The 107,058-nt window shown below is 50.5% G+C and overlaps 4 protein-coding genes and 1 long non-coding RNA gene across 12 annotated transcripts; 2 read left to right on the forward strand and 3 right to left on the reverse strand.

Annotated features, from left to right (window-relative positions):
* The first annotated feature begins 3,385 nt into the window (after positions 1-3,385).
* On the forward strand, positions 3,386-8,167 carry IL17B (interleukin 17B). Of its 2 annotated transcripts, none has more exons than XM_047865842.1 (3): positions 3,386-3,499; positions 5,675-5,964; positions 7,738-8,167. In XM_047865842.1, exons 1-3 carry the CDS (start codon positions 3,479-3,481, stop codon positions 7,967-7,969), a joined length of 543 nt encoding a protein of 180 aa, XP_047721798.1. In that variant the 5' UTR covers positions 3,386-3,478; the 3' UTR covers positions 7,970-8,167. The 2 variants fall into 2 exon arrangements, with proteins under 2 accessions (XP_047721798.1, XP_047721790.1); XM_047865834.1 differs by lacking the exon at positions 3,386-3,499 and adding an exon at positions 4,339-4,411.
* Positions 8,168-12,244: 4,077 nt separating this feature from the next.
* On the reverse strand, positions 12,245-23,737 carry PCYOX1L (prenylcysteine oxidase 1 like). 2 transcript variants are annotated; one of them, XM_047852796.1, is made up of 6 exons: positions 23,565-23,736; positions 19,684-19,890; positions 17,817-17,991; positions 16,026-16,237; positions 13,810-13,950; positions 12,249-13,325 (listed from the first exon to the last, which is right to left on the reverse strand). In XM_047852796.1, the coding sequence occupies exons 1-6, from the start codon at positions 23,650-23,652 to the stop codon at positions 12,664-12,666; spliced, it is 1,485 nt and encodes a 494-aa protein (XP_047708752.1). In that variant the 5' UTR covers positions 23,653-23,736; the 3' UTR covers positions 12,249-12,663. The 2 variants fall into 2 exon arrangements, with proteins under 2 accessions (XP_047708762.1, XP_047708752.1); XM_047852806.1 differs by lacking the exon at positions 19,684-19,890 and having other exon boundaries at positions 12,245-13,325; positions 23,565-23,737.
* Positions 23,738-25,817: 2,080 nt separating this feature from the next.
* Positions 25,818-38,781, reverse strand: GRPEL2 (GrpE like 2, mitochondrial). 4 transcript variants are annotated; one of them, XR_007150915.1, is made up of 6 exons: positions 38,690-38,774; positions 35,934-36,087; positions 34,873-34,954; positions 30,436-30,869; positions 26,725-27,042; positions 25,820-26,121 (listed from the first exon to the last, which is right to left on the reverse strand). XR_007150915.1 is itself a non-coding variant. In XM_047852825.1 (4 exons), exons 1-4 carry the CDS (start codon positions 38,764-38,766, stop codon positions 30,505-30,507), a joined length of 678 nt encoding a protein of 225 aa, XP_047708781.1. In that variant the 5' UTR covers positions 38,767-38,774; the 3' UTR covers positions 29,494-30,504. The 4 variants fall into 4 exon arrangements, 1 of the variants encoding a protein (XP_047708781.1); XR_007150914.1 differs by having other exon boundaries at positions 25,820-26,162; XR_007150913.1 differs by having other exon boundaries at positions 25,818-27,042; positions 38,690-38,781.
* A 194-nt stretch (positions 38,782-38,975) lies between these two features.
* LOC125162171 (uncharacterized) lies at positions 38,976-51,904 on the forward strand. Of its 2 annotated transcripts, none has more exons than XR_007150921.1 (5): positions 38,976-39,141; positions 39,899-39,976; positions 40,367-40,436; positions 50,587-50,705; positions 51,703-51,904. It is a non-coding gene; the product is annotated as an uncharacterized LOC125162171 (long non-coding RNA). The 2 variants fall into 2 exon arrangements; XR_007150919.1 differs by having other exon boundaries at positions 50,605-50,705.
* On the reverse strand, positions 41,247-104,234 carry AFAP1L1 (actin filament associated protein 1 like 1). 2 transcript variants are annotated; one of them, XM_047852773.1, is made up of 19 exons: positions 104,111-104,234; positions 77,083-77,211; positions 76,263-76,346; positions 75,375-75,472; positions 73,860-73,968; positions 70,005-70,130; positions 69,122-69,333; positions 66,779-66,958; positions 64,733-64,825; positions 62,278-62,371; positions 61,883-62,035; positions 60,214-60,425; positions 56,887-57,032; positions 56,201-56,273; positions 54,259-54,370; positions 50,496-50,660; positions 47,843-48,021; positions 45,272-45,400; positions 41,248-43,232 (listed from the first exon to the last, which is right to left on the reverse strand). In XM_047852773.1, exons 1-19 carry the CDS (start codon positions 104,124-104,126, stop codon positions 43,209-43,211), a joined length of 2,334 nt encoding a protein of 777 aa, XP_047708729.1. In that variant the 5' UTR covers positions 104,127-104,234; the 3' UTR covers positions 41,248-43,208. The 2 variants fall into 2 exon arrangements, with proteins under 2 accessions (XP_047708740.1, XP_047708729.1); XM_047852784.1 differs by lacking the exon at positions 45,272-45,400 and having other exon boundaries at positions 41,247-43,232.
* Between the last annotated feature and the right edge of the window lie 2,824 nt (positions 104,235-107,058).

The following is a 107,058-nucleotide window of genomic DNA, read 5'->3' on the forward strand; positions in this document are numbered from 1 at the left end:
CTGGGCATCTCGCTCACCCCCTGGGAGCTCTCAGGTCCCCTTGAGGACTCTGGTTTGGGCTTGGGCTCAGTGACCTCCCCAGCATTCACGGACCTGTTTGTTGAGGATGTCCAGGTAAGGCTGAGGCAAGCATAGCCCCTCCTCAATGGCCATCCCCTCTCCTCTCCTGGCTGCAACTCTCCTTTCTTTCCCCCACTGCAGGGAACAGCATGTACAGGAATCAGACAAACTTGCTTTGAACCCTGTGACTTTGGGCTCCCTGAGCCTCAGTTTCCCCCTCTGTAGATAAGGGATAAAATTAGGACCTCGCCACAGGGTGGCTGGGAAGATGTAAGGAAACAATTGCACATGAAGGACTTAGCACAGGGCCTGGCAGTCAGTCAGTAGATATTAAGCAGTAGCTATTACTATTACTAGTTGTTATTTTCTGAAAATTATGATGTCCTGGTGACAAATGCCCAAGGCCTAGAACATACTAGATGCTCCAAGTGAAGGGAATCACTCACAAGGCAGACGGAGGCCTCCACCCCATCCCTGCCCCTTCACTCTCGGTGGCTGTGCCCTTCCTGCAGTGACTGGGAGGTGTCTCAGCGCTTGACCCTAACAGTGGGTCACTTGGGCTGCCAGGGGCAGGCCCAGGACCCATACCCCATCACTTGGTCCCCTCATTTGCAACGCTAGGGCCCATTCAGACTTGGTTGGTGTGAGGTTCCCTCAGGGCTTGCGGCCCCTCTTCAGGGTCGTCTGGCTTTCTGGTGGCGCCACCTGGTGGTGAGCACAGCATAGTTCATGGCAGGCTCTGCAGCCAGAGGGCTGTCTGGAGACTGAGCAAGATCACCCCCTGCCCCTTCCTCTCCAGCACATCCATCCCTCCCCTCATTTACGAGTGCCAACCACCTTCCGTGAAAAAATCCTAACGACTCCAACTTTGCTGTGAACCCAAGAACCCCAAGTTCTTAGGCCTCCCTCTCAGGCCTGGGTTGGGTCCCATGGTGGTCTGCCAGGAGGGTTCATTCACACTTAGGACATCTCTGAGGGCAGATGACCCTTCAGTGGTTTCTAGAAACCTAGGCTGGAGGAAGGGACCTCCTTCCAGGCCCGAGCTGGCCCAGGCATGGGAAACCCAGTAATGGTCACTGGGCCCATCCTTGACTCCCTGAAGCACCTTCCCTGGGGACCTCACAGATCCCCGCCCTGACTGGGAGGAGTCTGGAGACCCAGCCGGGCCCAGGGCTGTAGGTATAAACTTTGGGGGAAGAGCAGTAAGAATTAGGAGACTGAGGCATGCTCTAACCAGCCTCATGGGGCTCTGACACCAACACACCATGTCAGCTAGGGTGAGGCCCACCCCTCCCTGGCCTCCGTCTCCCATGCTCAAGTGGAGGTTGGGTGGGAGAAGGAGAATATGACGGGTAAGGATTCCTGTAGCTCCCAGACTGGCTCCTTGTCAGGTGCAGATTCCTGGGCCTGCTTTGTCAGAGCTCTGAGGCCAGAACCCTGGAATCCATATTGACGTGCACTGAAGCTGGAAGCTAAGGAAGCTAAGTCGTGTCCTTGAGACTTCCCTCTCTGTGGATGCCAGGCTGCGGGTGGGGCCGCCCCAGCTGCATGCTGGTCGGTCCCCCTGCCGGCTGCAGCAGAGGGGTAGCGAGGAGACTGCCCCCCAGCCCTCATCCCCTCACGCTTGCCCCGAGAACAGTGGCGGTGGGGCTGAGGCAGCCGGAGTGGGGGCCCTCGCTGCCTGAGGAGGTATTTTCGGAATACCCCCTCCCTCTGGAGTTTCCAGTGATAGAATAGAGTCCTGTCTAGTATTTGACCAAATATGGTGGTATCTCTCCACGAGCTCCTGCCTCAGCCAGTTTCTCAGTTATGCTGTGGAAACCTGCCCCGGACAGATTAATCTTGTGACATTCAGGAGCGCGTCGCACTCGGCGTTCTCTCCCTCAGCCGATTCCTGTAAATGGCCAGGAGTGGCCCTCCGCAAGACGCTGCAGTCCCCAGTGTTTGCTCACAGACACTCCCTGTCCTCTGCACGCTCCCTCCCAGCCCTCCTCCGCCTCCCTGAGGGGACTGGCTCCCTCACATCGGGGCCTGGCCGGGCTGTTCACCTGAGGTGAGAGACCTAGGCCCCTCCGGGGCTGCTCAGTTCAGCGTGGGATCCTGGGGTCACCCGAGCTCACCACATTGCGGCCGGAGCCTGTGAAGCCCAGAGCTCTCTCAGGGCCCCGGGGGGTAGGAAGGAGAGTTGGCTGAGCGATGAGAACCACGCGGGCTCTAATGCTAATGAGAACAGCTAATGTTTATAATAACAACTATATGATTATTTCATAATGATCATTTTCGTCATAAACAGCTAAGTGTTTATTGAGCACTTACTACATGTCAGGTACTGTGCCAGCTGTTAAACACGGTTTATTTCCTTTACTCCTTTTAACAGCCCCAAGTAGTGGCCGCCGTGATTCCCCCCATCCTAGAGAGGTGGGAAGTGAGGCTCAGAACGATTTCAGGAAGAAAGGGGCCAGGCGACTGTCGATTCCTGGGCATGACCCCCATTTTACAGAGAAGGAGACTGAGGCTGAGAGAGAGTCAAAGTCACAGACAGCTACACAGGGGCAGGCCCCTGGACGGAAGACCCTCTACATGGAATGGGGGTGGGGGGCGCTGCATCGGGAAGGGCAGAACAGCGAGCCACGAAGTCCTCCTGAACTGCGACTTGGCCGGCGCAGGAGCACAGATTCAGAAACATGCTCACAGCAGGCCAGAATTGTGCAGAAAATATCCCAAGACAAACAGCATGGGGTGGGGGAATAGAGGCCTGCACAGGGACCAGGTATGAATCCCGGCTCTGTCGTCTCTTACCCACTGTGTAATCCTCGACAAGTCCCTTCCTTGCTCTGGCCTCAGTTTCCCTTCCTGTGAACTGACTAGGCGGGTGGGGCTCCCCCACCCAGGGCCGTTGAACTCACCTGAGGCTGGCTGAGGCCGGAGGGCCTGAGGCTGTTTCCCCGGGAGACGGGGCCCGCGTCCCGCTCCTGGCTGGCACACTCGAGAACATTTGCTCTCCTGACCAACGGACAGCCCGTCCCGCCTCTGCCCTCACCCCCTTGCCATCCCCAAAGCAAACGAAGCTGATTGTCTTAGCCGGCCCTGTGGGTGCCGGCCGGGTGGCTAGCCGCAGGCCACAGGCGGAGGTCCCACCCGCCAGGGCCCCGCTGGACACACAGGGCATTGTCCCTTAGTCAACAGCCCCTGGGCACCTCGGCCCGGCTCCTGGCCTGCCCCCACGCCCCTCGCCGCCAGGCCCAGCCAGCTGGGGGCCCGAGGCTCCCAGCTGATGACGAGCCCACCCAGCCACCCCCCAGCAGCCCCCTGACGAGCTATAATTGCTTCGCTCCTTCCTGTTGCTGCCATTCTCTTGGCGGAGGCATCTGGGGTTCCAGGCGGGCGGCAGCTGCTGGCCAACCGCCTGGCTCGCGGGATGGACTGGCCCCACAACCTGGTACGTGGCTCTTCCCCACCCCCACCCCATTTTAGGGCCTGAGTGTTTCGTTACTTCTCTCCTATTGATTCATGGCTGCCTCTGTTTGGCTTGGAATCTGCAGAGGTGAGTTCTCCCTCTGCCGTCTCTCCCCCAGGGCGAGGAAGAAACAGAGACCGGTCTCAGAGGCTGTGGCCATGGCCGACAGCTCGGGCTCCTGAACTGGGCTCAGCCCGTCCACAGCGAAGCCCTCTCAGGCCCAAGCCGTCCGGGGCGGGGGAGCCTGGCAAACTCCGTTATCGGGGTTCTTCCAGAGAAGTCCCTGGGTCCTGAGAGCCAGGCCGTGTGACCTTGGGCAAGTCCTTGTGTTTCTGTTTCCCAGGGGAGGTGGGGAGACTTGGATCCTGTTCTAGGTTTCTCTGAGTGGAGGGCCCAAGTTCAAGGGCGCCAGGGTGAGCAGCCCAGAGGAGAAAGCCAATTGTGAAGGAGGCCTTTTTTCCTGCACCAGTATCCGGGACCAAAAGGGAAGAATTTAGCGACTTGAATCTCTTTGGTGGATTTTGTGCCAGGCAGTGGTGTTGCCAGGAGGGGCTGTGCTGGAACTTGTGTTCAAGGGTCAAGGTTTGTTGGGTAGCCTGGATCGGTCAGGCCTGGGCTGTGCAGGTGCTGAGGTGAGTGGTTTGGGGCAGGTGGGAGCCTGGTTAGATGCAGGGACAAGATGAAACCCCCCCTCCCCGCCCCCCGCCCCAATGAAGATTCTTCCCTTCTGGCGAGCCCTGGGCTCCACCCCAGTCCTGGCCCTTGTCTCCCTGCCTTGCGGGAGAGTCGGGTCCTGCCAGGCTCCCGGGGCTTCTCCTGAGCGAGCCAGAGACTTTCCTGATGCTCTGGGTTCTATGGGAAGAAGTGGACGGAGGTTGGCGAGGTTGGATACGGGTGAGGCGTGGATGGGTGGGGGCAGGCAGAGGGCCGGGCATAGACGAGAGGGGCACAGGTGTCATGGAGTCCAACAGGGATCCTCAGCCGCGACCTGCCCATGTCCCCAAATTCATCTCACGCCCCCTCCTCTGCACACTCTATTTCAGCCTCGCGGTTTCCCCGGCAAAGCTCTTCATCGACGCAAACCTTTTCTCACGCTGCCACCCCTCCCCGACCCCCACCCCCGTGAGATATTTAGACTCCCTCTGCCCACATCTGCCTCCCTCTTATCCTTCAAATTTCACCTACATGCCGGCTCCCCAGAAAGGCCTTGCGGGACCACTCGGCTGCTGCTAAGCGGCTGGCCCTGATCTCTAGCCACAGGCAGTCCGCGTCATCATCACATTCATCGCTAGAGATTTAGGTGCTTGTTACTTGTTCACCGTCTGTTCCCCCACCCAGACTGTAAGCTACAGAAGGGGCAGGGATGGTGACAGCCGTTGACTGACTCAGTCACAGGGGAGGAGACAGTATATGGAAGCTGCTGCAATGCCTGCCTGCGTGGAGTCCGTGCTTAGTAGGGGAGGGATGCATAACAGAACCACACATGTGAACTCTAAGTCTGCAGGCATGCAAGGGGCGTGTGGTGTTGAGAGCCCCAAAAGGTCCACTGAGGCATCCCGAGGGACGTGACACTGGGCTGAGACATGAGGGGTTGAGGGGTAAGAGGCATTTAGAAAAATGAGGGAGGCAGGACTCTGCGGGTGGCAGCCTGTGCAAAGTCCCTGTGGCAGGAAGGAGCATTTTGGGAGGAAGGGCTTGAGAGAAGGTCAGAGGCTGGAGCGCAGGTGTGAGAGGAAGTCAGGGGTAAGATTGGAGGAGGCAGGGCTCAGCAGAGGTCAGACCATGTGGCAGAGTAGGGGTGTCTTTAACCTAAGGGTGAACGGTCAAGCAGGAGGTTAACATCAGATCGGCATTTCAAGCAGCTGTCCTTGGCCATGGTGCAGAGAACGGATTGAAGGAGACCAGGGGGATGTGGGGAGACCAGGTGGGAGGCTGTTGAGGGATGGTGGTGCAGATGGATAAATGGCAAGGTGGGGAGATTTTGAAGAGGTGATACAGGCGGGACTTAGTCCCGTCCGCATGTCTATACTTGTGGTGGCCTGGCAGGTGAGGCGGTCCCTGTAAAGGCCCTCTTCCCTCTCTCTTCCCTGAGCCTGGAGTCTTGGCCCAGAGGGACACCCGGCTCTCCTATCTTTGACGTGTGGCCTTCTTTCCCAGCTGTTCCTTCTGACCGTCTCCATCTTCCTGGGGCTGGGCCAGCCCAGGAACCCCAAAGGCAAGAGGAAGGGGCCAGGGCGGCCTGGAACGCTGGCTTCTGGGCCTCACCAGGTGCCGCTGGACCTGGTGTCACAGGCGAAGCCGTACGCCCGCATGGAGGAATACGAGAGGAACCTCGGGGAGATGGTAGCCCAGCTGAGGAACAGCTCTGAGCCGGCCAGGAGGAAGTGTGAGGTCAACCTGCAGCTGTGGCTGTCCAACAAGAGGAGTCTGTCGCCCTGGGGCTACAGGTAGGCTGGGCTGGGCAGCCACGGGCAAGCCGCGTGTGGGGGGCGGGAGGGGGGGGGCACCGTGCCCACTGTCCCCACCATTGTAATAGTTACACCTTGGATCGGGAGGCCCGAGTGCCTGGGTTTGAATCTCGGCTCTGCCCCCTACTCGCTGCGTGGCTTTGGGCAGCCTCAGCCTCTCCGAGCCTCAGTTTCTTGCGTGTCAGTGGGGGTGACGGTAGTTCAAACTTCGTCGGTTTTATAGGCTTGTGATTAAATGAGCTGTCTGTGCAGAGCCCTGGCATTCGTGTTCCCCACATCCCCGCTGGAGTGCCTGCAAGGCTCTCACTTCCTCTGCCTCGGCGTGCCTTGTACACCCTCCCAGTCACAGCGCCTGCAGGGCAGTATTGAGTTCTGTGTCTACATCTGCCTCTCACGACTGGCACCTCCCCAGTGCCCGCATCAGAGTCATCTAAGGACTCTCGTGCCCCACTCCGTCAAAATCTGCAGGAAGAGGCCCAGAGAGTGATATGTCACACACCTCCACGTGATCGGGAACCAAAACCCGCTGTTCTCAGACTACAGGGTCGGTGCCTTACCTCGGTCAAAGCTCTACTTCTAAGCACAGAGCCTGGCATGCACAAGGGGCCAAATGCCTGCGTGCTGGAAGAAACCGAGTAACCTTGAAGGGTCCTCACTCACAAGTCAGGCCAAAGATTTTTTAGGGGCGCAACTTAGGTCCCGAGATCCTAGAAGTGCGGAGCTTTCTGGTTTGATGGAAAGTCTAACACGGTGGGCACTGAGCTGTTGAGCGCTTGAAAAGTAACTAGTGTAGCTGAGGAGCTAATTTTGATTATTTTATTTGTCTTAAATTTATTTATCTCAACTGAGGGATAGTTGACTAATTCTGATTAACTTCAATTTAAATAGCCACATGTGGCTTAGTGGCTACCGTATCTGGAATGTGGCAATTGGAGGGCTCCATAAAGATCCTGCTCAAAGCTGGACTTCAAAACTTGCCGTGCCCTTGAATCGGGGGGGGGGGGGGGGGGGAGGGGATGGGAGGTCTTATAAAAATGCAGGTTTGGATCCAGGAGGTCTGGGGCAAGGATGAGATTCTGCTTTTCTAACAAGCTCTTGGTGATGCTGATGCTGTAGGTCCGCAGTCAAACTCCCTCCCTCCCAATTAGCAGATGAGGAAACTGAGGCACAGAGAAGGCAAGGTCATAAAACAAGTCCCTGTACTCTCAGGTCTGGGAGGGAACTTGTCTGTGTTGCCCATCAGTGAACACCTAATGTCCAGGACAGACTCACATGGTGGGTGTCTGAAAAATATGTGCTGAACAAATAGAAACGAAGTCAGAATAGAACCCAGGCTTCCTGACTCCTCTTCTCGTGAGGATTAGGCATCAATGTGCTCATCTATCGTTTCCCACGGAAGAAGTTTCCCAGGGATATGAACATGGCGGGGGTGGGCGGGTAGACGGAGAAGGCCTTAGCTTCTTTGCAATCCCAGAGCAGAATCTAGTACTGGGATGGGCAACCGGTGGATGAAAGAAGGGAGCTGGGTGACCTTGAGCCTGGATAACCTGGGGGCTGGCTTGCCTTCCGAGATCTTTGGTTTTCTCACCTGGCACACGGAGTTAATTACTGTCCATCCTCCACCACCGCGCAGTCTTGCTGTGGGAATGAAAACCCCAGTGAGAAAAGGTAGGGGTGTGCTTCCTGGGGACTGATTTGCTCTCCCCTCCCCCCACCGCCTTCCACTCAGTGCTTTCTCCTGCCTTCCTGCAGCATCAACCACGACCCGAGCCGCATCCCCGCGGACCTACCGGAGGCGCGGTGCCTGTGTCTGGGCTGCGTGAACCCCTTCACCATGCAGGAGGACCGCAGCATGGTGAGCGTGCCTGTGTTCAGCCAGGTGCCCGTGCGCCGCCGCCTCTGCCCGCTGCCACCACGCACGGGGCCCTGCCGCCAGCGTGCGGTCATGGAGACCATTGCGGTGGGCTGCACCTGCATCTTCTGAATCAGAGCCTGCGTGGGGGGGGGGGGGGGGGCGGGGCGCGGAGACCACCCTCCCTGCGCCCCCGCGCCAAGCCAGGCCAATGAAAAGTAAACGCTGTCTTTTGTAAAGCGAGACTTTGGGTTCGCTCCTTGGGGCTCAGAAGCTGAAACCAGGGTGGGGGGTGGGAGGCTGTTGGGATGTAGATTTCAGATCAATAAAAAGGGATATTCCATCGCTCAGCGGTCTCCAACACTGACATAGGTTATTTTAAAAATACTGCATTCACTCTACCATTTAGGGCAGTCACATACTTCCTTTAATTTGGGTTTGTAAGCCTACTTCAACCATGTTATTGGAGCTTCGTTGATATAAACCTATATAGGAGTGAACAAGCACCATCTCTCCCCCAGATAAGTCAAGGACGGTTGCGAGCAAGCTCTTAGGGAAGCGGGGAGCTTCCGGTTTCTGGAAAAGCCAGGCTAATGCTGAAGCTCTATGGATACTGTGGAGCAGATCCTGCTTTGGTTAGAGTAAGTGACCTAGAAGGGCTCTTTCAGCTCTGAGATTCTCTGCAGGTCAGCCCTAGACCCACAGAAGAGCCTTCAGGTTGCCAGAGAGTGGGGGGTTTTTAATCTGGGCCAGCCAGCCCCTGAAACTTTCACGCGGGTATGGATTTTTCCGGGCTGGGATCCCTTGCTTTGAACAAACACTCAAGAGTTGGGAAGCACCCGTGTCGATCATTCTTTCCTCCAGCCTTATGTGTAAGGGGATCTGGATAGATGGTTTCATGATATCGGCGGTTCCCAAACTTTAGCTAGCGCCAGAATCACCTGGAGTACTCGTTAAAACACAGATCGCGGGGGCCCCACGTGCAGGGGTTCCAGGTGAGAGCTGAGACTTCGCATTTCCAATGCAGTGGTTCCCGGGTGATAACTGCTTGTCCGGGGGCCACACTTGGAGAACTTGGAGAACCGCTGGCTTATATCAAGATACTTTGCTGATCAAAAAGGCAGTGTGGACTGCCTTGTCGTTAAACCCCTGCTGGTTCCTGCCCTTTGGATAAGTCCCCGCTCCCCCCATTACCTCCTTGCAATTCAATCCTCCCCCTGACCTCCTAGCCCCCCACAGCTAGTCCTAAACCAGTTGTTCCAGGGTCTAAAAATACCTTTCCTCCTCCAAGACAGCTGAGGGGCTCAGTCTATTTTGTGAGGTTAAGAACAGCTGGCACTTCAGGGTTAATTTCAACAGGAGGGCCAACAGCCAACAGAGGGCCACTTTGCTTGGCGACTCTTCCTTCAGTGCCTAAAGCAGTTTTAGCTCTGAAGGTTTTAAGAGTCCAATTCATGAAAGGGCAATGATTAGGTATGAGCCTGTCTGGGGTGGTAAGCAACTTACCTTTTTTGGTATTGTTCTAGAGCGGATACTGGTTAAAATTACCCCAGGAAGCTTTGGCCTGGTTCCAGACACATGGAAAATAGACTTCATGTGCCAGCCCAAGCTGATGCCTCCAGCAGCCGGCCCTCCTCCCCAGGGGTTGTTCGCCTGTGAGGCCCCACAGCCTGCTCTCCAGGCCTCAGTAAGACTTCAGCAGCACACGAGGGACCCACGGCGTCAAGGCCTTGTGGTGGGGTGCAGGCGTGGGAAGAACTGAGCTGCAGGATGGTTGCTCTAGTGGGAGACTCGGGTTCCCTGGGGCATAGGGATTGGGCGGGGAGACTCCTCATCCCGGTGGGACAGGCTGTTCTCCTACTGGAGCATCAGACACACAGAGATCCTCAGTAAGTGCCGGTTAGTTTTATATGGATGTTGCTTTTTCCTAACTTTCTGGGCTTCAGTATTCTCGTCTGTGAAACAAGCAGATGGGATTTCGGATCTTCAGGGTCTTTCCCAGTGTTACCATTCTGCAGCCTAGGAACTTGGCCTTGGGAACCTGGGCTGGCAGCTGGCCCTTTCTAGTCCCCTGGTTTAAAGGCAGCAGCAGGGAGCTCAGGACCTTTGGAGGTCCAAGGAGAGAGCTGGGTCTACACTGTGCCCAGGAACCTCCTTTGGTTTGAGTCTGTGACTCATATTTTACACTGTCTGGTAAGAACCCCCCACTCCATGAGCATAGGGGCCTTATCTGCATCTCCAGCACTCAGCACGGGGTCCAGTGCAAAAGAGTGCAGGGCTGGATGCATGAATGCATGCTGAATGCATGCATGCACGCATGCACAGAGGCCTCTAGGGGGAGCCCAAGGTTTGCCCCAGCTCCTGTTGCTCCTTCAAAGGTGTGTCAAGCAGGGTAGGGGGGGTGCCTGGGTGACTCAGTCAACCTCCGACCTTCGTTCAGGTCATGATCTCACGGTCCCTGAGTTCAAGCCCTGCATCGGGCTGTGAGCCCACCACTCAGAGAGCCTGGAGCCTGTTTTGGATTTTGTGTCCCCTCTCTCTCTGACCCTCCCCCGTTCATGCCCTGTCTCTGTCTCAAAAATAAATAAACGTTAAAAAAAATTAAAAAAAAAATGGTGCATCGGGAGCAAGGCATTCCTCTCGCCCCTCCCATTCTTTAGCCATCCCCAGCTCTATCCTCCACCACCTCCCATACCCCCAAGTGTTCAAGTTTTGCTTAGGTCACCTGCTGTAGGGATGGAGACCCTGCAAAGAGTTTTAAATGTCCACCACACTGCCCCAGGACCACTGAGTATGAGTGTGGCCTCCTTCCTGCTCTGTTTGGCAAATTATAGGGCTGTCTCTGCAAATGCTCTCTCTTCTCCCAGAGGGCTGTGGGCCCTTGGGGGCTTCTGTCCTGGTCTGAGAAGGCTGGGGTGGGCCCTGGGGCCAAGGCTTCCTGCTGGAACTTATGATCCCGTCTCCTATCTTCAGGAATCTCTGGCTCTTCCTTGCAGGCGGAGAGGTGGTGAGATCCAGTTCTCAGGTTTGGACTCGGGGAAGCAGGCCAGCTGTCAGCATGGGCACTTTGGCCTGCTTTGGTTCTGAGCTGTTCAGGCCTGTCTACCCAGATAAAGGAAGTTTCTGAAGAACCAGCCAAAGTCCCAGCTGAGGACTGGGGATCCGATGTAATTGTCCTCGTTTGCCTCTTCTGTGCGCACCTCCTTAGGGATGCAAGGGAGGGATGGTTACCAGGGACAAGGTTGAAACTGGCCTTGGTCCAATACCAATGACCATCAGTTACAATAGGACAGCCCGTGGCATCTTCATTCCAAACACAGACCATGAAAGGATGTCATTACATATTGATTCCACTGGCCCTGAGAAGAGGGGGAGGGCACAGCCCCACCCTGCACGTGGTTGACAGAGTGCCTCTCTCTAACCCCCTTTCCACTTCTCCTAACTTGTAGTCTGGATAAGGCTGCTCCAGGGGAGGGACCTGACTCTTCTAAGCCAATCAGCTTCGTCTCATCCCCTGTGTCCCTATTACTGGTCTAGCAGCTGAGTCTTAAACCAATTAGCACGCGGCATTTGCTCGGTCACAGAGAATTGGTTCAGCAGGGGCCCACTGCCCAGCTGGCCCAGAGCCGACTGTGTTCACAGTCGTGCGAGACTGCTGCCCCTGGGCGCTCTTGGCAGCCATCCTTGACCAGGAGAGAAAAGATGGCGCTGGCACAGCACAGAGCTGATGCTTGCCCTGTACCCGGACTCTCATAACCAATAAAACCTCTTTTTATTGCTGAAGCCACTTTAAGATTGGTTTTCTACTACTTCAACCAGAGGTAGAACATTCTTACCGATGTGCCAGCTTCATAATTCCTATAATAACCGACAGGTACGCGCTACGTGCACTTTAAAGGCACCGGCTTCTTCACTGACACAACCATCACTTCAGCACAGCAAAAACAACTTCAAAGCCAATTTGGGCCTCCATCTGCTTGAAGGATATTTTTGGACCACCCTCCACCACCTAGGAACCGGTATTCTTGCAAGAAAGGTCCACTATATCACTCTTCGACCCTTGCATAATGGACACAATGGCCAACTCTTCCAGGTGCCGAGGAAAAGCTTTTCTCTTCCTATGGCCTGGTATATTTCCCTTTTCCCACTGGATGTCAGGAAGCTCAGAGCTATCCCAAGAGCTCCACTGAGGTCACCATCTCTTCCTTAGGTCCTACCACAGTCATGTCCCCCAACATGCAGTGTTGTTGAGAGGCTTGGCTGGTGTCTAGTAAGTTCTCAGCTAAGCACCTCACATCTAGCAAGCGCACAGTACAGAGGAAGCTTTGATCATGTCTGATGTTTTCTGATCTTCCCTTCTACTTTATTTGTAACCGTCTGGTACCTGTATTTCATTGTAGGTATTGCCTCACACACATTTTGGGAGTAGGCAATGAAAAACAATAAAGAAATCTGGTTCATAGTTCTTTCCCCGTATTTCCTCCCAATGATCCCCGTATTCTAGTTAGAAAACCCAATCAGAAGCAGCTGGAGAGGGTGGATTTTTATTTCTTCTTAAAAAAAATAAATAAAATGAATACACGGGCTGGGATTTCCTTCCCTTCTCTCATTCTCCCCCTTAAAAAGAAGCAAACACTGTGAGAGAGTCCTTAAGATAGAGAGGCAGAGAGCGGGCCACCTGGACCCACGCCGGAAGGAGAAGCAGCTCGACACATGAGGGGCCGGAGCGAGGCCTGGCGGGGGAGCGCAGCCTGCCCGACCGTGGCCGCTAGCGGGGGTGATCTATCGTCGGCGGGGATGGACCTTCCGGGATCTCCCCAGAGCCCTCACAGCTCAGTCTTCACCTTGTGCATCAGATCCTTCTGGTCAATCTTGTCTAGGTCCTGGTACCAGCGGTTGTAGGCCAGTAGGGCCACGTTCTTGGCAGCCACGGCCATCACCTCCACGGAGCTGGCCGCCCACTCCAGGGCATTGAGGTGGAAGAGCTGGTCGTGGAGGGCGAAGCGCGGGAGGCCGGTGTGGGAGCCGTACAGGGGGTGGGCCTGCCACTCAGCCGTCTGCACCGAGTAATAGGAGCGGAAGAGGGTCTTCAGCTGGGACCGGAGGAGGGGTTTGGGGGACTGCACTCGCCAAACGGCTGCCTCCTGAGGCTGCTTCCGCCGGAAGTTGGCCGAGATGTTGACGGGACAGATGTTGTCCAGGGCACAGAAGAAGTTGGGGAAATCCGTGGTGAGGATGCTGGCAAAGGGGAAAAGCTTAGGGTCGGGGAAACCAAAGTAGGAAGAGTTGAGGTAGCCATGGACCAAGGAGACGACGGTGGGCTGGAAAGGGCCCTGGACGGCATCAATGGGCGGGTCGAAGCCTTCGAAGCTGATGGTGCTGCTGCTGTTGTCCAGGTGCAGGGGGGTGGCGATGACCACTATGTCATAGAAGTCAGAGCCATTGCCCACCTCGTTCTCATACTCTACATAGTACAAGGGTTTCCCTTCTGGAAGGAGAGAGAATAGAGCACAAAAGTCGATTTATTTCTCGGTTTCTACCCACTGATCTCCCCCTGGGGCCTAGTGCTGAGGGGATGAGACTCCCGTGCACCTGGGCTGTCCAGATGGTGGGTCCTGGGCTTTCCATGCCGGTGTGGCTGCAGGGTGAGCACTGGACTGGGAGTCAGGAGACCTGAGCTTTGGCTCTAGCTCTGCTGTGGACTAGCTGGAGGAACTCGGGCAAGGCTGTGGCTCGAAGTCCTCCGTGGTCAAACGAACTGGGCTAGATGAAGGCAAGTCTCAGCTTTCTGGCTCTGACATTTGACTCAGGACGACAGTGCCCTCTGGCGTCACTCGGCAGTGCCGGGGCTTTCCACGGGTTTGTTGGAACCGCTCCCCCGCAGATCCAAGACCAGGGCTTAGGGGCAGAGTGGTGGAAGTGAGCACGGGTCTAGGAATGGAGTGGCCACACCCCGTACTCTGCTCACTCACCTGTCTGTTGCAGGGTCACAGTGGTCACTGTGGCATGGATCACATTGGCCTTGGTGAGCTTCAGCAGACCGGAACAAACCAGCTTGTTGCCTCCCTCCACAGACCACAGGCTGCCCTGGGCCCCAGCGAGAGACATGGCTCCTAGGCAAAGCGGGGGAGGGCGGCCAGTGGGTTCTCAGAACCACTGGGCTGTGCGGCTGGAGAGTCCAGCACCATCCTGCCCGCTGAGCCCTCCCTCTCAGGCCTGACTTCCCCAACACGGACAATGAGAGACAACACACACCCACAAATACAACAAACTCTACAATGCTATGAAGTCAAAATATGCTCAGGGCAAGAGCCAGCTATAAAAGACCACAGATTGTAAGATTCTGTTTACACAGATCGCCCAGAAGGGGCAAATCCATAGAAATGCAGAGTGGATTTGTGGTTGCCCAGGGTTAGACGGCAGGGGGTTACTGGGGAAGTGATGGCCACGGTTATGGGATTTTCTGGAGGCCATGAGAGTATTCCAAAATTGACTGGGATGATGGCTACACCACTCAAAACCATTGAATTGTTCGCTTTAAATAGGTGGATTGGGGGCACCCGGCTGGTTCAGTCGGTGACTGAACTCTTGATCTCGGGGTTGTGAGTTTGAGCCCCACGTGGGGTGTAGCGATTACTTAAAAATAAAACCTTAAAAAAAAATAAAGGGGCGAATTGTGTGGTATATGAATTGTATCTTGAAGGATACACACAAGTACTGGAAGAGGGAGCAGGACAGCCTCGTTGAGGGGACACTTGGCAGGACCTGAAGGCTGGGAGGGAGGTAACCATGCCAACAGTCAGAGGAACAGCAGCCCGGCCGTGGGAGGTACTTGCTAAATACAAACCTTTTCATTCATTTAGCCAACAAAAATGGGCTGAGTGCCTCCAATGGTCCAGGCCCTTTTCTAAGTGTTTGGGATACCCAGTAAACAAAGGAGACAGAGCTTCCCGCCCCTGGGAAGCCTACCTCCTAGTGGGAAGAGATGAAAGGAGTAGATTAAATAGGCAGCTAGAAGCTGATGGCCACAGGGTAGGGGGACTGGCCCTGCTGCGGGCAGGAGTGGGGTGGCAGGGTAGCTTCCATGAAAAGGAACGTCTGCACAAAGACATGGTGGGGAGCAAGAGTTTACCAGAGAGGAATGTTCCAGGTGGAGGGAGGGCCACCTAAAAGCCCCAAGATAGGGGTGTGTCTGGAACGCTGGAGGCATGAAAAGGAGGCCGGAGTGGTTGGAGCGGGGATGAATGAGCAGGTAGGTGGTGGGGCCCAGGCCAGGCGGTGCCTTGAAGGCCACTGGAAGGGCTCTGGGTTTTACTTGAAGGCAAGCGGGAGCCCTTAACAGAGTTTTACACATAGGCCTGACATGATGTGTCTTTTGTTTTAAAAGGATCCTGCAGCTGAGCCCGCAGGGGGAAGGGGGCAGGAGGGCGGGGAGAGGGGCCTGGCGGGAGACCTGGAGTAATCCAGGTCAGGGAGGAAATGGTGGTGGGAAGCAGCCAGACCCTGGATATATGCGGAAGGCAAAGCAGATGAGATTTCTTGACATACGAGTCAAGGTTTTGGCTGGAGCCACAGAGAGGAGCTACTACCAACCAAGCTGGGAAGACCGCAGGGGAGGCGGGCTTGAGGGGAAGGGTCAGGCGTTCAGATCTGGTCACGCTGAGTGCCCACCAGGCCTCCCAGTGGAGGCACCTGCTGAATGTGCAGTCCTGGAGGGAGGTCTGGGCTGGAGGTCATGCTCGGGAGCCAGCGGGTAGAAGCGTGAGTGGTGGAGAAGAGGACCATGAACCTGAACCTTCCATGTCAGCAGTCTAGGAGGAGGGATGGACCCAGCCTGTGCAGGTTGTGAACATGCCCCCTGGCCCCAGTAACAAGCTGGGGAGAGGAGACACGCTGACGGAGGAGTACCCGGGGGCTCCGAGGCCCCAGTGGGGCAGTTCCTGAAACTCAGTGGTGGAAACACACTGGACCTTAGATCTCAGCTTTCCTTTCGCCATCTGAGAAGTGGGGCGGACACTCTCTCCTGCCAGCCTGGAGGACTGATGGCCAGAATCAAATAGGGTTGAGGCAATAAGGTGCTTAGTCAACCAGGCCTGGTAAAAGTGAGGTTATTAAGGGGACCCCAGCCCCTTCCGGGCGCTGTGGGCCAGGGGAAGGACAGGAGGCAGGCCGAGGGCCAGAGGCTCACCGGCAAAGGCGGGCATCGCCGCGGACTGGCCGTAGCTGGCCCGCAGGACTGCAGAGACGACGTCGTCGATGAAGCGCTGAGTGACGCCCACCTGGAGCAGGGACTCGGCCACGGAGCGCTGGGTCATGTTGACGAAGGCGGACTCGCCCAGCGAGTAGAGCAGCTCCTCCACACCTGAGAAGGCGTAACCATGGGCCTGGTACTTATAGATCCTGGAAGACACGCAGAGGAGCCCTTGTGCCGAAAGGCCTTCTGGCTGACCGCCCACTGCTGGCTCACCGCACCTGAGAGCCCCAGCAGGGACCTGCCCCTCCTCTCCGTGTAGGGGGGAGAGAAGGCTGATTACTCGGCCCGTTTGCTGACTCTGACGGTCCTTTCCCAGCCACAGCGACAGTGCAGAGGGTGGGGCGGACACCCTGGAATCCCACTAGACCTGGCTTCACATCACGGCTCTGCGAAATGTGACTCTGGCACCCCTGTGAGGGCACAGCCCACTTCTCACTTGGGGGGCAACTGCTGGGCAGTGTGGGCCACAGCCCGCCCCCACAGACACTGCCCCATCTGCAGCGGCTTTGGCTCTGCGCTGGCTTCTGGGGCCACACTGGACCCGATGGCGCCTGTCCTACGCCAACGTCGTCATGCTCTGTGCTAGCCCAGACTGGCCTCCCGTCCGGCTCCATCCAACAGGCTCTCACGCAGCCCCGAGCTCCCGTCTCGTCCCTCCACATCTCCCCCCTCCCGGTCTCAGGGACTAGCGGTTGCTGGGACTCATCTGCTGGTAGATTTCCAGAGGTACTGGTCCTTGAAACGCTGCCTCTGCCTGGGCTACTTTGTAACCGTGTTGACTCTGATCGTCAATGGGACGTCCAGACAGAGTTCCTCTCCCGCGAAAGAAAAAACTCAGCGTTGTCGGTTTGGGTAAAATTGACAGGGGAGAGAAACAGAAGAAACAAGAGGGGTAAGGACATAACCTTTGGGGGACACCTGGAAAATATAAGAAGTGCCATGAAAGGCGTAGCTGAGGAGGTGGAGAAAGTGGAGGAGGCCAGGGGGCCATCCTGAATGACCGCCTCTGGGCCAGGAGGCGGGGAGGACATACAGCAGAGAGCTGGGGTGCCAACCGGCGAGTGGGTGAACTGTGGGAAGTGGACAGAGTGACACTGGACCACTTGTGCTCATTATCTGAAGGGGTCGGGGAGGAGACCGGGACCCAGGGAGGAGGGAAGTGGTGAAAAAAGGAGCTTGTTCTAGATGGGGAAACTGGGGGACAGCAGGGCTCGTAAGTGGGTGGCCCACAGGCTGCGTGAGGCCTATACATGCTTCATTTCGCTTACTTATAAGATGAATTGGTTGCATGTATTGAAAAACCAGATTTCACACATAACTCTGGGCTTCTAGCTTCTTCCAAAAAACTGGAAGATCTCGCCACATGAGGTCAGCATTGCCACGAGGCCACAGCTGGCTGCCCCCTTGGGTGGGGCCTTGCTCCTCAGGGCACCTGCTCCCTCCTCTTCTCTGCCCCCTCTCTACTGCACTCATTCACATCCCCGGTGCGCCCCCTGCAGGTGGCTGTATTTGCAACCCAGGCTCTTAATTCATCATCAGTTCAGCGGAGGGAAGGAAGGCTAGTGCGGCAACACCGGAGACCCATCCCCGCACTGTGCGGGGCTCTCACACGCGAGCAAGGAAGTCCCTTTTCCTTCTCGACAATTTACAGTCCAACTGGGTCCCTCCCCGTCTCTCTTCCTCCCTCCCTCCAGAAGGCCTTGCCTGCGGCCTGCCCCGCCGTACCTCATGAACTTCTCCATGACCTCCTCCACCCACATCTGCAGCCTCAGGAAGCTGATGCCGTAGTGCCACCAGAGGCGGAAGAGGTTCAGCAGGTACCAGTCCGTCTCTTCCAGCACGAAGTGCTCCCCGCTGAAGATGGCGCTCCTGCCCACCACCTCTCGCCGGTGCCTCAGCCCTGAGGAGACAGGGAGGAGCCCCTCAGGTCCCTCTCACGGGGCCCCCAAGGAGATCTAGTGGTGCCTGAAGCAAAACGCAGGGTCCTCCTGAAGGATGCAAACGGACGGGCTCCATTAAAGGGAATATGAACGCTACAGTTTGTTCATCTTTGCTGCTTGTTTAAAACAGTGAACGAGGGGCGCCTGGGTGGCTCAGTCGGTTAAGCGTCCGACTTCGGCTCAGGTCACGATCTCGCGGTCCGTGAGTTCGAGCCCCCGTCTGAGTGCTGACAGCTCAGAGCCTGGAGCCCGCTTCGGATTCTATGTCTCCCTCTCTCTCTGCCCCTCCCCCGTTTGTGCTCTGTCTCTCTCTGTCTCAAAAATAAATAAACATTAAAAAATAAATAAATAAAACAGTAAATGAACGCACTGGGCTGGCTAGTCCAATAAAGACGTGACAATGTAAATAATATGCCAGTTCAGTTTTTTTTTTCCCCCCCCACAGGGATTCACTCAGTCACGAGGGAGGGAAATTCAGATGTCATCCCGGAATGTCCAGGGGCTGACAGCTGCAGGGCTTGCTCTCGGACGGTGGCCTTGGACACCAAGACCGCCCGGAAGGACTCACGGCTCTTTGCAAGCTTCCACATGCTACAGCTCACAGAGCCCTGAGACTTAAGCATCTCACTTTATCCTTTCTCAGCCTGGGAAGAGGCAGAACAGGTGACAGCATCCCAGTTAAAGATGCAGAAACCGAGGCTTAGAGGTTATAGACCTGCCCCAAGCCACAGGTTTTTGTACATTTCCCTCCTACTCCTGTCCCTGAGCCACTAAGTTCCCCCATCCCAAGGGCAACATTCCTTCAGCATCCTTCCAGAGACATTTTCTGCAAACACTCATATGTGTATATATCTAGGGGGTTCTTCCTCCTCCCACCCTCACCCTCCACACACTGCTCTGCACCATCCTGACGTACTGTGTCTTGTAGATTGTTCTATACTTGGGCATAAAGGACTTCCTCAATCTGCCTGCTGAACTGTCTGCTGGCTATTTAATATTTACTCTCAGACCCCAGTGGGTGGGCACATGGGATATTTTCAACCTTTTGCTACTACAAACAACACTGTAATGAATAACCCTGTGTGCATGCCACTTAGCACATCTTCAAGTACACCTGCAGGATCCCTTCTGAGAAGCCGAGTTTGTGTGTCAAACAGTGTATGTCTTTGTGGCTTTGCTACATGCTGCTGGGGTTGAATCCAGCTCTCTTACTCATTAGCTGCGGGGCCCCAGCCAAGGTGTAGACACCCTCTGAGCCTCCGTTTCCTCAGGAGATACAACCCCTGTCTTGCAGGAGGGAGGACTGGAGGTGAGGTAATGCCTACACACCGCCTAGAAGGATGTTGGGTACCTGGCAAGCACACAGCATGTGGAAGCCATAAGATTATGGCTATTGAGAGGCAGCAAATTGAAAGGGAAGGAAACTGGCCCGGGAGTCCAACCTGTGCTCTAATCCGGGCTCTGCAACTAACTCACTGCATAACCTCAGGCAAGTGCTTTCCCCGCCCTGGTCTCAGCTGCTCCATCTGTAAAACGAGGAGACTGGGCTACGTGACCTTCCGGCCTTGACCTTCGGGGAGATCTGGAAAGAGCCCAAAGGCTGCCGCCAGCCTCGGGCGCTGTGTGCTGGAGCCCCGGGACGGTGCACTCACCCAGCTGCTTGACGAAGTCCTGCATGTGCAGGCTCAGGGAGTGGAAGGAGGCGGCCCCGCTCTCATAGTGCTGCTTGTTGACTGAGATGGTGGCCAGGCGGCCGCCCACGGTCCCCTTCTCGAACACGTCGATCTGCACCCGGGGGCCGAAGTGCTGCTGGAGGAAATGGGCCACGGCAGAGCCCCCGATCCCGGCCCCCACCACGGCTGTCAGCAGGCCCGGGAGGCAGACGAGGGGAGAGACAGAGAGCAAGGCCGTGAGGATACAGGTGCCACCCTCGCGGCCTCCTGGGTGGTGGCTCCCAGGCCCTTGCGTTTCATCGGCTTATGCCATCTCAAAAGGGAAATCTGCAGGCTAGTGTTTAGTAAAGCCATCAAAAAAGAGCAAAGGACAACCTGAAAACCGTCACCTAGTAACCCTCCTTTTGTCACGAAAGGGACACCTTGGCAGCACAAAGAGCAGGAAAGAAATCTCAAAATTCTGGAGGATCATTTAAAGAGAATACATTTAACCTTACACAAACTCGTTATATTGTCCCCGTTTTTATTTCACTATGAATTGGTGAAAACTTGGTCACTGACAGGTACTGTTAGGTTAGAACAGTGTTTGGAAACTCAACCCAGAGGTCGGCAAACTACAGCCCATGGGCCAAATCCAGGCCCACGCCTGTTTTTGCAAATAAAGTTTTATCAGAACACAGCCACACTCTCTGTAGCGGGTCTATGGCTGCTTTCATGCTATGGTGGCAGGCCTAAACTGTTTATTCTCTGGCCCTTTCCTGAAGACGTCAGCCAACGACTGGTCTAATGCAACCTACCACCTGGCACTTAAATCTCTTTTACATCTGTGTTTGCCAAGACTGGAATGCACCCTGTGACGGGTTGCTCACTACCATGCCGGGCATTCTATACCGGTCTGGAGTCTTGCTCCAAAGTTTCGGCTCTGGGGTCTTTCTGGATCTTATCATCCACTGTCTTTCCTATGCCTCCTGCCTTCCTGCTATTTCTAAACTTGGTTCATATGCCGTGAGTGTTCTCATCCAAGTCGCTGATAAAAACGTTTCACTGGCAACGTGGGCTCTGAGGTGCTCCTAGGAACCACGGTCTAGGCAGATCCTAATCTCGATGCTAATGCTGAATAGCACGGTGCAAAGCCAGCAGAGCAGCTGTGAGGCTATGGAACTGGATAGCCACACCACCCACACTGTTTGCCCACCACGTATCTGAGACACAGGTTCCCTCTCATCTGACAGTTGTGGAACTCGGTCCAAAAAGAAAGTGAGGCAAATCTGGTGTGATCTGTCCTCACTAGACCCGTGTTGGACCCATGACGGACCACCAGCTCCTGGCAAGAAGGCAAAACTACAGGGTTCTTTATGATCTGGCCTCCACGGCCTTTACTCCCCGCCCCACCGCCCAACACTCCACCTTCTTGTCTGCCTTGACTTGCCTATCTCACACTTGTGCCTTTGCCTGCGCTGCTCAGGAGTGCTGTCACCTTTCACCTCGCTGCTTCTGTGGCCCCCGCCTGTAATTGTAGCTTGGCTTGCCGGGCTCACCGCAGACAAGTCAGGTGTCACTCCCACATATCCCTGCAGCACATGTTCCTACCCCGGGGCTCGCCCTTGCACACTATCCTCCACTCTCCTCGTTTAAGGACCGGGCGCGGCTCACTATGCCCCCAGATCCTGGCAGGCGGTAAAGCTAAGGATTTGCTGCATCTTGAAAAAAACAAACCACTTCCTCCTTTCCAGTGTTGACAAAGCCATTTTCAAGAATGCCCTTAACCTTTACAGAGCGGTGTGCTCCCTTCCCCTCCATTTGTGGCGGAGTCCCAAATTACCCATTTTTCAGAGGAACTACTCTCACGAGGCCTGGAAGCCGCCCACAGGGCTATAGGGAAGCGGAAGAGCTCACCCCATCGAGAACCAGCTCATCCGACCCCCACAACCTGACGCCCACTCTCTAGTCCATGATAAGATGTGCTGGGGCACAAGCGAATCAAGCAAGGCTTTTGTCCTCCTGAGCTCATGCAGGCAGTGGGCAGACAGACTCATGGACAATGAGCTAGGACAACGTGTGACCAAGTGAAGCAACAGGGTTCCAGGGAATCCTGAAGAGGAAGCAGTGAATTCTGCCCGAGGATATGCAGACCAGGCTCCACAGGGGGAATAACGTTTGGACAGTCGGCTTTGCCAGGCAGCAGAAACACTCTCCACAGCGACATGGGCATGCGGAACTGGGAGGGGTGGTCGGGGGTGAGGCGTTTAAAGGGTCCAAAGCCACACTGAGGTATTCAGATTTGACCCCCCAGCAGCCCGAGGGTGAAGCCCTCCTCACAGGAAGTTTCCTCATTCTCGTGTGTAGAGTCCAAATCACCAAGGGCGAAGTCAAGCTTTTGTCAGACAGCTAAGAACAGTCAAAAAAGCTACGGGGCATCTTGGCATTGCCCAGCGTCCTGCCCTGGGTGACCCCTGGGGCCAGGTGGGCAGGACCAGCTGGAAAGACTCAGCGAACTCTGCTGCCCACTTTTGAGAGATGGGGGAGGGCCCCGCACCTCCAGACACGGCCTGCCTGACTTCCCCATCTTTCGAAGCCTGGCTCAAAATCCACCTTCTCTAACCCCTCTAGCTCTCAGGATTTCTCTCTCCCCGGAAAGCCCTAAACTCTCAGTCCTGGCAGGCTTGTCTGTCTTACCTCTTCATGGCCTGAGCTGTGGTTTTGTAATCCAAAGGAGCCTTAGCCCTGTCCTAGCCCAGTAAGTCTGTGGTGCTCCCGCGGGACATGCTTCCCTGCCAACAAGGGTACAGAGAGGGCAGCTTCGTGGAGTAGGGCTCTGTACCCCCCCCCCCCCCCCCCACAGAAGCCTAGCATCTCTGCCCGTGGGAATTTTATATGTGAGGGAGCTTGAACATCTTTGGGAGTCATGTAGAGTTAAAGTGACAACTGTGATGAGAAATAAACTCCAAACAAATAGGGAACTCGAGCCAGTGATATGCACGATGGAGTATTTAGCATGGTGCCCCGATGTCCGCGATTTATTTTGAAATGCATCAAGTTAACGGGTGGGTGATAATTAGGTAATAATGCAAGTACAGTAGCAGTTTGCTACTGGCAGAATCTTGGTGGCGAGTACATAGATGATCACTGTATATCCAGTTCTTTCAACTTTGCCCATGTTCGAAATTTTTCAAAATGAAACATTGTAATAAAAACCAAGATGACTGCTGTTAAAAGTTCTTCCCTGTCGTCCAACAAATCTATCTCCACTAGACCTACCACGGGCTCGGTCTCCTATTCTCCCTGAGGTTTTGGCTTAGATGTTACTCCTAGGAAGTCTCCAGAGGCCTCCCAGAGGCCTGAAGGGGTGGGTGGAAATGCTCTCCCTATCAGGGTACCTTCTCGGCCTTACCACCGACTTCCCTGTATTGCGCCGTCTCTCCTCCAGACAGGAGCTACGGAGCACTGTGCCTGCTACACTGACGGCCCTCAATAAGCCTTCATTCATGAATGACATCACCCACACCCAGTCCTCTCTGTCATCCATCGGGGCACTTGGCAAAGAGCCAGGTCCACCGTAGATGCTTAATGTCCGTGGACCTTCTGGTGAGATCTGTGGCCAGTCCTGCCCCGAGCCTCTTTTGCAGCCCCAGGCAGGCGTCGCCACATGCCCACGCCACCCGGGATCAGCACCTTGCCCACTGCCGGTCCCCTTCCTCGCCCACTCTCAGTCCCTCGCCTCTTCCCCAGCCAGCTCCTCTCCGGAAGACCCCTCCCTCGCCCAGTTTCCCTCCCCTTCCCCCACCCGGCAGCTCCCTGCTGCGATCCCTTTTCCCTCGCAGCCCTCCCCCGCGCAGCCCCCCACCCTGTCCTTCCCGCACCGATTTTGCTGGGCCGGGCATCTCCGCCTGTGGCGGCGGCGGCCAGGAGCACGGCCAGCGCGGCGAGGAGCCGGGCAGCGCGGGCCATGGCGGGCGGCGATCCGGGCTGCACGCCGGGGTTCGGTCGCTCGCGGGTTGGCGCTGGGCTCGCCGCCCCGCCCCGGCGCCCCACTGGCTGTTCCGCCTTCAGCCCGCCGGTCTCAGCCTCTCATTGGGCGAGCGGCCGTCTTTCTCCAGCAAGAGGCCCTCATTAGCTGCATCCCTCTCGGGCAGGCTCTGTCATTAGCAGCTTCCCCGTCCCGCCTCCTCGATGCGGCTTCCTCATTGGCTGGCTCGTCCTGCCCACGCGCAGGTGTGCGCGCTTCGACCGTACAGCATCAGGACCAGGGCCCCACTGCGGGGGACCCTGACGGGAGGGAGACCCGAAGCTCTGACCGTCTCGGTTCAAGCCCAGCCGCTGCGGGTTACTAGCTCTCTAACGTGCCTTCTCTGTGTCTCATTCGGTTTCCCTGCTCTGCCTTTCTAAGTGGTTGTGACAATCACGTGAGATAAGGGACGTGATACCGCTCGGCAGTGTCTGCAAGTGTAGCAAATTGCTGACCAGGCGTGCAGCCATGGTGGCCAGGCGCTACCCGCTGCATGCGTGGAAACGAGCCAGATGCTTTCGAGACTGCTGTTACCGACGTATATTTGCAGTTTCTACATACAGTTTGTATCTCTGCCTTCTACTTAAACAAAGGCGCGGGGGGCGCCTGGGTGGCTCGTTCGGTTGAGCGACCGACTTCAGCTCAAGTCATGATCTCCCGGCTCCTGAGTTCAAGACCCCTGTTGGGCCCAGTGCAGACAGTTCAGAGCCTGGAATCTGCTTTGGATTCTGTGACCCCGCCCCCCCCGCCCCTCCCCTGTTAATGCTCTGTCTCTGTCTGTCTCTCTCAAAAAAGAAATATTTTAAAAAATTAAAAAAAAAAAAAAAAAGGGAAAGATTTCATCTAGTCTCTTCTCAGGGGGAGGAAAGGTAGTAAGGAAGGATAAGCTCCCATTTTCACCCTCTAAGAAAACAAGAGCAGCGCAGCGTGGTTAGTACTTTTCACCGTGAAGGGCAGATTCCTCTAGCAGAAAATAAAGTTGGGAATGAGTTTCATGATAAATAAGGAAAACCCATATTTATCCAGTCAGATTATGGCTAAAAGAAGAAACTGAAAGGATTCAGAGAATAGTAAAAGAGCATATGGCTGGGATTCTAAGTCGGCTTTGTGAGTCTCAACAAGGCCAAACTGGATTACTAGTCAAGTGGTAGATGAACAAACATGCGTTTCTTATAATCTTAAAAAAAAAAATCTTTTTGGCAATGCTATTTCAGAAAGGAAAACTTTTTTTTAAGTTTATTGATTTCTGAGAGAGAGAGCGAGCGTGATCGAGGGAGGTGCAGAGGGAGACAGAGAATCCCAAGCAGTGATGCAGTGCTTGAATTCACGGAACCGTGAGATCATGACCTGAGCTGAAACCAAGTTGGATGCTTAACCTACTGAGCCCCCCAGGTGCCCCCCCTGCCCAATGCCAAACTTTTTAAGTTCATTCCCAGTGACTCAAGATATTCCCTTAAATTTTTTGTTAGACAGCATTCATCAATCACTTTGTGACAAAGTTCTCTTATGTGCTGACTTAATCTGATTCTTGTAGTTTTTGATAGGTGTGAGAAGTGAGATGATTCATTTTCAGAAATACCAAATAAAAGCTGTGCTGTCTAGTTAAGGATAGGTTTACAACCTATTGTAAATATGCATGACCCCCCCCCCCCCTCCCCAACCAACAAACCCTCAGACACTTCACTTCCTGGTTCTTCTTACCCTCTCTTTTTTGTGGGCTTATTTTCACAGGCTTTGCCATGAGCACGTGCAGAAGAACTGAAATCTTTTCATCACCTCAAAGAATGTTCATTTGTTCCAATCAGACTACTTGTTGCCTTACATGGGCATAAGCCACTTCCGGTAAGGCTGTAACCTCTGTAGTGCTCAGCCAATGAGGGATCAGGGGAGGGACTTGCAGACTAGGAGATAAATTGCCTGCTGTAACTGCCCCAGTGTGCCTCTCCCTCAGACACCCGCTCATGCAGGAACGTTCATTAAAGCTTGGCTTCACTGTGCTCTGAGGCTCCGTGTCCCACTTTGATTGGGGCAGCGGGCTTATTTCTCACAGTAGGGTAAATTTTATTGACTTTAAATTTCAACTTTTTTCCAAAAAAAGTTCTCACATATTTATTACTGAACCAATCTATTGGTGCAGAAGCATAGGAACAGAGAAAAATCATTTTCCAAATAAAACATGTCTATTGTTCAGGTAGTAGAGAAGTTTACAGTGATAGGATATGAGCAAATGACGTTCATGCAGCATAAATATGTATGCCATCTCACGTGGGATTTTTTTAGAGACCCAGTGTGGTTCTTTAATGTCTCCTCTTGGAGTTGTGTATTTTATTACCAGTTTTCATCCAAATCCACTAGAGAATGGGACGATTCTGCTGTTGTTCCTTGGCCAGGAATCACTTGATACTGAAAGCCTTGTGAGAAGACATGGTGAGAACAGTCAATCGCACACACACTGCGACGGTGGACAAAAGGAGAGAGGAGCTAAAATTCAACACTTAAAAAAAATTTTTTTTTTCTTAATGTTTACTTGTTTTTGAGAGACAGAGTAGGAGTGGAGGAGGGGTAGAGAGCCAGAGACACAGAATCCGAAGCAGGCTCCAGGCTTCCAGCTGTCAGCACAGAGCCTGACATGGGGCTGGAACCCACAAGCCGTGAGAACATGACCTGAGCTTAAGTGGGATCCCTAACCGAGCCACCCAGGTACCGCGAAAATTCAACTTCTTGACTCGACTTTGCTTTTAATTTTAAGGTCTTTGTGAACTCTAGAAACTTTAGCTGTGTTTTCTCCTATTAGGAAGTTCTTTCCATCCTACAACAAACCCATTGATAATGGGTGAGCACACCGAAGTTGTGGGACAAGTTCAAAAGAGCTGTAAAAGCAAGGAGGGAGAATTCTGGTGGCTGAGGTGCAAAACTAGTGAGGCTGGAAGTGAAGCTGGGAGACTCTATCAATTACCTATTACTGCATAACAAACTGCCCCAAAACTTAGTGGCTAAAAGTAACAATCACTTACTTTGGCCATAAATCTGCATTTTGGGCAGGACTCCGATCAGCTCATCTCTGTTCCATGTGGTATCAGATGGAGCTGCTCCACTAGGGGCTGGAGGATCCACTTTCAAAATGGCTCCCCAAGAGGCCTGGCAAGACGGTGTTGGCTATCAGCTGAAAGCTCAGCTAGGGCCCGTTCCACTTCACAAGCCCTTCAGTTTGCTCTTAAGTTGATGGCTGAGCTCTAAGAGTGAAGGGCCACTCAGTCAGGCCAGGTATGTGGAAACCAGTTGAGCAGATGTATGGACAAAGCCAGGTAGAGCTTGGCAAGAACTCGTGGAAGCTGAAAGTCAGAATGAGGCCACATGTTAGTAATCTGGTTGGGAGGATCAGAAGCCTAGCAAGTGAAGCGGCCGAAGCAGATAATACAATTAGAACCAAGAAAGAAGCATAAGAAAATAAGGCAATGACAGAGAGGAAAGCAGAAGCAGGAGTCCAGATCTAAGAAAAACGGAGAAATCAGAATGAAGCAAGGCAAGGAGGCAGGAAAACAGGTAAGACTTCAACCCCAAGGCAGGGTGTGTGATGCCTGCATCTCACTGCATGCACATAGCTGGGCCACTGTGAGATCTCAAGGAACCTCAACGGTGCATCACCAAGATGGGTCTACAATCAATGCGGTGGCCATAATGTCAACATTTAGACAGACAAACACACTAAACACATGATCTGCGGTTACATCAACTCAGGTTTTATTGAAGTTGCTTCTGAATATCCCTATTTAATTTGCTTTAGTGTTCAAGACCCTTTCTTCACTTATCAAATCCTTTGCCATGAAAGAGCACCAATTAATCTATCAGTATCAAACTGATACCCTTATGGCCGTGAAGAAAATCTGTAAAAGATTTGTAGACTGTTAGACTGTACGAACTAAAACACCAAGATCCCCTCTTCAAGTGAGCCAAAGCTTCCTTACACAACTGCAGGCCTACAATGTCTTTTCGCTTTCCCGTCAAGATGAAAATAATAAGAGCACTGACACAATTTTCTTGCTCCTTCGGTCTGAAAGTGTGGATTTATGTTTAAAAAAAAACAACAACAGAAAAAAATGAAGCTGGCAGGAAAATAAGTCACTGTGATTGATTAAAATACAATTTTTTATAGAAAAGCATCACTTAACCAGCCTTCCCTTTTCCTTAGACTTTAGGGCAGCTATAAAAACAGAGGCAAAACCACATATATAATAAAAAGTAATAAAAATAAATATTTGAGGGCCTACTGTAGTAGACAGTTTACACATTTCATCCAATCCTCACAGTACTGCGAGAGAATTGTAATCATTGTACAAACGAGGAAGCAGGCTCTGGAGGGTGAGATGACTGGGGCCCAAGGTGACACAGACTGGGCTGGGATTTACATTCAAGTCAATGCTTACAGAGCCCCTGCTCTCTTATGCTGCTCTGGCGCCCAAAAGCCCAACTTTTTGAGATTCTTACTGTTATAGCCCCATCTTCTAAATTTACACTTTTAAGTCTGCGTAACTACTGAATAACAAAAAAATCTAAAATTCTCCTCAATCTACTTGCTAAAACGGGAGGTTGCAAGGAATACTAGAAAACTCTTGAAGTACTTGGAACATTCCATACCTAAAATTATGGTGGTTCTAAATCACTGATAAATGACAGCTCGTAACTCATGAAAGCCTAGGTAATTGTCATCGGCTCCTTTTCTTGTCACCATCGGTCAATCTCAAAGGAATGAAGGCAAAAAAAAATCCAGTTCTTATTGTGAACTCTGATGCTCATTAAGCTTATAGTACGTACTTAGTGGAAAGCAGAAAGCGGTTCTGGTTTTAAAAATCTTGGGGCGCCTGGGTGGCGCAGTCGGTTAGGCGTCCGACTTCAGCCAGGTCACGATCTTGCGGTCTGTGAGTTTGAGCCCTGCGTCAGGCTCTGGGCTGATGGCTCGGAGCCTGGAGCCTGTTTCCGATTCTGTGTCTCCCTCTCTCTCTGCCCCTCCCCCGTTCATGCTCTGTCTCTCTCTGTCCCAAAAATAAATAAAAACGTTGGAAAAAAAAAAAATCTTATACCAGTCTTTTGTTTGCTTCTTAAAAGCATGTACTTGCTTTTTTTTTTTTTTTTTTTTTTTTTTTAAGTGTCTAATTCTGGTGGAGATGGCAGGGCCCATTGGGGGATGGTTTTATTGATATGTGCGGAGTGTGCTAGAACCATCTATGATGTCTAAGAGGATCACTTTTACCACTCCACGGAATGGGGTCATAAAGTTCTAGAAATGGATTTACTTTATGGGTAACTGACGTAAAAACCTGAACCCATGCAATCTGGACCTCCAACGACACTTGTTTGCTGGGGACACACTTGCACGTTCATTACAGAACTGTTGAAGCTTAAATGATTAAAGCTAGTATCTAGTTATTCCTTATTCAAGTCCTCACAGAAATTCAGTTTACTGGTTTTAGACATTTTTGAGTCCAGTTCTTAAAAGATGTCTTCATTCTTAAGAAGCTGAAAGGGTGACAGGAGATCATCATTAAGGCCTCTTCGAACATTACAAATCCATAAGTGACCTCCTTTCTAAAGTCTGATTCATAGGTCATTCATTCACTTATTTACTGACCAAATCTGTTACAGAGCACCGGGTATAAGTAAGACTAGAAAAAACAAACAAACAAACAAAACCACACAGTCTCTAACTCCAGCTAGATATTAATACATGTGACATAAGACAAACAAAAACTAGAAAACAAAGTTTATCAGTGTGAGAGAGGTAGTGATTTGTGAGTACCAAAAAAAAAAAAAAAAAAAAAAAAAAATCAGCATAACTAAATGAAATGAGAAATTGTAGGAACCTATTTTTGTCCTGACCACCTCCCTGCATAATCTAATAAAGGATGATAAAGCAAATTTGACGAAGTGGAAGATTTAAGGGCTAGTGGAGAGAAAAGCTGTAGGTAAATTACTTATACAGACCAACTTGGATCATTGGCTATGGGTGCTGCTTCAGTTACCCTGAAATGATTATATACCCAGGGAGGCTGAAAATTTGAAGGTAACTCAGCAAAGACAGCACAACGTTTCTTGGTCATACTTGCTTGAAAGGGACCTCGTATCTTGAATTTCTTGATACCCCTTGCCTTCCAAGTCTTGCCTTGGCCTTAATTAGCCCTTGTAAACGGGAACTGGAAAGGGACAATGAGTGTGAATATGGCCCACCTGGTGGGGACTACAAGGACAAAAGGTGGCTAAAAGAAAAATAACAAGGGGAAGTCCTAAAAAAAAAAAATCTATGTGTATAAAAATCAACCCAAACGATCTAAATTCATGTAACTCTATAAAGCTTTAGCATCTAAGTACCCAGACATTGAACCAATCCCTACCATCTCCTTTTCCCACGAAATAACAGATCCTATATAATTCCTGTTACAGAGACCATTAGAAAGAAACATTTAGCTGAAAATACATAAACATATCCTCGTTTCCATCTTTTAAAAAGATTTTCAATTGATAGTCATCAGAGTACCAATTTTAAAATAATTTTCTTAAACAGATTTGGACAAAGGCCACAGGATCACTTGTCACATTGTTCAAATGCCCAATGGCAAGACTTCTGATGAGACCACATAGGTCACATTAAATCCGTAGAGTATTTTAGAAATAAAGCCAATATGACTAAATCCAAAACAGATCACATGAAGTACCTCATGTACAATACAAACCTAGTTTAATAAATAAAGGAAACACAGGTGACTGTACTCTGGGAGAACATCCAGTTCCTCACGGTCCTTTCATAGTCTTCTCTGAGACTCCACGGCCACTTCCACCTGGGCAAGTCTAATGGTGCGGCCATGAAGCTTGTAGCCATCTTGCCTTACTAATGCCACGGTGCCGGGCTGTACCCCAACGCCAGCGGGCACGTGACAGATGAGTTCATGCTCATGAGGGTCGTATTTGTCACCGATGGGTGTCATCTTCTCTAGGCCATGTTTGGCAAACACACTTTTCAGCTTTGCTTCTAAAAGTGATAACCCTCGGAAGATCTTCTCCAGAGTGAGCTTCTGGTCCCCGGGCTCTGTTTCTTCAGAAATGTACTCTGTAGTCTTCTCCAAAATGTCTGCCACCTCTACCAAGTCCTTACAGAAACTCTGAATTCCTAGAGAAACCACACACTTTTATTGTTTGTGAGGAAATCACTTTGCTTTTGGGGGTGGGGTATGGGGAAAGCCCACATAAGGGCTAGCCTACTGGGCACCCCAGAAGCAGGAAGATTGCCACACAGGACTCAGGGGTCAACAATTACCACCTGAACCCAACTGACAAACCAGTGTTTCTCTGGGAAGGCATATGACCGGGCAGCCTACCAGGAAATGGGGAAGATGGTTAGAATCTAAGACCTAGGTAAGACTACACACGGGAAGATCAGAAACCTGTCTTTTAAAAACCTGGTCAATGCTTCTTGTATTTTTGTTGCTATTCACCTTTAATATTGAGTTATGTACATTTTGAAAATTCTCACGTCTCAATTTTGCTAAGGCATGCATTCTCAATAGGGATAAGACATGAGTATGTCATGGGGCAGGGGGCAATAATACAAAAATTATTTGATAAGACCATGCTAAGGGAGATTCAAGAATGGTTATTGAGAATCGGCTAAAGAGGAGCAAGAAAGTAAGATACTCCGTAGGTGAGGTGAGTCTTCAGCTGCCTGCTAGAAGTTACGTATACTTGCTGGACATGGGCCATGAAACTTGCTTAACCTTTTCAGTCACAAAAACTGTTCTGAAACTAAACTCAGTTGTTGAGAAATCTCATTACTCCCAATGCCGCATCTTGATTTTTCTTACAGAAATGATAAGGAATGTCATCATTACAGGTATCTATCATAACAGCAAAGCAATGGTAAGGGTGAAAGACTCCGTTCTGGTTTTAATCCAGGGGCAGTTTTAAGGCCATGTGTTGTAACAGATAGCCAGTTTAACCGTACTCAGAGATAAAAAGGAAGCTCAGCCACAGGGAAGCAATAAAAGAGATGAGAGAGAAGAGATTCCCCAGACTTACTGCCTAGATTCTAGAAGAATAACTGACAGAGGTAAGGATTCTATCTTTAACTTCTGGGTGACAGAGATTCACTATAGTATCTTGAGCAAAACAAGTATAAAATGATTCAAATTAGTCTAATAATAACATACAAAATGGATCTGGGGTGCTGGGGGCATGACAGATGGGCAGGAAGAGAAGATACAAGAAATAGGAGAGCCACGTGAAGGAATCAGCTGGTGTGACCCGGTCTGGAGTAGGAGGAGGTGAAGGAGAGGAAAAGGGTAAAACCAGGAGGCGTTTCCAGGGAACCACACTTGGTGTGATCAGAGTACCACAAGATACCTCCCTCACCTCCATCAGGGATGGCAGCCGTAAATATTAATGGCTATTAATGAAATCAGTTGAAAAGGTAGAAGAGATTAGCCGAAGGCTTGAAAAGTATGCCGATTAGATCAGAACACCAATGAGAAAAGAATGTCTCATAAAGATCAACCAGGGGTATCCAAAGCATGCCCTGACTATTAAAAGAAGACATACACTCTAATAGAATTTTGAAAGCTCTAAGCTTCTGGGCGGACTGTACATTGACATGGTACAAAGAACCCCGGCTTCTGTTCAATCAAGTTGTAAGCATTTGGGAAAATAGAAGCCCAGGTTCTCTTGTTTATATAGTGTGGGGTCCACACTCCGATTCTATTCTCATTATTGTTACTTCAAAAGGAAGTTGGTGTCTACATCATTTCTTGCGGGTGGGGGAGAATCTTTATGATCTGTTTAAGAGAAGGTGAGTTATTGAGACAAAGCAATCCCTGGAAGGAGTCATCATGCTGTGTTCCATACTAAAAGCTCTCTAGTGTGTTTCTACCTCCAGACTTCCTGAGCAATCTCAATTTTTCTAATATTCCTGGCCACTAGGAGGAAATGATCCAGGCAAATGACTTATGTGGCAGGCATATTGCTAGACACATTTTGCGCCATAAATTAATAGATTACCAAACTATTTTATGGTTTAGCTAAATATTTTGCTTGTTCCTAGGAACCTTATCAAGTCTTGAGGAAACTGATGGAAGTCCGTTCCAAACTCATCACAGCCTGACTTCTGGTAAGACAACTTACCCTGCACCCCTCAAGCAGGCTAGAAGTCTTCCCCAGGTACCACAGTTGGTTTATTTGCTACAGAAATTCCTTGTAGCTCAAAGTCAGCAAACTTTTCCTATTAAGGGCCATATATAAATATTTTAGGCTTTGTGGGACAAGACGGAAAAAACCCAAGGATCTTATGTAGGTGATCATTTAACAAGAGACAATAAATTCCCCCAATTTTTAGCAATGAAATTCAGAACTATATTTATTGACTAACAGGTCGCAGGCTTGGCCTATAGGCTGTAGTTTGCTAAGCCCTGCCCTGACAGTTGGAAGTAAGACACTAAAACGTGGATGAAATTATCAGTGATACAATCTGGGGGTCAGTCCTTAGCTAATACTCAAAGCCTTGAAACGTGATGTCCATAGCACTGAATGAGAAGCAGAAGGCTATGCCAAAGCACTAGGGTTTGAATAAGGGAATGAATGGACAGGACAGGAATGAAGCGAATCCTATGCACAAACAGCAGATAAATGAAGAGAACAGGAGGTAATGTGATACACGGGAATGAATAATAGACTGGGGGTCAGGAGACAATGGACTCATGCCTCTATCTGTCACCAATTAATTTTTTTCAGCTCACCTATAAGAGAAGATTGTACTAGAAAGGACCCAAGGGGCCCTCAAGCACCTTTATTCTATGTGCAGTGAAAGTACAATGGTCTGTATGAAATTGTGAGCATCTCAAGTAATCACAGATTTGCCCTCTACTAACACTTTCATGAACATATCTGGAGCAAGATGTTGTGTGTTCAGAGAAATACTTCTGAAAGACTTATATTTTTAAGATTTTATTTTGAAATAGTCTCTGTACCCAATGTGGGGCTCGAACTTACAACCCCAAAATTAAAAGCTGCATGCTACACTGACTGAGCCAGCCAGATGCCTCTGACTTAAGAAAAAAAAATTTTTTTTAATGTTTGTTTAATTTTTTTTTTTTTTTTTCAACGTTTATTTATTTTTGGGACAGAGAGAGACAGAGCATGAACGGGGGAGGGGCAGAGAGAGAGGGAGACACAGAATCGGAAACAGGCTCCAGGCTCCGAGCCATCAGCCCAGAGCCCGACGCGGGGCTTGAACTCACGGACCGCGAGATCGTGACCTGGCTGAAGTCGGAGGCCCAACCGACTGCGCCACCCAGGCGCCCCAATGTTTGTTTAATTTTTGAGAGACAGACAGAGCAGGAGTGGGGGAGGGGCAGAGACAGAAGGAGACACAGAATCCGAAGCAGGCTCCAGGCTCTGAGCTGTCAGCACAGAGCCCGATGTGAGGCTCGAACCCACAAACAGTGAGATCATGACCTGAGATCGTGACCTGAGCTGAAGTCGGATGCCTAACTGACTGAGCCACCCAGGAGCCCCAAGAAAGACTTTACATTGGACCAAAAAACCTTTTTCAGTCATCAATGAAAAAACAGATGTAATCTAGCATAACTTCCAGAGTTAATCTGCTTCCATACGTCTTTGAGTTATTTTATAACTTAGTAAGTTGTAAATACTAATGGTAAGGCAAATGGTTATTGCCCATAGTGGTGAAAATTGGTGGAGATACAGCTGATTACTGCTCTATGGATCTAGAGTAATTTTCCTTCTACCAAGAAAATTTTAATATGCCTGATTACTCATGCATCTTGCTCTTTGGATTCTCCTCTGAACATCTTAATGATTCACTTCTTCATTAACGAGTCAAACAGAATTGAATGTAGAAGGCCCAGGATGTTACGCGTACGTGCTTGAGAAATAAAATAACAAAGGTTTTGGTCAAAACGAAAGCAAGCATTATTGTAGCAAATGGTTCACATGGCAACATTCCCAATAAACATTTCAGAAAGCATATGGCAAGGGTGCAAGAGCAGGGTAGGGACTGGTTTAGGATGCAGCTGTGTTGTTTACTATGTTCAGTTTGCAAAACTGCTAGTAAGCATCCTTAAACTAAAAGGCATTTGAATTTTTATCGTGAATAAATCTCTCACCAAATATCTTGGCATCTTCTACACATCTCTGGGTTCGCCGCCTTATGTTTTCACCATCAGCTACAGCTCTCTGGTATCTCATCTGAACACCAAAAGCAAAGTGAAAATGATCAGAAAACATGCTTGCTGGTGGAAAAGAGTGTTTTTGCTACCTTTACAACCTTCACCCTTGTGACTGATTTTTATTAAAAAAAATGAGGAACTGTAGGAGTCTTAGATCAACTACTCCAAATCCCCAGCCAAGGCAGGAAGCTACTCTCTTGTGTTTGTGTTTCTTTCTTTATTTTGAGAGAGAGACAGAGAGACAGAATCCTAAGCAGGCTCCGTGCTATCAGTGTAGAGCCTGACTCGGGGCTCAATCCCACGAACCGTGAGATCATGACCCGAGCCAAAATAAGTCAGACACTCAACCAACTGAGGCAACCAGGCGCCCCAGGAACCTACTCTTTATAGCAGCCCTGACAGACTGTCATTTAGCCTCCTACTCTGAACATTGCTTTTCAAGCTCATTATCTTGAGAGAAAGCTTCCTTTTTCACACTCAGCCAATACTGCCACCCTCTTTCATTCATTGAACTGAACTCTAGGACAACGGTATGTTTAGCTCCTTTAATCTCTTCCTCTTTCATTCTTACAATCTTTGATTCCTTTAATTGCTCTCCGAAGACATGCTTTCCTACCTCCTCACTATTCTGGGTGGTCTTGCTTTGGAACTACTCTAATTATCACCCTCAAAGTGTGTTTGTCAACCCAGTACCGGGAGAGTATACCGGATGCAGTCTGATCGGCAGAGTAAAATGATAAGCGACGTCATTCATTCAACAAGTATCTATTGAGTTTTACTACACGCCAGGCACTGTACCTCCTCTGAAGCTACCTGTGACACAACAGGTTTTTAAATGACTATAGACTATGTTGCCTAACATACCTAGCAAGAGGGTGGAGGTGGGGTGAGAGGTAAAGAGCGAATCAGAGGAAATTTAATTGAAAAAACTGACATGAAAACTTTATGCAGATATTAAACCAGAGAGAGGATGTGAAGAACAGATAAAATCTACTCACTGTTAAGTCCTGGACTTCTTTCTCCAGTTTCACAGCTTTAAGCTTTAAGGCTCGTTCTGCAAGAGAGGGCCCAAGGTCATCGGGAGGGTCCTCAGAACTGCAGTCCTCTCCAGCAGTTCTCTGGGTGGCGGTGCTGAAAGGATGCAGCCGTCCCCTAAAGGGGGAGGGAGGTGGCACGTGATGAAAAAAATGCTATCACAAAAAGCCAAAGTGCCCTCAGTCAGTCCCTCTGCGATCGCTTATAAAGGGCTAGCTAAGGGGCACCTGGGTGGCTCAGTTGGTTAAGCATCTGACTTTGGCTCAGGTCATGATCTCATGGTTTGTGGGTTCGAGCCCTGCGTCAGGCTCTGTGCTGACAGCTTGGAGCCTGGAGCCTGCTTTGGATTCTGTGTCTCCCTCTCTCTCTGCCTCTCTGCCCCTTCCCCCCCCCCCCCCCCCGCCACCCCCCGCCACTCGGTCTCTCTCTCAAAAATAAAGAAACATTAAAATAAATAAATAAAGGGCTAAGTCGGGTTTTATTTTCATCTCACAGAGTGTGAGAGAAATAGTATCATCACCTCAACTGTATAAATGAGAAAACTGATGCTCAGAGAGGCTTATGACTTGCTTAAGATCACACAGCTAGTATTCAGCTGAACCACGGTACTGAACACAAGGCAGCAGAAATAGCCAGAAGTGGGGACACAAAACTCAGCAAGAGTAAACCAAGTTCTAATACCCAGAACCAGCAGGGCAATATCAGAAGCAGGAATTCAAAACACAAAGCCATACATTTCTGGTTCAATCCTTCATTTCACAAATGGGGAAAATTAAGCCTAGTAAAGGGACTGTGTCAAACTGGAGTTAGGCCTACAATTCTAAAGCTTTCTTGACCACAAGTGCGTAAGTAAGGCTTTTATGGAAGAAAACCTGTGTTAGGGGAAATTCTGAGTTGGGAACCCACTTCTCTGTAAAATCACGTCAATTAAATACTTATAAAACACTATACATTCCAGCGGGTGCACTAAAAACAGGTGAATAAAACAGATCTTTGTATTCAATCATGTTTGTAATCTGGAATTTGGTACAGCTCAAATGTCTGACATACAGTTGTTTACAAAGAAAGACATTTAGAGCAGGGGCTACTTTATAAATCTTGGATTGTAGCAGGTCTGACTCCTCCTTCAAGGAAGTTTCCATTACACCTCCTGGATGCTCATAATTTGACTTGAAGTAAAATCATCAATAAAAATCAACCCATGAGCACAGAGCTCTTTAAAACAAACAGTTTACATATATAAACTGGCATATAATGAAGGGCAGTCACTGGGGTGACATCCACGCAAAGATTTAAAGGGGGAAAAGGAGTTTGCGTCAAGAAAGGGAGAGGGAACATTCAGTATAAAGCTATGGGCAAGATGACTTTTATGTTCCAGACTTTCCTTCCAGGCCAGGACTGGGCTCTGCTATTACAATCTGGTGTCAGATTATATATGGTTTCTCCATTTTTGGTTCAGAAAATATGATCACCATAGATCTGGGGCAAATCACACAGGGTGAAATACCTCCTTTCTCCTAACCCCCTAACAAACCTACATTTATCCAATTGAAATTAGGTCAAAATACTCCCAGGGCCAGTTTAAAGAGAAAATGGCAAAAAAAAAAAAAAAAAAGAGAGAGAGAGAGAGAATATGGCCAAAGCCCAAGTCTGAAGAGGAGAGTTGAGGCTGATCCCCTCAATTCCTCCTGCTTCAGAAATGGAGGGGAAATTTTATCAGAAGGAAACTTTCTTCTTCTGGCCAGTACCTACATCACAAACTGCCAAAAAGGCTTAAAAAAAAAAAAAAAAAAAAAAAAGCCGGAAACCTTGAATTCAACCTCACACCCGGGTGCTAGGGCAGGGTGCTAGCTAGGTCAGGTGTGTTAAGATAAAAAGGTGACAAATAGTTATGTGAAATTCCCGGAGACCCCGCGGCTTAATTTACACTTCAGGAAGTCCAACCTCACCCATCCCCCAATTCACTCTTTTTTTTATTCTTTCTCAGGAAGAAACAGTTAAACACGGAATCGTTCCTGAGAATTAACGCTGCTCACTAATTAAAAGAGCAGATTCTAGAGCCCTGAATCTGGGGCTGGGTTCCACAATTATGGAGTGTTTGAGTTTGGATAAGTTACTCAACTTTTCTAAACCTCAGTTTTCTCGATTGAACGGGAGAATAAAAAGAACTACCCATACAGTTCTACAATCAGCATGACAAGTGATCGATAAAAGGTGCCGCAGCCGATGGTGAAAAGCAGCAGCAAATGGAACTTCATAGACTCCGGGGAGCAGGTGGAAGGGCCGTTTGGAGAGGCCAAGTCCAACGCCCTCCTTTTACCGACAGGTAAAGTGTAGCCGGGATAATAGGGAAGGGACTGGCCCAGAGGCACACACGGAGTCAACGGGGAGAATTCCAATTTAACAGCGGACACTCTGGCTGGGGAGGTTGGGAGTAAAGGCCGGGAAAGGTACATCCCCAATTCAATCGACGCTTGGGGCTGAAGAGTTCCCACCTCCGAGGAACGTGACCTCCGCTCTTCCCACCTTCTTTGGCCTGGCGAGAAGGCGCGACTGTGTGCCTCAGTTTCCTTCTCTGTAGAATGGGGCCGTGAGCGCCCGATCGGAGCAGCCGAGAAGCTTGGTGGATCAGCTCGCGCCCTTCCAGCCCACAACCGTCCTTCCAGCTCGCTCGTCTCGCACTACCCTCAACCCTCCACTCGCGGCCTGCTTCGCTTACCTGCCTTCGGACGCGGCACTCGAGGCCAGGAGGCGCTGCACCAGCCGCCGGACCGCCCACACTGACCGCGCGGCCATATTCCCGAACCCGGCTGACGGAGGCAGCGCAAGCGCACTTGCTCCAAATGACGAGATGCGCTAGATGCCACTCTTCCCGGCAGCCTTCGCGGGCTCTCCCGGCCCAGGGTCCGGGTCGCGAACGCCACACTTCCGGCTGTCTTTGCGCGCCGTGCTCGTGTCCATCCGGTGTCCCCGACGGAACGCGACATTTCCGGTCCCTCGCGCGTGGGGAGCGTAGGGTGGGTTCCTGTTGTAGGACTCAGGCTCCGTGTTCGTCGAGAAATCCGCCGGGAACACGGGGGATCTCAGCTGTACCCTCAAGGGGCTTACGTAAAGTTGTAAACAATAAACGAAGGCAAACGCATTAAGTCAAAATATGACCGGTGTTTAAAGGTGAGGGGCGTGGTGTCACGGAAGCCTGGAACATGATGTGGCCGAGTGTGGGCAGTTGCCCCCAGAAGGAAAAATAGTTGAATTGAAAACTGAAGGATGCGTAGATGCAAAGAGGAGGAAGGTGGTTCAGGTAGAGGTAAACAGCTTTTGCAAAGACCCAGTCAATAGGGAGAGTACATAGCGAGTAACGCGCTGAAATATTGGAGGGAAGAGGGGCAACACACACAATTAGCGGAACAGATTACGCGAGGGATTTAAAAAATTGGAGCCCGACTCCCACATCACTCTTACTGCTTTCTCCCCTTCCAATTCCCTTGTTTTCTGACTTTATTATGTTTTTTAAAATGCGTTTTCTCATTTCCCTTTGCTAGAATGTGAGCTCCGTTAGGGCAGAGATTATCTTGTCTATTTCCAATGAACGGTGGAACAGTGTCCTGGTGTAGTTCAAAATTTTTTTGTTGAATGTGAACTTGAGTCTTACTCTGATTGCAGTGGGAACATGTTACAAAACCTTTACATGTGTAACGGGTGGCCTTGACTCCCCTATGACAGATTGCTGGATCTAAGCAGAGAAGTAGGGAGACAAGCTGTTGGACTAGTCCATTCAAGGGAGGGCTGTATTTTTGTCCTGGGGCTCCTTAATAGACCTTTTTAACCACCCTGTCTGAAGTAGCTACTCTTTTAGGTGTGTTGGGCACGTTTTTGTTTCCATATTAGTATTTCATTTGTTTTCTTTTCTTTCTGTTCTCTCAACTAGAGTTTGAGCCTCATGAGGGTGACTGTGTGGTCCACAGCTGTGATTTCTGACATCTGTCTAGTACAGTAGGTGTACATGGTAGGTTCATACCAGATGTTTGTTGAATGAATGGTTGGTGTCAGTGGAGATAGGAAGAAGTGGAAGAATTTTAGAGAGATTTAGTATGGAAAACTGACAATATAGACTGGTGATTGGGGTTGAGGGCATTTGGAGTTGCTAGACTAGTTACTGCATAGTCCCCAAGGTAAAAACAACAACATTATTTAAGGAATGGGAGGTGTGTCCTCATTATTCTAAATTTTCACCGTAACATGGTTTACTTATACTGCAGCTATTTGGGTCAGATTTTCTCTCCTGGTCTGCAAGTTCCTTGAGGACAGAGCTGGAGACTTTTGCATCTTTGTATTCTATCCAAGGCCCAACTCAAATGTGTTGTAACCAATACCTTATGTCTCCTTTTCGTCTCAGGAGAAGAGCAGCGTGGGTGCAGAAGGGATTATGATCCCCTTTACATTTGAGAAAACTGAGGCTCCGAGAGGTTGGTACACCTGCTCAGGGTCCCCGACTGATCCAGGGACGTCAGAAATCTGATAGTCCCCACACTTGGGGCAGGGTCGGGAAGGATGGAGCTTCAGCTCCACCCTAGAGCCGTGAGCCTATACCTTGAAAAAAACAACCAAATGAGGCATTTTCACAGACAAGGACTGGCCTCTGTGCTTTAGCCATTTTGTTTGCACTCTCTTAGCTGATTGACTTAACATCAAGGCTGCATACGTGTGTCCATTCATTCGTCTAGGTATTAAGCGCTAGTGTGCTTCTGAATGCTGCAGTTCGGGGGTGGGGGGGTGGGGGGGGGGTAAGACATGAAGGAAATAGAACCTTGGAACTCAGAGGAAGGGTTGCTGGCTCCAGCACCTCCCAGCTGTGCTCTCCTGCAAGTGACATAACCCCTCTGTGCTTCACTTTCCCCACCTGTGAAAACTGGGATACCAGAAACTGTCGCACAGAGTTTTAGTGCAAACTAAAGGGATAATGCCTGGAAAAGTGATTAGGTAATGCCAGGACTGGCTACATAATTTAAAGGGCCAAAGGGGCACCCGGGTGGCTCAGTCGGCTAAGTGTTGGTCTTCAGCTCAGGTCATGATCTCACGGTCCGTTTGTTTGAGACCCGCACTGGGCTCTCTGCTGACTGCGCAGAGCCTGGAGCCTGCTTTGGATTCTGTGTCTCCCTCCTCTCTGTTCCTCCCCCGCTCGCACTCTGTCTCTCTCTCTCTCTCTCAAAAATAAACATTAAAAAAAATTATTAAGAGGGCAACAGCAGCACCTTAAACCAAACTCAGGGCTCTACTCATCTTTGTGACTGCACACGGGTTGTGTGCCCGTGAAGCTGGCCTTGGCTGACACAGTACCTGATGCATGGAGTACTCGATAAATGCTTATTATTAATTCTGTGGTGTCACAAGATCTATCAGTGGGAAGAGATGCTCAACCCCAAAATAACACACTGAGGACACACTGAGGATGTAATTGGAGTATTTGGTGTCATTCCAGGATCCACACTTAAAAAAACATTAACAATCCAGATGATGTGAGCTCCTTTCTCGTTGAAGATATTTAAGTGGAATCTGGATGCAAACTGTCAGTTATGGATTAGTTGCCTTTTAGCTTTTTGGTGGCTGTAATAACCATATACACATCATTTCTTCAGTAGAAAGAACGCAGAATTTTTAGTCAGACATTTGTTATCTAGCTGATAATGAAAGCCATTATTGACTGAGGATTTCTTGTTTCTCAGACAGTATGCAAAATGCTTCCCATGTATTATCTCATTGAATCTCCCCAATAGTCTTGGGAGGAAAATAGAACCATTAACTGGGTTTCACAGGTAAAGAAAACAAGAATCAGAGAGGGCGAGTGACTTTCCCAGAGTCACCAGCTGGTCAGTGGCAGAGGCAGGGCTCAAACCCAACCCTGTGTAGATCCAGGCTCATAAGCCCTAAGCCTTACGCTTTGCCACTGGCCAGCTGGACGATTTTGGTCAGAGTTATTTTCCCTATTCGGGCTCCTGGCTGTCTCCAAGGGTGGTAAAGTTTGGATAAGGCACACGTTTGTAAAGCCCTAGGTAGGGTAAAGTGTGTGAGAACTCCATCAAAGTGTCCAAAGGCTGTTCTGGGATTTCCCTTCTCCTTGAGCTAAACTTGGAGCTCTTAACAGTTAACTGGCCTTATCTGTTTTTGGAAGGAAATGTAAAGACCTCAATAGCGCCTATAGTGTTGAGAAAGTAGCGAGTGGCACAGCAAGGAGACTGCCCCAGACTTGAGGTCCTTGCTTCCCCATAAAAGTATCAAGTGTAAGTAAAAGGCACTATGGCAGAAGTGAGCCACTGTCCTCTGATTCTCCCTGATGATTTTACTCGATCAACAGATAAGGAAGGGCAGACCGGGGAGAGCCTCCAAGTGCAAAATAAGGATAAAGACATAAAGAGCATCACTTGGATTTCTAACCATTGCTCCTGGTGCCTGAGTGTCACATGAAGTAGGTAAAGGACTTGACTGACCACAAATGGCCCCACCCTACAATGCCTGCAGCATCCTGGGGACGTTAGGAACCAATGTTCCCATCACTCTCGCTAAGAGCTCGAAATAAGTCAGCTGCTGAGCCTCCCCTTGCCTGCTGCATCTCCGATCTCTAATATGAAAACCACTCCACTGTGGGGTTCTGGTAGCTGCATCTGCCTGGTTGTAAGGCACAAAAGGGTTGACTGCAGAATTTGCATGTCGTCTATAGCTTTCGTCCACCTTTACGTAGGCAGGGAAATTCTACTGATAGTTCGGCCTATTTATGTTGTCCAGTGGTTGTCGGCAATGCCCAGCATGAATCCAGTAGGGCCCAAGTGTGATCAGCTGATCAAGTCTTGTCTCTGTGCTGTACCACCGGCTTCAGCGCTGTCTTCCTTTGCCCTGAGGCCTGGGAATGGGATGCTGAGAATGGGACTTATTCACGTGTGCTTTCGTTCCTTCTTCGGAAGAGAGGGCAAAGACGTTTCACAAAACCTGTGCAACCGTGCGGGTTTCTGTCTCCCTCCACCCGTTTTCCACCCTCTGTGAAGTTATAAGGACACTCTCCGTGTCCCTCTTCCCTTCTATTTCTTCCCTCCCCATATCCCCTAGAATCATGCGGACGATAAACGCTGGTCTTTTGGGTGCCCTGGAGAGCGGGGGCTACTTCGATTCTTTTGGCATCTCCTGGTGAAAAAAGTGTTTCCAATGCAATCTCGTATTTCCTTAGGAATGAAATCTTCACCCTCTTTCTAGGTCTTCTTCATTTCCCATTCCTGAAGGACAGAAAGATAGGACGAGTCAGTTTGCTGAATGTTCTATGTGACTTGCAGGATAAAAACATTCTATGGCACCTAATTATATAAAGATCTCCACGGACCAGATTAGAGAGCCATGGGTCCTAGTCTCACTCTCTCTCTGTAGCCTTGGGTAAGTCATTTCTCCACACTGGGGCTCATCTTCAGGGGGGGCCCAAATATCACAAAGTTTGTCTTTCTCAGACAAGGAAACTGAGGCCCATAGAGAGGAGAATGGGGACAACTTTTGACGCTAATGCTGTTCCACTGGACCTTGGTGTGGAGGAGGAAGCTGATAAGAGAGAAACCAAAGCAGTTTGGTAAGGAAGGGTGAAGGCAGGGGGCTCACAGGGCTCCATTCTTTCCCCTGGAGCTGTGTAGGGGGTTCATCTGAGAGGGATACTGATGTCTTGGCCAATAGTGAATGGCTTTTTACCCCTAAATGATGCAAAGGGATTTTCAGCCAGCTCTGGAGGTGATGGTGTGAACCAGGGTTCACAGGGATGGTTCGAACATTCTTGCTAGGAAGCTTCCCCGATCCCACCCTGCTCTTCCCCCAGTGTTCACCATCTACACTGCAGTTGCCGAGGGCAATGACAGGAATAATCGCCCTTAATTCCTTTCTTTTCCTCATCCTCCACATCCTCACCAGGAAATCCTTCGTCTCTACCTCCAAAGCCATCCACTTCAAATCACCCCCACCAAACCTTTCTCATCTCTCATCTAGATGACTACTTCTGACTGGTCTCTCTTGTCCCCTCACCAGTTCTCACCATTGTTCCAGAACGGTCTTTTAAATACGTAATTCGTCTCCAAAAATTTTTTGCCCGGAACTTGCCAATGACTTTCAGAATGTTAAAACAAAATTCACAGTTCTTTCCATGGCTTACAAGGGTCAAAGGGAAGCGAACTGGCCCACAGGCCATGTCTGGCCCACTGCATGTTTTTGTAGCACCCATCAACTAAGAATGATTTTCACATTTTTAAATGTTTGGGGAAAAAAATCAAAACAATAACGGTTTTTCTTGACATGTGAAAATTTTATGAAATTCAAACCTCAGTGTCCATAAATAAAGTTTTCCTGGGACACGGCCATGTCCATCATTTGTTTACATGTTGTCTGTGGCTACTTTCCTGCTATAACAGCAGAGCTGAGTCATTCTGGAAGAAACTCTGTGGTCCACAGGCTCTCATATATTTACCATCCGGATCTTTATAGCAAAAGTTTGCTGATATCTAGTCTAGATGATCTCGCCTCTGGCTGGTTACTTGTCTAATCTTATGTCCTAATGCTCGGGTGTTTGATTTTCAAGTCCACAATTTCTTATGCCCAGTTCTGAAATCCAGAAATCCCCAAAACCAAAATTTTTCTAAAGTGTTTGGGCACAAACTCAACTGGTGGCAAAACCTGACCTGAACTGATATGAGGCTGTTTATAATCTATTTATTCTACAGGGGGTGAAGATTCATGTGCCTTGTAAAATTTTTAACGTGTTTGCTTACAGGGGACCTCCCGAGAATTTGTTGGAGTTTTTCATCATATTCAGTCTGTGTACCGTATTACCTTTCTAAAATCCAAAAAGTTCTGTAACACAGCTAGCCCCAAGATGATCAGACTGTGGGCCAGTGTCATGGAGGGAGCCCTGGACTTGGAATTGGAAGAGGTGGGTTTGCCGCCCAGCTCTTGCAATGATGCCCTGCATAACCTTGGACAGGTCTCTTCACTTCCTGATCATGGGTTTCCTCAACTATGAAACAGGGCCTTTCCTGTCCCCAAACCCACTGGAGGCTCAGAAACCAGAAAACTGAGCTTGTTAGAACTGTGTGTTAAGAATGAGTCAATAGGGACTGAACGAGATTTGAGGACCTTCTCAGAGCAAACTTCCTGAGTTTAACTGCGTGGATGTGCTGGCATTTCTCTGCCTTCTAACTAGATGATGTTTTGGCTTTCGGTGAGGCTCCATCGGAAGGCTGCCCGGTGTCTGAATTTTAATTAGCTGAGCTATTGCTTGCTATACCTTGGCTTTCTGTAGCACCCTTCCTTGGTTAGAGGTTACGATGGATGGGCTTCTCTTCCTCAGCTCAGAAATACAGTTGACAGGGAGAGGTTGCTCTGAGGCACTGTTCTGGGCTTTATGTGCAGTTTCCTGTTGGTGACAAGAAGTAGTTACATAGGTGAGGTCTAGGGTGGCTACCCACACCTGGCTTGCCCTCTAAAGAACGCAAATAGAATATTTGCAAACATGCAAATAGCGCAAACATGCCAGCACCAAACAGGGTGAGGGGAGGAAGACGCTTGAGGGCCTCGGAATAAAGGTAATGACGTCTAGAATTACTGAGCCCTCACGATGTACCAGGCATTGCGTGGATTAGCTCCTTTAGCCTTTCCAAACCTATGAAGTAGACACTAAGTATCGGTCAAACTATGTTCCAGATAAGGGAAATGGCAAGGTCGGGTCACTGCCCGAGGTCACATAGCTGGCAAGTGGGAGGGCCAGGATTCAGACCCCACAGCCTTCTCTCTTAACCTCTGCCCTGCATTCCTTCTCATTTTGTTGGTTTGTTTTAATGTTTGTTTATTTTGAGAGAGAGTGTGTGCGGGTGCACGTGTGAGAGTGGGGGAGGGGCAGAGAGAGGGAGAGAGAATCCCGAGCAGGTCCTGTGCTCTCAGCGCAGAGCCCAGTGTGGGCTCGATCCTGCGATCTGTGAGATCATGACCTGAGCTGAAATCAAGAGTCAGCCGTCCAACCTACTGAACCGCCCAGGCGAGTGGCCCTCGTTCTCATCTTCTAGAGTGCTGTCACCTCTGAAATCTTCCAGATAGTTGCTTAGTACCTTACTACGATATGGTTCCTTAAGAGTGACATATTAACAGCTGAGCCTGCAGGGAATTGAGAGAAGACTTCTCTTTATCTCCAAAGACCATCAAAAGGATCAAAAGTAGGGGCAACTGGGTGGCTCAGTCGGTTAAGCGTCCAACTCTTGTTTTTGGCTCAGGTCATGATCTCATGGTTGCGGGGTCGGGCCTGTGTCAGGCTCTGTGCTGGGTGTGCAGCCTGCTTAAGCTCCTCTCTCTCTCCCTCCCTCCCTCTGCCCCTCCCCTGTTTGCTCTCTCTCTCTCTCTCTCAAAAAAAATAATAAGTAAAAATTTTTTAAACAAAGGCTCAAAAGTAGTGGAAAAGCCCCCTGGGAAGTGAATTTCAGGGCACACTAGTGGGAGGAAGCAGCTGGGATGAGTGAACCACTTCTAGCTCTCCCACTGGGCCTCAGTGAGTTTGTCTTTGTCCTCTGAGCATTTCATCTGTAAATGAGGTTGGAAAGTCCCACGGAGAAGAAGCACAGGGGCAGACAGCGTGGCTTCAGACAACAACAGTGAGAATACCATTCCCAGTGACAGCTCAGACTTAGACAAGTCTCTCTGAATCTCAATTTCCTTGTCTGAAACCAGGCATAACATTTACTCATTCGTTAAACATTTGTGGCCCTCCTACTGTTTTTTAGACTCTAAAGGGCTAAGGCTATAAGGACAAAACAGCCATAGTCCAATTTTTTTTTAATAAAAATACAATCCCGTGGGGGGAGACAGACATTAGACAAGACACACACACACACACACACACACACACACACACACACACATCCATATAATATGTATACGCACATTGTGGTTAAGTGCTATAGGAAAGGATAACAGATGAGCCCACTGGTACTTTAGACCAGCGGTTCCTAAATGGGGGCAGTTTTGCCCTTCCGGGGGACACTTGGCAATTTCTGGAGACATTTCTGGTTGTCAACTGGGTGTGGAGCTACTGGCGTCTAGTGGGCAGAGGCTAGGGATGCTCCTAAACATCTTACGATGCATATGGCAGTCCCCTATAAAAAGAATTACTGGCCCTAAACGTCAGTAGTGATGGAGACCCAGGGCAGCCACGTTCTCCCTGAGGAAGTCTCATTCAGGGTCAGAGTATCTACCTTGCAGGGTTGCCCGGAGCGCTGGAGATAATGGATGCAAAGCCCTGAGGACGGCCCCGTACCCTGGGGACCCGGAGAGAGGGCACGTGTACCGTGGCTAATACAGGGCTCCGCGTCAGACTTCCTGGATTGGGAATCCTGTCTCCCACTTAACTGAGTGACCTTGAGTAAGTCATTTGACATTGCTGACCTCAGTTTCCTTGTACATCCAATGGCACAAATACACATAGCACTACGTCACAGGACTGCTGTGAAGATGATGAGGTCACGCAGGTTCAAATGCTACACTGACCTATGTTACTGTTCAACACAAGTTTGCTCTTATTCAATGTATCACAGCTATAATTATTAATAACGCAAAGGCTACTTCTAAGATCACACTCAGGATAAAAAGTCAAATGGCAGATAAGCCTGAACTTGCTCCAGGAGCCCCCTCCCTAGCCGTGCCACCCCCTCTTTGGGATCGGGTCTTCTGGTACCTTCCCTCCGCTTTGAGCCTCCATTTTCCCATCTGTAACTGAGCCTAACTCCCACCCGCAAAGAATGATCCTGAAGATCTATAGCATGTGAGGGTGTTAGGGAGCAGCTGCCCCTGGCACAGAAGGGCACACACTCACCCCACTCTTGGTCTTGCCGCTCACAGAGAGCCCCAGGGCCGGGCCCCCCGCCAGGGACTGCTGCAAGCGCTCCTTCACGGCCACCAGCCGCAGCTCCAGGTCAATCCGTAGCTCCTCCTTCGCCCGACACTCAGCTTCCAGGGTGGCCACGGCCTCCTCCAGGACCTTCAACTTCGCTCCTGGGTCCAAAGACATCAGTGAGACACGGTTGAGCCTGGCTTGAAGCATCAGGGGCTTCGGCAGGGCCTCCGCTTCTAGTCTGCCCCGTGGCTTTCCCAGCCCTTTGTCCCCATTAAGAGATGGACTTCCGGCCCAGGGTGCCAGCTCCGTGCGGGGTTGTGTGGTTTTTACCTGCCCTGTACCCATTTCCCCACCTTCTCGATACAGAACCCTGATTTTCCACAGGAAAACCACCTTCTCCTCCCATTCCCTATAGTTTGGATGGTGCTGACCTCATTTTAGTTCAGGGGGTTGGCACATAACCTAGATCTGGCCCATAATCATAATTCCATTTTCTGGTCACATTGATCGGCTTAGAGATCAAAGTTGGTCTAATCAGAGGGAATCCTGAGACTTTTGTGGGGTCCGCTGGGAAGAGAAGTTCTCTCTGCCGGGGTGGCTGGGAGGATTGGGTGAGGGGTAGAGCTGTGCAGCCATTATGCCACCATGAGGCCACACAATGCAATCAGCATGGAGGAAGGCAGAAGCAAGAATTAGAGAAATATGCTTCCTGGTGACATCATTTAAATATCTGGACCTTGCTATACTTGATCGCTCAGTTTTCCAATTACATTTTTCTTTTCTTCTTTTCTTTCTTTTCTTTTCTGTAAGTTCTATGCCCAACATGGGGCTTGAAATCATGATCATGAGATCAAGAGTCCCATGCTCTATTGACCGAACAAGCCAGGCACGCTGATTTTTTCTTTTTTTTTCATTTCTAAGCCAATTTGACTTTGGTTTCTCTTACCTGTAACTGAATTATAACGCAGGGCTTTACATTGACCAGGGGTTCCATTTTGCTGCTTATTCAGTCTAAACTAGCAACCCTATATTCGTATCTTTTTCATGCCAAGAGTTGCAGTGGGCCTTACCAGGTTTAAACGTTAGCTCCATTCATTCTTTGCTCTGGGACAAATAGGAGGCTGCACTGGAGGATTTTCCAGTAATGGTGAATTCTTTCCATTCATTCATTCATTCATTCATCCATCCATCTATTCAGTAAACACTTAGCGAGTGCTTACTATGTACCAGGCACTGTTCTTGCCCTTGGGATATATCAGTGAACAAAACAGGCAATGTTTGCCTTTATGGAGTTCACATTTGTGTGTGTGTGTGTGTGTGTGTGTGTGTGTGTGTGTATGAGAGAGAATAAACAATACATTAAATTAATAAATAGAATAAATAATCTAATATTACAAAGTGATGGGTTACAGAAAAAAAAAAAGTTGAGCACAGTAAGGAGGACAGTTAGCCTGCTCCAAACTCTTGTTTTGACTCTTAGAAAGTTTTGTATATTGGGGCGCCTGGGTGGCTCAGTCAGTTAAGTGGCCAACTTCAGCTCAGGTCATGATCTCGTGGTTCGTGAGTTCGAGCCCCACGTCGGGCTCTGTGCTAACAGCTCAGAGCCTGGAGCCTGCTTTGGATTCTGTGTCTCCCTCTCTCTCTCTGCCCCTCCCCCGCTCAAGCTGTGTCTCGGTCTCAAAATAAATAAACATTAAAAAAAATAAAAAGTAAGTTTTGTATATTGAGACCACACTGCTTTCCTATGCTTCCTTCCACAGATTCTGGTTCCTGGCTCCACAGAAGTCTTAACCTTTAAGCCAGAAGTTCTCAGTTAGGTTCATGGATTTTTAGGCAATCTAAGGGTGAGCTCTGAGGGCGCATAAGCTCTTGGCTGCTGCAATTGTCTGTAACACTGTGAATTGTGGGGTTTTGTTCCCTCCTTATGAAAGGGTCCATAGGTCCCATCAGATTCTCATGGGGCTATGTGACCTTGGATATATTTTATAAAGGACAAAGACCCTCTGTTCTCTCAAGCACGTGTGTGCAAACCTCAGGCTGAAATTATGCCAAACTACTGCTACAGGGAGAATTCAAAAGAAACGGCGGAAAGTGGGGTGCAGAGGAGCCCAGAGCAGCCTGAGTCTGCAGGGGTTACGGCCCTGGATTTTCGAAGAGGATCCTGGGAACACGTCTCTGTCCATCAATCCCAGAACCAGGGCCAGTGTCTCACACAGCTGGGTGTTCAGCACATCCGTGAATGAGTGAATTAATGTGAGGCTCAAAACGGTCTCTCCTATTTCCTTGATTCTAAGTCACACTCTGTTGTCACATGTTACCATTTCTAAAGTCAGACCAAATTTTGCTACCTTAAGTGTATGCATTTTTGTGATGCGTCTTCATTCCCTTACCCCAAATCAGTAAACTGATGGCACTTAAATTGGCCCTTAAATAGGCACTTAAATTGATGGCACTTTCATTAGGAAGGATGATGATGATGATGTTGAGGAAGAGGTGGAAGGAGGATAAGGAGGAGGAAGAATGGGAGGAGAAGCCCACTTGTCCTGCATAACCAGGTGACCTCTGCCATGGGAGGTGTCAAGGTCCAGCCCCACCCCCACCTTGAATGCCCAGGACGCACCCATGTAGGTACCTGGGTTGTTCCGAATGGCTTCCTTCAGCTCCCTCTTCTCCTGCCTCAGTGCCATCAGCTCTGTCCGGATTGTCTCCTTCTCTTTTTCCAGCCTCTCTTTTTCTACCAGGTACCTCCGGGCATCTTCCTCAGCTCGGTTCTTACCGTACTTGTATTGATTGGCACCTGCACAGATAGAAGACAGGAAAAGGCCCCCATTCCTGACCTCTGGTAAGGGTACCTGGGTGACCTTGGCGTCTTTCTCAGCCCCAACTTCTCCATCTGTAAAATGGGAATATTTAGATCTAAAAAGGTAAATTTGGTGTGAATCCTCCAAGGAAATAGGAGCAAAAGGGAGGCAGGAGAGCACAGAGACTAGGAACAGGGCCTTTGGAACGAGGCAGACCGAGGTTTGTGTTCTCTTTTGCCCTTTACTAGTTGTGTGACTTTAGGGCAAAAGTGAACAGTGGTGTTTTGTGCCATGCCCTGGGCCTTTGTTTCCGCATTTGTAAATGTGGACATTGATCAAATTGGCCTCTTGGCATTGTGCTAAGTTTTGAATGAGATAGCTCATGAAAAATACTTAGTACAGTATCTATAGAAGTGCCTAGTAAATGTTAGATGATGATAAGAAACAAATTTTTGTGATGTATAACACACTTTAGCTTTAAAAGGGCGTTTTACAGTCAATTCTCAGATATATGTAAGACAAGGAGACAGATACATATAACTCAGATCCATAGAAAATCAAGGAGTTGGGCTAAAGTCAGGCATTGCCCATTTTATTCCTGAAAAATGGGTTGGGGGAGCGAGGGGCCCCAGGAGTCTGTTGGAGGCTCTACATTATGGTGGACAATAACAAATAATTATGGCAAAAATGTATCGAGCATTTACTATATGCTAAGCCATTGACATGCATTTCCATTTAATCTACATAAAAACGTACTATTATTAGCTTTATTTTGTTGGTGGGGAAACTGAGGCACCGAGATGTTAGGTCTCACTGTTAATGATGGCAGAGCCCAGTTTGAGCCCAAAGGGTCGAACTCCAGGGTCCATGTCGTGCATTTACTGCTCTAGCTGGAGTGATGCCATAGTCTAACCTCTCAGGGCAATTTTTATTTATTTTTTTGCTTCAGACAGTCACACACAGCCCTTTTAAGTTGGTGGGTGTGGAGTTTGGAGCGATTCCCATGGTTACTAATAATTGGGGGTCTTTTCTCTCTAGCTCTTGTAGGGATCGCAGTGGTCCCCCAGTGATGCATGCAAAAATCAATTCTTGTCACAATGGCCCTGATCACAAAGAAAGCATGGAGGGCAGAGAAGGGGACCCATACTTCCCCCAACTTGCCAGATACACAATGGCATCCCAGGGGAGTTTTCTCCCAGACTTTTGGATTCGATAGACTGGTAAATAAAAATAAATAAATAAAAAGCAAAATGGTGTCAGTGTTGTATCAGATAAGGACCTTAAAGTCCCCAACCACCATCTGTTATTCCCAATATTTTATAAAATAAATAGTACCTCAACATCTCCAGAGTTGGAAGGACACAAATACAGAGGAAAACAGTCATTTACACTGAACAGATTGAGCAACCTCACAAGAGACCCCAAGCCAGAACTGCCTCATGAAGCCCTTCCAGGATTCCTGACCACGGAAACTGTGACGTGACTCATGTTTACTTTTGGAGCTAGTAAATTTTGGGTAATTTATTACCCAGTAATCGGTAGCTAATACATGACCTTGGGCAAGACCCTTCTCTTTAATGTTCTTCAGCTGTTTCATCTGAGACACGTTGTCGGACTAGATCCGTAGTTTGAGGAGCCCTGTGGTTTCACAGTGACGGCTACCAGGCTGCTGCAGGGGCAAAGCAGGGGCCGGCGGGTGGCCCAGCTCCAACCAGAGCAGCTCTCCTTCCATATCCCTGATAACCTGGACTTAACTATAACATTTGATTTGAAGAACCTGTGTTTTGTTTTCTTTGTTGTTGTTTTTTAATGTTCTGTGATTTCTTTAGTCTTACATGCCTATTTCAGTTTACTTTTCCATTTTATTTTCATTTATTTAAAAATTTGTTTTTAAGTTTTATGTATTTAAGTAATCTCTACACCCAACGTGGGGCTCAAACTCATGACTCCGACATCAAGCGTCACATGCTCTGACTGAGCCAGCCAGGCGCCCCTACTTTTCCATTTTAAAATGGGCAGTCCTGGGGCACCTGGGTGGCGCAGTCGGTTAAGCGTCCGACTTCAGCCAGGTCACGATCTCGCGGTCCGGGAGTTCGAGCCCCGCGTCAGGCTCTGGGCTGATGGCTCAGAGCCTGGAGCCTGTTTCCGATTCTGTGTCTCCCTCTCTCTCTGCCCCTCCCCCGTTCATGCTCTGTCTCTCTCTGTCCCAAAAATAAATAAACGTTGAAAAAAAAATTAAAAATAAAATAAAATAAAATGGGCAGTCCAGGGGCGCCTGGTGGCTCAGTCGGTTAAGCGTCCGGTTTCAGCTCAGGTTATGATCTCGTGGTTCGCGAGTTTGAGCCCCGTGTCGGGCTCTGTGCTGACAGCTCAGAGCCTGGAGCCTGCTTTGGATTCTGTGTCTCCCTCTCCCTGTGTCCTTCCCCCGCTCGCGCTCTGTCTCTCTCTCTCTCTCAAAAATAAATAAACATTTAAAAAAAATTAAAAAGGACATTCCATAAAGGCCCATATTTCCAGTGCCAGTGAGAGTAGAGCGTCAGGAATGTTACACAACAAGCGTCTGATTGTTCAGTGGGAAAACTCAGACCCAGAGAGGGGAAGGGACTTTTCCAAAGTTACGCAGGAATTAAACGATCAAGTGGGGAACGGAATATAGCTCTCCTGACCCCCAGAAGAGATTGTCTATATTCATGAAATGGAGATCTAATAAAGAAAAGTATTTAAAAAATTAATCTTCAAAAAGCAAGGGACAGAACTTGACTGTGATCAGGTGCAGGGGGCAGAACTATAAAGTAATAAATAAAAGACTCTTGGAACGTGCTGTCCTACAGGAAGCTGGCCTGCTCATAAATCACACAGGAGCAGAGATCAGTGTTGGAAATCAAACAGAATTTGCCATAGCCTGCCATACTTAGCCTGTATTGTGCTGTGTGGCAATCAGGCAACTCATGGAGCTCCTATGGGGATGCCAGGCAGAGCCCGGGCTAGGACACAGAGGCGAGCCGTGCCTTCCAGGCAGCTGCCTGAAGGGTATCTGGAGGAGTTCATTTCTCCACTTGTCACCCCAGATCAGAAATTATAAATTGTTAGCTTTGGAACAGACAGAGCCTGAGGATGAATTTTACACGTGCATATATGTGCATACATATATAAGAGACGATGAAACATAAAAACATATTTGGCCTTATTTAATGCTAACATTTTTGAAAATTAATTGCTAGTGTTAAGAAATAAGTGAATTTCACATAATGGCTAGATTTCTGGTCTCTTGAGTAATCTGCAAACCTGGGATGGCATGGCTGTATGGGAGCCACCGGCTGGGGCTGGGTAGTGGCCAGCCCTATAGCTGGAGCCTGAGTTCTCCGGCTTCCTGCAGTCTTCCCCCACCCCGTTCCCTAGTGTTTCTCCTCTGAGGCCACTTGCTAGCTGCCCTTCAGCACTTGGCTTGTGCCGTCATTTTTCTTACGGTAGGGTATTTTCTTATATCTCACTTCACTCATTAATTTGCCTGCCTGACGTCCGGAGGAATTCGATTTGAGACCCCCTACCCTGCGGATTGTTTCCTTCCTTTCCTCCCTCCCACATGGGACTCACTGGAGGCATGGCGCTTGACTTTGACCTGCGGATCCACGCGATGGGACTTCTCACTGCAGGAGGAGGCATGGCGTTTCACCTGGGCCCCAGTGGGACGCTTGGGCTCCTCGTCCTGGATGGGAGGTGGAGAAAGGAGTTGAAGTACAGGTAGGCTCAGGGCCCTCAATGCGGGTGTGTGTTCTGGTCCAAGTGTGGTGGGTGAGCGTTGCAGGACCTCTGAGATCTAGGTCTTACATTTTTAGACCAGGGCGGCACTCAACAGTTTATAGACTACTTCTACTAGCATATATCATTTGATCCTCATCCCTTCCTGTTGGGGGCAGCAGAAGGCGCCCTTAAACTGGGATATCTGCTGAGAGGAAATCGGGAAGTCTCAGAGGGCTGTAGGTGACCATATTTGATTTATCTTTTTTTTTTTTAACGTTTATTTATTTTTGATTCAGAGAGAATCTCTCAGAGAGAGAGCGTGAATGGGGGAGGGCCAGAGAGAGGGAGACACAGAATCTGAAACAGGCTCCAGGCTCTGAGCTGTCAGCACAGAGCCCGACGCGGGGCTCGAACTCACAGACCGCGAGATCATGACCTGAGCTGAAGTCGGACGTTTAACCGACTGAGCCACCCAGGCGCCCCCCATATCTGATTTATCACAGATATTTCTCTCTTCACATCCTTTGGAAGTGTCCCTGAAATTTTCCGAAATGGCTAAATATAGAGTTCTCAAGGAAGATAAAAAGTCATGGATGATGTCAGCCAATGGTGGAAGGAACATAAGTTAATAAACTGGCTATACCTTTGTGCATGATGAGTATTAAGGGCACTCAGAACCCTGTCAGAGCTCAGGGAACCATGAATGGAATGCGATAATAATGTAATATAATAATGATATTGATAACAATAGTACTCTTTACTCGGTGTAAGACCTTCCAATGTGTAGGCATGGTGCCCATACAGTATTTCATCTAGTTCTTGCAATGATTCAATCAGGTAGCTTTTATGTATTCATCTGAAGCCAGCAAGTGAGGACCAGAGAAGTGAAGCCCAAGGTAACCCGGATTCAGCCCTGAGTCCAAAGTTCATGCCCCTAGGTACTAAGCTGTCTTGCTACTGAGCTCTTGCAGTTGAGGAAGATCTCAAGCTGCATCCACTGGCTCATATGAATCTGAAGAAAGACCATATAAGTGGAAGGAGGATGGCTGGAGAAGTTTCTAGAAAAGGGAGTCTCAGAGGTGAGAGCTCTGTGTCATCCGGCACCGTCTAGGGCAGGGGTCCTGGCGCGCAGATATGTCTGCTTTCCTTGGCAGCCGGATCCCCTCTTTCTCCCCTAGCCGTGAGGCCTGACCCGCCCACCGGTGTCTGATCAGAATGTGGCTGTCTGGCTCTCCCGTGGAAGGAAAAGACACGGGACATGCGGCCAGAAGCAGTGTGGTTCATGTGATGGCTACAGAGGCCTCGCTGTAAATGAACGAGCTGGCCTCTCCTTGATTTAGTGAGCAAGACAGGGAGAGTCTATCCTGGAAGCTGAAGCCCAGACTGTGGATGCCACAGATGAAGGTCTATGGGAGTGGCCACCCAGTTAGTGCCCCCGCTCCAGGCCCCACTGAGTCAGCACCATCAGTCTGGAGAGCAGTAAACAGCTGGAGAGCCCAACACCTTGCTCAGACCGGCACAGTGCTTTGCATTATATAGAGTCCTTTCCTCTTCCTGATCTGGGGAGCTTTCTGTTGCACTACCCAGCCTCCTGGGCCGAGGATTCCTTATCTGGAGCCATGATCTATGGCAAGAAGGGTCCTCCCTCCCCTTCCAGCTGCCGGGCAAATGAAAATCATCTGTGAGGCAAAGATAAAAAGACACAGTGACAGAGACAGAGAGAGAGAGAGAGAGAGAGAGGAAGAGCTGATCAGTGGCCTTTGCCACGTTCCCAGGCACTCCCAAGGGACCCTACCTGTATCTTTTCATAAGGAACATCATCATACACACGGGGTTCAGGCCACTGATCCTGGCAGGATCTTGCATACCTAGAAAAGGTAAGGTGCAATGATGATGGCACTTTGTGGCTTACGGTGCTTTCCTGTCCACTCTCGTTCGATTCTGGCAGCAGCTTGCGATGGATGTTGGAAGGTTAGTAACGGCAACCATGGCAGGCAGCACTGGGAGGTTGCTGTATTAAGGCCTCGCAGGCAGGGACCCACATGATTCTCATAACCACCTGAGAGGCAAGTAATTCATCACCTCCATTCTCTAAGCGAGAAAACAGGATCCAAGCTGGCAAGCAACCACCCCAAGCTGTTGCTCATGAGTTGCGGCTGGAACCCGGCTCTTCTGACCAGCCCTGAGCCTTCCTGATGCCCGAGGGTGTGAGAACCTATGGTTCCGTGGCTTAGAGCCGAGCCCAGATCATTACCCCAAAGGGCCTCTGCTCTTCTGCTCGTCCCATCCACAGCTCCCCCTGACCCCGGACCACCTCCGTTAGCCAGCTCACGCCTGCCTGCTGGAAGGCGAAGACACCCCCCTCTGACCTCCCAAGGAAGCGGCGTCCTCCTCAGCTCTTCCTCCCTTCCCTCCCACTGCCCACGGCTGGGCTCAGAGGCTCTGAGAGGCTGCTGCGGGCTGCGGGGAGCCGGCCCTTACAGGAAGGAGTTGCGCCCTGCGCTGACGATGCTGGTTAAGGTCTCCACGTCCACGTAGTCATAGTGCAGCGCCTCGGGGGTGACTTTGGAGCCCATCTCCGCCAGCAACAGCCCAAGCCAGCGGCCCATGTCCTCTGAGCAGTTTGCCTGAGGAAAAGGAGGCACAGGCTGATTGCACTTCAGTACTGTTAGGGCCTCAGGCTACCTGCTCACTTCAGCCGGACCCATATTTGTATAGTACCTGCTGTGTTCCCAGTACTTCCGGGTCCAAGGGGAACAGGCCTGCAACACGCATCCAGAAACCCGAGTGGCTCCTTACCTTTTCTTTATTCAGGTTTTGGCTCTAATGCAACCTCCTCAGAGAAGTCCTCCCTGACCATCTCTCTAAGACACACTGCCCGCCGCACCCCCCCCCCCCCCCACCACTCCCCACTATCTTCAGAGCCATTTCGATGTGAAAACAGCATTTGGGCATTCCCTGGTTTTTTTTTCTTAATACTTACTTTTTGCTAGAGGAGGCTGTTTCTCACATAACCCAATCAAAAAATTTTTTCTTATAATTGCCAATGTTTTTGTAGCACTGTATACAGGAAAATTGCCAAGAAGTTGCTGTAACCAACCCCCCCCCCCGTTAGTTCTCATTTAAAGAGCGTTATTATGAAATCAACTTGGCACACGACTGCTAAACTTGAATAAAGGAGTCACACTTCTTGCCAGAAAGCTCTGTGTATAATTTAAGGGACAAAAGAGACCTATCTCACCCTCTCAAAAGTAAAAGTTGAGTGACAGAGGCAATATATCTTGAAATTTAAGAAATGGGTGAGGCAGTGGGTACTGGGCAAAGAAAACAAGGTCCAGAGGCTGGGTTTTGGTTCTAAGATAAGACCAAGAGGCTAATGACCCCCTTGGAGCCTTGGATAAAGCACCTGGCAGCCCAGGCCTCAGTTTCCTTGTTTGTACTCTGAGGGAGGAGTTCTTTAATGTTTCCTTCAGCATTAACATTTTAAATTCTAAAAAGCCAAAGGACTGATATGTAGAAGAGAGGGAGACTCAACGCATTCTACAGGACCTCAGAGAGGAGGGTGAGTGCCAGGGGGTGGGAACAACAGTGAGTGGGTGGGATGAAATCACATTTTCTTTTTTTTTTAAATTTTTTTTTCAACATTTATTTATTTTTGGGACAGAGAGAGACAGAGCATGAACGGGGGAGGGGCAGAGAGAGAGGGAGACACAGAATCGGAAACAGGCTCCAGGCTCTGAGCCATCAGCCCAGAGCCTGACGCGGGGCTCGAACTCACGGACTGCGAGATGGCGACCTGGCTGAAGTCGGACGCTTAACCGACTGCGCCACCCAAGCGCCCCAATGACCTGGCTGAAGTCGGACGCTTAACCGACTGCGCCACCCAGGCGCCCCAAAATCACATTTTCATTCAGCCATTTGTTCAACAAATAGCAAAAGAGGCCTTAGTATGGGCTGGGCATCATGCTGGGTTCTGGAAAAACAAAAGTATATGAAGCAGGTATGATTCCGGTCTTCACAGAGCTTCAAGATTTCAACTCAATATGGAGACCATCTTTCTAAAAATACAGCTGCTTGCACTTTCAACAATAGCCAAATTATGGAAGGAGCTCAAATGTCCATCAACTGATGAATGGATAAAGAAGATGTGGTTTTTATATACAATGGAATACTACTTGGCAATGAGAATGAATGAAATCCTGTTGTTTGCAGCAATGTGGGTGGAACTGGAAGGTATTATGCTAAGTGAAATAAGTCAGTCAGAGAAAGACAGATATCATGTTTTCACTCTTATGTGGAATTTGAGACACTTACCAGAAGACCACGGGGGAAGAAAAGGGGAGAAAATAGTTACAAACAGAGAGGGAGGCAAACCATAAGAGACTCTTTTTTTTAATTTCATTTTTTTTTAATTCACATCCAAATTAGTTAGCATATAGTGCAACAATGATTTCAGGAGTAGATTCCTTAATGTTCCTTACCCATTTAGCCCATCCCCCCTCCCACACCCCGTCCAGTAACCCTCTGTTTGTTCTCCATATTTATGAGAAAAGACTTTTTAAAAATATTAAAAAAAATTTTTTTAAATGTGTATTTATTTTAGAGACAGAGAGACAGAGCACAAGCAGGGTCAGGGCAGAGCGAGAGGGAGACAGAATCTGAAACAGGCTCCAGGCTCTGAGTTGTCAGCACAAAGTCCGACACGGGGTTTGAACTCACGAACCGTGAGATCATGACCTGAGCCGAAGTCGGACACTCAACTGACTGAGCTACCCAGGTGCCCCGAGAAAAGATTCTTTTTTTTTTTTTTTTAATTTTTTTTTTTCAACGTTTATTTATTTTTGGGACAGAGAGAGACAGAGCATGAACGAGGAAGGGGCAGAGAGAGAGAGGGAGACACAGAATTGGAAACAGGCTCCAGGCTCCGAGCCATCAGCCCAGAGCCTGACGCGGGGCTCGAACTCACGGACCGCGAGATCGTGACCTGGCTGAAGTCGGACGCCTAACCGACTGCGCCACCCAGGCGCCCCGAGAAAAGATTCTTAAATGCAGAGAACAAACTGAGGGTTGATGGGAGCGGTGGGGGGGGGGGGGAGGGGAAAATGGGTGATGGACATTGAGGAGGGTGCTTGTCAGGATGAGCACTGGGTGTTGTAAGGAAGCGATGAATCATGGGAATCTACTCCTGAAGCCAAGAGCACACTGTACACACTGTATGTTAGCTAACTTGGCAATAAACTATATTAAAAAAAAATAAAAATAAAAAATAAAAAAATAAAAAAATACATAGCTGCTTGATAGGGGCAGGCTGCTTTGAAGGGCAGTGATTTACCTGAGGTGGATGGCCACTGGTGGGAAGGTTTTAGAGGGGATTCCAGAATCAGATCCAGGTTAAATCAGACTAGGGGCCTTTTAGGCTTGGGATTTTAAGATAGGGGTGAATAAACAAGCCGTACTTCTAGAGTTTGCCAGATATAGCAAATAGAAATGCAGAATGCTCTGTCAAACTTGAATTTCAGATAAACAACAGATACTTTTTCAGTATAAGTATATCCCAAATATTGCATGGGATATATCTGCATTAAAACCATTGTTGTTTATCTGAAATTCCAATTTAAGTGGGCATGCTGTATTTTAACTGGTAGTCCTTCTTGGTCACTTGGCAGTAGTTGGGCTTACTTTTCCTTTTTCCTCAGTCCCTGTAATGTCAGGAGCAAGGCCCCCCCGGCCCCCAACAAAAGCCCACACCCAGGCCAGTGCTCCTCTCAGCCGCCACCACCAAGAACCTCCTGGATTCTCTCTTCTCACCTCCAAGATGGCGACCTCTTGTCGGTTGCGCAGAATCCTGAAGGCAAATGGATGTCTGGGCCCAAAGCCTGGGGCCACCTCACAGCCATGGAGAGTAATGGCATTCACATGAGTCCGCAGGTCTGTGTGGTCCTTGTGGAAGTACAGGGTGTTGCATTTCAGACGACACCAGCGTTCCCTCCAGCCTTGGTTCACCAACACGTTCAGATAGCCTGGGAGGAGGAGACCAGTGGGTATGACCTCCTGACAACCCGGTCCTGGGGAAACCCAAGGTGGGGGCTCTGAATCATGTTCCTGGGTCTATATCCTGTGGACGAAGTGCCTGGACAATCCTCATTCTCTAGCTGGAAAAAGGAACCTCGTGGGTCCAGGATCCGCTCACTTTCTCTGGGCTTGTGACCTCCGGTACCCTCTTCCCCTGAGTTTCATTTCCCTACATGAAATGAGGATTGACACTCACGTTCCCATACTGCTACACGGCCTTTGTACCACACTGAGCTTGGTGAAAAGGGCAGGGACTATTGTATGGGTGAATAAAAGACACAACTTTCCTCCTCTCAAAATACCAGAGCTATTAATGAGACAGAAAATAATGGGTGATGCTGACACCTGGTGGCAGCATGTGGGAACAAAACTAGCCAAGAGAAGGGGCTGGTGACCAACAGGTTTAAGAATTCCTTCTTAACATTTTAGGTTTCAATCAATTTTCCCCCAGTAACATGCCCTGATTCACTGGTTACAAAATATTTCTTTATAGCCATGTGCTTTTATAATATTTTTTTCAAGTTTAATGGAATATTACTGCATATCCAAAATACAGAATTTTCTGTTGGATTCCAGTGCATGGAACATTGCATTAACGTGAACGGACTAATATGTCTTCCCTTCCAAACCATATCTAACTCACACTGAATGCATTTATTTGTAAATGTTTTATTTATTTTTGAGAGAGAGAGCAGGGGTAGGGGCAGAGAGGGAGGGGGACAGAGAACCCAAAGTGGGCTTTGCACTGAGAGCAAATGCAGAACTCATGACCTGAGCTAAAGTCGGATGCTCAGCTGACTGAGCCACCCAGGTGCCATTTGAATGCACTTATAATAAAAGTACTTAAAGATTTTTATCCAAGAAATTTCCTTATAAGACTGGGTCAGGGCGCCTGGGTGGCTCAGTCTGTTGTGTCTGACTTCAGCTCAGGTCATGATCTCACGGTTTGTGAGTTCAAGCCCCATATCCGGCTCTGTACTGGCAGCTCAAAGCCTGGACCCTGCTTCAGATTCTGTGTCTCCCTCTCTGCCCCTCCCCTGCTCGCATTCTCTCTCACTCTCTCTCTCAAAAAAAAAGACTGGTTCGTAACTTACACACCCAGCATGTTATGTGCCAAGAGGAAATAAGATACTCTCCCTCCATCACAGTGTAGGAAACTGAGGCCCAGAGGCAGGTGGTGATTGCAGCTAAGGTCACAGGGAACACAGAAATAGGGGGGTCAGTTGGCTTTTCCTTCTGCTGAGTGTTGTGGAAAGGCATGGAATGTTGATGCCGTGGGGGTTAGGTAGGATTCTCTCCTCTGCCTTGGGGGCAAGGTGGAGGAGGCTCAGAGGGTTTTCTGGCTTAGCCCAGGGGTCCACAGCAGCAGGGTCTGAACATCCTCCTCCTGGTGCCCAGGACCCACCACAGCACGGGACCTCCTGGTCGGGGCAGGATGTCTGTAGGCCATCAGCCAGCGGCTTCTTCTTGGAGAAGCTGATGATGCGGGTGATCTTGCGGCCTGCAGCCCTGCTCATTGAACCCTTCAGCTCTGCCAGACTGCTCTTCTTCCCTTTGCCTGTTGCCATGGAGATGGGTTAGGGGAAGGGAGGGAGCCCCAAGTCCCAGATCCACCCACCCCGGCCTTCCCAGTGGCCCTTTCAGCCCGCAAATGGGGCCTGGCTGCGGCTGCAGGTGCAGACGGAGCAGGTCACCCTTCCCAGATCTCCAGGGTGGTCAGGACCTGCTCCGTGCTGTGTGCCCAGGAAGGACCCCTCCCGGCTCTGACATCCTCCAGCCTGAACCCCCAGAGGCTCCTACCATGATCGCAGGCCTCCCGGCGGCCCAGAGTGGAACAGTTATCACCCATGCCCAGGCTGTCCGAATCTGAGGTCTGCTTCTCTTGAGACAGTCTCTGGGGAGGGACACAGACAGCCCCATGTCAGAGGGCACACTCAGAGGTCCCCCTTTGTTGGTTCAATACCCCCAACCTCTGCACATGATGATTGCCTAACAGATATTTGTCAGCAGCTCTCACGTCCTGACACTATGCCAGGTATGGGGAAGACAATGCTGGCTTAGGATGGTCGTGTCTTCGAATCTCTCACAGCCTGTTTGGGGAGCCAGGCAATTAGGTGTAATAAATTCCCAGGGTTTTCCATATTTGGCATTTAAGTGGGAAGGTATTTAAGTGGGATACTAATGTAATGCAACTGGTTTAGGGAGTGATCGCCAGTGGCAACGTGGGGACAGACTGTAAGGGAAAGAGCCACATAAGACAGTGTCGTCCTGGGCAAGGTCAGACGCGGGAAAGGGAGGCGCTAAGATGACAGGATGTAGAGAAAGGGACGGGTTGGCATGTTCAGAATAGTTCGGGACCGGGAGATATGAGTGGTGACAGGAGAGGGGTCGTTAGTCATGAGGATGTGGGAAAATCCTTTCCTCTCCCCAAGGCTCTGTTTTCTCACCTGAGGCACACCCTCCCCAGGGAGCCGGCCCAAGTGCAATGGCAAGGCCAACAGACAACAGACCGAATCACTTCTAACACTTCCGCAAAGTGCTGCCCTCTTGCTCTAAAAAGCTCAACTGTGCCAGCCAGACTTGGGACAGGATTGAAATGGCACCAACCCATTTAAAAAGAATTACAGAGCTCTGAGGCCTCTCCACCTTTCCTGCCAACGACTTCCCAGACCAGGCTCAGGGATGCTTTGCTATACGCACAGAACTTGGGGGCAGGGGGAGATAGGAGAGGCCGTGTGCTCCCCCCGATTTCCAAAGGCTGGAAACATGGCAACGGTCAGAATTGGGCCATCTGTCAAAAGCATAATGGATCTCCCCTACAAGGAGAGAAACAAGTGTGAAACAAGTTATTTGTTTCTATTTGTTCTGCAATGGTGTACAGGTGGTTAAGTTTTTCATCAAGATAGAAGGCAAACACAAAACACGTTCTGAACACTTTGGAACTGACTTAATGACGGTGACACTTCACGTACAAGACTCCATGGAGAGACAGAGCCACCGATACCATGTCCCCACTCCAAACACACCCTCCTAAATATTTGAGCTGCCCTCCCCCTATACGCTCGGCCCCAGGAACATTCCTCTGCACACGCCCGGGACCGAACCACGGCACGCACCTGCAGGTGCGTGTATGCGTCTACACGTTTACGCCGTCAACGTTGCTTTCCTTCAGGCCCTACTAACGGCAAGGGCCAAGTGAGGGTAGGGTTGCACTTCTCCAGCATCTGCCTGGCATGAGATCCCCCTACCTGTCCTCTCCTAGGGACTACATGCTGACCCTGCAGCTTTGCTTCCACTGTGCCCCAGCAGCCCCTGTCCCTTGGCCCACCTCTGCCCCCATGCAGTGTCGCCCTTCCTTACTAGCTGTTCACTCTCACAAATGTGCTCTCTCGGAGAAGCTTCCCCGACGCCTGAGACAGGAGCAGGCCCTTGGGTACCTGGTACTCTTCCCTCCCAGCACTCCTGCAGCCCAGCATTCGCATCTGCCCCACCCTGGGGAGCTCAGCGTGTGTCTCTGTCAGGATGGCTCTTGTGCACCTGCCGCACGGCGCTCCCGGCCTGCTCCCCGAGCAGAGCTCAGTCTGCCCCTCCGTGAGCGATGGGACGGCGAAACCATCAAGAGCCAGGTGTCTGGGGGTATATACATCCTTGCTCTGTTTCTTACTGACTCTGCGACTTTGGGCAAACCTCTCTGTGCCTCAGCTTCCTCCTCTGAAAATGTGACTCGTCAAAGAGTTGTTGTGGAAATTAAATTAGGCCATTCATGTAAAGCATCAGGGACACTGTCGGCCACACAGTCATACTCTATGAATACTAACCTTTATTATATCATGTGAGCCCCGTGTGTGTGGGTTTGGGGCTGAGTCCCTTCATCACCCACCGGCACCTGGCAAAGCAAAGGCACTAGGCACATACTTTCCGACTGCCTGAGCAATCGCTAAATGACCGCCTCGCTTGTGTCCCATCGGGCCACACTCTTCTGACAGTTCCCAATTTGCTTTAAATGGCTCCGGTCAACCGCGACTTCCTCCTGTCCTGGCGGTGTTAGTTACTCCCTCCTCTGGCTCACACTGCACCCTGGACATGGGCATTCGTTCATTCGTGCGTTCATCAATTCAGTAGACGTTTATTGATACGCTGAGGTGCCAGCTCTATGGCTTGGCTTCACCACCAGCCTGTGAATTTCCCCGGGGGCACAGCCCCTGTTGAGTCACCACTGCCTGGCACAGAGGAGGCCTTGTGGAGACAGATGTACCTTGTCTAGGTCCAGCTTGCACACGAGGACTGGGGATCTGGGCATGTCTGCCCCCTCTGTGCCCCCGGCAGGCCTGCTCACCTCTCGGATGACCTGTGGAGAGGACACACAGCTGTGAGCAGGTGGGCAGGGATACTGTGGAGGCAGCAGGAATGGGTCGATGTGGCCTCCCGCCACACGTATGGGGCCCATCAGGGTTTGAACACGGCTTTCTCCTGTGTCTACCCCTTGAATCGAAAAGTCAGGGGGCTGGGAACCAAGAGGCGTGGCTTCTAGACCTGGCTCCGTTGCTAATTAGTTGTGTGGCTTTGCGAAAGCCATTTTCTCCTCTGGGCTTCGCCTTCCCTGTCTGTAACATGGGGATAATACTGGCCCTCTGCTTATGTCCTTGGGTTGCCTGAGGACCAGTGCGATCGTGGGTGTGAAGGGCCACGTGAACCAGGACGCCCTGCACAAGCGTGAGGGACTGTCTTCTGTGACCATGCGGAACCTCCGCATCAGCCTATAGGGTGGCCGGGGCCGTCTCCTCCATTTTGAAGATGTGGGAGCTGAGATTCCGTGGCATTCACATGACCTGAGCATGAAATCAGAATGGCCACCACTGGTTGCTCACCAATCCGTGGCTTTACGTGGGTTATCCCACTGTATCCCCATAGCAGCCCTGAGGGGCAGGGACAAGTGGGATCCCCATGTCACAGATTAGGATGATGGGGCTCTGAGAATGAAGCCATGGTTGCCTGACCTTAACCTCTGGACTAATGACCTGCCAGCATCGGGATGTCAAGACTGTCTCCAGTCCAGGCTCAGTCTTTAGTCTCAATCTCCAGTCTAGGGCTCCTTCTGCTGACCCACCCGGCCCCTGGAGGGCAGAGGCTCCCCCAGAAAGCAGGTTCTCTCACTTCCTTCCCCTCCTGAGACAAAGATAATGAGCAACACTAAACATCCCAGGGGAGAGCTGATTGTCACAGGAAGGAAGGGAGGCTAGGGAGGGAGGAAGGTGTTTGGTTGCTTTGTTTCAGCAGGAAGATCAGAGGAAAAGGCAGAAAGGTGTCAGAGTGAAAGAGGGGCAGGGTGCAGGGACATGGCCGGCGGTAAGGGACTGGGGATAGGGGCCCCACCACCATCCCACAGTGATCACTGACAGTTACTAAGTACTTCCTGCCTAGGGGGCACCCTATTAAATGCTCTCTAGAATCTTTACAAGAACCATTTTACAGAAGAGCAAACTGAGGCACAGATAGGCAAAGTCATTTGCAGAAGATCACATAGCCAGTAAGTGCCACTTAGGCCTGGGACTTGAACTCAAGTCCGTGTGCCACCAGAGTCCTCCCCTGTCATCACTATGGCACCCTGCCTATGGCCTTTGGAGGAGATTTCCTCGTCAGCTTCTAATCCTGGCTCAAACCACTCTGTTGTGTGACCTTTGGCAAGTCACGTCAGATTCCTGTGTCTCAGTTTCCTCATCTGTACAATGGGGAACGATAATAGTCCTATTGCAAACAGTAAATGAGGTCATGGATGTGAAGCTCTTAGCGCAACATGTGGCCCGAAGTTAAGTGCTCAGCATAAGGTAACTCTAATTGTTCTGCAGTCAGAGGCAAGATGCAGAAGCCGGACCGCAGGTGGAGGTTGCAAGCATGCACATTTCACCTAAGACAGGAAGGAGTTTTCCTGTTTTTTTTTTTTTTTTTTTTTTTTTTTTAAGGGATTAGCTTTATCTACTGATAAAATTAGCTTCCTTTAAAGATATTAAGCTCCCCATTCCAGGAGGTACACATGTGCAGCCTGGACAAGCCCACAGTAAGGGTGTCAGAAAGGGGATTCAAGTAACTAGAAGGAAGGCAGGACTCCAGCCTGGGGTCTGTCTCCTGGAGATGTCTGAGCCCACTTCCACGAGTAAGCCCTCGCCATGCACAGGTCGCCGATCACCACCCCTCCCCTGAGCAAGGCCTGCTCTCCCAGGGATGAGAGCCCACTGTGCTGAGAGCCGGGCCTGGGAAGAGAGGAAGGAGGGGCGGGAGAGGTGGGGCAGAGAGGGCACAGTACCTTGAGCCACTCCTCGGCTTGCTCCCGGCTCTGTAGTGCCAGCACCAGCACCTCGGTAGCCCCCTGGGAGAAGCGCAGCTCATGCCTCTTGTGCCGGCTGTCCTTGGGCACGTAGATGACACTGCAGATATCCAGCGCCAGCCTCAGATGCGGCTGCCGGTCCTTGGAGCTTTTGTAGCACTGGGCAGGAAGAGACGGGGTCACCCTTCTGGAGGGGAGGGCGGAGGAGGACTTGGGGGAGCTCGACCTACCCCACAGAGACCTCCCCCACCAAGCCCAGCTGTGGGCACTGCATGAAGACAGAGGCTGTGGCTATTCATTCCAGAGAAGAGTAGTCTGGAAAGGGGGCATTTTTGGACAATCTTCAGATCTCAAGGGCTACTGCGGGGCCCCAGGGGCACAACCACCCATCAGGAAGAGGCAGATTTTAGCATAAAACTAGGAAGACCATTCTAGTCTAAAGAACCAGAGAAGACACAGCCTGGCTCGGAAGGAAGCCAGCTCCGTGCTCTTAATGGGCTACCTAGCAGGAATGTGGGAGAGAGAATTCTAGGCGCGATGGAAGACTGGGCTTGGTTTATCAATAGTTTATCAATGATTATCACTTCCCAATTCTTATTATGAAGCCAGCATTACCTTGATACTGAGACCTGACAATGACATTCCAAAAAAGAAAAATGATAAGCTCATCTCAACCTGGTTGCAAAAGCCCTACAAAAAAATTAGCAAATGGAATCTGACACATATAAAAAGCATACTGTATCAAGACTTTATTTATTCTGGGATTGCAAGAGTGCACTAGCCTTTAAAAACCAACACTATAATTCATCATATAAGTAGAAAAAAAAGAAAAGCCACATCTATCAATAGACACAGAATAGGCATTTGATAAAATTCCCCACCCATCTGTAGTATAAATGAGCAAACTAGAGCTACAGAGGGGGGACTTCCTTAATGTGATAATAAAGACCTTCTACAGACCTCTCACAGCAAATATCAGCCTTAATAGTGAATTATTGTAACTCTCCCTTTGAGCTCTGGACTGAGACCAGGGCGTCTGCTCTTCCACCGACATTTACATTGTGTTGGAGATCCTAACCAATGCAATATGTCAAGAAAAAAAATGGCCTAAGGAGTGGGAAGAAGGGTCATGACCTTGGGACTGGTTCTGGCCTGGGGTGAGCTTCTCACTGCTCCAGGATGAAAAAAATGTCATGTTTCAAATGAGTATCTGTTGGGCAAGGCTTGTCAACAGACTTGGGGTTAAACAGCTTTGAATATTTTTGAATTATGTCCGCATTCCTACTCTGGAATTAAAGGCACATTTTCTTTTATGAAATGATGGCAAATTAAAAAAAAAAAACTAAGAAAGCAAGTTCCATTGTAAGTGCTTGGTTACAATGGGCTCAGTTTTAGAAAAGACAGATGTGTGGAAATGAGGGTGGAAATATGTATATTAAAACTTAACAGTGGTTAGCCCTTGATCAATGGGATTGTAGGTGGCTTTTGAAAAATGGTTTTCATCATGTTTTTCTCTAGTTTTATAAATGAACACATTTACTTGCCTAATGAAAACAACAAACATTGTTTTAAAGTGACTGGGGTGCCTGGGTGGCTCAGTCAGTTAAGTGTCTGACTCTTGATTTTGGCTCAGGTCATGATCTCACGGTTCATAGGATCTAGCCCCTACGTCTGGCTCTGTGCTGACAGTATGGAGGCTGCTTGGGATTCTTTCTCTCTCTGCCTCTCCTGTGCTCATGCTCTTTCTCTCTCTTTCTCTCTCTCTCTCTCTCTCCCCCCCCTCCCCTGCTTGTACACTTTCCCTCTGTCTCTAAAAAAATAAAATAAAATAATTAAAAAAAAATTTTTTTTTTCAACGTTTTTATTTATTTTTGGGGCAGAGAGAGACAGAGCATGAACAGTGGAGGGGCAGAGAGAGAGGGAGACACAGAATCGGAAACAGGCTCCAGGCTCTGAGCCATCAGCCCAGAGCCCGACGCGGGGCTTGAACTCACGGACCGCGAGATCGTGACCTGGCTGAAGTCGGACGCCCAACCGACTGCGCCACCCAGGCGCCCCAAAAATAAAATAATTTTAAGTGATAAAAAATTCATTCCTGGCAAAACAAAACTTGGCAACGTCTTTATCAGGTCTTTGAATATGTGTGTGTGTGTGTGTGTGTGTGTGTGTGTGTTTCCATTCTGCTCTAGTGGGAGAGCCTCTGTGCACAAAGCAAGCCCAGAGGAACTGAGGCAGACACACCTGCGCGCACGCACACACACACACACACACACACACGTAAGGCCACATGAGGCCCAGAGGCACATATCCGCAGCCACTCACCAGGAGCTGGTCCTCCTTGATGACGGTCAGCTGCTTGGCCCATTGCCCGAAGCGCTTTTTCCGCAGCAGGAAGGCACATATCCTGCAGTCCCTCACCAGGTGCATGGAGGCCTCCTCCGAGGGCCACTGGTGCGTGGGCTGTGGCCCTTTCCCTTCCTCCTCCTCCTCGTCGTAGGACTCGTAGGAGCTGCTCATCGCGTCAGAGTCGTTGTCTGCAGGAACCACAGGAAAGGACCCGCTACTGTGTCATTGCCTGGGAGGCACCTCCATACCCTTGTGCAGATGTCCTTGCCCCGGGGTCCCGGGACCAGGAGGGGGTGGGCGTGAGGTGTGATCATGGTGATCGCTAAACCCGCACATGGGCACCATGCTGTATAGATTTACCACTGGCCTTGCGATCTCGGTGACTTCACTTCTCAGAGTCCAACTTCCTTATCGGTAACATGGTCATAATGAAGGACAGTATCTACCTCATCCGGCTGTGAGCATCAGTGAATGCAGAGCGTTCAGCCCAGTGCCTGGCACTCGGCGGGCACTCAGTGAACATCGGCTACTGTCATTACCCCAAACAGCTTCACATCCACAATCTCAAGGGACTCTCACAGCACCCGCAAATCCCCATTTTATACAGAAGGCAACTGGAGGCTCAAAGAGAATAAATGACTCATTCGAGGTCAGTCACCAAGGATCAGGGCGAGGGTTAGATCCAGGGCTCCTGACTCCCATGCCAGTGGCCCTTCCACTGAACCCTGGACTCACTGAGTACCAGGGCTTGGGGCTTCTGTGGTGACCCAGAGGGGCTGGCACACACGTGTATTCCAAGGATCAGGTCAGGCCTGCTCTCTGAGGACAGAACCCTTCTGAATACCTGCCCCGTACTTACAGGAGTTCTTTAGCTCCCCATTCATCCTGGTCGCAGGGTAGCTGCTGTCTGCATCCTCGTAGTAGCCGTCCATGATGGAGTGGGCTGGGCTGCAGCCATCTGTGGGGTTGGTAGAGGGAGCAGCACCTTGGAGAGAGACAGGCAGACTGCAGGGGCTGTGGCTGGGGAAGACCCCAGACACCCTGGCCCTGCTTGGGGAAGAGACAGTGCAGCTCCCCGCAGCTCCCTGGCCGTGGTGAGGGGCCTCCTCTCTGCTCTAGCTCCCCGGATGCTCTCTGTGCTCCTGTGACCAGGAGCTGCCCTGCTGGGCCCCGTCACACCTCCAGGCTGTGTTCATGCTATTCTGTGTGCTGTCTTAGCTTTTGCTAGAGAACTCATCCTTCAATACCCAGATCAAAGATCTTTCTTCTGACCTTCTCGGGCAGAGAATAGTCAGCCGCTCCTCAGTGATCCCACAGCATTGGTGTGTGTGTGTGTGTGTGTGTGTGTGTGTGTGTGTGTATCTTGGTCATGGCTCTGATCCCTGTACGGCAAGGAGTGGTGCTCCAGCTGCCTGGGCTTAGCCCCCCTTGTCTTCTGTCACCTCAGTCCTCCCACTCCCCTCCTGATGCATATGCTTGCTCCCTCTGGTGAAAGCGATTCTCCTAAACCTCTGTGGCTCTACCACGGAGGAACTGGACTAAAGAAGATAATGGTAGTGCTTGCAACAGTGACCACAACAGCTGTCTACATGGAATTTTCCCAGCACATACCCACTGAGCTGGCAGCACAGCGCAGGGGTGGGGGCTATCTTAAACTGTATTCTGCATCGGAGCTACCGGGGTCTCTTTAAAATGCAGATGCCCGGGCCGTACCCCCAGAGATTCTGATTCACTGGTGTGGGCTGAGCTGAGGAATCTGCATTTTTTTTTAAAAAGCCTATTTAATAGGGCATTCCAAAACATGGAAAAATAAAAACTATACGGAAGTTCAAGAAATCGGATTTTTTTTTCAACAGTTAAGATTATTTTGATCCAGATGGTCGCTGGGGCATGCTCTGAAGGCCAGTGGGTTAAGGGCACGTGCTTTGGGTTGGATCAGATTTGAGATCAAATTTGTCGCCACCATTTGTTTAGTGACCTTGGGGGAAAAATCCCACAGTTTCTCTGCATTTCAGGGTCTTCACCCTAAAGTGATGTGTACAGTGCCCACCTTGGACGAGTGATAAAATGCATATAAGCTCTCAGCACAGTGCCTGGCACACAGAATGTGCTAGACGGATGCTAGATGTCATTATTATTTTCATCTCCTTTGATTCCCATAACGCAGGGAGGTAGGTATCAGCCCCATTTTACAGATGAGGAAACTGAGGCTCCACACAGTTTGCTAGTGACAGAGCCTAGATAAGAACTGAGGTTGCCTGCTCAGGGAATAGGGGCACATACCCTCTTCCAGGAAGCCTTCCTTCTTCACCCAGTACAACTGGCTGTCAAACCACAAGGTTCTGCAACGTGCTGCTCTGGGCTCCCAGCCCCTACCATCCATCTGTTTCCTGAGAACAGCAGCACTCGAATTCCCAGCGACTGGGATACCCAGTGCTAGCTCCCAAGTGATGGCCCCAGCCTGCCCTTCCCAGCAGGCTCTCTGAAGCCTCAGATGCTGGCAACATCCTGTGAGGTGGATGGTGGGGGGAGGTGTGACGGGGAAGAGGGAGGGGACACCCGGGGCAGTGCTCTTGAACACCTGGCAGGGCTGGACATCGGGTCAGAGGAAGGATATTCCCTGATGGGCTTGGCGCCCTCTCCCTGGTCAAGCTCCCTGACCCTTCCTGAGGCCCGCCCTTCCCTCCTGCCCCAGGATCCCTGCTGCCTCATCTGAGGGGAGCCATGAGCTCCCTGGGGAGGTGGAGGGGCCTCACCCAGCTGAGGGGCTTGGCCTGGGATTCAGGGCCCGGCAGCACTTTGTCTCCGCCCTCCTCCCCTGTCCTCAAGTGGAGAACAGAACAAAGTCACCTGCTTCCCATACAAACCGCCGCTTGGAGCCCCACAGACACCAAGAATCTCAAGGCTGAAGACAGCCACTGATCCCCTGGTCCAAGCCCAGCACTTCACTCTGCTTTAACTAGTTTATTAGTGGTGAAAATAATATACCGCAGTAGCCCAGAGGTGGAGAGAACCCAGGCGTCCATCAACTGATGAAAGACTAAACAAAACGTGGTCTCTCCCTACACTGGAATATTACTTGGCCATAAAGAGCAAATGAGGGCTGGTACACGCAGTGATGCGGATTAACCTTGGGAACACTACGCTAAAGGGAAATAAGCCAGACGCAAAAGGCCACACACATTGTATGATGCTATTCATGTGAAATATTCAGAATAGGCAAATCCATAGGGGCCGAAAGCAGTCTGGTGGTTGCCAGGGGTGCAGGAGGAAGGCGAACAAGAATGACTGCTTAACGGGGATGGTGTTTCCTCTTTGAGTGATGAAAAGGTGTGGGAACTGGCTGCACAGTCCTGTGAATGTACTAAATGCCACTGATTGCACACCCGTCAAATGGTTGACATGGTCCATTTCATGTTATGTGTATTTTGTTACAATACAGAAAATATGCCCAGGGTAAAAAGCACAATCAGTACAAAAGAGTGAATGGGAAAGTATGTTCCCTTCACCCAGATTTCCATTCAATTCCCACAGGGGAATGCTGTTGACAGTTTCTTGCATATCCCAGGAGAGTCATTTAAATGAATGCAGGGATGCGTGTACCCCATCAAGGAACAAATGGAATCCTATTAAATGCAGTATTCTGCAGCGTTTGAATGTTTTTCAGTGGCTGTATCTTGGAATTCATGTCTGATTGGCACAGACAGACCTATTTTATTTATTTTTTGGCGGTTGGAAGATATTCCACTGAGCTACTGAATGACAGGATAGCATCGCATAAACATTATCTCATACAAGTTCAACTACGAATGCTGGGGCACACAAAGACCAGGATAGAGTCTCTTGTGTGTCACGTGAAGTTCCTATATCCAAGCCAGTGACTTCTCTGATCCTCAGAGAAACACCCATTTGTCTCACTGTGGGAGGAAACCCATTAAGAGGTCGGTCAAAAGCAGAGACTCTTTGTGGCCGATTTAAGAGATTTTTCAAGTGTAATTTGCACCAGTGCCCTCTAAATTATTTTATCGGGTCCACCTATCAGTAAAAATGTAATCATATAATGTACTTCCATTTATTTATGGGCAAATTATATACATATATGTCTCTCTCTTATATGTATAGACTGTTTACAAGCATTATGCTATTATTAGATTATAAAGACTATAACTCTAAAACATTGACATGGAAAGTTTTTAAAAGAAGTGTTGAGCTAAATATAAGTAAAGCTTCTATAACTTCCTGCATCGTTTTGTGAATTCCCTGGGGTGACCACCCTCTACATGGGAGACCTTTTGATTCCAGCCATGTGCTTTTTTATCCTAGGCACTGACTTTGTCACCTCGCCCACCTAGAAGATGCGGTCCTGCTAAGTATGAACCGTCTCACCAGTCCACCGAGGAGGAGCACTTAGGCCAGCAGCAGGTTCAGTGCTAGGACCCAGGATGCAGCGGTCATTTGTGTACCTCCATCCAGGCACATCTATATCCATGGATACAGCCCCTTTCTTATTTTCAGGGCAGGGAAGGGAGTTGTCCAAGGCCGCACAGAACTGGGACTGGAACCTAAGCCCCTGATCCCTGGGGCCACGCCCACTGACCGCCCTCCCAGGCCACCATTAGAGAAGCCAGGTTCTCAGGACGTAGGCGGGGCTGGACGGTGCTGGCCTTGGAACGCCAGCCCCAGCAGGACAGTCCCGCAGGGGACGAGAACTTACTGTGGGAGCTGATGTACTCAGGGGACTTGCCCGGTCCCAGGGGAAGGGCCTCTTCATAGTAGTCCTCAGGTGGGGGCCTGTTGGGAAGCGGTGGAGGCAGGTCGGCTGCCTGAAGGGGGACAAAGGAGGCGGATGAGACCTAGGCGGTCAGGAGAGCACAGGGAACAGGCGGAGGGACGGGACGAGGCTGGGGCAGGGGGAAGCCAGAGCCCCTAGGAACCGTTTCTGAACGGAAGCCATAACTTGTGACAGAGTGGCAGAAGGGCAGAGGTGGGAAGCTGTTTGCCGACAGTTTGCTTGGTTCTCTCCTCCTTGCCCAACTTGTTGAAGCATCAGGGCTTCTCTGTAATATCTAAAAGCTGTGTGGGCTGCCACAGGGACGTAGTTAGTGCTTTTGATTAAGCACGTGCAGAATTATCAAAAGCTACAGTGACTTCTGCAATACTCTGGAACCCCATCTCTATTCAGGTGAGGAACAGCAGGACAAGTAAATGGAACGCGTGTGACTTAGCGAGGCAATAATGCCTTAGGCTCTGGGGCCAGGGAACCCCTGCTCTACCGGGATTAGGCCCCATCGCTTACTAGTGGTGGGACACTGACACGTCACTTACTCTAAGCCTCAGTTTACCTGTAAAATGGGGACATTAATGGCGCCAACCTCCATCAGTTGTTGGGAGCGTGTAAAGGACGCCATAAGGGGTCAGCAATTGGTACCACTGGATGGTGATGATGATAGTGAATTAGGTAGTTGACAGATAATGTTTGATGTGATTATGGGCCCCTTCCCTCAATTCCTTGGACAAAGGCTGGGAACCCTAGACATGATCCAAGCCTTTATTTTATAGGTGATAGGCTCAGAAAGGAAAGGTGGTTTGCCCAAGACCACACAGCCGCAGGGGGGAGGGCAGAGGGCCACCAACTCCTGGTCCAGAGCATTCCCCACACTCCATGTTAATTATCACGGCAATCAGAAGTTGGGGTGGGGAGCATCCCATGTGCTTAAAGGGAAGGGTCAGTTCACTGCATCATCCCTGCTCAGCATGGGCACAGTGAGCACATCATGAGCCAGTGAAATATTGTCACAGCCTGTTTCTCCCTCCCTTCCTCCCTTCCTCCCTTCCTTCCTTCCTTTCTTTTCCTTCTTTCCTTTCTTCCTTCCTTCTTTCTTTCCTTCCTTCCTTCCTTCCTTCCTTCCTTTTTCTCTTTCTTTCTTTCTTTCTTTCTTTCTTTCTTTCTTTCTTCATTTGAGAGAGAGCGGGGTGGAGAGAATCCTAAGCAGGCTCCACACCCAGCAAAGAGCCCGACTCAGAGCTTGATCTCACGACCCTGAGATCATGACCTGAGCCAAAATCAAGAGTCAGACGTTTAACCAACTGAGCACCCCCCTCCCGGTTTCTCCCCTCAGAAGATGGTCCTACACAGCCAGGAGGGTCCCAGGCGTTAGGGGGAAAGCTCCCCTCATCACTTCAGAGGGACAGAGGGCTGGAGGATGTGGGAACCCAGGCTGTGACTCACATGTCTCAGAGATGGGCTCTTGGCTGGCTCAGGGCTGGCTCCTTTGCAGGGCTCCCCGTCATCCTCTGGCAGGTCCCGGAGGTCACTCAGGTCACAGTCTACCGAGGGTCAGGCCATTGGGGCAGAGAAAGCCAAGGATGAGCATGGTAAAACAGGAAGAAGGCTGGATTTGGGGTCAGGAGGCCTCCACCCCCTCCTTTGTTAGTGACATTGGACAAGTGACTTCATCACTCTGAGACCTGTTTGGCCTTCTCACCTGTAAACCGGTCCCAATAATCCCTCGCCTTGTCTGTCTGCCAGGGTTATCAAGAGGGTCCAATGAGACCCTACCTGGTGTGGTGCTTTGGAGGGTTTCAAGAGTTGGGCAGTGAAGGCCAAGTGTCTTCCCTCAGTCTTTCAGTCCCTGAGACTTCCACCTGACCCGCAGCTCTCTCCATGCAGAATAGCGCTGTCCGCCCTCGGGAAGGAGCAGGGGCCACCACGCCCTGCCCGCTGCCCATCGGGGCTGCTCCCATGCCCACGGTGCCACTCCGCTTTCTGCGGAGGCGCAGGGACCGCCCATCCCCGGGGCCAGGCGGCCACTACCGGTGGACGTGAGTGGCAGGAGAGAGAGAGCACGGAACGCGCCAAACCTTCTTTGGCCTGCGCGTTCATCCCTACCTCTCCTCCAATCTGGGGGATGATTCCCATGACCATACAGACTCTGACTAGGCTTTCAGACCTGGCAGGGCCCAGGGAGGCCAAGCGACTTGCCCGAAGTGACTCAGCGTTGCAACGTCAGAGCCGGGCCCCCACCGCGTCCGAGGGCCCTTCCAGAGGCCGGGCAGGGGACTCACACGCGCAGGGGGAGGAAGACTCCCAGTGCAGGGGTGGGAGAGGGCCGCTCACCGAACTCCTCAAAGAGGGACTCCACGAAGCTGGGCCCGGAGTGGAGGTCCGCTGTGTTCACATACAGGCAGGAGACTTCTTTGGCTGTGAGAAGAGGGGTGAGTACGCCGGCAGTGAGGAGGGAGGGGGACCTGTCGCCTCTGAGGAGGGCCCGGTCTCCCCCTCCTGCTACTGGGACTCGAACCCACCGGGACGCGGCACCACGGACCGCGTACGCGCGCACCCTGCGTGAGTTCCCAGGTTCTCAAACTTTGTTCTTATTTTTATTGTACTTGAGCATCTCCTTCTGCAAGTGAAACGGGGCCCAGGGCCCGGCACTGGGGCTGCTCTGGGGACTGCCAGGGGACAAACAGGGCCGAGCACAGTGGGCCAGCCACGGCTCCTCCCACAGTGCTGTGAGGGCTGCTGATGACATCGGCCTGTTCTGTCACCGGAAGTGAGGCTCTGAGAGTCACCCGGTGGTGACCCCCCCCTCCCGTCACTCAGACCCCTCCAACACTGCGGGACACGGCACAGCTCGTCGGAGCTGACTCAGCTCTGGACTTCGCAGTGATCACCTTGCGGGGCAGACGAGGACGCATGCCGCGGAGCACACGGCGTGCGATGTGCGTGCTGCGTGGTGTGTGTGGAGCGTGGGTTGCGTACGTGAGTTTCAGTTGCTCGAGGGCGGAGGCGTACGAAGAACACGCCCAGGGTGGAGAAGGAACAGAGTGGGTGAGGACGTGGGCCACGCGGCGAGCCCTAGGCTTCCTCGCGCCACAGGCCCTGGGGAGTTACTGAAGGTTCTTGAGGAGCTGGGGGCAGAGTGCCAAAGGCTGACCTGGGAGGGGCTGCAGGCTCTGCAGGATGGAGGCCACAGCCATCTTCTTCTCCAGGGCAGTGTCGCTCAGGTCCTCGTGGTCCAGGAGGCTGAGCAGTCCCGTGAGCTCGGGGAGCAGCTGCTCCAGCGCTGGGGAGGGAGCACAGCCAGGGCTCCGGGTCAGGATCCGGGCCCCGCCTCCGTCCACTAGAGGCCGGGGAAGCAGGGGCCGGAGAGCAGGGCAGGCGCCACAGGGAGACCTCAGAAGCCCTCCCACCGCTGTCCCAGCCGCTGGCCAGTCGCCTCCCGAGGGAGAGTCCTCAGTGAACCCTGATGCTCCTCTGGGCGCCCCCACTCTGCTTCAGACCCCATATGGCCTTGGCTTGAGGACTGACCCTCCCGAGGCCAGCCTGGCAACGCTGAGCCCTGAGCAGAGGCTCTCGGGCCTGTCTTTGCCCCAGCACGAGGGGCCTTCGTCACTGCAGCTCGAGGCTCAGTGCGGGTGCCAGGCCGGAGCTCCCGGCCATCCAGCACACAGGCAGGAAGGGAGCCTTCCTGTCTCATCAGTTCATACACTTCAATCTCTGGAACCTTCTGTTTCCGGTGCCTTGGTGGGAGCCAAACTAAACATTAACCCTTCCCACCCCAGGCCCTAAACCGTTATCACCAGTCCTTCTGTGTTCACCAGCGGTTTTCAAACTTGAGTGTATCTAAGAATGACCCGGGATCTCGTCAAAACGCGGAGGCTGGCTCAGGTCTGGGGCAGGGCCTGAGACCCTGCGCATGTCCAGGGAGCTCCCAGCTGCTGCTGACGCTGCTTCTTGAGAGCACACAGAGCTGCGATATTCGACAGCACACAGTCCTTTAAAGACCGGAGCATGCCACAGCCATGAGGTCATGATGTCTCCTTGTCCCAAACGGTAGCTTGGGACTTGGTGCGCCTGAGACCAAAGACCAGCCTCGTTACAGTAGTAGAAACACTAAGAGCTAACCGTGCTGAGAGGCCTGGGTGCCTCAGCCGGTTAAGCATCCGACTCTTAATTTCGGCTGGGGTCGTGATCTTTCAGTTCGTGGGGTCGAGCCCCACATCAGGCTCTGCGCGGACAGCCGGAGCCTGCTTAGGCTTTTCTCTCTCTCTCTCCCTCTCTCGATCTCTCCTTGCCCCTCCCCCGCTCACTCTCTCAAACTAAATAAATAAACATTAAAAAAATAAATAAAAATAAAAGCTAACCACGTTGAGCAGTTATCGTGAGCTGTGCTACGCCTGTCATACGTATAGTCTCATTTGACTCCACTATCAAGCATTTTATGGCTCAGAGTGGTTAAATAACTCCTCCAGGGTCACACAGCCGGTGGAGCCTCAACTGGACCTGGTTTCCTCACTCACTTTCAACCATGGCACTATACTGCCTTACAGTATTTTATACATGCCTGCCAACAAGTTTTGGGATAGGTCCCATGATCACACGTGCTTTTTAGAGGAGGCAACCAAGGCTCAGAGAAGAGAAGTGACGTGCTTGCAAATACACAGACGCCTCAGGAGAGCCAGGCCTTCGGCTACCGCCTCTGGACTCCCAGCCCCCCGTGTTTCTCTCCACTCTGGGCCCCCTAAGGAAACAACCAGACTCTGGCTTGCAGTTACAGGGGCTGGGTGTGTCAGAGGGGCTGTAGCATTGTGCACAAGAGAACCAGCCCTGGGACCAGACTCCCGGGTTCAAGTTCAGGCTCCATCATTCCTTCATCGTGGGACCTTTGCAGATTACTTAGCCTGTGACTCAGTTTCCTCCTCTGTACACGGGGGTAAGAACAGCACCTGCCTTAAATGGCTGCTGTGACGATTAATCATGTCCTGCGTGAAAAGTGCTTTGCCCCACGCAGAGTAAATGCTCACCCCAAGTCAGCTGTGACTGCTGTCATTATAGTATTTATTTACCATGCTGGTCTGTGCTGGGAGCGTCCGCTCCCTCAGTAGGCCATGAGGCTCTAGATGGTGTAGACTGTGCTAGGAATCTCAGCTTCCTTAGCATCTAGTCTGGGGCCTGCTCAGTGCCCGGGCTCCACGCACAGATGACCACATCAGGACCTTTTTTGTAAAAATAGAAATCTTACATACAGATACCGGCAGTTGTTGGAAAAACGTGGCGTGGCCGTGGCAGTCTCTCTGTGGCATTCCCTCGTCACCTCAGATTTGTTGTAAATGAGCCGAAGGCCGATCCTGTCACCTACACTGAGCTCCCTCCGCCGCGGGGCGCTGAGGCAGGGGCTTTGCGAGCACGGCACAGCTCGTCTGCGAGCAGGTCGCGCTGGGATGCCCTCGAACTGAGGCCGAGGAAGGCTGTGGGATGGCTGCATGGCTTGAAAGAGGTGAAGCCAGGCTGATTCTACGTTTGTGTGATTCCTGGAGCTGTTGAGTCGCATGACGGCAGGGGGCGCCGCTCGCCTCCACAGCCCAAGTGCAAGGGACCTGGAGGCCCTGCTTCCTCCAGGGCCCGAGCCCCTGCACTGCCGCCTGAGCGAGGCTTCTAGGTGGGTGGGTTTCCCTCCTGGAAGCAGGAAACCACTTAAAATCATAACATCATTTTAGGTAAATTTTAGGTGTTGCAAAGGAAATCTTTACAAACGGAGTCACAGACCTCTCTGGCACCTTCATCAGATATATTGAAAGTTAACTCGGTTCTAAAATATTTACTGAGCCTGATTACACGCCACTCGGGGGATTCGAAAATGAATAAGACGTTGTTCCAGTGGGTATGCTCCCTCTCCGTCTCTGTCTCTGTCTCTCTGTCTCTGTCTCTCTCTCACACACACACCTTATCGTATACCCACGTCATTACACACAAGGGAGGCCATGCTAAATGTTACTAGGAAGGCACCGCAGGGGACCATGGCAGCTTTCTTGTGGCTCGCAGCCATGGTTCGTATTCGAAAATTCCCGACACGGCTCTGCTATCATGTGGGAATGTCAAGCCCATGGGGCACAGTGACTGTTTAGCCCTCTACCAGTGGCTCTGCAACTTTCTGGCCTGGGGACTCCTTTGCACAATCGAAAAGATTATCAAGGACTCCAAAGAACTTTGGTTCTATGTGGGTTATATCTGTCGATCTTGACTGTATTACAAATTAAGGCTGAGAATGTTTTAAACCAGGAGAATACACAGGCACACACCCCGTTAGCTTTCAGAGCTGTCGCGTCATCACATACGACACAACCTCTGGAAAACTCCACTGCAAACATGAAAGAATGGGAGTGAAAAAACACATACGGGGGGGGGGGCGCCTGGGTGGTTCAGTCAGTTGAGCGTCCAACTCTTGATGTCACCTCGGCTCATGATCTCACAGTCGTGAGATCAAGCCCCGCCCACACCCAGCTCTGTGCTAGGTGTGGAGCCTTCTTGAGATGCTCGCTCTCCTCCTTCTGGCCCTCCCCTGAGCACATGCACTCTCTCTCTCTAAAATAATAATAATAGTGGGGCATCTGGGTGGCTCAGTTGGTTAAATGTCTGATTTCGGCTCAGGTCATGAGCTCACGGTTCATGAGTTCGAGCCCCATGTTGGGCTCTGTGCTGACAGCTCAGAGCCTTAGAGACTGCTTTGGATTCTGTGTCTCCCTCTCTCTCTATCTGCCCCTCCCCTGCTAGCCCTCTGTCTCTCTCTGTCTCTCTCAAAAATAAACAAACGTAGAAAGAAAGAAAGAAAGAAAGAAAGAAAGACAGACATATGGGATCTGAGTACTATATAAAAGTAGTTTTGACTGCGTGGACTCCCAGAAAGCATCTTGGGGCATTGCCCTCCCCCCCAACCACACCTTTCTGAGAATTGCCAGCCTTCAATGAATGACCTCGGATTTGCTAAGTCTGCCCCTCTTGTCCATTCCTCCCTCCCGTCCTTTGGGTCTGTCATTTTGTGCTGAGGTCCCAGAGATTCCTTCTCGCTGCTATCAGCCAGTGTCTGTGTGTGGCAGCATTCCTGCTTCGAAAGCCTCTTCGGCTTCCAATTTGAGGTTTGTTGCAGTTGTTTCTAAAGCGAGCACAATCAGGTTGTGAGTTCTCAGCATTGAAATGCGGGAGTTGCAGGACCCAAGCTTTGTTAACAACTTTTTGAATGTTTTTCCCTGCTTGTTAATGGGATTCCTAACATGGGACCCTGACTTCTAAAAATGTTCTTGTGTAATGGAGGCATGGTCACAAAAGTCCAGGCAGAGCAAAGGAGAAGGCGGGAACCAAGCAACGCTGGGAGAAGCAGATGGGTAGCAAGGAGACACCTCGTGCCCGTGGTGGCTTTTGCAGCCAGGAAGGGCCCGGCAGGCAGCAGGTGGTGGGTGGTCCAGGGAGAGTCACACAGCATTTCTCAAGTGCGGCTGGCTGGCGGAGGGAGCATGAGCCAGTGGGGAAAAGCTCAGCCTCCGGGCAGTGAACCTGCGAGAAGCCTCCCTAGGGCCGAGCAGTTACTGTGTGCAGGGCAGTTAGGGCGTGCCCTCCCGTTTAATCCTCAGAAACTGCACAGGAGGGACGTAGCGTTGCTAACTGCGCCCCATGGAGGGAGGGAGTGGAGGCTCGGAGAAGTGAGGCTGCCCAACCAGTAAGTGGTAAGGCCGGGCCTGGAGCCCAGGTCTCTCTGACTTCAAAGTGTGCACCTGTGCCTGAATCCTCCACCAGAAAACATGGGCTCAGGGCAGCGGAGGCCGGGCCTGGGGAAGGAAGGAGGCAAGTGGCCCCTCAGAGCCCTCCTGCCAAAGGGCTCTGGGCCAGGACGTCATCAGGCCTCCTGACCAGGGCTCTCCACACTGGCTGGGTGGAGACCCTTACTGTGGGGCTGAAATTCTTGCTCAGTGACTCTCTCCACTGGGCCTGCAGGTGAACTTCAGAGCCCTCACTGTGAAGATCTCCAGGAAGAAAAACAAGCTCCTCAAAGCATATACCTGACTCAACCCCAGGATCTCAGCCCAGAGATACCTTTACACCCTCCTGGATACCGGGGAGCTTTCAGCCAGTGTTTGGCTCTGCGAAGACAGTACAGAACCGCCGAGAGAAGGTGTGTGCAAAGTTCCGAGAGCAGAGACGCGTCGATAGCCTGTATCCGAGAAGGTTCATCTCTCTCCTTATCTCGTCTTGGCACAGAACTTCCCCCCTCCTCCTCCGTCCCTCTCATGCTGTGGCCCTACCTGACTTCCCAGCCTGTCCCTGCTGGGATCCCCACGCCCCCTACACTCCCATCCAGACTGCTCACACTCCCTTACACGCCCTTCGTGGACAGAGCTCTGGAATTACACGGGACATGACTATTCTTTCGCCACGTTTTGGCGCAAGCTAAATGCCGTAACCCACGTAAAACAGCCCTTGTGAGCCCTCGTAAAACAGCTGGCTTTCAGGTGCAGTGAACTCGGATGTGCCTTCTGTCACGGCTTCGTCTTTAATGCCAGAAAACCGAAACCACAGGGATTGGAACCATCACGGAATTTAATTTGGAGAGAACGCATACGGCCAGTGGTTCTGCTAGGCCTCAAACAGACCGCCAGGACAGCAGCCTCACATTTTAGCAACAATAAGACCCCCAAGGGGGTTGTTGGAAAGGCAGATTCCCAGCCCGGCCCTCCTGATCTGGCGTGGCTCTTTCAGTAGGCCCTCTACTGGGACCCAGCAAGCTGCATTTTTTTTTTTTTTTTAAGTGTTTATTTATTTTTGAGAGAGAGAGAGAGTATGAGCGGGAGAGGAGCAGACACACACACACACACACACACACACACACACACACAGAATCAGGTTCCAGGCTCTGAGCTGTCAGCACAGAGCCCGACGTGGGGGCTCGAACCCACAGACCGTGAGATCATGACCTGAGCCAGAGTCGGACGCTTATCCAACTGAGCCACCCAGGTGCCCTGGCAGCAAGTTGCATTTTAACAAGTACTCCAGGTGATCCCAAGATGCAGCCTTTGAAAGAGGCTCGGCCGGAAAACGCGTAACTACAAGGCACGTCTGTGAACATAGGGAACGTGGGAAGACCTTCCTCATTTCCTAAAACGTTCTCGTTAGACACCACTTTTGAAATAACTGAATGTCCAGCTGGGAATAAGGGCTCCTACAGAATATAAAGAGCCGGAGCCAGGAAGCCTGCTTAGAGGAGCACAGCGATTAGGGCCTCGGGGTCACATGTGCTCCACTGCGATTCCTGAGATTCCTGAGCCACCACTTCCCAGCTGTACAGGGGTGGCACTCGAGGGAGCTCTGAGCCCTGGCCTTCTCATCTGGGTCGTGACAATGGTAGGATGGCCACCGCCTATGCTGGCCGAACTCGGTAGTCATGCTCATGGGGCGCTCTGTCTGCGGTGCTGTGCCTGGAGCCAGCGGTCACTCGATCACAGCCATAGCATTGTCATGGTTGCCGTTTCCTGATACTCCCCAGGGCCGCGCAGATTCCAGAGCACCGGTCAGAGAGGATTTGGCGACAGGTCTGCCGTAGTTGTGTAACGAGAGCTCCGTGAGGACAGGAGCTGTGTCTCAATCATACTGGCTGCCCGCTAAGCATTTGCTGAACATTTTGATGGGCTAGGGCAGTCTTCTCATTTTAAAGATTTAAAGAGAAGTGAGAGTCCAAGAGGTTGTTTGACTTAACCGTGGTCACACAACCAATGGAAGATAAAAGTCCCTAGCGTTAGACTCACCCGAAGCTTGCTGCTACTTGGCTGAGTCATCAAAGAGTGGCGAGGAACACAGGCTGTGCCCAGTCTGGTCCCTCCCAGCTTGGCCATTTTCCAGCTGTGGCTCTGGGGAGATTTCTTAACCCGTCTAAGCTTCCAGTTCTTTATCTGCAGACCGTGGAGATAATCGCGGTAGCTGCTTCACACGGTCATTGTAAAGATGAAATGAAGCCACGCGTATGGGGCTCAGTGCACTGGACAGGTGCCTCACCATTTGTGTGTGACCTCCGGGGGGGTTTCAGGTGTGGGGGACAAGGGAGGGGGTATTTGGGGACAAGAGGACACCGGGGGGGACCCTGCGAGCCTCATCACGTTGACCATTGATGGCGCTGGACTTGACACTGAGCTTAGGGTGGCTATGGCAGTAGGGGTAGGGGGGTAGGGGCAGTAGGTAGCCCCTTTACTCAGAGAGCTCACACCCCCCAGGACAACCCCCCTCCCTTACCAGGTGGGGGGACATCTTCCAGCTGCAGGGGAATCCTATCCCTGCTGTCTCCAGTCAGGAAGGCTCTCGTTCACCAATTCCTAACCCGCCCCCCCTTCTATGTTCCCTCCTGGACCAGGTCCTGTCTGCTTTCTGAGGACAGACTGGGGCACTGGGACAGCATTATCTCGTATGTCTAAAGTTTATTTAGAACCACGAATACATTTCATTGATCTTGTTTGGCTTAGCGGAGCCTTAGGGAGGTACAGTGAATTCCAGTGAGGAAAAGAACACAGGAAGAAATGGTTTAATCATTGTTTATAAAACTTCAATCTTTCACTAAGTGGGACAGACAGGTTCAGAAACCCAAGATGGGTGATAATTGTTCTCTGGGATGCAAAAAAGCGTGCCAAATAAAATTAGGAATCTATTTTAAAATGTATTTAAGATCAGACCACTAAGTATTTATTGTTACTGGTGAATACCCAACTAAGATCAATTTTCTCTCTGCTCCCCCACCCTCCCTATTTAAATCAAAATGAGATGGCACAGAGCAGAAAATAAGCCAACAGGCAAGAAAGCACTGTTACTTGCTCCCAGGACTGCCTCCTTTCTGCACACCAGATGCAGCATGAATGACGCCTTCAAGCAAAAGTTCTTTACCACAGCCAGTATGGGTTCTAACGCAGGGAAGGTTGGATTTATTTAGAGCTCTCAAAGGTAGGGTCTAATTTCCATAACAAGACACAAGTGAATAATTAACCTTCTGCAAACCACAGGTTTAATAACCCCTGTTTCAGCACCTACATGGTCAGCCCAGTGGGCGCTCTGACTTGTGAGATCTCATTCCTGGGGACCTTTTAGATTCTGGAATTTGTAAAAATGCTTGGAAACAGCTTGCAAGTTACCGTTTCAGTAAATGAAAAGCAGTGGGAGGAAATACAATTTCTCTTTCCCCCCCTCTCCTTATGTGACAAGCCTCTTTACGACAAAGATAACTCCTCCTTCTTTGTTTTCAAAGTCAAGAGAACATGCAGCAAACATGATTTAAAAATGAAAAAACAGGAAAGTTGTCAGTACGGGGGTTTTTACAAAGGGCTCACGTGCTCCGTTTGTTTCAAGTTTTCTTTCTTATTTTCCAAACGGCAACATAACCCAATTTCCATCTCACAAAGGCTCCTGAGCTGGAGAAAGAACCAGGGTGCTACGTTCACAGTTTTTGATCGTGTTTTGAGAGATGACTTTCTATATGCCGTGCTTTAGCAAGCTAACGCGTTCATGAGGTATGACGACCCATTGTAGGGACGGAAAGGCAGATCATCCTGGAAAAGAAAGCAGTCCACTTAGCAGGTGTGACCTCAGCGTTCGGGTTGGGGGGAAGGAACAGAGAGGAACCTTTCTGGTGGCCTTCCAACCCTGTGAGTCCTTCCAGAGAGACCTCCCTCCAGGCTGCCTTCCTGCTCCTTTCCTCACCCTCTTAACCCAGGGCCTCTGCATATGCTGTTCCCTCTGCTTGTCAGAACGCCCTTCTCCTGCCAACCAGTAATGCCCTCTTCAGCTCTCAGCTCCCTCATGACTGCCTCAGAGAAGTTTCCCATTCTCCACTACCTCTGTCCCCCTACTTTACACGAGGATAGCATCACTCTCCCTGTGGTGTGGACCATGGTGAAATGTTCATTTAACTGCGCATTTCTTCAATTAACATCAGCGACCCCCACTTGAGCCTGAACTCCACGAGGGCAGGAACAGCCCCAGCTTCTGCAGGTGCCTGACACAGCGCATGCTTAAGGTACTTGAGCAATGAATGAAATCTCACAAAGAAGAGTTGGTAGTCAAGCAGCTAGTTAACACGATTTAAAAACCATGTCTATCATGGCGGATCAGCACCGTAAAAAGATGCCTAAAAGAAGAAAAAACTAGGTAACGATAGTCCCCGGGGAACAAAAGGAAGCAGAAGTCCAGTTTCTTACTTGGCTAAAGCTCTCCAAACCCTCTTTGGTTGAGCTTGTAACCCTCGCCTGAGCATGGCTGCCAACAGGTTTAGTGACGCCCGTTTCGTAGTTGGGGGATTTTAACCCCCAACATATAAATTAGGAAATAATAATGACTAACATGTATTAAGGAACCCAAACTAACTACTTGAGTTCAAGTCCCGTCCCCCGCGATGCCTAGCTGTGCGCCTCTGGGACACATGTGCAACGGCCCCGTGCCTTGCGTTCATCACCAATGACCTATGAGCCCACGTACTTCATCAGTGGGAATGGCGAGAATGCGTCTAGTCCAGCGTCTGGCACGTAGTAAGTTCTCAGTAAACAGTAGCAATTTACATCACTCTTCCATGCACCCCTCTGTTTTAAGAGACTTCTGTGTATTATTTACACACTTTGATTCTTATGACAAGGTGGGCTAGGCCCGTCAGGCAGGTGGCAGGTTGCAGGATGGGAAGAGCAGCGGGGGGCTCTTCAGGGGTGCCCGCCCCAGGGCTCTTTGGCGGCAGCTCTGGGTCAGCTCCGTAGAGGAGCCCCCACCTGCAGGCGAGGCCTGCAGCCCTGCGGCTTCTCTTCCGAGCTGCTGCTGCAGATCTCTCCATCGGGGGCCACAGGGCCGTCTCGCTTCCTTCCTCTGAATTCACAAGCGCTTCTCTCGGAGCCCAAGTGAAGGCCAAACAGTGGGCACGATGGTCCGCGCGGGTTGGACCAGCATTGTTGGTCACTAAAACAAACACTTCCTGTTGTCCCCGGGGGTTCGGGGAAGACCGCGGTTCACGTGGGCTGGAAAAGAAGGAAAAGGGAGCAGCGGAGAAAGCCAGCTGCAGAGCCAATGCCTCGGTGCTGACCGCTTGCCAGGAGTTAAATATAGCCCCTGTGCGAGGCAGGGCAGAGGGAGGTCACCTTGGAAGGCTTTTGTGTGTGTTCATTACCGCTGGCGCAGGAAACCCAATATCCTTCATGTCGAAGAGAAGGGTGCAGGTTTGACTCCAGAGGCCAGAAATACAGAATCCTAAGGGAGGGAGGTGGGGAAGAGGGAGGGGAGGATTTGGGGGGTTTGGTCTGAGAGGACTGGTTTGGGGCTATGCCTCCCGCCTACCAGTGTGGAATTTGTGGTGAGGCATTTAGCCCCTCTCAGTGTCTCCTTCCTCTCCAGTGAGGAGGGCTTCAGGATTGCCCATGTGTTGGTAGCGGGGAGAGGGTTTGTAAATCGTGGGGATTATTATTAGGGATCGTTGGGGAGCACACTTCTCGGATCAACTGTTATTTCAGGAAGATAGGGAGGCCAGAGGCCAGGGAGGTAGCAGGTCAGTGGGGAAGCGGGTCATGGGAGCCTTTCTGGGGACTCTCTTCCCAAGAGTCAGTCAGGCCTGGGTGACAGGCTCGGGGAAGCCCTGCATCTTAAATGGCCTCTCCAGCAGCAGCTCTGCTCAGGTCTCGTCATCTACCAGCAGAGCCCTTGCTCTGGGCACCTGGTTTCTCAGCCCTGGGCCACCAGGGAAGCCGTTTCCAGACAGGAGGGGGTGGGCCAAGCCACTGACTTCCGAGGATATAGTTCTTGGCTGTGGGACTGGGCTCTCCCAGAATTGTTCCTTTGTCTGCAGATTCCTCCCTATTTAGCTCACAAAGGAAATGGTTCCAGGAGGAAGTGGAAAACTGTGACACACTCTTGCTCGCCCCCCACACAAGATGGCAGCTGTTTCCCCCTACGGCAATCTGCCCCACCCCCCCACCGCCTTCACCAGACGCTTGGGGGGGACAGACACAGTCCCGGGAGTGGCCTGGGAGTGGCCTGGGATACCCGGAGATAAAAGCAGGTAGTATTGTTAAGCTCTTAACTGATATTCCAGATGTTGTGCTAAGCATTTTGCATAGATCACCTCACTTAATCCTCATGCGACTCTGTGAGGTAGGTACGTAGGTACGTTTTTTACCCTCTGTTTTACCCGCGAGCCAAGTGAGGCTCAGAGAAGCCCGGTCATTTGCCTAAAGGCACACAGCGAGCAGAACCAGGATTCAAACCTAGACCTAACTCTAGGACCTAAGCTTCCAATTTGCTGCATTGTAATACGTTCTGGCCTTCTAACAGGGGTGCTCTACCGTTGCTGGAACCTGCAGTGAGCACCTCATGACCTTTCCCTACTGGTGTCCATTCACAGGACGGGTGCCAGGCCTGAGGCCTGCATCGGGCAGGGCTTTCTGTTTCGGAGAAGTTGGAGTTTGAGCACCCGTTTCCCCAATAGCCCATCTCCCCAATAGCCCGCGGCGGACACTGAGGACCTCAGGGTCGGGGTATGCAGATAAGACAGATAATAATAGGGATATCCAAGAATGACCAGGAGCATTTATTGAGATACATCCCATGAGCTAACACTTCTACTTCTTTTTATAAATAGAACTTCAGGTGGATAAAAATGGAGTTAGTCCTAATCCTTGCTTCAGGAGACACTGTCGTCATTGGTTCACACGTGCCGCACTTTTATTTGGTTATTGACTTATGTCATCGGTTACTTCCGCTCATGTAGGAAACACCCACAAATCTACCACTCAGGGCAAACGCCGGGGTCCCGACTGTATCTTTATATCTAACTACCGTCTCCTGCTTCTGCCTCCCCTACCCAGGCTGACTGCCATCCTGAATGCTGTAATTGTCACATTCTCGCTTTCCCTTCTGTATAGTGCTATTGCAACCAGGTATATCCACACATTAAAAAAAAAAAAAAATCTGTGGTTGTTTTTAACCTCATTAAAAGGGTATAACATTTGGGGCGCCTGGGTGGCTCAGTCGGTGGAGCCTCCGACTTCAGCTCAGGTCATGGTCTTGCGGTTTCGTGAGTTCGGGCCCCGCGTCGGGCTCTGTGCTAACAAACAGCTCGGAGCCTGGAGCCTCCTTCGGATTCTGTGTGTGTGTCTCTCTCTCCCCCTCCCCTGCTCATGCTCTGCCTCTCTCTGTCTCTCAAAAATGGATAAATGTTAAAAAAAAATTTTTTTTAAAAAGGGTGTAACATTATAGGGAATCCTTTGTGACTTTTTCTTTACTATCATACTGCCGAGATTGACCCGTATTGTTGTCTGTCGTTGCGTTCATTCATTGTGTTGTGTGATACTCGGTTATGGGAATGTTCTCTATGGCCACCACTCTGTGCCTATTATCTCATCTAATCTTTGCCTCAGCCCTATATGGTAGGAGCTCTTCTTAACCCTGTTTTACCGAGAAGAAACTGAGGCCCAGAGAGGCTAATGAACTTTCTGGAGGTCACAAGGGCCAGGTAGAAATCGTTCTGGCTTCTCATTGTCCACCGTGTTTTGGTATAGAGGAGAAAACTCAGGATGTAGAGCCGAAAGCCCAGGGATCAAGCCCCAGCTCCACACTTCCCGGCTGTGTGACCTTGGACAACTGGCTTCATGTCTCTGAACCTCAGTTTCCTTAGCATTAAACTCAAGTGATGACAACTGCCCTTCCCTACCTCTCAGGCCTGTTGTGAGACTCAAGTCTGACAGTGTCTTTGAAAAGTGAGAGCCCTGAAGTTTTGCCAGTCAGCAGACTGTGATCAATCGCATCTATGTCATTTGTTTTCCCTCTTTCCAAACAACAGAGAACCTGCAAGATTCAAGAGATGTGACTGAACAGCATTCCCACTCAGAAGGCCAAGGATGAGGCTGACATGAGAGCCCATAGAAACCTCCGCCTATGAAAGAACCAGAAAATCACCAGGAGCTGCCTCAGGCTGCACTATTTGGAACGCAATACATATTTACCTTTGTTCTGTTCAATGGTTTTTTTTTTTTAAGTTATTACTTTTTTTTTTTTTTACTATTTCTTACCTATTTTCAATATCTGAGGCCCCATCCCAGTGCTCTTTGCTCACGACAGTTCTTCTGCCTGGCTTGTTGTCCTCCAACTGCTACCAAAGACTAACTGTGTGACCTTGGGCAAGTTACTTAACTTCTCTGTGTGTCCGCATCTGCAAAATGGCGATCGTGATAATACCCACCCCTTACAGGGTTGCTGTGCGGATCCAGTGGATGGTCATCCAGTGGCTCACAGCCACACCCGCTATATCCCAAGTTGACTTATTGTTATTTAAAATCTCTCCCACTCTCCAGACGGTGCCCACTCATCTTTTGAGGGTTGGTGCAGCTGCCCCTTCCTCCAAGGGGTCTGTCCTGCTTTCCTGGACAGGTGAGGCCATCCTGTTACACCCTCCAGAGCAGGTGACGTGTTCAGGACCCTTCTGCATTAAACTGTGAACCGTGAGGGGAGAGACGGGGCCACTGTTGCCCAGTGCCCAGCACAGCAGGGGGTACACAGCAGGTGCGCTGGGTACACATTAAGTGACAGCTCAGAATTCAGAGAAGGACCAAAGACTAGGGAGAAGGCTTTAAAGCCTGCCTCTGTCAACTGTCTCCAAGAGCAGAAGGACTCAAGGGGTGGGGGAGTGGAGCCAACTTGTTCCTTGGGGCACCGGGGGCGCTGCGTGGCAGACTTGGACCCGTGGGTGGGGGCTCCAAGACGACACTATCAGGTTCACTGTGTAGAACTTTTGGAAATCTCAACTAAGAAGAGAGGCAGATGTCCCTTCCAAGAGGGGCTGAGCCCCCCTGGGACAGCCCTGTGGCAGGAAGGTGGGGAAAGGGCCAGTACAGTGGGGAGGTGGGGAGGTGGGGAGTCGGGGAGTCGAGGCATTGGGCAAATGGGGTGAGAGATACCTGAGGGCAAACCTGGGATTTGCCTTCCCCAGCCTAGTGACCCCAGGCAGGTGTGTCACCTTAGGCTTCTCCTCTGTGACACAGAGATGATGAGAGTGCTCCCCTCAGAGGTGGTGGTAAGCACAAAGAGAGGTAGTATGTGGAGGGATGAAACTATACCAGCACCCGAGTCCTTCTGTAAAGGCTGGTTATTACTACCGGTGTTGTTAGCAATCATGGGATGCGAACGTCACCCGGGGCTTAGCCCGCCCATTCTAGGTGGGGGGCTAAGGTCGGGCCTACAATGCCCACCCGGACTGTGGCCCAGCCTCTCCTCCTCCCTCCCGTCCCCTGCCTGCAGAAGCCTCCCAGTGCCAGCCCTGGATTGGATACCGAGCAGGCGCCCAGGACTCCAGTCCACAGGGAGCCCGGCCACCCTGGGGCAGGCTCTGGAAGACCCCTGGGGTGATTCCTGCCTCCAGGGCTGGGGCGAGGCTCCAAGAAAATGACGGTAGAAGGTCTTGGGGATGGGTGTTAGGTATAGCCCCAAACCAGTCCTAACTGGTCACCTCTTTCCAGTTTCTCCCTTCTGACTGTCTCACGAGTTCACTGCTGGCTCTACTCATTTCCCCCAGCCGCAACGCTTACATCATCCCCCTTCTGCTCACAACCAGTCAATAGCTCCCCGGGGCCCTGACGCCAGTTTCCTTTGTGACACGGATGATGATGGACCTTCACGTGCTTTCATGCCTCCCTGTGGCTCACCCCTAATTCCTCTGTCATTCTGTCCCTTCCCAGGATGGGCAGGCCAGAAGCCAGGAGCCAGAGGGAAAGCGGTACAGAGGGAACTTAGATTCCATTCGAATTCATTAAGGCGATCATTTACAAACCTGTATTTTAAGTATTCTTTTTTTTTTTTTTAATTGAATGCTTCCTATATGCTGAGTGCTTTCCTTGCACGAATCCAATTATCCCCACGGGGAGACAGGTGATTGTTATCTCCATTTTTGGTTGAAGAAACTGAGACAGATCAAATGGACGAGCAGAGCCAGGATTCACAGCCCAGGCAACCTGACACCACAGCCAGGGCTCACCCAGCTCCCATATTATGCTGCCTCTATTATTAGTTACAAATCTGAGCAACCAGCCTCTCGGGGACTGGGGACTGGGGACTGGGACACACCCCGCTGGGGACCTGGAGGAAAAAGCCCTACTCTATCTGAGGACCGAGGCTCCGTTTAACGTCCACCTGCTTCTCTAGGCTGTAGGCAAGCCCACCCCATTGCACCCTGAGCACACTTCTGCGCCTTTCTTCTTTCCATTCTGGCACTGCCTCCCTCCATGCTTCTGAGGTTCCTGGCTAGAAAGTGGTCCACGAGGCCTCTGGTCCTTTACTATATCCTCTGATGGACAAGGAGCAGATAGGACCTCACGTCACAGGCACTGGTGACCACGTCTTACTTTCTCTGCTTTGCTAGGAGACTCTGGGGTGCAAGGACCCTGAGCTCCCCCTCTGTAACCTGATCGGTCTCTCTGGCTTCTCGGCACACTCCTAGATCATTTTTCTTCTGGATCCAAGTGGAGCTAAAAAAAAAACCCCCTTGGTTTCATATCAGCTGCGTCTGCTCTCAGCAAACCCTTCAACAAGAATGGGCAGGAAGAATAAATATTTATTCTACAAATGAATAAATCTGATTCCATCTTCAAAAGAAAGCTGCAGCATAAATTATCATAATTTCTCCATTCTAAGAGGGCACTGATTTAAAGACGTTTTATCTGTTGAATAACAGCTTTGGGGGGGGTGGCGGGAAACAAACAGAAAAGTAACTAATTGATATATCGACTGTAGGATAGGTTCTGATTTTTTAAAAATGTGTTTCCATACCAATAAATGTTGTTTTTTAAAAATATAATCCCATTCAAATTTCACCGTGGTTTTTTGGCTCTTGTGTTCTCAGAAAAAAACTCCCAAGCCTTGCTTAACCATTGTGAAGCACGGTGGGTATTAACAATGTATCCTGGCCACGTTATGGCCCTGTTTAGCCTTGCGGGCTGCTGGTCAGAGAGGGCATGTCATGGCCACCCCCACACTAATGGCGGCCCCCAAAGCCAATTGCCATGTTTTCTCCCCAGCAGCGATTATGTCTGTGCTCTGTGACTACCTCACAACCACGTGAGTAGCTCCATGGAAAGCCAACCTGGGGGTCCATCGTATGCCCTTAGGCAAGATGCTGCCCCTTGAACCTCGGTTTCCCTAGCTGTGAAACAAGACACATAGGATTAGATAGGTAATTTTCAAGTGCTTTCCTAATGGAGTTACGGGAACTGCATAGCTTCCTTGGGATTGGCGGGGGCGGGGGATGGAATGAACTCTGTTCTCATTCCTACCTCAACCTGATCAGCCACATTGCTTAAGATCTTGTTTGCAAAAGGATTCTGGGACTACAAGTAGTTTGAAACACATGAGTAAATGGCATTCTGGGCCCTTCCAACACTGGTCTTAAATACATACTCTTGTATGGTCTAAAGGATAGAGCTTCATTTCTTAGTCTGGACACCCTTAGAATCCTTCTTACCACCGTGCTCCAGGGAGATACTCCCAAACTCTATAGTCTAATCCAAGGGTTGGCAAACTTTTTCTATAAAGGACCAAAGAGTTCATATTTTAGACTTTGCAGGCCACATATGGTCTCTGTTACAGCTACTCAACTCTGGCCCTGTGGTGAGAAAGCTGCCATAGACAATACATAAGGAATGGCTGTGTCTGTGTTCCAATAAAACTTTATGTACAAAAGGAGGCAGCGGGCTGGGTTCGGTCCACAGGGGAGGTGGGCAGATCCCCCCATTATAATACTTCGACCTGACAGGTGGAGAGACGGAAGCCCCTGCAGGGGATTCTGGGAGGCGGGTTTGCTTGGGATCTCTGTCTCCTGGACAGTGGGCGCGCTCCTACTGATCCACGCTGCTCACTTAGCCATGACTCTTTGCCTAATTTGAACTGTGGGCATCTGGGGCTACACGTTTGAGGGTGCGGTGCCCGGAAAAGACACGTGCCCCACTTCTCTCTCTCAAGAGATCAGTTTTCCCCAGGTTCTTGGAGGGCTATAAAAAGCCCCTGAGCCTGCCTCCTGCAGGGCACGCTGTCGATAAATTCCCCGCAGCTGGAATGACTGCAATGTGGTGCCGCCTTCTGCCCCCGCTGCAGCCTGGCGGCCTGACAGCTGCACCAGGGACAAGAATCACGCCTGGCCAGCTCTGAACCTCCACTCTCACTTGGGGCGAGGCTGGGATTCCCCAAATGGAATTTTAGATGGACGACAAGGCCTGCCTGGGCCCTCTTGGTTCCTTCCGGGGGGGGGGGGGGGGGGGGGGTGCTGAAAGCTTCTCGAATTCTAAACACCAGAACTCAGGACCACAGTGGGAGGAGAGTAAAGGCTCCGAAATCAAATCTCATGCCAGCTGCCTGGCCATATCACTCATTGGCGGACGGTGTCCCCTTTCTCTCCCCTGCGTCCCGCCACCCTCTCTGTCTCCACCTTGAAATCTTTACCTAGTAAATCCTCGTGGTTTATCTAGCCAGTCCTTCCTATAACTGACTTGGAGATGACCCTCCAGCATTTGGTGAAAAAAAAAAAAACAAAAAAAAACAAAACAGGTTTGGAGGTGGGCGGGGCTATGTAAATATATTGGACCTTTCTTAGCCTCAGTTTCTTCAGCTGTAAGGGAAACTAAGGGAATAGATACACCACAAAATTCAGTTATCTACTGCAAGTAAATGACAGGAAACAACTTTAAAATGCAACAGAGGGCAAAGTCACGATAAATATTCCCACTGAATTCCCTTGTGGGGGTGGGGGCTCGAAAAAGGTAAGCATCACAAATACACCAAAAATGATCTACGCATTCATACACTGGCACGAGCCACATTCCTTCACGGGGAATGTACTTACTGGCCTACTGCAGAGCTAGATCTTGGCATAAACTTTTAATACAAAAGCATATTCACAGTTTTATAATTCATATACCTGCCCCAGCTGGGATTTTAGAAGAGGAAAGCCACACACTGTATGCTCTTCACTCATAGCTGGAGGCAGCGGTTTGGGATGGAATTCCCCCCTCCCCCCCCCAATAAAACAAAGGGCATATTTTATGCACAGGAAGGCTAAAATGCACGGATGTCATGATCGTGTGAGGATTAAAGGATCTCACATAAAAACGTAGACTGTCGGGGCGGCCTGGGTGGCTCAGTCAGTTAAACATCCCACCACGGCTCAGGTCAGGATCTCTCAGTTCGAGGGTTTGAGCCCCGCATCGGGCTCTGTGCTGACAGCTCAGAGCCTGGAGCCTGCTTCAGATTCTGTGTCTCCCTCTCAATCTCTCTGCCCCTCCCCTGCTCATACTCTCTCTCTCTCTCAAAAATAAATAAACATTTTTTAAAAAATTTTTTAAAAAAAGAAAGAAACAAATGGAGACTGCCTGACTCCTGGTGAGCGCTCAGTTGGCTGTTATTGTAGAACATCTGCCGTGTGTGAGACACTGGAAACGAGAAGACAAGACGGTGTTGGACCACAGGACTCATATATACATAGGAGAGGCATTTGAGTTATTGTAGTATAATCTTCTAAAAGCCAAGACTGAGGAGGGTGGGGGTAACCCCAAGTCAGAGAGGAGGTTGAAGGCGGAATGTGGCAGGGATGTTTTCACAGGTGGGTGAGGCTGAGCTGGTCTCTTTCAGGGAGGGATAATAGCAGGGACACCTCTCCGAAGCTCAGTTTTTGCATCTGTCCGGTGGGGAGATGTCTCAGCTGTCTACTTCACAGGGCTTGTGCCAGAGTTGCGAGAAGCCACAGAAGAGACGGATGGTTCAGGGTGCGGTAGGGAAGGAGAAGCCCCGAGATAAGCATCGGCATCTTTAGAGGTTCACTGTGCCAAGATTTTGGGGGGGGGGGAGGGGGTAGTGTGTTCAGATATATTGTGGACTGCGCTAGAAAAATTGCTTGGCTTTTTAAAGATAAAATGAGACATTTCAGAAGACTACTTTGGGCCAAAGATCCAGACCCCGCCGTGCCACTTGGCTGAAAAGCGTGAAAGGCAGTGCCCCCGACAGCAACGGGGAATCCTGGCAGGTGTCTGAGCAAGGTCAAGGGTCATGATAAAAGGCGTGCACTGCTGATAACCGTGAGCACATCAGACTCACCTGGGAGCTTTGCAAAAAGCACACACACCCAAACCTCACTCCAGACCCACCCATCAGACCTCTGGGGGGCATATGTTCAGGAGGCTCCAGAGGAGAGGACTGTGAGTCCAACTGGCGTCAAACAGGCAAATAGAGAGTGGTCCTAAGGGCAGTCTGGAGAAGGTGAGAGCGGAAAGAGGAAGCTCCCACAGGATAGAGGAGAGAAGCCATCCAAGAGACATTTTTCAATAATAGTCAACAGGATTTAAGGTCTTATTGGGTGAAGGATGAAAGCAAAGGAAACAATGGATAACGATGAAGTCTATGTTTCTGTATCCCGAAAATGACAGTCACTGAAATGGAGAATCCTGGCGGCCATGTCCAACTTCCACTCTGTGGATTTTGTGTTTTTTTCTTTCACTTGTTCATCATCTCCACAGACGTTTTTTTGAGCATCTGCTACATGCCAAGCGTTATACTAGGTGCTAGGGAAAGAGCTGGGAACAAAGGTAAGGAGGGCCTTCTCCTCACAGGGCTCACATTAACGGCTAATTCAATCCCCCAACCGATTATAATTGTGAGAATAGCAACGAATGCGGAAGAAGTGCAGGGTGCCAGGGGCACCTGCAGAAGGGAGATGTGGCTTGGGGGGATTGGGATAGGCTGCCTTGAGGAAGTAATATTTGAGCATACTGCAAAGGATGCACACGATGAGCCAGGTGGAGGTTCAAATCTATAGTTAAAAATTTTTTTTTTACATTTTATTTATTTGTGATAGAGAGAGACAGAGCACAAGTGGGGGAGGGGAAGAGGGAGAAGGAGACAACAGAATCGGAAGCAGGCTCCAAGCTCTGAGCTGTCACCACAGAGCCCGATGCGGGGCTCGAGCTCATAAACCATGAGATCATGTCCTGAGCTGAAGTCAGATGCTTAACCGACTGGGCCACCCAGGTGCCTCTTAACATTCTTTTATTTTTGAGAAACAGAGACAGAGTGTGAACAGGGGAGAGGCAGAGAGAGAGGGAGACACAGAATCGGAAGCAGGCTCCAGGCTCTGAGCCGTCAGCATAGAGCCCGATGTGGGGCTTGAACCCACGAATGGTGAGATCATGTTCAGGAGATAATAGAGTCACCCATTCTAACTGAGCCAAAGTCGGACACTTAACCAACTGAGTCACCCAGGCGCCCTTAGTGACAGTTGTTCTTAACCTATATGCTACGGTGGTCCCCATAGGAGCCATTCTGTGGTTCCCTGATCTGTGGCCATTCAACCTCTGCTTCATTATGTCCCTGGGCATCTCCAATTCTAGTACTGAATAGTTCTTTTCATTTGGATGCTTCTCCTAGATCAAGCCTAAATCAGCCTCTGTGTAGTTCTCTTGTACAGCCTTCTGGAGAGTCTATTATCTGTTCTACAGGACTGATCCCATGTCCCCCTTTCAAATTTAGTCTCGTTCACAAACAGCCCCATTTCCTTCAATAGCTCCTCACGTGGCTGTGTTGTTAGCAGAAAAAGAGAAACAGGAAGGGTGATCTGATTCAAATAAGAGGAGTTCAGAATTGGGTCACTCGGAGTTTGAGTTGACCTCCGAATGGAAATGCGCCACAGGCAGGAGGTAAGGCAGGAATGGAGCCCATCTCATGGCTGAAGATAGACACTGAGAGTCCCCCTCAAAGCGGCTTGGTTCCCTACAGAAGGAGTGTAGAGAGAGGGCTGAGGTGGTGGGGAGAGAGGGGCAAGAGACACGAAACAAGAAAAAAGCAAGCGATCCAGAGGGGAAGGTGGAAAATGACAACCAGTAGGCACCTACCACGGGCCAGGCACTGGGCGCTGGGCAGGTATTACCACAGTCCAGTTTCCCAACTCTGGATGCCCTTCCTCCTGCTTTACAGACTACGGGGACCAGACTTAGCCGGGCAACTTGCCTTGGGGCGGGAGAAGCTCTGATAACAGTGGGACTGGGGGGCAGGAGGGGAGGAGGGAAAGACTTCTGGGAGGGATGGGGCAGTGGTTATTTAACCTAGACTTATTTGATACCCAAATCCACGCTTTCCCCACCTCCGCCAAGTCGCAGAATACAGTTAGAGGAGTGGAGGGTCCATAGCGGTACAGAGAAATATCCAGGAGATGGGGCTTGGGAGAGGTGACGGATGAGACAAAATGGAACCATTTGTGACCCTGAAGAACAGGCTTTCTGCAGAAGGTGTGACTGGAAGGGAGAATGCAGGAAGGAGTGTGGGGGAAGGAGCAGGAGGCTGATGTACGGACTGTGTACTTGAGAAGTTTGGCCAGAAAAGGAAGGAGGAAAATGCTTAGGGGGAGAGAGAGAGAGAGAGAGAGAGAGAGAGAGAGAGAGAGAGAGGGAACGTGTGCGGGGGCTTTACTTTTTTATCCAGTTGCGTGTTTCTTTTAGACGGGTAAGAAAGGTATGAGAACCTGATGGTATCCAAACACAGGATTGTTTTTTCCCAACCAAAGATCAGAATGGAGTAATGATAGGCTTCTGGCAGGGCTTGGGGAGGGAGGAACTTACTTGGCAGGGTTCTCACCCACGTGAGAAGTGGGGTTTGAAACTGATATTTGAGGGAGAGGCAGAAGAAAACCTCGGCAAAAATGGAGACGCCAAAAGCCATGGAGGCTGAGCGGGATAAGAAAGTGGAAGCAGTGACCAGGGACAGCGGAAGAAACCTCAATGGGGAAGAGAGTAAGTTCAAATCTCATGGCCCCATATGGCCACATACGGCCGTTGCAGAGAGTGGCTGAAATCCAAGTAGTTGTATATGATAAATATAACAGCTAGCACTACTGACGATTTCCCAAGAGCTAGCTTTCCCGTATTACCTTTCCCCACGACGCTGCGAATGAAATAAAACTGAAGTTCAGAGAAATTAATTGATCCAATTCATACAAGATCATATAGCCAGAAAGTTCCAGTCAAAACTCAAACCCACATTTATCCATTCTCTGAACCATTCTGGTTTACTGAGTCTCTAGGCTGACCAGGGCGATGTCCACAAACATATTTGAATGGAAAATACGAATATGCTTGAGTATTTCTTTCAGAAAGGCAGTAATGGATAGGAGTCAAGAATGAACTTGGATGTTGGGGAAGAGGTATGTCCGCATGGGAATTCATGGCCTTGGTGATGGAGGTCGTGTGACAAGCCAATAGGAGGAGCTACAGGTTGCTTGGCCCCTGGAAGCTGTGGATAGGGAAGATGGGGCTTCCCTCACACGGCTCTCAAAGCTGTCCAACAGAGGTGCAATAGTTAGAATGGGTGCCTCTATCGTCTCCTGAACAACAACAATCTCATTTAATGAAAAGCAGAGTTTCAGATTATTTCTTTTTTTTTTTTCAACGTTTTTATTTATTTTTGGGACAGAGAGAGACAGAGCATGAACGGGGGAGGGGCAGAGAGAGAGGGAGACACAGAATCGGAAACAGGCTCCAGGCTCCGAGCCATCAACCCAGAGCCCGACACGGGGCTCGAACTCACGGACCGCGAGATCGTGACCTGGCTGAAGTCGGACGCTTAACCGACTGCACCACCCAGGCGCCCCTCAGATTATTTCTTGAGTTGGCCGGCAGAGGAGATGGTCTCCCAAGGAATACAGGCTGCAAACGAAACTCCCATCTTGGGTTGAATTCAACTAGCTGAAGAAGCCCGAGTGGTGAAGTAGAAAAGAAAGTAATCTTGGGGAAATCAGCTGCTTCACACGAGGTGGGCAGATCAGACAGAACCTTGGACATTAAGAAGGCATATTACAAAATCAGGAAAAATGTAGACCCAAGGCTTTAAGGGGAGGATGGCTTGAGAAGACTAGAGGGTTCGCAGAAGCAAAACTGTGAAGACACAACCAGTCAGTAGGCATGAGTAAATAGGATAAATAAGAGAAAATGGACAGGTTGGCATACGGATCAGTATTTTCTCAGCCACTCAGAGAGGTCAGTTGGACAGTGGTCCGGTTAGCAAAGGTCAGAGATGGATTTGCAAGAGACACGCTCCACAAAGGAGCTCCAGAATACCGAGAAGATTATGACACGGACCCTGTCTGGGAGTTGTACACGAAGCTGTCTAGCTCAGTCCTTAAAACAGAGCAGGGACTCAAAAGCTGTCATCAGAGTCAGACCAGCTAGGGGGAGGGCCAAGTGAAGCTTTATAAAGCGATTTTATTATGTGGAGTCTGGTGAGAAAAGACAGTAATCACAATAGTATTGGTTGAGTGGGTCCCACATGCGAGGCCTTGTTTGAAGAACCTTCCATGCAATTAATATTTACAACGACTCCAAGAAATAGGTATTATCAGTCTCCATATTTTTTAATCCTCATATGAAGATAAGTTAATTTGTCTTGTAGAAGGTGGTATTTATAGCCATTAGTCTGTTATTCTCTTCATATGATATTCATGAATTGGGAAATCCTACCGAAAGGGATTTCATTATAGTCTGAGTGGTTTTTCGGTCTGTTCTGGCATCGTATAAATCTTGCTTTACTCATGGGAAGACACACAGCCTGTCTGAAGAGAAATCCTAATTCCCAGGTTTGTTTTCATTCCTGAGTTGGTTGGCTTTGGTGCTGAGCTTTGGTGCAGTAATTGCTGTTGAAGATATGAACAGCACAGCTGAGGTGTGAAGGGGCAGGAAGATATGGCGTCCAAGCCTTGCTCTAGGGCTTGGGCAGGTCACCTGCCACAGCAGAGGTAGTCAGGAGTAAGTCTAAGATTAAGACTTTGGTTCAGTGGGGCACCTGGTGGCTCAGTGAGTTAAGCGTCTGACTTTGGCTCAGGTCATGATCTCGTAGTTCACAAGTTCGAGCCCTGCATTGGGCTGTGTGCTGACGGCTCAGAGCCTGGAGCCTGCTTGGGATTCTGTGTCTTCCTCTCTCTGCCCCTTCCCCGCTCATGCGCTCATTCTCTCTCTCTCAAAAATAAATAAAATATTTAAAAAATTAAAAATAAAAAGATCAGGACTTTGGTTCAAACCCAGCTCCGTCCCCCACGCAGCACGTGACCGCAAGTTAATGTCAGTGACCCAATCTTGCTCCTCTGGACTGGACTGTACCCCCCTGAAATTCATGGGCTGAAGCCCTAACCCTCCAGTGTGACTGTATTTGGAGACAGGGCCTTTAGGGAGGTATTTAAGGTTAAATGAGGTCATAAGCGTTGGGCCCTAATCTCATAGGGCTGATGTCCTTATAAGAACAGGAAGAGACACCAGAGAGCTCTCTCTCTCCACATGTGCACAGAGAAGAGGCCACGTGAGGACACAGCAAGAAGGTGGACATCCACAAACCTGTGAGAAAGGCCGCATGGGAACCGGCCTGAGCGGCACCTTGATGTTGGACTTCCAACCTCCCAAACAGTGAGAAAATACGTTTGGTGTTTAAGCCATCTGGTCTATGATATTTTGTCATGGCGACCCTAGCAAACTAATACACCTGCCCAGCCCGCTTTCCGACGATGAGTTCAGTTACTGTTGTTATCAATACTGAAGGGTAGTTTCCTCCCCAGTATCTTGGGCATGACATCCAACTCCCCACATGGCAGGTGTGGGGTTGAAATGAGACCTATGCTTCTTAAACCTTCCCTGATAACAGAAGTGAGGGCACACACCCACCTGGGGACAGGGGCACAACAAGAAAGTTCTGCAGGAATGACTTTTGAAGTCTCATGTTTTCATTTGGAAATGCACACAGGTTTCACATTCTAGTTCATACACAGTTTGCTTTAATTCATACAATGTTCGTAATAACTTAGCAGGGTAGACAACTTGGGATCTAGTGGTCTTTTGTGCCCCGGCCACGTTACCACCTTACTCACAGTTGGAGAAGGCCTTTGCAAGTCACAAGGAACTGTTCTGTTGTGTATTTTTTAAAAAATTGACCTTAGGGGCGCCTGGGTGGCTCAGTCGGTTAAGCGTCCGACTTCAGCTCGGGTCACGATCTCGCGGTCTGTGAGTTCGAGCCCCGCGTTGGGCTCTGGGCTGATGGCTCAGAGCCTGGAGCCTGCTTCCGATTCTGTGTCTCCCTCTCTCTCTGCCCCTCCCCCATTCATGCTCTGTCTCTCTCTGTCTCAAAAAGAAATAAAACGTTAAAAAAAAAATTAAAAAAAATCGACCTTACAGTTAATCAACGTGGGGTACGCTACCAGGTGCGTTTTGTATCACTAGTTAACGTACTGAACCACTCTCCGCGAGCTCCTCCTGTGTGCCAGGCACTGTGTCAGCAGAGTGACCACACAGATCCACTCCCAGCCTTCCAGAAGCTTACCTTTGGGCAGCGAAGGTAGACACTAAGCATATAGTGCAAACACTAACTCTTAGAGTTAACAGCACATTGAGACAAGAGCTGTGAAGGAGAAGAAAAGTGGGCTGGGAACGCCAGCAGCATGGGAGAGAGCTCTAGAACATTCTGAGCACCACCAGAGTCCAAGGAAGTCCGGCTCCCTAGGAAGAGGGCTCTGGAGACAGCCTTCTTAAAGGAGGCGTCAGTTATTAAGCATTTTAAGCTAAGCGAATTACCGTCCCCTTGGTCTGTCTGATGAGGACACAGGACATTTCCTACAACCCGGGGTAGGCTAGATCTGGATTTTTGTACTGGGGACCAGGCGGGGTGATATTTGACAACTTTTCCTGGGCGGGGGTGCTCTTTGCTTTAAATCTATGATGCGGGGGTGGGAATTGAGGACTGAGGGACATTAGAGGTGCTTCTCTCTGTTTTTCCTTCCTGGTGAGTGCGGGTGCTCTTTGCACACTTGTCCAGGAGTCAGTTAACAGGTGAGAACTGCTTTACAAATCACAACCTCAGTCTCCAAAGAGCCAAACAGAAGCCCCATCCATTTCCTGCCTGCCCTTCCAAGCCCGAAAAGAGAAGGTGTATGCAGTGTTTTGTGCTGGGACCAGGTGGGTGGAGAGCTTGTCCGGAGCATCTTGAACTGGAAGCCACGTCCCCTAGAGCGCTGGAAATTCCTTGAGCCTGCCTTTCCCCCTCTGGGAGAGCAGGCAGCTTATCACAAAACCTGCCCATGCGCTCATCCCTGATTCGGGCGCCCTAACTGCTTCCACACCCATCTCATCACTGTTCTCCCCAACCCCCTTGGGGACTTCAGCACAGCAAACCGGCAGATGGAGGAAAGGTGTGAGATTATCAGGGAGCCAGAGGAATTTTCCATTAATAATAATAGCAACGAGAATAACAACGCTTCTCAAATTGGCACAGCCCCGGCCAGTTTACCGAGCACATTCACACCTGTGACCTCGCCCGCTGGCAGAGGCAGCGTTTAGGACCCTGGTGTTCTGATTCCCAGCCCTGGGCCCTGCCCACATGCCCAAGCAGACCACTTCTTTCCAGACAGGCACCTTTTGGCCTCTTCTTATGTAGGGTCCCCCTCAAGTGCTGCTCTTTTCTTATTTATGTCAACTTACACAAGCCCTCACCAACCTCTGAAACTTCTACCAAACACACTCTACTCCTGCAAAAGCGTGGGAGCAAGAAGGGGCCTCGCAGACATCATCAATCCAACTTTGTCACTAGTCCAGAGAGGTAGAGGGATTGGGCTAAGGTCACACAGCTTGTCAGAGACACCCACGCACACTCACACGCACGCCGGCCCCTCCTTCTCTCAACGCCCTAGGCAGCTGCAAACTTAGGTCGCCCGGGTGTCTCGCGGGGCACACGGTGGGGACTTCACGCGCCCCGTGTTTGGGAGTGTAACCTGCCAACCCTATTTCACTCTTCCGGAGGGGCCTGGGGGGGGGGGGGAGAGGAGCTCGCTGTCCTCAGGAATCCCGGGGGGGGGGGTGGCATTCTTTCATGAAGTTAGGACTCTGAGTGTATGAAACACACGGGAGGCGACTCAGCCCCGCGACGCGAGGGACTAATCTACACCCGGGATGCCCCGGCGGGAGGAGGCACCTGTACACCCTGCCTCGGGCCTCCCACCCCCGGCCGCGCGCCCGCTGCGACCCCTCGTCAGCCCCCACCCCGCGCCCTCCCCGTCTTCCTCGCGGGCTCCCGGATCGCCGTTCTCCCTCCCCGCCCCGCGCGGCCGCAAGTGCGGGCGCGGCGGCTCCTCTTACCCCGGGCTCGGTCCATGGCGCCGGCCGTCCCCGGGCGCGCGGAGCAGGGCGCAGCGGCTCCGGCCGGGCTGGCGGCGGCCAGCGCTGCGCTCTCCAGCCCGGCCCCGCGGGAGCGCCCTCCGCGCGTCCCCTCCCCCAGACAGGATGCCCGCCCGGCGCCCCCGCCCGCGCGCGCCCGCCCCTCCACGCCGCTCCCGGAATAGACCCGGAGCACGCCTCGCCCCCTGGGCGGCCGGCCGGTGTCCCGGGTCCCGCACACGCCCGCGCCACGCCCTGCCTTGCGACGCCCCCGCGCCCCTCCCGCTGCGCCCGGGGTGGGGGGGGGGGCACCCGCTGCCGGGTTCACACGCCCCGGTGCCCGCGCGTCCCACCCCAGCCGCGACCACGCGGTGTTCCGCTCTGCTCGCCCTCCGCCGGGGATATGGGGGCTTGCTCTCGCACCTCCCAGCCCATGCCATCTTTAGACTGTCACAACGTGTCCCCCCACTCCCACCCCCTCCCCCTCCGCCATCCCCCCCGCCTCTCCGGTGCAATCGAAACCTCTCCCAGCAGCTGCCACTCATTTCCTGGCTTGGGGGTTTATCTCCTCCAGTCGACAGGTCTTTCCTGAGCACCTTCTAGATAGTGGACAGGGCGCTGTGCCGGTGTCCTGTCAATAACGGTGTGAGAGAAGAGTGAAATAATAATAATAAAGATCTCCAAAGAGAAGAGCGTCGAAGCAAAGGGGAAACAAGAGAGGATTCAAAGGTGGGCAGGCTTGGGATACTTCCATTTTTTGAGATTCTTTGTGTCTTAACAGATGAAGAAATGCCAACACGGAGGGATACACGTTGTGGAAACGAATGCTTTTAGCATACAAAATTTAGTGCAAGGTCAGTGCGCCCCTTCCAAAATAATTACAGCACGTAGGGAAAATACTGCTATGGGCAGTGTGGTCCGGGAATGGGATTTAAGTTTAAAGTTGTATGAAGAATGTCAACTTCTTTCATCCTATTTAGTGTATCTCTGTGGAAAGAGGTATAACTCATTTACAGACGATATCAAATGTCTACAGTGAAGACCTTTTATAAAGTGAAGTCCAAGCCCAGTTTTCCTCCTAGACACCCCTCCTTCCGAAGAGGGGCCAAGTCTCTGTTTTCAGTTTTGACTAGGCAACTCCTTTAACTTAGAACATCCTGGCATTGGGAACACCTTGTACAAAGGCAGAGAGACAAGAACAGGCTGGGAAAGAGTATCCTGCACTTTCCTGGACTGGGAATTATTTCCTCCATTGCTTTTATGGCAAGTTGAAATTAACGCTGTCTTCAAAAAACTGTATGGCTTTTGTTTGTAGCGTGTATACGTGAGCACTCGGAGGAAATGTGGTGTGCTGGAAAAAAAAAAAACCGATAGGATTTGAGTCTGAAAACTTGTGTGTGAGGTCTTGCTCTACCAAGTGAACAAGACTTGTTTGCTCATCTGTGTTTTGGGAGACCTTTTATTGACCTCATAGAGCTGTTGAGAGAGCAAACGAAATGATGGTACAAACCCACTTTTTAAACCATAAATAGCTATAAAAATGTGAGGCAGTATTATTTTCCAGGTTCCTCTTTGTTCCTGTCTACTTTTCCAATTTGAAAAGGTCAGTTTAAATCCTAAAGCAGGGGTGCCTGGGTGGCTCAGTCGGTTGAGCGTCCGACTTCGGCTCAGGTCATGATCTCACAGCTTGTGAGTTCAAGCCCCGCGTCCAGCTCTGTGCTGACAGCTTGGAGCCTGCTTCTGATTCTGCGTCTCTTTCTCTCTCTGCCCCTCCCCCACTTGTGCTCTGTCTCTGTCTGTCAAAAATAAATAAAATATATTTAAAACATTTTAAATCCTAAAGCAGACAACCAACAATTTACAAGTGGATTAAATTCCCAAAGTTCACTGTTTGAACTCCGAAACACTTGGAAACAAGGCTGTAAATTGCAGTTCGGTTCCCAGGCTAGCCCGTTAATACTTTTAAAAGTGTAATATTTCATTTGAAAGAATAAAAAATACCAAATATAACAATTGCAAAGGCCGATGGAGGTTTTGGTAGAATTTTAAAAGAAATTTCAGAAACCTTCAAGAACTTTGGAGGTTCATCAGAGAATTGGAACAGAGAAGTTAAAAAGACTAAGGAGAATTTACATGTATCTGTGGAATAGTTTATGGAGCGGGATTAACTGAGCTGTGGACCAGGAAAAATGTATAAATGGGAGAACGCGGTCTGGGCACAGGTGGGCTAAGGATTAAGAAGTCTCCGTGAAGGTGCAGGGGTTCTGGTTTATATAATTACTCATAATGCCCACTGGGTGGCATTGTTGACTCAGTTGACTGCAGCTTGGTTGCTGTCTGGGTAAGTGAATGAGAAACCCTGCTTGTGGGTTTGGGGCAAGGAGTAACTATATGTATTTTTTCTGTCCTTTTCATTTAATGGGGTCTTTCGTCACCACTTTTCATCAGTTCACTGAGGAATATTTGTTGCATTCTGTGCAAGTTCCTGTAGGGAAACTAACACTAAGTAGGACTGGGCTCCGTTCTCAAGGAATCTGCAACCTACTGGAGGAGATGAATATGTACAAAATAAACGCGTTGCAAATTATTATGTGAAAAGTGCCAGAGGAGAGATACACGGCGTTCTTGCAGTTCATCAAGACAAAGCAAGAGTCTCTCGCTGATCGCAGAGAGAGTGCTGGACGAACCTGCAACGGAGAGATTACATTACAGGCAGAGAAAACAGTAAGAGAAGAACCACAGAGATGGGAAACCGCAGGATACGCCTGCACAACCATTTGGTTTGGCGCGATGGTGGGGTGTCGGGAGGTAAGCGCCCAGTGAAGGATGGGATGGAGGTTGTGAATGCCCTGTTTCCCCCTTCCCTTCCCATATCTCTGCGTGAGTGCGGCCCTCTGATGGGATTTTTCTTGCTCCATCCTGGGTTTGTC

This window comes from Prionailurus viverrinus, chromosome A1 (genome assembly GCF_022837055.1).
Source record: "Prionailurus viverrinus isolate Anna chromosome A1, UM_Priviv_1.0, whole genome shotgun sequence".
In the NCBI taxonomy this organism is placed as follows: domain Eukaryota; kingdom Metazoa; phylum Chordata; class Mammalia; order Carnivora; family Felidae; genus Prionailurus; species Prionailurus viverrinus.

Excerpts from the sequence above, each read along its gene's own strand:
- IL17B (XM_047865834.1), top strand. The coding sequence starts at position 4,358 with ATGCTCTGGGTTCTATGGGAAGAAGTGGACGGAGGTTGGCGAGGTTGG. Across the intron at positions 4,412-5,674 it reads GTTGGCGAGGTTGGATACGG|CTGTTCCTTCTGACCGTCTC; the intron begins GTGAGGCGTGGA and ends CTTCTTTCCCAG. Across the intron at positions 5,965-7,737 it reads CTGTCGCCCTGGGGCTACAG|CATCAACCACGACCCGAGCC; the intron begins GTAGGCTGGGCT and ends GCCTTCCTGCAG.
- PCYOX1L (XM_047852796.1), bottom strand. The coding sequence starts at position 23,652 with ATGGCCCGCGCTGCCCGGCTCCTCGCCGCGCTGGCCGTGCTCCTGGCC. Across the intron at positions 17,992-19,683 it reads GGACTTCGTCAAGCAGCTGG|GGCTGAGGCACCGGCGAGAG; the intron begins GTGAGTGCACCG and ends CTGTCTCCTCAG. Across the intron at positions 16,238-17,816 it reads GTCATGGAGAAGTTCATGAG|GATCTATAAGTACCAGGCCC; the intron begins GTACGGCGGGGC and ends CGTGTCTTCCAG.
- GRPEL2 (XM_047852825.1), bottom strand. The coding sequence starts at position 38,766 with ATGGCCGCGCGGTCAGTGTGGGCGGTCCGGCGGCTGGTGCAGCGCCTC. Across the intron at positions 34,955-35,933 it reads AAGAAGTCCAGGACTTAACA|ATGAGATACCAGAGAGCTGT; the intron begins GTGAGTAGATTT and ends TTTGGTGTTCAG. Across the intron at positions 30,870-34,872 it reads AGAAGATGCCAAGATATTTG|GAATTCAGAGTTTCTGTAAG; the intron begins GTGAGAGATTTA and ends TGGTTTCTCTAG.
- AFAP1L1 (XM_047852773.1), bottom strand. Across the intron at positions 56,274-56,886 it reads GCAGGGCGCAACTCCTTCCT|GTATGCAAGATCCTGCCAGG; the intron begins GTAAGGGCCGGC and ends TACCTTTTCTAG. Across the intron at positions 50,661-54,258 it reads AGTCAAGCGCCATGCCTCCA|GTGCCAATCAATACAAGTAC; the intron begins GTGAGTCCCATG and ends CTATCTGTGCAG.